Source organism: Cotesia glomerata, linkage group LG7, assembly GCF_020080835.1.
Source record: "Cotesia glomerata isolate CgM1 linkage group LG7, MPM_Cglom_v2.3, whole genome shotgun sequence".
Classification (NCBI taxonomy): Eukaryota; Metazoa; Arthropoda; class Insecta; order Hymenoptera; family Braconidae; genus Cotesia; species Cotesia glomerata.
The window spans coordinates 1339915-1476268 of NC_058164.1; the positions used below are offsets into that span (position 1 = coordinate 1339915).

The 136354-nt window shown below is 28.9% G+C and overlaps 20 protein-coding genes and 1 long non-coding RNA gene across 23 annotated transcripts; 10 read left to right on the forward strand and 11 right to left on the reverse strand.

Moving 5' to 3' along the window:
* The first annotated feature begins 2245 nt into the window (after positions 1–2245).
* LOC123268538 (flavin reductase (NADPH)-like) lies at positions 2246–3366 on the forward strand. The gene is made up of 4 exons (XM_044733702.1): positions 2246–2506; positions 2590–2754; positions 2840–3061; positions 3134–3366. The coding sequence occupies exons 1-4, from the start codon at positions 2434–2436 to the stop codon at positions 3298–3300; spliced, it is 627 nt and encodes a 208-aa protein (XP_044589637.1). The 5' UTR covers positions 2246–2433; the 3' UTR covers positions 3301–3366.
* A 5918-nt stretch (positions 3367–9284) lies between these two features.
* LOC123268960 lies at positions 9285–12784 on the forward strand. Its single transcript, XM_044734427.1, has 6 exons — positions 9285–9306; positions 10177–10646; positions 10748–10950; positions 11029–11236; positions 11269–11904; positions 12399–12784. The coding sequence occupies exons 1-5, from the start codon at positions 9285–9287 to the stop codon at positions 11662–11664; spliced, it is 1299 nt and encodes a 432-aa protein (XP_044590362.1). The 3' UTR covers positions 11665–11904; positions 12399–12784.
* A 207-nt stretch (positions 12785–12991) lies between these two features.
* Positions 12992–19454, reverse strand: LOC123268524. The gene is made up of 4 exons (XM_044733681.1): positions 19374–19454; positions 14762–14998; positions 13686–13979; positions 12992–13605 (listed from the first exon to the last, which is right to left on the reverse strand). The coding sequence occupies exons 2-4, from the start codon at positions 14987–14989 to the stop codon at positions 13141–13143; spliced, it is 987 nt and encodes a 328-aa protein (XP_044589616.1). The 5' UTR covers positions 14990–14998; positions 19374–19454; the 3' UTR covers positions 12992–13140.
* Positions 19455–29210: 9756 nt separating this feature from the next.
* LOC123268542 (larval cuticle protein A2B-like) lies at positions 29211–34748 on the reverse strand. 2 transcript variants are annotated; one of them, XM_044733709.1, is made up of 2 exons: positions 34693–34748; positions 29211–29788 (listed from the first exon to the last, which is right to left on the reverse strand). In XM_044733709.1, the coding sequence occupies exons 1-2, from the start codon at positions 34702–34704 to the stop codon at positions 29279–29281; spliced, it is 522 nt and encodes a 173-aa protein (XP_044589644.1). In that variant the 5' UTR covers positions 34705–34748; the 3' UTR covers positions 29211–29278. The 2 variants fall into 2 exon arrangements, with proteins under 2 accessions (XP_044589644.1, XP_044589645.1); XM_044733710.1 differs by lacking the exon at positions 34693–34748 and adding an exon at positions 29867–29894.
* A 958-nt stretch (positions 34749–35706) lies between these two features.
* LOC123268961 lies at positions 35707–41523 on the forward strand. The gene is made up of 5 exons (XM_044734428.1): positions 35707–35733; positions 35812–36316; positions 39454–39818; positions 40717–40812; positions 40891–41523. Exons 1-5 carry the CDS (start codon positions 35722–35724, stop codon positions 41434–41436), a joined length of 1524 nt encoding a protein of 507 aa, XP_044590363.1. The 5' UTR covers positions 35707–35721; the 3' UTR covers positions 41437–41523.
* LOC123268541 (larval cuticle protein A2B-like) lies at positions 39363–40134 on the reverse strand. Of its 2 annotated transcripts, XM_044733708.1 has the most exons (3): positions 40071–40134; positions 39552–39992; positions 39363–39515 (listed from the first exon to the last, which is right to left on the reverse strand). In XM_044733708.1, exons 1-3 carry the CDS (start codon positions 40080–40082, stop codon positions 39447–39449), a joined length of 522 nt encoding a protein of 173 aa, XP_044589643.1. In that variant the 5' UTR covers positions 40083–40134; the 3' UTR covers positions 39363–39446. The 2 variants fall into 2 exon arrangements, with proteins under 2 accessions (XP_044589643.1, XP_044589641.1); XM_044733706.1 differs by having other exon boundaries at positions 39363–39992; positions 40071–40132.
* Positions 41524–44244: 2721 nt separating the features above from the next.
* LOC123268963 lies at positions 44245–48252 on the forward strand. The gene is made up of 4 exons (XM_044734430.1): positions 44245–44349; positions 45418–45952; positions 46964–47166; positions 47685–48252. The coding sequence occupies exons 1-4, from the start codon at positions 44338–44340 to the stop codon at positions 48153–48155; spliced, it is 1221 nt and encodes a 406-aa protein (XP_044590365.1). The 5' UTR covers positions 44245–44337; the 3' UTR covers positions 48156–48252.
* Positions 48253–53056: 4804 nt separating this feature from the next.
* Positions 53057–60293, forward strand: LOC123268529 (translation initiation factor IF-2-like). Its single transcript, XM_044733687.1, has 3 exons — positions 53057–53061; positions 58742–58777; positions 59309–60293. The coding sequence occupies exons 2-3, from the start codon at positions 58766–58768 to the stop codon at positions 60188–60190; spliced, it is 894 nt and encodes a 297-aa protein (XP_044589622.1). The 5' UTR covers positions 53057–53061; positions 58742–58765; the 3' UTR covers positions 60191–60293.
* Positions 55211–55791, forward strand: LOC123268964 (larval cuticle protein A2B-like). Its single transcript, XM_044734431.1, has 3 exons — positions 55211–55222; positions 55353–55676; positions 55732–55791. Exons 1-3 carry the CDS (start codon positions 55211–55213, stop codon positions 55789–55791), a joined length of 396 nt encoding a protein of 131 aa, XP_044590366.1.
* A 1894-nt stretch (positions 60294–62187) lies between the features above and the next one.
* LOC123268965 (calphotin-like) lies at positions 62188–73192 on the reverse strand. Its single transcript, XM_044734432.1, has 5 exons — positions 73157–73192; positions 71950–72706; positions 65089–65388; positions 63300–63313; positions 62188–62935 (listed from the first exon to the last, which is right to left on the reverse strand). The coding sequence occupies exons 1-5, from the start codon at positions 73166–73168 to the stop codon at positions 62288–62290; spliced, it is 1731 nt and encodes a 576-aa protein (XP_044590367.1). The 5' UTR covers positions 73169–73192; the 3' UTR covers positions 62188–62287.
* On the forward strand, positions 64031–65775 carry LOC123268534 (cuticle protein 21-like). The gene is made up of 2 exons (XM_044733692.1): positions 64031–64116; positions 64812–65775. The coding sequence occupies exons 1-2, from the start codon at positions 64105–64107 to the stop codon at positions 65481–65483; spliced, it is 684 nt and encodes a 227-aa protein (XP_044589627.1). The 5' UTR covers positions 64031–64104; the 3' UTR covers positions 65484–65775.
* On the forward strand, positions 66595–68661 carry LOC123268535 (larval cuticle protein A3A-like). Its single transcript, XM_044733693.1, has 2 exons — positions 66595–66704; positions 67940–68661. Exons 1-2 carry the CDS (start codon positions 66693–66695, stop codon positions 68600–68602), a joined length of 675 nt encoding a protein of 224 aa, XP_044589628.1. The 5' UTR covers positions 66595–66692; the 3' UTR covers positions 68603–68661.
* A 6060-nt stretch (positions 73193–79252) lies between the features above and the next one.
* Positions 79253–80764, reverse strand: LOC123268537 (cuticle protein 21-like). Its single transcript, XM_044733701.1, has 2 exons — positions 80618–80764; positions 79253–79952 (listed from the first exon to the last, which is right to left on the reverse strand). Exons 1-2 carry the CDS (start codon positions 80627–80629, stop codon positions 79338–79340), a joined length of 627 nt encoding a protein of 208 aa, XP_044589636.1. The 5' UTR covers positions 80630–80764; the 3' UTR covers positions 79253–79337.
* A 4947-nt stretch (positions 80765–85711) lies between these two features.
* LOC123268530 (cuticle protein 21-like) lies at positions 85712–87461 on the forward strand. The gene is made up of 2 exons (XM_044733688.1): positions 85712–85850; positions 86514–87461. The coding sequence occupies exons 1-2, from the start codon at positions 85839–85841 to the stop codon at positions 87378–87380; spliced, it is 879 nt and encodes a 292-aa protein (XP_044589623.1). The 5' UTR covers positions 85712–85838; the 3' UTR covers positions 87381–87461.
* Positions 87462–89129: 1668 nt separating this feature from the next.
* LOC123268486 (structural maintenance of chromosomes protein 6) lies at positions 89130–96394 on the reverse strand. The gene is made up of 5 exons (XM_044733598.1): positions 95858–96394; positions 94901–95093; positions 90860–93594; positions 90633–90766; positions 89130–89440 (listed from the first exon to the last, which is right to left on the reverse strand). The coding sequence occupies exons 1-5, from the start codon at positions 95972–95974 to the stop codon at positions 89362–89364; spliced, it is 3258 nt and encodes a 1085-aa protein (XP_044589533.1). The 5' UTR covers positions 95975–96394; the 3' UTR covers positions 89130–89361.
* A 1320-nt stretch (positions 96395–97714) lies between these two features.
* LOC123268552 lies at positions 97715–98382 on the reverse strand. The gene is made up of 3 exons (XR_006510246.1): positions 98281–98382; positions 97951–98116; positions 97715–97841 (listed from the first exon to the last, which is right to left on the reverse strand). It is a non-coding gene; the product is annotated as an uncharacterized LOC123268552 (long non-coding RNA).
* Positions 98383–99414: 1032 nt separating this feature from the next.
* On the reverse strand, positions 99415–100761 carry LOC123268545 (prefoldin subunit 2). Its single transcript, XM_044733712.1, has 3 exons — positions 100515–100761; positions 100269–100392; positions 99415–99809 (listed from the first exon to the last, which is right to left on the reverse strand). Exons 1-3 carry the CDS (start codon positions 100661–100663, stop codon positions 99633–99635), a joined length of 450 nt encoding a protein of 149 aa, XP_044589647.1. The 5' UTR covers positions 100664–100761; the 3' UTR covers positions 99415–99632.
* A 2059-nt stretch (positions 100762–102820) lies between these two features.
* Positions 102821–105036, forward strand: LOC123268507 (jerky protein homolog-like). Its single transcript, XM_044733653.1, has 2 exons — positions 102821–102962; positions 103375–105036. Exons 1-2 carry the CDS (start codon positions 102936–102938, stop codon positions 104971–104973), a joined length of 1626 nt encoding a protein of 541 aa, XP_044589588.1. The 5' UTR covers positions 102821–102935; the 3' UTR covers positions 104974–105036.
* A 1629-nt stretch (positions 105037–106665) lies between these two features.
* On the reverse strand, positions 106666–120631 carry LOC123268496 (probable ATP-dependent RNA helicase DHX35). Its single transcript, XM_044733634.1, has 12 exons — positions 120268–120631; positions 119909–120123; positions 116184–116363; positions 115797–115937; positions 115436–115598; positions 115183–115344; positions 114970–115116; positions 114742–114883; positions 107587–107873; positions 107192–107497; positions 106954–107107; positions 106666–106864 (listed from the first exon to the last, which is right to left on the reverse strand). Exons 1-12 carry the CDS (start codon positions 120296–120298, stop codon positions 106738–106740), a joined length of 2055 nt encoding a protein of 684 aa, XP_044589569.1. The 5' UTR covers positions 120299–120631; the 3' UTR covers positions 106666–106737.
* LOC123268518 (ceramide phosphoethanolamine synthase) lies at positions 117452–120043 on the reverse strand. The gene is made up of 2 exons (XM_044733670.1): positions 119909–120043; positions 117452–119556 (listed from the first exon to the last, which is right to left on the reverse strand). Exon 2 carries the CDS (start codon positions 119289–119291, stop codon positions 118197–118199), a length of 1095 nt encoding a protein of 364 aa, XP_044589605.1. The 5' UTR covers positions 119292–119556; positions 119909–120043; the 3' UTR covers positions 117452–118196.
* A 5264-nt stretch (positions 120632–125895) lies between the features above and the next one.
* On the reverse strand, positions 125896–129029 carry LOC123268508 (serine/threonine-protein phosphatase 6 regulatory ankyrin repeat subunit B-like). Its single transcript, XM_044733654.1, has 2 exons — positions 128979–129029; positions 125896–127479 (listed from the first exon to the last, which is right to left on the reverse strand). Exon 2 carries the CDS (start codon positions 127465–127467, stop codon positions 125905–125907), a length of 1563 nt encoding a protein of 520 aa, XP_044589589.1. The 5' UTR covers positions 127468–127479; positions 128979–129029; the 3' UTR covers positions 125896–125904.
* Positions 129030–136354: the final 7325 nt, after the last annotated feature.

The window sequence follows — 136354 nt, forward strand, 5'->3', positions numbered from 1 at the left end:
CACACACACACACACACACACACACACACACACACACACACACACACACACACACACACACACACACACACACACACACATATGTACACCCGTGTTTTCACCGGCAGCACTGTTTTTCCGCACCTGTTTTAGCTGTTTTATTATTTTTTTCCCCTTAGAACTAAGAAAAAGTGTTGCAATAATAGTAAGAAATTATGGAGTTTTGTAAATAATAAGTTAGGCAAAAATGATACGACTAAGACTGAAATTAATTCTATAGTATGTAATGAGGAGGTGTTAACTAACAAAAAAGTCATTGCAAATACATTCAATGATTTTTTTGCTGATATAGGTGCTAATTTAGCTAGTAATGTTAATGTTATTGATTGTAATATAGAGAAAAACATCCCACATGTAAATGATAGTCTCTTTCTATTACCGACAAACCAAAAAGAAATTGAAGCTACTATACGTGATATGAAAGATAAAGTAGGTGGTGTTGATGGGATTAACAGTAAAGTTCTTAAAACTATTTCTAAAGATATAAGTACTCCACTAGAATACATTTTTAATATTTGTATTAGCAATGGTATTTGGCCGAATGCTTTAAAAAGTGCAGATGTGGTACCTATCTATAAGTCTGATGATAAACACTTAACTACTAACTATAGACCCATATCATTGATTTCAAACTTAGCTAAACTTTTTGAGAAACTCATTCATGTTAGATTACTTAATTTTTGCTTAAAAAACAAATTAATTTCAAATAAACAGTTTGGATTCATGAAAAACAGAGGTACAACTGATGCTGTAGCTTATACTTCTAACTACATTTACTCTAACTTAGATAAAAATTTACCAACTGTTCTAGCTTTTCTAGATTTGGCCAAAGCTTTTGACACTGTCAATCATAAGATTGAATCAACTTAGAGAGAATCAACTCTCTCTCTCAATATAGATAAGTCTACATTTATAACTTTCGGCAGTTATAAAGATAGTTACCCAACTGAGTTTGAAGTACATATTAATTATAAGCCGTTGAAAAGAGTTGAATATTGTAAATATCTTGGAATACACTTTGATAATCATATGAGATGGAACAACCATGCTCTGGAATTATTCAAAAAACTCAAATATTTCACTTTTGTATTTTACAAATTGACAGGAATATTAAATTCACAAACCATGAAAATAATATATCATGGGCTACTCGAAAGCATAATAAATAATGGTATTATTGCCTGGGGAGGTGCATATGATAAGTCAATTAAAATAATCTCAAATATACAAAATAGATTACTAAGTAAATTGTGCGTAACTAATATCAACAACACTCCCCTTGGGATCAGAAAAACTTTCATTACCACTGCATTATCTTTCTATTATCAAGATTGCATAAATCTCTATAATGATAAAATAACTTGTACAAGACATAAACAACTGTCACTACCAAAAATAAGTAAAACAATTTACACACAATGTGCTTATTATGTAGCTTTAAAATATTACAATAAATTACCAATAGAGATGAAAACTTTGAATGATAAGAAGAAACTAATAAACAAAAAACTGAGAGAATGGATAAAAATAGATAATTAGTTAAAAATCGTGATATAAATTTAAGTGTTGCAACAATATTACTTACAATAAATAACTAGCTTGCTAGGTTGATTTTCTTTTAGCTTGCACTGTATTAAGTATTACTATATTACTATCTTATATATTAAGAGATTGTTGATAATAAAATATATTTTTGTTAATATGTACTCGTTTTATGCACAGGTGCTATACGCGCCTCTATAGAATTTTTTTGTAACGAGATTAATAAATAAATAATAAATAAAATAAATATATTTATCATCAACGTTTTGATTTTTTTTTTATAAACAAAATGTTTTTCTATCAAATAATTAAATAACCGATAAATAACAAGACATTAAAATTTATTAAAAGATTGTTTTTTATAAAAAAAAAAATCATTTATTTTCATTTTTAAGTAATAACTTTCTTTAATAGAAATTTTTTTAGATTTTTCATACGTCAATTTCTTGAGTTTGAAAAAAAAAAATTTTTTCTGAATTTCAAAAATTTTCCAGAGAACTTATTTTGCTGTTTACTATTTTTTTCAACAACACTTGTAAGTATTTCGCGCGCAATTAATCGTTCATGCGCATTGTAACGAAATCACAATATTTATATAAGAATATATTTACGACGACACGAATATTAATGCAAATGATTCAGCTCCATTTGAACGCTAATCATATGCAATTGAATACTTAAATTTGTAGTTCGATGTCATTGTTATAGTACAAATATAAGTAGAACTTTAAATAAGATTATATCTTAACACTTAATTAATTGTTGCAAAGAAAATAACTTTATAGTTTTTTGTGATTCTGTAAATATATTAAAAAAGATATTTCAATTCAACATAAAAAAATAATTTTAACAATGAAAAAAATTATAATATTTGGTTCGACCGGGATGACTGGCCTCTGCGCATTAGACTATGCAGTTAAACAAGGTACAATGATAAATTCTTATTAACTTTGATTATTTATTACTTTAAAATTATGAAAAAAATTTTAAAAATATGTTCTGTATAAGGTTATCAAATAACAGCTTTTGTGAGGGATGAAAAAAAAATTCCTGACCATGTAAATGGTAAAATTAACGTTATAATTGGAAATGTTACTAATTACGATCAAGTAGAAAAAGCAATGGTTGACCAAGAAGGAGTTATCGTAGTTTTGGGAACAAGAAATGACTTAAGTAAATTTTTGTTAAATTAAATTAAAAAATTGTGTTTTATATTTTATTTGCTTATTTAGCTTTAATAAAATAACATTTTATCCAGAACCAACAACTGAATTATCAGATGGAATAAAAAATATTATTAGAGCAATGAAGAAAAATAATGTTGAACGAGTATCAGTCTGCTTATCTGCATTCCTGTTCAGACCACCGGATAATGTTCCGGCAGCGTTTGTAAATTTAAATGCTGATCACAAGAGAATGCTTGATGCTATCAAAGAAAGCGAGCTGAAATGGATTGCCGTCTTACCGCCGCATATTGCAGGTAACCGATTATTAAAATTATGAAAAGTTTCGGAAGTATATTAATCTTCTTTAATTTATTTTATTTCTCTAGGCTTACCAAATTTGAATTATACTGTTAAGCATGACGAATCTCCTGGTCTTGTTATTTCTAAACATGGATTAGGTGAATTTTTAGTCGACAGTCTAGAGCAATCAGAACACTACCAAAAAATTTGTGGAATTGCTATTGAGTTAACACAATTCTGCTCAGTCGCATAGTTTTTATTGGAGTTTTGCAAGGATGCCAAATTTGTTTTGAAATAAAATAATCAATTAGCTTGGGAATTATAATTATTAATTAATTTAAAATTAAAAAATAGTAATTGATTGAATAATAGAAAGTAGGTTACAATACATTTGTTTAATGATAAATTATTTGTGAAGTTTAATTCATATTATTACAAATGATTATTGGCTTAAGAATATTAATTCAATATAAATATTTGCATATTGTTGAAAATTTGTTATAATAAAGGTAATATCGCGTTACTAATCAATTTTTTGTTAGATCTCGAAATTTTAAGGTCCTTAGAAGCTACTTTGACAATTTTTTCATATACGCTCTTTTTTGACCTTAAGAATTTTTTTTCTAAAAGCCAAAAGGGTGTATGTTAAAAAAATTTTTTTTTTCGCGATTTTCAACCAGATTTTTATTTTTAAACATTCCCTAGTTGATTGGAATAAAAAAAAATTTGTTCATACGTTCTTTTGGTTCTGCAAAGCCAAAAGGGTGTATATTTTGAGATACGCCCTTTTGGCATTAGTAACGAAATATTTTTTATTTAATGTAATGCTAAGACGTTTCTGTAATGATTAACAATAATTCTACACAATCTATATATATATATATATATATATATATATATATATATATATATATATATATATATATATATATATATATATATATATATATATATATATATATATATAGGAGACTTTCTATAGATATAGTCACTCATCACGATATATCTGGAACTATAAGACCTAGAGACTTGAAATTTGGTAGGAATATTCCTTTCGCTGCGTAGAGGTCAGCTAAGAAATTCCACCTACAAGGGGGGTTGCGGGGGCGTCAACAATGAAAAATTCCCGTTTTTAAACTATAGCTCCTATCGACTCCAAATTTGTAAGGAATCTTCGGTAAGAAATGTAGAAATAATCTATAAACAAGTATTATGATATCTCACCCCAGAGAGGGTTGCGGGGGTGGGTACTAACAATGAAAATTTTTAATTTTCAAGCTATAGCTCCGACAGACTCCAAATTTTGTAGGAATTTTCTGTAAATGATGTAAAAATAATTTATAAACGAATTTTACGATATCTCACTCCCGCAGGGGGTTGCGGGGGTGGGTATTAACAATGAAAATTTTTAATTTTCAAGCTATAGCTACTTCAGACTCCAATTGGATAGGAATTTTCTCTAAGAAATGTAGGAATAATATACAAACGAATTTTAAGATACTTTACAGGAGATGCGGGGTAGGGTATTAACATTTAAAATTTTTAATTTCCAAGCTATAGCTCCTATAAACTCCAAATTTAGTAGAAATCTTCTATATGTGATATAGAAATGATCTAAGAATGAATTTTACAACGAATCAACAATAATGATCGTAGGGGTGGGTGTTAACAATAAAAAATCCTAATTTCCAAAATATAGTTTCTAAAAACTCTAAATTCGGAAGGAATCTTTTATTTCTCATATAGAGATCACCTTAAAATGGATTTAAATAGAGTCTACTTTCGACAGGAATTCCGTATAACCATTTAAATTATAATCAGTACAATAATATAATAATAATTCCTAAAATAGAGCGATCGTACCATTTACTATCGAGATGGTTACATTTATCATCACACACTGAAAAAAAAGTTTTTTTTCAGTGCAAGCAGTTAAAGTTACCAATTGTATTATAAGCTATTCAGTAAAAGTAAGCACTGAATTAATCAACAACATTATCAATAATATAATAATAATAATAATAATAATAATAATAATAATAATAATAATAATAATAATAATCTATATTATTAAGAGAATAAGCAAAATTTTGTGGCCAGGGAATTTATATGATAAAATAGATTTTTTTATATATGGTTAAATTTGGTATCGTTCGAAAAGTCTTGACCTGGAGTTGTTCCTTTTCATGGTTACATATCATTTTCACTAATAGTCAATTTATGACGGTAAGTATTTAAGCTGCATTCGAAAATGCTCTATCTCTGATACATAATTAAGAAATAACCTTGAATCTTGTGAATTATTGACTTTTTTTAAGATATAAGCTCATCCCAATGTTACACTTATCAAGACCTTACATTCAAGTACCTACATCATTTTTTCATATATTTATATATATTATACATATGTATATATGAAAAATATATCAAAATGCAGTGGGTACTCAAATGAAAGCTCATGATGAGTGTAACATCGGGATGAGCTTACATCTTTAAAAATATCAATAATTAAGAAATGACCTTGTATCTTGTGAACTATTGACATTTTTTAAGATATAAGCTCATCCCGATATTACACTTATCAAGACCTTTAATTCAAGTACCCATATCATTTTTTCATATACAGTGGAAACTCTATATATTTTACTATAGTTATTACTAATTTATTTATTTAATTATTCATAGTTAATAATATCCATTTTCAATAACTAGTTACTATTCTTACGATATTGTTGTTTAAGTAATTATTGTTATTCTTTAATTATTGTTATTTAATAATTATTTAAATATTTCCTGTTGTTTCAATTATTATTTTCTTTCAATAATTACTCAAATAATTTTCCAAGTTATTTTAACATTATTTAATAATTTATTTTTAACATTTACAATTATTTTAAGCTCTTAAAAATATTTTATTTTAAAAGTTTTATTTTATTTAAACGTTAAAAATTTCCAAAGTCCTTGTCGGTGTCTACTGCTAGTCAATGTAGAGGGCAATAAAACTCCCATTTACTTATGTATTCAGGATTTTTAATCTCTTAAAGAACTTGAATCTGTCTAATGACGGGAAATTTTTTAGATAGACCAGACGAGACACTTAATGCGTTTTCTCATTATTAGTGTCTGCTGTAAATTTTACTTTCTTAAAAAACGTATTTTAAAATTTATAAAAATTCGTATTATTTTAAGACAAATAAAAACCGTTAATTTAACCACGACGTAACAAAAATTTGAAAAAATTTTGAAAATTATTTTCAATAGGGTAGAGAAAGATACAAAAATTTCAGAAAAATCGTCACCATATAAATTTAGCTTATGAGAATGATGAGATGTAAATCAACTCATCGGTCGTACGGTTTTTGGTTGAAAAAGATAATTTTATTGATCACAAACAAGATACATAGTCAAACAAGCTTAAAAATTACTTAAAAAAAACTCGATAAATACTATAATTAAATAATGCTATGCTACTCAAGGTAGATCTCAGCATTTACAAAATAAATAAATAATATATTAAATTGACGATATTTGGTAATTAACAATATTACGTTAGTATAGAATATTAATTTAGATGTAAAAAATTAGTGTTTAAAAAAATACATCTGAACTCTTTTAGAAGAAGGGAGATGGGAATTGGGAGGGTAAATGGGAGATATTTATATTAAAGATATATTATATACATATTTACAAGTATTATCTGATGATAAGCGTTGAATAATTGTTGCCTTTTAAAGGTGATGTTGGATATATTCAGTCGGCGGAGTTATTGTTTCCATGTCGTTCTTTTTCGGATCTCATCGATATGTTTGGCGTCATTTTTCAGCCACCAGTAATCTTCGTTCAATCTGTGTTTGTCGATAATGTCGACCTTTGGTAGTGCTTTGGAGAAATCAAGGATTCTTTCTTGATCATTATTAATATTTATTATTTTGCAGGTGCAATGACGTTTTACGTGGTAGATGAGGGGTAGATTGAATTAATCCTGTAGCACTCCTATTTTATCACAGAACGTGAACATTTCTGGAGTTAAATATCCATTTGAGCATATATCAGTGCAAATTTCATCACTTGGACAGCGTACATTGGTCATTATTGGGTTCCCGATATCTTGGTAGCTAGCGTAGTAGTTGCGGCATAGTTTTAGATAGAAGCGATCTAACCTGGTTAAATTAGCCATGTTGTAGATGTTCCCGAGTTGAAATTTAAAGCCGAAATAGAGCTTCCTAGTCCGGAATAGAACCCATTTAGAGCCCAGTAGTCCGAATAGCACCGACATTGGACCCACAGGTCCGACTTTTAAATCGAGAGGTCCGATTTTGAGCCTCGAGGTCCTCTCTAGACTTCGAGAGGTCCGATTTTAAACCCCGAAGTCCGATACAGAATTGAAATCATTATTTTCACCATTTATTTATTTATCAGTGAACTTGTTAATTAATTTTTTTTTTTTATTTAGACAACATATACGAGAGAATTTTTTTAAGTTGTGTCGTAAAGGAGAATCTAATCAATCGTAATTTATTTATTTATGAAGATTTGTACATGTTAATTAATGAAAATTCGTATTTTCAAACTGACAGCTCTCAGAGGTATATCAGCGAATAAATTCATTACTTATATTTTTCCAGAGACGTACGTAAAATTTTTAGAAATTACATATGAAAATTTGTCATTGAAAAAAAAAAAATTATTTTCAAATTAATATTATTAATTTTAATAATATTAATAATTTTTGTATTTTTTAGTATAGGCGATCCAGTCCATAAACAAATTACTAATGATTATTATACAACACTCATGATCCTGCTGCGATAGTTGTATGCAAACCTTACAACGTTATACTTGAAAGTAAAGAGATTTTAGAAAATTTTTTTAATATTTTGTAAAATTCTTTAAAGCTTTTTAAAATGTTGAAAATTTAGTAATTATATAGAAGTGGGGCTCGCATGTTTTTTGAGGAAAAAAAATCGAAAAATTAATATTTTTCGGAATTTTTTTTTTCTTCAAATTGTTTATCTCCGCGGCGGATTTATGATAAAAATTTAACTTTAGCTCAAAATCATCCCTTAAGCTAAGGTAATTGCATTTGAAAAGTAAAAAATAAAAATTTGGACTTTTGATCAATAATTTGATGGTCAAACACTAAAATTTCGTTGAATTTGAACTTTGCATCTTGTTACGCATTAAAAACTAAACAATTAAAAAAAAAATTTCCAAAAATATTAATTTCATTTTTTTTTTTAAATTATTCCATTTTCGATGAAATTTAAGAAAAAAAATAAATCATTTGGTTGAAAACAATTTTTCATAGTGATTTCATAATTTGAAAAAACTTGAGTCCCACTTTTATATAATTACGGAAAATTTTTGAAAATTCTTTAAAGTATTTAAAAATTCTTTAAAGCTCTTTAAAATTTAAGAAAATATTTTAAAATCTTATTTAAATCTTTTTACAGCTTTTTAAAATGTTTAAAAATTTTTGAAAATTCTTTAAACATTTTAAAAAGTCGAAAAGGTACATTTATATTTTGTAAAAATTAATAAATAATTATTTCAAGTTTTACGAAATTTTTTTAACTTCCCGATTTTCGAAAATTTTCAATTTTCTTAGCGGGAAGTTAAAAAAAATTCTTTTGAATTTAATTAAATATAGTACGTAGCTTAACTAGTATAGTAGTAACGATGATTGATAACATTTATAACTTGTCACCTATATTTCAATACAGTCAATAATTCATATTCAAACAAAATTAATTCACGTACTATCGTTCGTAGTAGCGTAATCGGTTAAGCATCGGCTTCGCGTCTGTAGGATTGTTTGTTCGAATCTTTGTTAGGGCGTATTTAATTTATTTCTTCTGGCTAGGTAGGCGAGTGTTTAAGTTTAGACTAACGTATGTTATATCTGGTAAATTTCTGAGTCCAAAATGCACTTTGAACTAAAAACTATAAAAGTTCTCTTCTATTAATTTTTTATTCAAAATATTTTTATAGTTAATAACAAAATTGTGGATCATAGGGGCTTGGTGTTCTTAACATGTCTTGATCTGTAGAACTACTAAGCAAAATTCAGACTGTAAAGCAATGACGAAAACAGAAGGGACGGCAAAATAACGTCGTGCCTTTTTATGCAATCATCTTTTTTTATGGTTAGACGAATCAACTCGCGTTTAATTTTGAACTTAATATTATGAATCGGGAGTTATTTTACATGTTACGGAAGTACAAAAAAAATCCTCAATGGTTAACGAAGCGCTGGTTGGTTTGAAGACCATAAAAATTATAACTTTAGATTGCATAGAAAACAAGAATATAAGAAGGTCGTAAATTTTAAATTCACATGTGTATGCGTACAATGGTTCTTATTTTTATAACATTCAATCTTTTTCTACAAACTCAAACATATCATATTGAAATAATATATTTTCATTCATCTAAGATGAGAGCCCCAGTAGCTGCTCAGGAACCATATTCGCATTTGTGAATATAGATATACAAATACATGGAGTGAGCAGGTACTGGGGCTTTTACCTTACTTGAAATATATATGAAAACATTGAAATAATAAGTGAAAGTTGAGCTTAGATAGTTTAATATTCTAATTATACAAAAAATTATATTGTAAAAATTCGGAAGCGAATTCCGAGTGAATTTTCAATTATGTTAATCGAAATACTGGAGTTAAAAAATAAAACTCGCGGCGGACAGAATAAACCTTAATTTTTTTTTATTAATTAATGATTATAAAATTTATACGCTTTATTGAAAATTCATACAACTCAAAAATTAAAAAAATTCTCGAGTAAATACGTCATTATTCAAATTTTTAATAAAAATCACTTTGGCCAGTTTCATCGACAGTTTTTTGTAAAATACAATTATTTTTAATTTGTTAATAAATATCAACAATATTTGTAATATTGATATGAAACTAAAAAAAAGCATGATGCTTTTGTTATTATTGAAAAGCGGTGACTTCTCTTTATAAAAATATCAAACGTCAAATGTTTTTGTGAATTTTAACGATTATAAAAAAATATAATAAATAATGCAAAAAAATGTGTAAATATTATTAAAATAAAATGTATTTTATGAGTGATTCAAATAAACTGAATAAATAATAATTTTTTAGTCGATATTTCTCCAAAATCCCGGCGTCTTGAACTGCAAGCAAAAAATGAAACTCCAAAACAGAGTGAAATTAAAAACTACATTGGCCCAATATTGACAACAACTTTATGTGATTTTAGTCCTCCTGATATACAAAAATTACTAGGCGTAACACCGCAACTCGAAGGTCCGCCAAAAAATTTATGGACGCCTCCGAGTGATAAAATAATTTTACGACCTGTTACAAATCACAACATCATCAAAGCTCTTACTCATGATGGGATACTAAATTTAGGGGAACAAGTTAAGAGAAATTACGAAGCAGATGTAAATAAAAGAGTAAATGACAATTTAAATCGCGAGATAAATGAAATCCGTTCAATGTTTGAAGCTGAAAAACGTCATGCTATTAATCTCAGTATTAATGAGACTAGAAATGTATATGAAAGTAAGATTGATTTATTAACTAAAGAGCATGAAAGTAAATTGCAGGTTATTTCTTTATTTATTTAATTGGATTTTTTTTTTTTTTTTTCAATACAGTAACATATAATTGAAATAATCAAATTACGATTCACTGTTTTATATTTTAGAGTGCGCTCGCTGAAGTTGTAGAAAAGTCTAATAAGAAATTACAAAAAGCTGTTGTGGCTGAACGTGTGAGCGTGACACATCAGATGCTTAAGAAATTAAGAGATGAAATTGGTTATATGGTCATTAAACTGTACGATGAGTTCGAGAGAAAATCCCGAGTTGACCGAGAAAATATGATTGCTGACTTTAATAAAACAATTAGGTCCAATAAAATTTTTAATGCGGTATCACTTTACTTTCAAGACGAGTCGTAAATTATTTTTATTTTTTATTTTTATAGAAATGAACGAAATAAAAATAATGATATTTTAAATGCTTTCGAGAAAGAGAAAAATCTTGAGATGAATATTCAAAGACTTGAAATAGAAAATAAATATCTTAATCTTCTGATAAATTCAGTCAGGGCGGAAAGATCTCACAGTGAAAATCGAATGAGTTTTCGCCAGCAAAATTTCCAGGTACTGTTATTGTTTGTTGAATTAAAAATTATTAAAAAAAATTAAATTTTCAGGAAAAAATTCAAGCTCTTTATGAACTTCTGGTGAAAACATTGTACATAATAAAAGTATTAAATAAAAAATTGTCCCAACCGACAGCTCGAATTCACGAGCCCTCTTGGCGAGATAAATTACAAGAAATAATAAGTAAATTTAAAAAGATGATTAATTTTGTATTTCACGCGATTCCGGGGCACGCTGAATTTCTCCTTTCTCTAGAATCACTTTTGTCTTTGGAACATCATGAAGATAGAATTGCTTGTGAAAATGAGGATAGTAATCGCTGTGTCTTGGGAATAATAAAAAATTTCTCTGGATCATTAAAAAATGACGTTTTTCGAGTTGTAGAAATTGTTGATAAAAATGGAAAAAAATGGAGGCCTGTCACTTTGCCATATCAGGTAATGTTTCATTTTTAATTAGTAATCAATAATGAATAATAAAATAATTATCTTTTTTTTATGTAGCCATCAGTCGACGATGAAGATGAACCGCTTTTCATACCAGAAATCATTTTGTATCATTATATCGATGATGTTTTGTCTGATGATAATTTTCCTATAGAATCAAATGATGAAATCGATAACGATGTTCGGACTTTTGAAGAATTGACTGAAGAAGATAACTTTAAGATTCAAATTATGGATTCTGATATTAATGTAACACAAATTTTAAATATTTCTATTTATTAATTATTAACGCGATTTAAAAATTATAGATACAAAAATTAATGCTAAAAAAATCGAAAATATCAAGACATAAAAATTTAATTTTTTTAGAAATTAGTAACAAATATTTTAGATTATTTAAAAATTTTTGGTTTTAAATAATTTACAAAATTTGTGTAAATTTAAAAAATTATTTTGTATTAATTTTTTAAAAATAATTCTATATTAAATTAATTGTAATTTACTTTTTAGCTGAAAAATTCCAGAGAATCAAAAATTATAGTTACAAAAATTAATGCTAAAAAAATCGAAAATATGTAGACATAAAAATTTAATTTTTTTAGAAATTAGTAACAAATATTTTAGATTATTTCAAAGTTTTTAGTTTTTAATAATTTACAAAATTTGTGTAAATTAAAAAAATTACGTTGTATTATTTTTTTAAACATAATTCTATATTAAATTAATTGTAATTTACTTTTTAGCTGCAAAATTCCAGAGAATCAATTGCATCGGACAAAAGAAAATCTTCTGTAACTACACCTGACGACGTAATTCAACATAAAATTCGGACTTCTTTAAGAAAAGCGATTGAAATTATAACAAAATTAAAAGAAGAATTCCCTTCAAGTGAGCCACAGTTCTCCAAACACGAGGACGAAACTGAGCGTATTTTACTAGACTTAATGAAATATTCCAATGATCTAAAAAACGTCTAAACTATCTAAATCTAAATAAAACATCAAAAATTAACATACAAATTTTTCATGTCACATAACTTTATTTGACAAAAAAAAATAAGTTTATAATGATATTGACAATAAATAAAACAGTTCACGTGAATTGTTTATGAGTAATATGAATTAGATATGACAGTAACTAAAAAAAAATTAATTAATTATTTAATTAATAACTAAACTCAAGTATAATTCAAACATAAAAAAATAAAAAAAATGAAAAGTTTTTAGTCAATAAAAATAATAACAACGTAAATTGTTAGTTATATCGACTTAAAGAACATCACTTATCAATGCTAATTGATAATTATTTACAATTTATCATTTATCAAAGAGCTTGTTTTCATATTAGTTATAATAATAATAAAAGTATATCTATCGAGTTCAACTCATCATTAAATACCATGGCGGTAAAAATAAATGTACGTCTTAACAAGTTTAAAAGTTAAATCTTCTGCAATCCGTGTCATTAATTAATTTAATAATAAATTTATTTCTCATAGTCCTCTTCGTCGGGTCTTACTTGAGGGAACCTTCTGAGAATTTGTTGCTGTGGCTGAGGTCTTCGCTGTTGCAGAGGGATGTTTACTTCCTCGGGACTGCGGAAGACTTGGTTAGAGGGAAGACGATATTGGGAAAGACCTTGTGGTGTTGGAGAAGGACGTGCTATTGCTGGAATACTGTTCAAGGTGGTCTGTGAAGGCTGGTTTGAGTACAACTGAGAATTGTGATGGGTTCTTCTAGGATTGGGAGTCTGGTGGTAGTCTTCGCTTTCACGTTCGTCCGTGAAGATATCTCCTGGGAAGTAACGTTCACTGTATCTCAAAGTAACGTTTGGTTTCGACTCAGCTTCTTGTAAGTTCAATGGTTTGTAAAGGTACTCATTGACGAAGTGATACTGAGAACTCTTTTTGCAGCTTATGTCTCCATTTGGTGGCATGCAGATCAGATGAACCTATTAATTTAGATAAATCGGTCAGTGAAACTCGCTGGTATCGATCAATATTTATTAGGTTAAAAGTAAAAAATAAATACCTGGTGGAAAGTAAAACCTTCTGGGCAAATCCACGAGTGTTTAGCGTTGTCTTGACAGTAATGGAACACTTCACAGTTCAGTTCTTCATCAGCATAATAACCTGTTTGCTTACCAACACAATCAAATTTACTTTGCGGTAAAAGTAAGCTCAGACGATCTGGCTCTTCTTTTTCTTCTTCAAGAGGCTCTTCTTCCAGCTGAGGATTTTGCACAGCATAAGATGCACCACGAATTGGACCTTGACGTCCTCCGGTTAGAACTCTTATTGAGCCTTCATTTGGTTTACGATAAGCCTAAAAATTATTATTGAAAATAATTTTTCTACTTTTTCAAAAAAAAACATTACAAAAAAATATTTAAAAAAATTTTATTTATTTTTTACATGCGCATATTTTAAAAATTGATTTTTCTGCTCAAAAATTTTTACCTTCAAAATCATCCAAATTTTTCTAAATCAATAAAATTCTGTAAATTTAAAATTTCTGAATAAAAAATTTGGTAAGAATATTTTAATACTTGGATTGAATATTTTCTAAAAATTTTTCTGGGATTTATAATAAAAAATTCTATCAGTTCACTCTTTAAATTTCATTACCAATCAACAAGATGTTAAAAAAGTAATTTTTTGAGTGAACATAATTAAAAAACAAAAAAAAAAATTTTATCTATTTTTTACATGCGCATATTTTAAAATTTTTTTAAAAATTGATTTTTCTGCTCAAAAGTTTTTAGCATCAAAATTTTTCTAAATCAATAAAATTTCTGAATAAAAAATTTGGTAAGAATATTTTGACACTTGAATTGAATATTTCCTAAAAATTTTTCTAGGATTTATAATAAAAAATTTTATCGATTTACTCTTTAAATTTCATTACCAAGCAACAAGATGTTAAGGAAGTAATTTCTTGAGTGAACATAAAAATTTCTACAAACATCTAATTGCTAATAAATCTTGAAATATTGTAACAACAATGTTTCCGAGTCTATTAAACCACAGCTAATTTGTTGAGCATGAAAAGAGCATTGTGTAAGGCTAGTAATTTATTTTTTCTATTTATAGACCAAAATAATTTACCGGTTGCTGAGCTGGCCGATAGAGAGGAGTAGGCGACGGAGTAGGTGTAACGACATTATCCTCGTAACTGTCATCTCTGTAACCACCTGAGGCCTGACCAAGGCCAGGACTGTTGTAAAGAGGCCCGTAAGTTGGTTTACCAGGAAATGAAACAGATCTTGTATCTAAATTGTAGTGATTTTGGGCCGCTGCTATCGCAACCCAAGTCAGCAGAAGCACTCGATGCATCCTTTGGCTCTGAAAAATAAAAATAAATGTAGAAACTATTCTATCCATATGCATTGCGCTTTCCAGTTAATAAAAATTGCATTTATTTTCCCTTATAAATCTATAAAGATCTAATGGGAGAAATACAAACAAACTTTCGCTGACCCAAACACTCTCTTGTGAAAATCAATCTCCAGTAAAGTTGATGAATCATCTTCAATTGTACGTCTCAATATTTGCAAAACAATGAGTTTGTTATTTTTCAGTCTACATGGAAATCGTTCATGAGATTAATTAAATCGTTAATTACTTTCTCGTTTGCTCAATCGATGCGGTATAAGGTTGACGTGAAATACAAGTGACATTACGTTGCATGGTACGGGTAAAAAAAGTAATAAATTTTATTACTGACAAATAAACGATACTCTTCCTCATTCATACTGGGTCATATCGTTCACTAGGACAAACGTGATAGTTTTCTCCAAATGATCGTTAAACGCATGATACCACTCTCGTTTTACAGGTATACATGTGTACGTTTCTGTAATTTTTAGTTTGACGGCTATACTCACTGGCACTTACTTTAGCGAACGTCTCCTATTCGGTGAATGAGGTCGTTTATGTTTAATTTATTTAAGTGGAAAGTTTTGAATAGCAAAATGAAATGTTTACTATATTCGCATGAAATTGAAACTTTTATTTTAGAAAATTTTTATGGTGAGTTAAAGACAATTCAAAAACACTTATCGTAAGTGTTTATTAATTTTAATTGCTTTCTTTGTGTTTAAATTGGAGGTTTTGGCGTGTCTGTGATTTAAGAGTCATAGAGAATTTTTTAAGAACTTTTTTAAAAGATAAATTTTAGTTTTCAAAAAATTAATTTATTCACAGATGAAAAAATTTACTTGATTCTAGAGAGAAAATTTTGAACTAAGATAATTATTTTGAAGAATTTTATTTTTTTGATTAAAGTAGAAAAATTTTCTGTTTAATTTAAGACCATAACATTTCTCAAAATTATTTTTTTCGACAAGATTTTTTTCATTAAATCAAATTAAGTTTTCTATCAGTTCTGATGTTTCATAATTGGTCATTAATAATTGATCATTGATCAATATAAATAATATACAACATTAATTATCTTTGAAAATTTTTTTCACAAAATTTTAAATCAAATTTTATTAAATGATATTAAAAATATCATAAAATTAATATATTTTTATAATCAAACATACCATTTAAATCCTGTTCTAATTTTTATTACAGAAAAAATTTACCTTATCACGCCCATTTTTAATCAACATAATTATAGTAATTAATTAAATGAACTAAATTCTACTAATTGCACATAGCAATTTGTTGTAATTTAAAAGCAAAACACTTAACTTCGGATCATTTACTCGATAACTTACATAATTATTTCTATCACCGTCGATTAATCATACCCAAGTATCCAATAATTTATCAAAATCACTTAGAAGTACTCTAAATAGAATGTAATAATATAAAACTTTTAGGAAAACAATAATTCTAATACTCGGACTCAATATAATACCTTTGCGCAAATAAATTATCGAATAAATTCTAAAGGTCAGAGTTTAAGTTTGACGAGACGTTTAATAACTTTTGAATTGCATAATATTACGATGTAGGATAAAGTCCCGAGGTGAACGATCTTTTTGTGTCAGTGAATCAGCATTGGGAATCGTTTAATAGCGGTAAATGTTTATCAATAATAATATAAATATAAATATCAATAGTATCATCATCAAAGAAAGCTTATTGTATTAAATAATGTCTTATGCCTTATACTGCTGATGTAATTGCGATTATTAATCGAAAATAACGGTTGACAATAAAAGGAAGTACGCACAACCGCAATAATTATTCTTTTATTTTTGTTTTTCATTATTAAGGACTTTACTGTTTAGGAATATTTGTATAATCAGTATTTGCAAAACTCAAGAATGGAGACCGTAATCATTAAATCGGAGATCAAGAGTAGACCGCGGGTCCTGTTTGGTCCGCTGCAAGTGAAAGTGAGAGGGCTGTAACTTTACTCACAACGGCTTAGATGAAAATTATAAACGGAGTAAATCTATATCAGACCATAAACCAATATAAATTATATACGGTTCGTGCAATCCAAGTCCGGCCTATTATTAGCAACTCATTGGCTTGATAAGTTGTTTATAAGATCTTAGTTCGAGGTTGTAGGTTCTATCCTTCTATCGCGTTCTAACGGGGTGAGAATGCGTGTGTTTAACGCCCTTGGAGTTTAAAACCACCAACCAAGGAATTTATGTCAGATTGCATTACTTTATTGTCTGTCTGTCTATACATTCTGAGACACGCCTTTCATTTAAACAATAAACATCAATTACTTATTACTTATTACTTTACCGTGTCATTGACTTCTTGATACACTTTCGATTTTTATTTTAAATTCATTATTAGTGATTATTTATTAATAAAAATTCATTATTTGATCAAAAGGATTGAAAGTCAAAATTAGTTTTTATTCATTTTTGGATCAAATTTTAAAATTAGAAATTAAAATTTTTAGTTAGAAGAAAAATTGCAATTAGAATTTTATGAAATAATTTTCTATAGATTATGTTTGATTAGGAGGACAAAGAAAAAAATTTGTAAAAATTATTTTTCAAAACTTATGAATCAGTAATATCCATTATCCTTTGTTGATAAAAATATTTTTTCGTGTTAATTTTATTTTAAAAATATGAATTTTCATTATTTTATTATACACAATTTTTAGAGAAAATTTTGAAGGCATTGAAACGGATATTATAATGTCATATTAGAAGAAATATTTTATTTTGAAGAAAATTTTATTGTAAAAATTTTTCTCGTTAAGAATCATTGAAAGAAATGAATTAAATTTTTTAATTTTAATTTGATTAAAAATTTTTCAATAAAATTATGCATACATAAAAGAAAAATTTTTGAATTAATATTAATTTTGATTAACTTAAAAAAATGATATTTTTGGATCAAAATTTTGTCTCTTAAAACAAGTTAATTTTTTATCAATGCATAAAAATTTAAAATTTTTTATAGGTATTTTTTTCTATAAATGATAATTTTTTGATTAATTTTCTTTAATTAATTAAATTTTCCGAAACAATAAGTAAAATAAATAGCTTTAAAGCAATTTAATATATCAAACGTTGTCTTACCCCGACAAATAAATATTTAATCATTAAAAATAAATGGTCAAGTATGTAGTAAGATGGTAAAATGCAATAAATTTATGTAAGAAAAAAAATGTGTATCAGTAATCCCGAACAAGATATGCCGGTGCAGGTTACTGCAAGTACAAGTCACACGCCCGTAATTCTCAGTGTATATAAAGAAAGCGATTGTGTAACAAGGGTATAGAGATAGTTGTCCAGTTGGTCGGAAACTCTGAAATGAGATCACGCTACGATACGGGTTTGGCCAGGTTAATGTACAAGCAGTTGCTAATATAAGTAGATTAAAAGTGAGCAAAATCTAAGCACATATTAACTTCTGCATATATGTCTGGGAATTTTAAGGAAATTGACTTATTTACTTTTAAAACATGTCGATCGCGTAATACTGACAGCTCGTTAACGTTTGAGGGCAATAAATCTTATAACTAAACCATTTTAAGTTCAAATTTTCTCTATTTTAATTTCATTATCTTACTCGGTATTTTTTTATAATATTACCAATAATGTCTACTATGTTTAAATAGGCACTTAACTTGTATTTACTTTACTTTTTGCTTCTTTCGATAATAATAACTCATAATCACAAGTAATAAAACTACTCAAGTGTAAAAACTAAATTGCCAAGTTTGAATTAATATGCAATAATCAATAAAAAGTAAAATTACTTATAGCTTCGATACTTTCCAATTGTTGATCAGATAAATGTAATTATTATTTATTGTTACGAATAATAAATTTCCATTTCAATATTAAATTATCCGTATTGTAATTAATAAGGAAACAATTATTTTAATTTGGCAATTTTTTTCGAGTCAAATGTTTTTGAATTTTATATTTATAATCCAACCATTTAAAAAAAAACTTGATAAAAATGAATTTACATTTATTTTAATGAAAAAAAATTTTTTGATTAATAAAAAAGTACCAAAAATTAATTGACTTTCAATTTAATTAAAAAGAAAATCGAAAAAATTATTTTGACTAATAAAACTCAACAAAAATTTATTAAAAGGAATTTTTTTAATGAATGAGAACTAAAAAATTATTGAATAATTTTCTTTTCACTTAAAAAAAAATTTAATAATTAAGTTATTAAGATTTTTATAAAATGATTAATTAGTTATAATTAAATGTGCAAAAATAGATGATTTCACGAATGATTAACGAGTGAATATGGGTTAAAAAATTACCTGTTAATATGTGATATCTAGTAGAATGTAAAACACCAAGAACACAGGTGATACGTCAACACGCACGGGATTTATCCTGCGGCGGCGCCACGGCATTCGCTTATATAGCTTGGCATGCTGAAAGTTTCCTCCACCAGCAAGGCAGCATAAAATTGTCCATTTCGTACCATATCTCACATTGAGACTTATGGTCTTTCGAGAGGTGGTGGAATCCAGTTTCATTCGGTCCAATAGATTTGATATACTCCAATTGTATTCAACTATTTAACTTTGCTTGTAATTTTGTTTTCGAAAAAACAGTGAACCATAAAAAAACTATCCGTCATCGGATCAACATTAATAAACGCTGGATTAACAATTATCATCGCAGCTTTCTTACAAGAAAGTAAATAGATCCCAATCCAATTCAACCGACTATAATTTGTTTGGTAACCCGTACCGACGAAAATTTTATTTAAAAGATTTAAAGCCTGTGCTGTCCTCATTTGTTACTTTTTTATTATATTTCTTGTTTTTATTTTTGTTCTTATTCGCTTTACTGTTTTTTGTCTTCATACTTTTCTCTCAAAGACTAAATACCGCGTTGCATCATCGCTATTATACATTATAAATTTTACTTTTTATTTGAATAAAAATAAAATAAAATTTTGAATGATAAATTAGATTTAAATTTGGAATGATGAATAAAATTAAACGAGTAATAAATAACAATAGTGAAAATAAAAAATGTTCGTGCTGCATGAAAGAATTGCCAAAAGAAAGTACCGATCCAATTTCATACATTTCAATAAATTAAGAGTATTTAGTGCGTAGAATTTGACGATGAGTGATTATGATCTCTCAACACATACACCGGCGCTATACTTGTACGAAATATCATGCACGTAATGCTTGTAATGTTGTTATACATCGTACGTGTACATCATTTTGTTCTTTCTACACTTGACTCAGATTCCTACAATCAAATCTTCGCAGGATCATCATAATAACACACATGCTAGATCATAATGTACGTGAACATTGAAAGTCCTGGGCTTTCCTTCTCGTTTCTGATTTATATTTTTCATTTAAAATAATAATAGATTTAAAAAAAAATTATTAATGAACAGTTAGACTTTTATTGTAATGAACTTCGGAAATATATGATTCGATTGTATAAATTTAGTGAAAGAAAAAGAAACAATATTAAATATTAAAATATGGAAAAAAATTATCATGTTTAATAATGATTAATAATTTTTATTACGATCAGACAATCATTATTACTATTTAAAAATTTGATATCGTTGTTTTAGTTAATAGTTAGTTATATTTATTCTTCAATTGTTATAATTTTAAATTCATCTGGAGAAAAGTTTTAACATAAATTTTCGGAAAATAACAAAAAAATTAATGAATCAATATAAATAGAAGAGTTAATGATATAGTACTGAAGTAAATTAAAACGGAGAAAATTAAAAGTTTATAGATGAATCTTTTCAAAATTTACCTCAATATATATTTAAGTAATTTTGGTCAAATTTTTGCGCATTTTTTAACAGTACTTAAAAAAATCTCATCTAAAATTAAAAATTTGATTTTCCACATTCTTATTTTTTAATTTTCTTCGTTTAATATAGATAAGTAAGATTTATTTATAAAAGTCCAAAATCAAACGCATAGCATAGAAATTTTTAAGCTTAATTTGAAAATAACTTTAACTTAATTTTTCATGACACTTAAAATAAATTAAAAGTGAAAAAATTAGTTTAACAATAAAACTAAACCAAAGTGAGTATAAACAAGCTTAGCTAAGAATTTAAATTTTATACTATCTCCAGTATTTTGAAATTAATTTAAGCCGATTAATTTTAATATGAGGTATCAGGTTCTAGTTCTTACCTAAAATTGATTTTTTTCCATCAACAAACAATGATTGATAGAGATCAAATCTACACAGTAAAAAATTTATCGCCAAATTTAACACAAAAATTTGTGATGACTTTGTTGATGACTTTTTTTACACAATCTGTGTTGAATCAACATACTAAAATGTTGAATTCTACACAAAAATTTTTACACTTTACACAATGACGAAAAATTTTTTACTGTGTATGTTTTCACTTATACTTCATCATAACTAATATTTTATTTGTATTAGGCATACTATTATCATTATTATTACTAATAAATTTTAAAGTAATACATAATATATAACAATCAATATTTTGCTCTCGAATCCATTAATTTTTGACATATCAATTTGGTAATGTACTTAACATAAAAAATCTCCTAAATGTAAATTATTCAAGATATTTCCAGATGACCTTAAACTATACTTCAGATAGCGTTTCTAATCCCAATCGAATATCTCGATTACCTAACTACTTCCGGACTGGATCTAAATACCGATACCGATACGGAGAAATTCGATTAAATTCTGAGATTATAACAAATTATTCAATTAAATATATCAAAATAATGACACGTATATCAAAAGAGTTTTATAAACGCCGATCGAACCCCCAATTTAGAAAAATATTTATCAATACCTTAGAGTAAAAAAAACTAAAATCTCAAATAATCAGACGGTGAATATATTATCATTCCGCTGAGGGAGTGGTCTCGATGAAAGAGTTTTGTTTTAAGTATTTTAATATACATTCGGGTGCTATGAACGCAGAAACACTTTCACCTGAAGAGTGACCGAGAGATATCGATAGGGAATAAAATAGTGAAAGAGCGAGAAACTGAGAGTCATATTAACTCTACTTCTGAGTTTAGTCTCCTGACTAGAGTGAAAGTCATCGATTGAGTTCTTTTCTTTTATGTGTACATGCATTGCAGTACACATTACTTGCACTACTGTACTTTATTTCTCACTGCATTGCATTGCGCTTATTCTGTACTCATGCCCTCCATCAGCGTTACGCCCTGCATTTTTTTCGGACATGTCTTTCTTCAATCGTAACTTAATTCCTCTCTATAGAAAAGTTGAAAAATTGTAAATATAAACAAACTGATTATCAATTTTTAAGGAAAAAACAGCATTAAAAATTTCAAGTAAAATTTTGTAGACTAAAAATGATGTATAAATTATAATAATTTATAAATTTTTTAAAATTTAAATTAAAAAATTTTACCTATACTGGAATAAAAAATTAATTTGACTCAGAAAAAAATTCTTGAACCAAGAAAAGTCAATTTTACTTGATTCAAAAATTTTACTACTTATTAATAATTAAAAAAAAATTTTTTCAAAATTATGTTTTTAATTCTATAATTTTTTTCTTGAATCAACTTAATTTTTATTTCAATATAAACAAAATTTCCAAGTTAAAAATTTTTATAATTTACTGAGTTAAAGTAACTTATACATAATTTTTTGTAGTCAAAATTTTATCCGAAATTCAAGTTTCAAAATTTCACATAAATTTTTATTGTAACAGCCTATTACATCGAATCTTTAAAATTTTTACACCATATTTACAAAAAAATGAGAATAATTTAAATAAGTATCATAAATTCGAATTTATGAGTTATATGAACTGACTTCCACCTTCTCTATAATTACCGAGCCATATGCAAAAGCAATAAACATACATTAAATCAGTTATGTAGCCAAGGAATTGCAGATAGAAATGGTTAGGTGACTATTTCCACAGTACAGAGTACAGCATCTATTCCAGTCAAGGATCTTCAAGGCCGTTGTACTCCATCACTGTAATACTATTTATTACACCGTCAAGCATGTATCATATGTCAATGAGCAAATATTAGGTGAAATAAATCGTTTGATTTATAATATAAATGATTATTGTGTAGGAATGATTTATGGATTCAATTTTTAACCAAAGACCCACAGAAACCCATTTATCACGATTGTAATCAAATCATTGATATATTTCCGGTTATTTGTACTTCTATTTGTTTATCATGAAGTTATAAATTATAAATTTGTATTTAAAAATGAAGTTACAGAATGATTGAGCCGAGCTGAAGGAGTGCAAGTGTAAGTATGTAGAAGGTTTCAGTAAAAGAGTATCATTACTTTCGCTGGATAGCAGTTTTTGTCGTTAACGTTAGATCAGCCGTAACAGCGTAAATATAAGTAGAAAGGTATAAACCTGAGTCAATAACACCAGAATTATTAACTTGTGTATATATCTAGCGGTCATGGTCTTGCGGAAGTGGAAAATATATGTTTAATTTTGTTTTTTTTTCTTTCATCGTAGGGAAAAGATGTGAAATTAGAAAATTTGGATAAGAGATGGAAATTGTTTCGAGTGACTCGTTTACTGGTTACTTTGTTCAATTTGTATTTACTTCCGGTTAGGCGTTATCTAAATTGTTTTGATTGCTTATTGTCTGAAGATTTAGGTTTATATTTTCTATTATTTTATCTTCAACTTTCATGGGGTTCAACAATTATTAGATAGCAATTGTTTTATCGATATAAACACTAACTTTGTTTTGGATATTAATAAAAAATTAGGTGCTACTATTTTTTTTATAAACATAAAAAAATATCATCAATGATGATATTCCTCATAATATAAATAGTAAATTCATAAATAGTATATTTAGTTATAAATAGTAAATTTATTTATATGTTTTTAAAAGATCCTTTTTGGATTGTCATGCTATAAAATTAATAAAGTTTTATTGATTTTTTAGTTTTAATTTTAAAAATTTTTAAAAGTAATTTTCAAAGAAAAAAAAATGTTGAAAGTTTAATGATCTAGAATCTAGCACATAACATTTTTTAATTAAAAAATTGTTTTTGATTAAAGTAAATTTTAATCGATTTAAAAATTTTTTCTGCTTGATTTAAGATGATTAACTACTTTGAAATTATTTTCTTTTAATTCTAGATTTTTTAACTTCCCGCTAAGAAAATTGAAAATTTTCAAAATTCGGGAAGTTATTGTTTTTACCCCGTTTTTCGAAAATCGAGTTTTCATCAGATCTCGACGTTTTAAGGTCCTAGGAAGCTTTCCTGACTATTCCCGGATGGTGTCTGTATGTATGTATGTATGTGTGTGTGTGTGTGTGTGTGTGTGTGTGTGTGTGTGTAAACCTCTCATAACTTTTGAACGGCTTGACCAATTTGATCGCGGTTGGTGCCATTCGAAAGATTTCGACTAAACTTAGATTTTGAATACAACTTGGACCGATTCGAACCGATAGATTTTGAGAAATCTTAAAAAAACTGCGAAAAAAATTTTTTTCAAATATGGTTTTTTTTAATAACTTTCAAACGGCTTAACCGATCAATTTCAAAAACTAATCAGCTCTCAACATCAAAAAAACCACGTCGATCACCACTAATCCGGTTAAAATCGGTTGATTCGTTCGTAAGTTATCGTTGACGAAAGAAAACGAAAAAAAGTGTTTTTTTCGAATTACACCGAAATTTCCGGTCTGATCAATTTGTGTTGGAAAATATATCATAGAATTCAAAAAACTGCGTCGAATGCCGCCAACCACGTGAAAATCGGTTCATTTATTCAAAAATTATTGCGGTTTGAAAATTCAAAAAATAGTGTTTTATTAAACTTCTATCAGACTTTTGAGCTCGGGGAGCTCAAAACTACACGAAAATTATATTTTTGAGCTCAAAAACATAATAAGTGCAATTTTGAGCGCTTAATTTCAAAAGTAGCGGGAAGTTGCAGGGATGGCCTTCAGGGTCAACCGTTTTCCTAATTTTTTTTTTACAAAATAATTTTTTTATCGGTAAGATATGTATTAATAGAAGAAAAAGAAGTAAAAAAGGTAAATATATTATCAAATGAAGTCAGTAGCGAAAATAAATGTTACAAATAAAAACCAGGAAATTTAATCTGCTTGAAAAAAAGTTTCATGGCTTATCGACGTATCCTTGATACCTTAAAAGTTATAGAAAAAATAAGAAAGTAATCAATTGTTCCAAAGATAGTATGTTTACATTTTTTTTTCAATTTAATGTTGTAATTAAAGTGAAATAATTACTTTCCAATGCTAACTTTATGACTTTTTAGGTAATTTTCTTATATACTGAATCAACATAATATTTTATTTTGCATTTAAGTAAAGAATGAATTTTTTTTTATTAATAAAAAAATTAACAAGGTTAAATTCACGTTGTTCTAGATTTCTATTGTCAATAATTAAAATAAAGAAATATTTAGATGAGACATTAATACAAAATTAACTCACACAGAAGCATTAACTGTTCTATTGCTTGCTGAAAAAATTGCATGGCACAATTAATCGTCAATAATTAAAATTCATTAAAAAAAGTTTAACCTGTTGTTAAGATTGTTAACTATTAATTATCATGCAATGTTTTTAAGTAATCAGTAGCGCGGTCAATAATTACTTTTTACGCAATTAAATTGATGATTTTTGATTTCATAAGAAAATTATTTGATCAATTTTTATAGAATTTCAAATCAGTTTAAAATTTCAATTTAAAAGTAGAAAAATTTTTTTTATTTTCCCAGTTTTTTTTTTTAATTTTTCAAAAATTATCGAGAAAAGAATAAATAGCTACAAAAAAATCAGATAAATTTCGAATTAAAAAAAAAAATTATTTTTCATAACAATTTATTGTAAAAAAAATGATACAAAAATTCTTTCACGTCGACTGATTCAATCAAATTCTAAAATACAACGAAACTGCTTACTTTGATTCGATGATCCATACTCTCAGCTTTCTATAAGGCAGTGTAATACATCATCATTTCCCGTGATGAATAATGAGTTCTATTTTATATTTATATATTTATGTACATAAACGATAATGATAAATAATTATATGTCTACTCAATTTGAAATAAAAGCTTGTAATTATATATTTACGTTAACTTTATAAGTATTTTTAAAAATACACATGAAAAATTTCCCATAATTGAATATTTTTCTGCACTATGATATTTTATTAAAAAACAATTATTCCGTAACTACCTATTAATTAAAGGATACTTAATTAGTATAATTACTATTTAAATTAAATCAAGCAATCATCATGTTCAATTGGTGGTAACTGAAAACACGTAAGATACATGTAGCCGATTAGCTTACGCGGTTGTTCACTTTCTCCACTGCGTAAGGAGGTAACGCCATTGTCGGCAATCTGTTGATTTAAATTCCCGCAATATCACCGTGGAAATCGGTAACTACGATTTCTGTACGAAGAAATGCAGCGATAAAATTTAACTAACAAAGACTTATGAAATAAAGAAAAAATATACATAAATATCAAGTTTACATTATTATCTTAATATTTATGTATTTATTTATATGAATACATAAATTAATTTTGAAAAAGGACTTGTAAAAGTTGTTTGTTGATCTTAATCCTGAATCACTTTAAAAATAAGCGTGTCTTTCGGTAAAATTATATATTTTGTTAGAATTAAAAATAAATAAGTAAATTACGATGTTGATGGAAATCAGCTACATGATTTCTTAACACACCTTTTTTATTAGACATTCCTATCAATTACTCATGCGGGTTTATCTGCAAGATCTACAAAAATTAATAATTTTAACACGACAGAGACGCTCGTAAAATTAAATTCAGTATTATTTATCAGAAGTTCTGAGGTCTGTGTTGGGAATTAAAATTTTTATTCATCACTGTGTAGTCGGTTGCTTTGCGGGTCTTGGAAAATTTTAATTATTAAGAATTTATGAAGACTTAATTTTTAGACGCTTGAAATTTATGGACTTCTTGAATTACATACTTTGTTCACAAGTTAAGTATTCTCGGTTATGATTAAGCAGAATTATGGTCAAAGGTTTTTTATGTGTTAGTATTTTTAGATTTTTCAGCATATATAAATAATTTATGATTAAAACATTATTAGATCTTTTATTTTAATTTATTCTGATAATTTTGAAAATTCATAGGTGTAGTAAATTAATAAAAACTAATATAAAAATAATAATTTAAGAAATCTTCATTTTTTTTTATTTTGTTTGTAAAATAAATAAAATTTTCTTTAAAAATTCTTTTTAAAAAAATTAAAACTTTTTTTTTAACAATATTCGCAAAAAAGTGAAGTTATAAAGATTTTTTATTGAGAATTTTATAAAGGACTGAACTTTAAAAACTAAAATTTGATCATTCTTACAGTTTTGTTAGAAAATAAATTTTGTTTTAAAATTATCAACAGCGCTCGATAAAAAATTAGAAGATTTTCAATGAAAAAATTCAAGAAAATGATTTCAGTAATAACAGATTAATTAAATTTCATAAAAAATAAATTGTCACAATTATACAATATCCTGAGTTGATATAAATTTATCAAGACTTCATAATCTTTAATTTGAGTAATATGTTACGCGCATAATATATATGTATACATATAATACACAAGTAAATATTTTTCCACGCTCTAAAAATCAATTTTTATTCATACCTACACAATTTTTTTTTCAACACACTCGTGTTATATATTTTAAATAGACTTATATTTTGACAGCTGAGATTGCGTGCATTTAAGCAAGTGCCTTGGACACTTTCTCTGGACTTATAAGTCCACTTAAAGAGATAATATCGTTAAAATAAAAACTAACATTGCATTAAATAAAATAATTAACTGGAGTAGCTCAAAAAAAAATAAATACCATAGAAGAAAAAATAATAAAAACAACAATAAGGCCTGTTCCCTGTTATTTTTTCAGTGACCATGAACATGATGGAAGTATATTGTATGAATTCATACAAATTTAATAATCCAACAACGGAATTTTATTTTACTTTCATTCTTCATTAAATATACATGTATATTTAATTTTTTTTTTTTATTTTTAATAATAATTTATTTCATCAACATAATTACGTAAGTCGAGGCAATTAATAATAATATCGCTTGGGGCGTGGATGTAAACGATTGTATGGATTATTATCATATTGCCAATCTCCAAAAACCATAAACCAATAATTCAATGATTCGCATTATTATAATATATGTGTATCCGAAGTCGACATTTGCTAATTGAAGATAAAAAATGAGGATTATAAAAGCCTTCGCTTCAAATAACATAAAAAACAAACAAAACTAAAGCTCGCGTTTTTAAAAGAAAAAAATAACACACTGAAAGTATATTTTCAACGTCATTATCAAATAAAGTGAACGCTGTATCAAACGCTATTTTTATTATCTCAATTATCTCAAGATATGAATGACAATTACCGAAATTGAAGAGAGTAAATCAGGATCTCTTGAGAAAGATATCAGCGAGAGAAATAATTTTACTTCGCGATAGCTGTATATAGTTTAATGAGCATGAATTTAAGTGACTACATATCGAAATGACGATAATCATTATTATAGGATCTTGTTATTGTGCACCAAGGACAACTGGTCAGTTTGATGGTTGCACAGACAATGAACCGTTTCCAGTGTACCCGCCCTGCCCACCGGCTCTTCTCATGAATAACTATCTAGAAAGTGGGCCGAGGCAGTTCATTGGCGATATAATGCAGCAATTCTATGTAATATCGATGTAACTAAAGATGACGCTTTTGCCTTTGTTTTGGCCACTTCAAGTGCTTCGAGACCTTCAAGCCCTTTCGATTTCAATGCTCGATTGCTTTGTAAGGAAATTTCGACACAGGTTCATGATTCTGTTTGTTTTGTTTTATTCCTTATTTATTATTTATTAGATAGCCTGATAAAAAGAACCGCAGAGTTGTGATTAATGATGTTTATTCAGGAGGTATATAATTCTGCAAGGAAAGTAAGACATTAGTAAAATTGGAAATATGAAGTTAGTGGTCACAAAAAAAAAGTTGAAGCTGTTTGCGGATTTACATCGTGAGTAAAGGTACAAGAAAAATAAGACTTCTGTATGATTGACATGTAGGATAAAAAATTATAATTTTTGATCGAGAAAATACATTATTTCCGTTGGTATTGAAAAATTTTGAATTAGTAGTGGTAGTTGTAGACAGAGTGGCCGTTGTAGTTGGGGTAGCTGTTGTATGGCTTGTATGCGAGGGGTGCGTATACTGGAGCTTGAACTACTGGAGCGTGTACTACTGGAGCGTGTACAACTGGAGCAACAGTTTTAACGGCGTAGTGGGCTGGTTCTTTGTGGACAACAGCGTTGAATCCGTGGTGGTCATCGGCGGTGTATTCGACAGTTCTTTTGGTACCATCGGCTTCAATGAGGCTGTAGCTTCCCTTGACGACATCACCGTCTCTCACTTCGTGTTGAGATTTAGAGTCACCAGAGTGGGGATCTTGGACACCGTAGTTGAAGCTGTATTGGGGGTGGTGGTCGAATTCGTAGTCAATTGGCTTCACCACGGTGTGTGAGACTACCGGAGCTGAGTAGACCAATGGAGCTTGTTGGACGTAGTGAGACCCAGCGTAGCCGTGGTGGACTGGAAGTAATCCAGCGTTGGCGATCGCCAAAAGTCCAGCAAAAGTAATGAACTAAACAAAAAATCAATAAATTTGAATTATTAAGCAGTTAATTAATAAGTTGTAATAATAGTTAACTAAATGACTTACTTTGAATGCCATTGTAATTCGTTCTACCGTTGTTGGTTAAATGATAATTTGAAAAATATTTCCTCGGCTTTTATACTACTAAATTTTGAAGAAAATCGTAAGTAGGGGAAAATATTTATCAAGTATAATTTATATTAGGAATTTAGATTGTCCCATAGGTTAGTAGCAATATATATCAATAACTATGTATCACTTTCAAGTTTATCAAAATACACTGTAAAAAATTTGCGGAGTGAACGCGGAGTGAATGAAGAGTCAATGATATTTAATTGATTCACTCTCAGCGGGAGTGATATTTACTCCAAGAAGGAGTTAATTTTTATTAATAATAAAATTCACTCCGCATTCACTCCCAAAATAAATGAATTTAGAAATAAATAAATTTTTGTAAAGAAAATATTTTTATAAACCCTTTTTATATTTAATTATTAAAAATTTAATTTATTATTTTTAAAAATATTTCATTTTAATTATTATTATATTTATATATATTTTTATAAATTTTTATAAAAATTTATATTTATTTTTTTTTTATAAATTAATTATAATTAAAAATTGTCAAAAAAAAAATATGTATATATATATACTAGCGGACCCGACAGACGTTGTCATGTACACACGTCTTAAATTTAGAAATTTTAGGAATGAGCTTGTATAGTTAAAAACATCATTAATTAAAAATATGCAATGGGCATTCTTCAATAATTAACATTTTCGTAAATATAAGCCCATTCTGATTATATACTCATCAAGAGCTTTCATTTGAGTACCCACATGTATTTTTGATATATTTTATATATTATATATATGTATATATGAAAAATATATCAAAAATGCATGTATGTACTCAAATGAAAGCTCTTGATGAGTGTAACATCGGAATGAGCTTATATCGTTAAAAACATCATTAGTTAATAAAATACATTATCATTCGTTAATTTTTAACATTTTCATAAATATAAGTCCATTATGATTTTATACTCATCGAAACCTTTCATTTGAGTACCCACATGAATTTTTTCATATATCTTATATATGATATTTATAAAATATATGGAAAGTGCATGTGGGTAGTCAAGGTCAACAACAATTTATAAATAAAAAATCTTTTAAATAAACATTTTCTCGTGGACTGAATTGTGAATCTAAACCATTCTGGAATCCACCGGAAGACACAAAAAAAATTCCATTAAAATCAGTCCAGCCGTTTAGGAGGAGTTCAGTGACAAACACACGCATAGAAGAAATATATATATATATAAAAGATTAATTTTGAGATTTTTTTGTATAACGAAAATTTATCCTTATTTTATTTATTTTAAAAACTCCGAACGCGGATGTTTTTCGGAGTGAAATTCGAAATCACTCCGAAAAAACTCTGAAATCACTCCGCAAATAAAAACACCGGATTCATTCCCTACGCGGAGTGATTAATTACTTCACTCCGGAACTCCGAGCAATGGGAGTGAAATTTACTCCCGATTCACTCCGGATTTTTTACAGTGTATTACCAAATTAAATTCCATTATATCTTCAGGGTCTGGTATGATTGAGTTTTGTAACAGGTAGGTCTAATACTTTTTTGTCTAACTCAACGTATTGATTTTAATGAAAGAATTTTCTTTTGGTGTTTATGAAGGACAAACTAAATCAAAAATTAACCAAACCGATTGAGACATTCCACTGCGTCAAAACTTTTTCATTGTTGGAATAGGAAATTTAATTTATTTATTTCTCGTATACGTTAGCGTCAAATTTATTTTAAGTGCACGCCTTTAATTCATTAGCATACCTGTTATTACAAAAAATGTATCACGTTAATTAATATTTAATCATGTATATACACAATAAAATTATTTTAAAAACGTTATTATTTACGTTTCTGATTATGTACTACTTCTTTATTTTTTGACTCTGGTGAAAATATTTCTTTGAAAAAACTGAGAGTTTTTTTTCATATGTACGAATAACAGTTATTAAATGTTTACTTTTCCTTAAAAAAATGGCAAAATCTTTTAATTTGCCATAAAAAATCAAAGTAATTCTAAGATTTTGGATTCTATCCGAAGAACTATTTAGAGTTGATAAAATTTCATGTAGAAAAATTTTGCAGTTGCAAACAAACCTGTAAAAAAAATTTTTTGGCTTGATGTGAGTATATAAACAATAAATCTTCAAACTCCAGTGTACGCACCCCTTATACATAATATATATAATATATATAAATATATAAAATATATGAAAAATTGATGTGGGTACTCAAATGAAAGGTCTTGATGAGTGTAACATCGGGATGAGCTTATATCTTTAAAAATATCATTAGTTTTCTGTGTGAAGTTGGCGGTAAAATTATTATAGCTGGTGACTTTAATATTAATAAGTTTGTCAGACATCAAGAGAATATTTTATATTACGCCAGATCCGCACATTTCAATGACTTTAATAACTTACTTAAATTTGAACAGTATAATATTGTAACTAATTATCAAAATAATTATCTAAACTTAGTGCTATCTAATATAATATGTAATGTGGAAAGGTCAGACTGGACACTAGTCAGCATTGATGCCTATCATCCTACCTTGATTATTGATTTCAGCTTGTCAATAAAACTGGATAAAACATGTGATGAGAATATAATTCGTCATAAGTATAATTTTAAAAAATTTAATAAGTCTAGTCTAGTAACTGCTCTATGTGAAACTGACTGGTCTGATCTTTCTAACAGTTTTGAACCTGTGTAATCTTTTTCTATAGTATTAAATTATCTAAGATCTCTGATGTATCGCCAAGTTACTTATTTAACGTTAAAGTTACGCATAAATATTATATTGAATATTAAGTTTTTATTAAATATTATATTAAAAATATTATATTTGATATTAAATATTTTACTAGTTGTAGGACATCTTGTTAAGCTTTGTAAATATATAAATTTATATTTACTTTATGTATAATTCTATTAACCCTGTTAATGGCGCAAGCTGTTGAGTTTGTTTTTTTCAATAAAATAAAATAAAATTAAGGTAAAAGCCCCAATAGATGATCACGTACCAGTATATGATAACTCCATGTATTTGTATATCTATATTCACAAATATAGGTATACAAATACATGGAGTGATCATATACTGGTACATGATCATATATTGGGGGTTTTACCTTAGTTGACAAGATATAATGTCATTTCTTAATCGATGTTACACTCATCGAGTTCTTTCATTTGAGTATCCACATAACATTTTTTATATATTTTATATATATTTTTTGACAATTTTTAATTATAATTAATTTATAAAAAAAAATAAATAAAAACATTATAATAATAATTAAAATGAAATATTATTAAAAATAATAAATTCAATTTTTAATAATTAAATATAAAAAGGGTTTATAAAAATATTTTCTTTACAAAAATTTATTTATTTCTAAATTCATTTATTTTGGGAGTGAATACGGAGTGAATTTTATTATTAATAAAAATTAACTCCTTCTCGGAGTAAATATCACTCCCGCTGGGAGTGAATCAATTAAAAATCATTCACTCTTCATTCACTCCGCGTTCACTCCGCAAATTTTTTACAGTGTAGGGTAACTATACTTAAACTTTTCTCTTAGTAACAATAAAAAATAGATTCAATGCAATGAAATATTATTTTCATCCCTAATGTTTCTTCACGCAAGAAGTCCTACTAGAATTATCCGCTCTTAAAATGTATGCTCAAGTCGGAGGACAATAAATAAGTACCGCCTTTCGTCAGAGTCAATAATACGAATGTATAGTCTTCGAACGCAGATCTATACTTAAAATAACGGAAAAACTATGAATCCGCAATTAATCAGCTTAAAAAATTTGAATTAAATAGTTTATGTACCACGAAAATAATTTTTCAGTTAGAACTGATTTAAAGTTTATTGAATACTATTACTTATTTACGACAAACGATAACAAAAAGAAATTATGTTTTATTAATCACATAATTTTTTAGGATAAACTACGTTATTTATTATTTCTTAATTTTATGCTAAGTGGTACTATTTAATGCTGAAATGTTTTTAAAATCCTTCGATAGTGCCTACTGTAGTTACAGTAAATGTTAATTAATTTTCAGTTCATGATTTATGTATTACGCAGAAAAAAAACACAAAAATTAAAGTAAGTAATATTTATTCAAAAGGTTCGAAAACATTTTTACAATAAATAAACATTACTGAAATCGGCAATAGAAAGTTCAGAATTAGTAGTGGTAGTTGTAGGCAGAGTGGCCATTGTAGTTAGAGTAGCTGTTGTATGGTTTGTATGCGAGGGGTGCGTACACTGGAGCTTGAACTACTGGAGTGTGTACTACTGGAACGTGTACAACTGGAGCAACAGTTTTAACGGTGTAGTGGGCCGGTTCTTTGTGGACAACAGCATTGAATCCGTGGTGGTCATCGGCGGTATATTCGACAGTTCTTTTGGTACCATCGGCATCAATCAGGCTGTAGCTTCCCTTGACGACATCACCGTCTCTCACTTCGTATTGAGATTTAGAGTCACCAGTGTGGGGATCGTGGATACCGTAGTTGAAGCTGTATTGGGGGTGGTTGTCGAATTCGTAGTCAATTGGCTTAACCACGGTGTGTGAGACTACCGGAGCTGAGTAGATCAATGGAGCTTGTTGGGCGTAGTGAGATCCAGCGTAGCCGTGATGGACTGGAAGTAATCCAGCGTTGGCGATCGCCAAAAGTCCAGCAAAATTAATGAACTAAACAAAAAATCAATAAAATTAAATTATTGAGTCGTTAATTAATAAGTTGTAATAACAGTTAACCAAATGACTTACTTTGAATGCCATTGTAGTTCGTTCTACCGTTGTTGGTTGAATGATAGTTTGAAAAATATTTTCTCAGCTTTTATACTACTAAAATTCGAAGTAAATGATTAGTGGGAGAAAATCCATACCAAATAAAATTTGAATAAGGAACGATTTAGATTGTCTCATAAACGAGTAACAATATAGATCAATAATTATGTATAACTTTCAACTTTATCAATCTATTAACTCAATAACTTCTTCAGGGTCTTACATGAATACGTGTTGTAATCAGCGAGTTTTATATTCATTCAAGATTGTCAATCATACACTTGCTTCGTTTGATCCAATTAAAAATATACGGTGTTGAATGTTATATAATTTTGAAAATTTTTTAATTACATTGAACAAGGGAGATACGACAATCATTATTTGGAATGTTTATGCTTATCATTTACGATACTTTGTATTTAAAAAAAAAAAAAAAGGGGTTATTTGCTTAAAGAGTCAATGATTTTATGATTATTAAAGAAATATTTAATTTACAAACTTTCAAGCTTGCATAAATGAATGATTAAAATTTATCCGAAAAATTTTGCAACATTGGAAAAATACCACCTGACAGTTGAAATAGAAAACGACTTCATTATAAGGAATGAATATTTATTGGCATAATTGTTAAAAAACTTATAAGCAACTCAGAATTTGTTGTTTTTCTTAATCCAAAGTTTACATTATATGTAAAATTAGATAAAAAATTTTATAGAATGTGTATGAATGACAATCAAGATGAAGTCTTAGACCCCACCTATTACAAAACTCAATCACGCCAGACCCTGAAAATTTAACTCAATAATAACTCAACAAACTTGAAAGTTATACATGATTATTAATCTATATTGCTACTCGTTTATGAGACAATCTAAATATTTCCTTATTCAAATTTTATTTGGTATGAATTTTCTCCCACTAATCATTTATTTCGAATTTCAGTAGTATAAAAGCCGAGAAAATATATTTCAAATTATCATTCAACCAACAACGGTAGAACGAACTACAATGGCATTCAAAGTAAGTCATTTAGTTAACTACTAGTACAACTTATTAATTAACTGCTTAATAATTCAAATTTATTGATTTTTTGTTTAGTTCATTAATTTTGCTGGACTTTTGGCGATCGCCAACGCTGGATTACTTCCAGTCTACCACGGCTACGCTGAGTCTCACTACGTCCAACAAGCTCCATTGGTCTACTCAGCTCCGGTAGTCTCACACACCGTGGTGAAGCCAATTGACTACGAATTCGACCACCACCCCCAATACAGCTTCAACTACGGTGTTCAAGATCCCCACACTGGTGACTCCAAATCTCAACATGAAGTGAGAGACGGTGATGTCGTCAAGGGAAGCTACAGCCTCATTGAAGCCGATGGTACCAAAAGAATTGTCGAATACACCGCTGATGATCACCACGGATTCAACGCTATTGTCCACAAAAAACCAGCCCACTACGCCGTTAAAACTGTTGCTCCAGTTGTACACGCTCCAGTAGTACACACTCCAGTAGTTCAAGCTCCAGTGTACGCACCTCTCGCATACAAACCATACAACAGCTACTCCAACTACAACAGACACTCTGCCTACAACTACAACTACTAATTCTGAATTTCCTCTTGCCGATTTCAGTAATGTTTATTTTATTGTAAAAATGTTCTCGAACTTTTCGAATAAATATTACTTACTTTAATTTTCGATTTATTTTTACTATAGGGGAAAAGGGGGGGCGGCAAAATGGGCCCCCTAAAATTTTCAATATCCAAAACTATTTGGGGGCAAAATGGGCCCCAATATTTTCAACTCTCGAAATGTTTGGGAGGTATAATGGGATGATTAGACTTTAAAAACCAGAGAATAATTTTCAGTTAAACGCGTTCTAGAATTTTTGAATTATAGAAAAAATTATATAGGTTAAGTACGAACTAGGTCGCGAGTTAAATAACAGCACTATTTACTATATTTTTTGTTAAAAAACTATTTACTTTACAGAAGCTTCCCTGACTATTTTAGCGATAGTGTGTGTGTGTGTGTGTGTGTGTGTGTGTGTGTGTGTGTGTGTGTGTGTGTGTGTGTGTGTGTGTGTGTGTGAACGTAAACCTCTCATAACTTTTTAAACGACTCGACCGATTCAAACGGGATTGACAGCAATCGAAAGAGTTTCTTTGTCCCTGAATATTTTATAATATTTAAGGTAATTCGGGCCAATAGATTTTGAGTAATCTCGAAATAAAATTTTCAGAAAATGTTTTTTTTTTAATAAATTTTAATCTGCTGAATCAATCGTTTTCAAAAATTAATCAGCTCTTAAGCTTTAAAAACTGCCTCGATTGCCGTCAGCGTGATCAAAATAGGTCGATTCGTTTGTGAGGTATCGTGAACAAAATATCAGGGAAAAAGTGTTTTTTTTTTCTTACATAACTCCGACATTTATTCCTGGATCGTTTTTGATTCAACGAGATGATTTTTAGAGTTTAAAAAAATCACTTCAATCGCCGCAAATAACGTCAAAATCGGTTGAATGGTTCAAGAGATATTTAATTTTAAAAAATTAAAAAGAGTATTTTTTTAACATATCTTTGAAATTTCACGTCCAATTGTTTGGTTAGTAATAAATAATCTTTTTGTTCTAGAAAGACTGCATAGAATGCCTTTAATTTTTTTTTTAAATTGGTTAATTTATTTCTGAGATATCGTCAAAAAAATTCTAAAAAATTGTTTTTTTTTTGTGTTACATTTTTATTGGCTTCACTGCACCAATCGATTCGAAAAACTGATCGGTTTTTAAGCTTAGAAACCCGCGTTGATCGCCGTTAACGCGACTGAAATTGATTGATTAGTTTGAGAGATACCGTTGTCAAAATAATTCAAAAAACGCGTTTTTTTTTTTAAGTTACTCCGACATTTTTTACCTGATTTATTATTGCTTTTGGCGTGAAATGTGGAGCGCTTAGGTATGAAGTTAGCGGGAAGTTGCAGGGATGACTTTTTAGGGTCTATTGTTATCCTAATTTTTTATACTGAATACATAATAAAAAAAATTCAAAATATAAAACAAGTAAGAAACATATTGAGTTTTTTAGGGGGCCCGTTTTACCCCACTTTTCTCAATTTTTTAATTTCGATGTACACAAAAAAATTAATATCATAAACTCACTAAAAGGCAAAAAAAGTAAAACAAGCTGAAAAACTCATGTTATAAAAATTTTCTGAAGGTGGCCCATTTTGCCCCACATTTTCAATTTTTCATTTTTAATGAACAGAGCAAATTGAGGTCAAATACTTGGCAAGGGACTAAAAAAAAGTAAAACCAGAGAAAAACACTAAGGATATCAACATTTTTTTCTTAAGGGGCCCATTTTGCCCCCCCCCCCTTCCCCTATCACCCATGAAGTATAAGTTTACGACAAATATTTATATAAGAATTATTGTAGACTAGATAAAAAATTAGTATAAAAAATTAAAAAACCCGTCTCAACTAAGAAGTGGTTTTTTTTCTCAAATACATTTTTCAGTGCTAATTCTTCCAAACTGAATGAGGATAACTTTTAGTCAATTTAGAGGTTTATTTTATTACTTTTTAAAAGCATCATTTTTATATGTATTATTCTATTCAACCTCTTACTTCTTGGACGCTAATCGTATAAAGCTGTTGATGCAATAACCACCTTGGCAACAACTGCTGGTACTAGTCATTTGAACAGATTTTTAACTCTTTAATTACGTATTCGTTTCCGCAGTAATGTTCACGCAGTATTTATATCGAGCCAATGCCTAATTATCAGGATCAATAAAAATTACTCGATGAGCCAACGACATAAAAGTTACGCAATGATTTTGTTTTTTAATTTTCGGATTTCTTTATAATTTATCATATATCCGTCATAATGGCCTCTAAATTACATTAATTTTTCAAAGAAAAAAGATAAGTAAAATCTTCAATAAAAAAATATATTTTTCATTTTAGAATGAAAGGTTGCGCTTAACATGAGAATGTAATGAGACTAAATCCAAAGGGGCGCATCGCTAACTACATAATAACTTTTATTTATTTATTTAGTGAATTTTCTCATAACCAATTTTTCAAAGTTGATAATAACAAAAAAAAAATTTTTATCTGCTTTTTTGGCTCTGTAGAGCTGAAAGGGCACATAATGAACAATACGCCCTTTTGGCTTTAGTAACGCGATACTTAATCAGTATTAAAAGATTGTTTTCGAAAAATTTTTTTAATTATACGGATGATTATAATTATTGATCCTATAATAAAAAAAAAAGATCGTTTCTATTATACACTATTGTCTCGTTTTAATTTCAGATAAGATAACGATAAAAACATTTTTTTATGAAGCTTTAATTGCACCCACGACCTTCTTGACCATAATTATGTTTGTTGTTAATTTTGATAGTTTTGTTTTTTTTAACAAATGACAAAATACAAAGATACATTACATATACAAGATACAAATGAAATAATATTTTGCGATGCAGTTTTTTAGCATCATTAACGTGAATAAATTATAATTATATTATAATATTCGAATCTAATCATACTAACGAAAAATCATTATAGACGGAATCGATTGTGAAAATTTGATATAGGGTTCCAATGTTTTTGAATAAAATAAGGTAATTTATAATAATTTAGAGGATAACTTTTTTATTCAAAACATAGGTAACTTTTTACAAGCCAATAACGATTTTTCCAATCGGCAATTTACAAATCAAAATTAGTAGTGGTAGTTGTAAGTAGAGTGGCCGTAGTAGTTGGAGTAGCTATTGTATGGTTTGTATGCAAGAGGTGCGTTGTAGCTGTTGTATGGTTTGTATGCGACGGGTGCGTACACTGGAGCTTGAACTACTGGAGTGTGTACAACTGGAGCGTGTACAACTGGAGCAACAGTTTTAACGGCGTAGTGGGCTGGTTCTTTGTGGACAACAGCGTTGAATCCGTAGTGGTCATCGGCGGTATATTCGACAATTCTTTTGGTACCATCGGCTTCAATCAGGCTGTAGCTTCCCTTGACGACATCACCGTCTCTCACTTCGTGTTGAGATTTAGAGTCACCAGTGTGGGGATCTTGGAGACCGTAGTTGAAGCTGTATTGGGGGTGGTGGTCAAATTCCTCGTCAATTGGCTTCACCACGGTGTGTGAAACTACCGGAGCTGAGTAGACCAATGGAGCTTGTTGGACGTAGTGAGACGCAGCATAGCCGTGGTGGACTGGAAGTAATCCAGCGTTGGCGATCGCCAAAAGTCCAGCAAAAGTAATGAACTAAACAAAAAATCAATAAATTTGAATTATTAAGCAGTTAATTAATAAGTTGTACTAGTAGTTAACTAAATGACTTACTTTGAATGCCATTGTAGTTCGTTCTATCGTTGTTGGTTGAATGATAATTTGAAATATATTTTCTCAGCTTTTATACTACTGAAATTCGAAGTAAATGATTAGTAGGAGAAAATCCATACCAAATAAAATTTTAATAAGGAACTGACTATATAGATTGTCTCATAAACGACTAGCAATATAGATCAATAATTATGTATAATAACTTTCAAGTTTATCAATCTATTACTGAATAAATTTTTCAGGGTCTTACATGAATACTTGTTGTAATCAGCGAGTCTTATACTCGTTCCGGATTGTCAATCATACACACCCAAAAGACTTTTTTCATTTGATTCAATTTAGAATTCAAGGTTTCGAATATTTTATAATTTGATATATATTTCAATTATATTGAGCAAGGTAGATACGACAATCATCATTTTGAATGTTTATATTCGTCACTTACGACACATTGTAGAGAAAAAGGTGCGTTACATAAGCTCGTGGCCGCCAGACCTATGTTATTTTTTAGAAGCTGAAAGTTTCTCAGCGCATTCTTTAAAGACAGGTAGGAGCAATGGTCTACTATAAAGTTTAGCGATCTATTGAACAATCAAAATTCTTTCGCTATTCAAATTTTTATTAAAAGATATTTGCCCCACGTTAGTTCGCACAGAAATTTTTGGAGTATAAAAGCCGAGAAAATATATTTCAAATTATCATTCAACCAACAACGGTAAAACGAACTACAATGGCATTCAAAGTAAGTCATTTAGCTTACCGTTATTACAACTTATTAATTAACGACTCAATAATTCAAATTTATTGATTTTTTGTTTAGTTCATTACTTTTGCTGGACTTTTGGCGATCGCCAACGCTGGATTACTTCCAGTCCACCACGGCTACGCTGCGTCTCACTACGTCCAACAAGCTCCATTGGTCTACTCAGCTCCGGTAGTTTCACACACCGTGGTGAAGCCAATTGACGAGAAATTTGACCACCACCCCCAATATAGCTTCAATTACGGTGTCCAAGATCCCCACACTGGTGACTCCAAATCTCAACACGAAGTGAGAGACGGTGATGTCGTCAAGGGAAGCTACAGCCTCATTGAAGCCGATGGTACCAAAAGAATTGTCGAATACACTGCTGATGACCACCACGGATTCAACGCCGTTGTCCACAAAGAACCAGCCCACTACGCCGTTAAAACTGTTGCCCCAGTTGTCCACGCTCCAGTTGTACACACTCCAGTAGTTCAAGCTCCAGTGTACGCACCTCTCGCATACAAATCATACAACAACTACAACGCACCCCTCGCATACAAACCATACAACAGCTACTCCAACTACTACGGCCACTCTGCTTACAACTACCAGTACTAATTTTAAATCGCCCATTGCTGATTTTATTAATGTGTATTTTGTAGTAAAAATGTTTGGACTTCTTGAATAAATATAATTCACTTTAATTTGTGGGGTTGTTTTTTTTTTTTACTTTGACATGAAATATGGAGCTTATAATAAACATTTATGACAACTATTGTCGGCCAAATTAAAGGTTAGTAAATAATTTCAAAATAGAATTAATCTCCATTATTCATAAGATTATACTTTTCAAAAAGATATTAAAATTTTATAACTAAAATATAAAACAAAATTAATCGTTTTTTCATATTCTTCTTCTTATATTCTGACATCTTATTACACATTATATTATTTATGCAAGCAAGATGAAAATGAGAATAAAAATCAAGAATATTAGATTTCGGTAGCTTTTTTGCCATTAAAAGTTAGAAAAAAAATTGGCTTTCATATTTTTGGATAAATTTTCTTTATCTTTTTTTGATATATTTTTCTTTGAAAAGTTCATAAAAAAACGAAAAATTAAAAAAAAAATTTAACATGGCCCAGCATGGGTTGACCTCACTTGTAAATAATTACCAAAAATTTTTTAGTTCAAGAATTTTTTGTTTGATTCAAGATGCTAATGATTTTTCAGTGCATCGAAATTTCTAATCTCTTAGAAGGTGAGAACAAATATTTGCCGACGAAAATTTCGATATCTCTAAAAATTAGATTACGACCCGGAAAAACGGATTAGATCTGGCCATATATAAACAGATCTGGCCAGATCTTTAAATTGTCTCTATCTGACGAGATTTGGCCAGATATAATCAGATCTGCCGAGATCTGGTCAGATCTTAAAATTGCCCGGGTAAAAAAGATTATATATAATTATATATACTCAAACATAATTACATATGAAAAATGGCCCTATAGAATTATTTCCATAAAAAAAAAAAACAAAACGGCGCCCGCCGGAACCGAACCTTGGACCTGGCGCTTGAATGTCTAATTTGTTACCAGTTTATCTATGAGGCTTCCTTGAGAAGTAGAGTTTGTAATTACTACAAGTAATACAAATCGTATCCATGATCGATGCGTAATGAACAAAATTTTTTATCAAATTTGCAAGTTATTAATTATCAATATACGCTGATAGAAAGATTTATCAACTATTACCAAATTAATTTATTCGAAGACAATTATTTATTTTATTAAATTCTAATAAATATTTTTTAACATTCAATAAATATTTATTTGGAAGGAAAGTATATTTATTAAAATAGTTTATAAGTATTTATTAATAGTTAACAAATATAGTTATATCTGGCCAGATATAATAAAATCTTTTTATGTCTGATGTATTTTTTAACCCAGATATAGTTATATCTGTTTAGATCTGATCAGATATAACTAGGTCTGATTATGTCTGATGTATTTTTCAACTCAGATATAGTTATATCTGTTTAGATCTGATCAGATATGGCTAGATCTGATCATGTCTGATGTATTTTTTAACCCAGATATAGTTATATCTGTTTAGATCTGATCAGATATAACTAGGTCTGATTATGTCTGATGTATTTTTCAACTCAGATATAGTTATATCTGTTTAGATCTGATCAGATATGACTAGATCTGTTCATGCCTAATGTATTTTTAAAATCAGATATAGTTATATCTGCTTAGATCTGATCAGATATGACTAGATCTGATTATGTCTCCAATCCCATATCTGATCAGATATAAATAGATCTGATCAGATATAATTATATCTGGTCAGATCTAAACCTTTTTCCCCGGGTAATTGATTTCTTCTTATATATATATATATATATATATATAAACAAATATACATAATTTTTGAGTATTTTAAATATCACCTTTAATAAAAAGAAATAATTAAATATAGTCATATTTTCAGGGCCTGACATGAATGTGTGTTGCAACGGGTGGGTCCGATTCTCGGCGAGTCTGGACAGAAGGCACCACGCCCTAGATTTTCGGCGGCTTGACTTACCTTTCGGATCAGACACCTGATCCACTTTTATTTTACAAACGACGTAACACACATTAACTCGAGGTAACTTTGGATCTTACGTCACTTTCACCTAAATGACCTAAAGGCCATTTGCCTTTCTCACCAAATAATTTCCTCGTATTATTCATCTTTTTCGTGTTATATCTTATGTGTCCACATTAATTTATAAAAAGCATGAAATAATACATAATACATCCGTCGATCATCTGTATTTATCCACTTTTTATAACATTACATTACCACAAACAAAAATTATTTTTTTATTTGTTTCTTCCCATTTACATTTTTTTTTATTATATTTATCCTTAATCTTTCTGCTGACTAAATAAACGCAATACAGTCAATTTGTTTTCTCGATTGAGAAACACATATATGTAGATACAATGTCTATACTATATCCACAAAAGATAAAAGACTAAATTACCGCATTGACCTCATAGTATCACCGTACAAATTCCACTTTTATAAAAAAATAACCAACAAAAGCTTCAAATGTAAGTTTAAGAATTCATCAAGTTATTATATATTACTCAAAAAATAATTCATTATTATTTAATACATTAAGATTATTAACTCTAAAAAGTCCATGAGAAACCTCCAGCAGTAAAATTAAATGCCCTGTCAGCACGGTGATAGATCAAATATTTAAAATTACAGATGGCTATCTGATCACTTAGGCAACATATCAAACAAAAATACAACACACATTACATTGTATCACCTATCTAACTTCCCAAGGCTAAAAACATTTAACTTTATTTTAAGTGAGAGGCTTTATTATTTAGACTCGTAATTTCTACAAGTGGCTCTAGTCATATATAAGTTCCAAAATTATTAATCTAGCCATCAGTTTTCGATCCTCCGTGATCTAAGAAACACTAATAATATTTTTATAAATAATGGCGTTCAAGGTAATTTTGCCATTTAAGTGTATTATCGCTATATTAAACATAAAATTGTGCCAAAGCAGTCTGTCTAGTGATATGTTGTTCTAATACTGTGAATTTAAAATTTATGTACTCACTATTAATCTGGGTTCGATTCCCGGCTTTCTGATCAGCAAAATTTTTCCAAGTTAATCTTCCCTGAATTTTAAATGTTGCAATATTTTATTTAATTTTCGAATAGATGCCCGGAGAGAAAAGAATAGATTTTGTTCTTATTTACATTGTAAATTGTAAATTTGCTGAGAAAAATCTTAGAAATTGTGATAAAAATATGAATAATTATTCATTCGATACACGGGATTAAATTCTGAAAATAATGTTGTTGTTTTTCATTTTTTTGATAAAAATTTGAATTTGTTATTAACAAAAAATATAAACAAAATACAAAATCTCAGTTTTTTATAAATAACTCATCAACTGTAGGTGATATCAAAAATCAGAAAAAAGATCCTTAAAGAAGAGGAAATTTTTGAAAAAAAGACATGTTTTCCGGAACTCTAGCTTCAAAAACAATAATTTTTATTTAACATCGAAAATAGAATTCCGCGCGGCTTTTGTCACAGCCGCGCCGATGCTAAAATACGACAGCAAATTTACACAGGATTCTTAAAAAAATTTCCGTTCCTATGTACTGTAATAATGGTTACCATTCTAACATAGGAATAAGGTCTATTCTTTTCGCTTCGGGTGCACTGTCAAGCTTATTAATGCTTAAATATGTAATGGGCTGCATAGATAACATAACATTAAATGAATTGTTTCTTATTTAATAATAGTGAACATAAAAATTTTTAATTTACATACTTGAACAACATATCACTAGAGAAATCGATTTGGCATAAAACTTACTTATCAATATTGAAAATCTTTGGTCTTAAAATAACTAATAAATTTTTAAACTGTGTATTAATATAAAAAAATTGCTCATTAATTATTAAAATTTGTGCATAAAGTGTGTGTTAATTAATTCTGCAGCAAATCCGTGGATTAACTTCACCAATAACACGTTAATGATTAATTATTTGCTTTCAGTTTGTTGCTCTCGCTACCCTCTTAGCAGTCGCTAATGCAGGAGTAGTACCCTACGCTTACCAGGCGCCAGCTCACCTAAGTGTTGGACACTACGCCTCAGCACCGGTTGCCTACGCCCCCGTAGCCAAGACGGTTCTAACCAAAGCCGTGGATACTGAGTACGACCCTCACCCAGAGTACAACTTCTCCTACGGCGTACACGACAGCTTGACCGGTGACGCAAAGACCCAGCAGGAAACTCGCCACGGAGATGTTGTTGAAGGGAGCTACAGTCTTGTTGAAGCTGATGGAACTCGCCGCGTTGTTCACTACACTGCTGATGATGTCAACGGATTCAACGCTGTAGTTGAAAAACAACCCGCTGCTGTTGCTGTTAAAGCTGTTGCTCCAGTAGTTCACGCTGCTCCAGTTGCCTACAAAGCTGCTCCAGTTTATCACTCTGCTCCCGTTTACCAAGCTGCTCCAGTAGCTTACAAAGCTGCACCAGTTTACGCAGCAGCACCTGTTCACTACACTGAGGCCGTCTACCACCACTAAGTTCTTTCTTTTTGATGGTGTTTTTGTATGAAAAAATTATTATCCAGTATAATTAGCGATATCCTTTTTTTTATTTTTATTTTTTTTATGGCTTTTTAAATTTTTGGTTTTATTTTTTTTTTAATTGCTGTAAATAGCTTGTGCATAATAAAGAAAGTAATTTTTTTCTGACAAATTTTTGTTGAAATTTTTTTTCTATAGATAGATAGATATAAAATTTTATTTGACTCTGGAATCTAAGCTCCAGAGCCATCATTATTTAAGATACATTGATTTACATCGGTTTGCATTTGTATATAATATAACTCAGTACAAGATTACTTAATTAATTGAAGGTTTACAATTAAATTAAATTTTAAATTTTAATGAAATACAAATAGATCATTTAATACTAAGAAATAATTTAAAGTCATAATTCAACATATAAAATAATATTTTAAATGAGATTAAAATAAAAATTGCAATTATTAATTATCATGTTGAAAAAGGTGATTAAAGTATTTTTAAATTCAACTAAACTATCTACAGCTACAGTTTCAGCTTGCAGGTATTCCACTACATTTTATAATCATTTTCAAAGAAAAGTTGCATGAAAAATGCAAATTTTGATAAAAAAATTTTATAGAATTTAAATTTTACATAGTTTAAATGATTTTTATTAGTGAAAATTGAAAAAAAAAAAAACTTTTTTAAGTTAGCGAAAAAAAGTTTTTATAAGTTTCGTGAATCTCTTATTAAAAATTATTTAAAACTCATTTAGATATTCCTACTTATGGGCATTCAGTAGATGAGTAATTATTTTCAATCCTTTTGTTTTTTCAGAAAAATAATCTCACAAAAAGATTTTTAAAATATAATGTTAGATTCAATTTTTTCTTTCTTTTTATAATAATTATGCTTGCAATTAAATTGACCGTCCTTGAGAAGTTCACGTTCTTTATAAGTTATATATACATATACATGAAATTGCATCAACAAGGTAAGCGTAATAACGAGAAGATTGGCTGAGTTTGTGTAACCACTACTTATCCAAAAAGAACTTTGTCGAATTGGGGTCCCATTAACTGGAATCACCGGGAATCAACCAGTAGAGGGGTGCACGCAAGGGGTATAAAGGACGCAGGACGCAAGAGACTGTATTCAGTACAACTGTCTGTTTCACAAGTATTACTGATTCGTCAGATTCCACATAATTCAAAAATGGCTTTCAAGGTATAACTGTTTTCATATTTTCGAAATAAATTATCACTAACAAAGACTAATTTTCTGTAGAAAATTCATTGCTTAAAATTGTAATCGTCATATTTTTCTTCGTTAATTGATTAGTATTTTTAAATTTCTTTTTCTTCGATAATAAAATGTTAGATTTATTATTTTTTCTAACGTTTGAAATGTAAAAGACATAAGTAATAATATATTTTTTTCCAATCTGCTTAAGAAATTTTCAAAAAGAAACAAATTTTAAAAAACAGTTTTCAGTTTAAATTTTCAATAAATTTTTTCATTTAAAATATTAGTCAATTTTTCAAATTTTTATTGATGAAATAAAAATAATTTTTTTAGGTAAAAAAATTAGTTAATTTATCTAATCCTTAATTAATCACAAATTATTACTTAATTTTCGAACTAAATAAAATTCAATACTATTCAAATTTTTACTAATTTTTTTTGCAATTTTTATTATTATTTATAACAACAATTTTACTTAAAAAAATTTCTTCATATTTCAGTTCATCACCCTTTTCGCACTCGTAGCCGCAGCAAACGCTGGATTCGTGCCAGCAAGTTACCACGCTCCATTGGCATACGCTGCACCAGCGGCCTACGCAGCTCCAGCATTAACTAAGATCGCTACTCCTGTCTTGGCAAAATCTGAAGATGCTTACGACCCTCACCCACAATACAGTTTCTCGTACGACGTCCATGACTCAATTACCGGCGACAACAAGCAGCAATACGAATCCCGAGATGGAGACTCTGTTCATGGAAGCTACAGCTTGCTCGAAGCTGATGGATCCCGACGAATTGTTGACTACACTGCCGACTCCATCAACGGATTCAACGCTGTTGTTCGCAAAGAACCCGCATCTGCTCCAATTGCCCTTGCCCATGCTGCCCCTGTACTCAAAGCAGCACCTTTGGTTCATGCTGCACCAGCACCATTCGCCTACGCTGCACCTTTGGCCAAGCTTTACCACTAAATTTCACTAGTTAATTTAGTACCGCACTAGCACAAACTTAAAATGACTGAATCACTTTATTATTTTATAATAGAGCACTTTTTGACTTGTATAGATATAGTTATGATTTACGGATTATTTTTAATTACTTTTGTTGTAATAAATAAGCTTTAATGTTTCTTTGTAATTAAAACCGATTTTAGAATAAAGATTGTTTTATAGCAAACGAAGATTAATTTATTTCAAAAGATTCTTTGTTGATTTTTTAGTTTACTGATCATTTTTTACGTTTTTTTCATGGCTTTTACAAATGACTAGCTAATTACCGCTTATTTTGCTAGACATATTATAAAATTGAATTTTTAAATCTAGAATTAAAATTTGACTGGAATATTTTTTCTACTAAACAAATTTTTTAATAAATCCATGAAATAAATGTAAACTTCTTCATCTGCTGATGAGGATACATTGTAAAAAATCAGGAGTGAATTTTAACTCCCATTACTGCGAGTACTGGAGTGAAGAAATATAACACTCCGCATACGGAGTAAATTTGGAGTTTCTTTTTCAGTGAAGTTATTCTAGAGTGAATATGGATTTTAATCGGAAATAAATTTTAATACGAAATTTTTAAACTAAAATAAATTTTTATTTAGCTAAAATATTTTTCTTATGCCAAATTACTAACAAGTACTTTAAACAATATTTCAAGTTTAAGTTTGGAAATATCAATAGTGTCTTTTCAGAACATTGATTCAAATTTTTATGTAATTTATTTTATTTTCAAGCCTTGTTAAAAAATCCTAACATCAAAAGTAAAAATAATAAATAAATATATATTATTATAAGAGATTCCTATCTATATAGTCACTTATCACGATATTTCGGGAACCATCAGACCTAGATACTTAAAATTTGGTAGGAATATTACTTTTTCCATGTAGAGGTCAGCTAAGAACGGATTTTAAGAAATTCCTCCCCCAAAGGGGTTTGCGGAGTTGTTAACAATAAAAAATTCCCGTTTTTAAAATATAGCTCCTATCGACTCCAAATTTTATAGGAATCTTCTGTGAGAGATATAGAAATAGTTTATGAACGAATTTTATGATAGATCACCACAAAGGGGCTTGTGGGGGTGGGCATTAACAATGAAAATTTTTATTTTTCAAACTATAGCTCCTACAGACTCCAAATTTGATAGGATTTTCTATAAGTGATGTAAAAATCATTTATAAAAAAATTTTACGATATTTCATCCCACAGGGGATTGCGGGGGTGGGTATTAATAATGAAAATTTTTAAGTTTCACACTGTAGTTCCTACAGACTCCAAATTTGGTAGTAATTTTCTATAAGTGTTCAAAAAATTCATTTACATTTTTCAACGTTAGATCCTTCTGCTTCTGAATTTGAGCGAATTAGGGCGAATTTGTGTCAGTCAGCTTTCAAAACTCTCAAAGAGTTCATTTATAATTTTCAGCGTTAGATCCTTCAGCGTCCGAATTTGAGATCTTTTTATCTGTATGTCTGAATTTCTGCGAATTACGGCGAATTCTGAAGAATTAGATCATTGAGTCTTTGTGTCTGAATTTCTGCGAATTACGGCGAGTTCTGAAGAATTAGATCTTTGAGTCTGTGTGTCTGAATTCCTGCGAATTACGGCGAATTCTGATGAATTAGATCTTTGTGTCTGTGTATCTGAATTGGTGTGAATCAGGTCTCAAACTCTCAAAGAGTTCATTTATAATTTTCAACGTTAGATCTTTCTGTGTCCGTATTTGAGCGAATTAGGAGGGGTTAGGTTTTTAAACTCTCAGAGTACATTCACAATTCAAATACTTCGAATATTTGATTTGAATTCAAGACGAATAATTCGTAATTCGATTATTTGCAAACTCCTACTTTTTTTTTCTAAGCCTAACATTTTTGCCAAATCAAAAATAATCTATACTTATATTATAAAGAGGTAAAATTTGATTGTTCGTTTGTTTTTTTAAATTGAATCGGCTCCAAAACTACGGAACCGATTTAAAAAAATTTTTCACCGTTGGGAAGCTACACTATCTCCAGGTGACATAGGCTATATTACATCTAGGCTATAATTAATTTAAAAATTTTTGTTAAATACAAAAACCCTGTGCGAAGCCGGGGTGACCTGCTAGTTATTATTATCACTGCATTTATTTGAATGAAATAAACTACTTTAATGTTACTGAAATTAACTGACATATAGCAATTTTCAGGATTTTTTAGTAAATAAATTATTATAAAAAGAATTTCTTAAAAAATTTTCCCTGTATAAATTCAAAAATAATATTTATGCAATTTTTTTATATGCTAAAAATTATTAGTTATATCAAACTACGGAAGGTAAATTAATTTTTTAATCTCTACATATGCATTTTGTAATTTTTTAAAGTAATTTTTTAAAAATTTTTTACAGTGTAATAAGAAAAAAAACTATAAAATAAAAAAAAAAGATACTGAAAAAATAAGAATAAAGTTTCATTTTTTTAGTTTCAAACAATTCTGTCAAAAGACTCCACTAGCACGCATCAGCCGCAATATCTGGTGTATAATAAAGATGTCAGATATCTCATTGAAACATATATACGTATACATGTATTTAATTTTGTATGCATGGAACACTAACTCAGTGCTGACCGGTTTCAACTTTTTAATGTCACGTCATTTGAAAAAAAAATTTTTTTAAAGCTTGAATTATATATTCAAGAGATTTAATACTTGGTTCCCATAAATGAATTACTTCAGACATATTATTTTCTGTTATAACTTATAACGTCAAATATATTTCAATAAAATCCTCTCAAAAACAATTAAATAAGTGCTTAAAAATTATTAAAGAATGAGTAATTAAAACAAGGTATAATTTAGCTTGGCTTAATTTAATCCTTCGACCTACTTGGGGTTTGAAGCCTGGCAAAAAGCATTTTTGCGTCCGGTGGTCTACCTGACAGCAAACAGACAATTAAGAAATCGAAAGTGTAGTGCTCTAAAGCGCTTGCATTGAGCAACGAAGAAATTATACGGGTGTAATTAACTTAATTGCGCTCTTGAACTTGAAATTAAAATACATGAAACTAAAAAGTTTAAATGTCACCGATCGCAGCTTTTAAATATGATACAATTAAGATAAAAAATGAACTATCAGCCAGCATTTACTCATTAAATTGCACTCGATGCATCACATTACAATGTGCTTGAAAATAATTAAATTTTGATATTTAAATAGGTAACAAATTATTACGAAATATTTGAACGATATTCCGTGTACAAAATTACCACAATCGTATTTTTAAGATCTTGAATTATATTCAGTGAAAGTATTTATAACAGTGGTGTGTGTTAAAAAAAAATATTAATCAGATAAAATCGATAATAATATTAAAATATTAAAAGTAAAATTAAATAACAAATACATACATATACACAATAATTTAATAAAGTTATTTATGTATGAATGTATGAAGAAAGCTATCGACAATGCTCTTATCTTGTCTCCCATTTTGACAAACTGTATAGCAGCCACTTTGACATACAGTTATGTAATAGTAAGTAAGTGGACGAAAAAAAGAGTAGGTAGACGCTCGAAGAACTAGATCGCCAAGAAAGAACAAACTTTTATTTTTACTTTCGCTTGTATTGGGAGAAAAAGAAAAGAGAACACGGTTGCTTAAATCGAAGAAAAGGTTTTTTAAATAAATACCTGTGCTGCTACTAAATTATCCTTGTAAACTATAGAGCTAATCAGGACGGTAGTTAATTTGACAAAAAATTAGTATTGTTTTTTTTTTATTTCTCAATTTTAATTAAATGCAGCTGGACTGCTGCCAAATCTTTATGCTCATATGATCACGTTACATTTGATGTAACAATCCGCGATTCCGGTTGCGCAGATTATAGGATTCGCCAAGAAATTTTATGTTATTACGAAATCAGAGGACTAACGATGTTATTACGTGTGCATGGCAATCTTCAAATGGCCTAATTTGTAGTTTTTGTTTTTGAATTTCTTAATTTTATTCTTGGCAGAAATTAATTGTAATTCAATTATTATTTGTAAAAAAAAATTTAACATGCTACCTACATTAATTAAAAAAGTTTAAAACTGTGAAAATAATTAAGTTGTAAAAATTTCTCGAGTTATATTTTTAAAATTTTGAATATATGTTAATCTTTATTATATTAAGGTATTTAAAATACCATATAATAAGAACTACAATCTATTTTCATTTACATATAATTAGCATTAGAAATACTATTTTTAAAAAAATTGCTAATATGTATTTTAAAGTAATCGGAAAAAATGGACCTGGAAAAAATTTTAAAGTTATTAAAATTTCATATTATTTTATTAAAATTATTATAAAATAAAAATTATAATAATAATTGTATCACACACACAATTTTCCTGAAAAGCAAGCACCCTCAGAATGATCGCTCCATTTTTTGTTACAAAAAAAAATAAAAAAAAATGATTATTACCGTTATTATAATTTTTATTTTTATTTTATAATAATTTTAATGAAATAATGTGAATTTTTCATAACTTTAAAATTATTTCGGGTTTATTTTTTCCGAAATTCGTATTTTAAACTATTTTAATAAAATTCTTAAATAAAAAAATTTTATTTGAAGATTTTGAATTTTTTTTTTTTATTTTATATAAAAAGATTTAACGCCCATACTAATAATATACAAAATATTAATAAAAAATAAATAAATCGATAAGTGCATCAAAATAAACAGGTTAACGGCCAATAAGTATAAATGAAGACGTATCGTAAGATATGAGGAAGAATAAACGAGTCAATGATGAGTCGCTGACCTCGGAAACTCCGAGCGTTATTATGTAAGTTAGTAAGTCGTCCGCTCTGTAGATCGTGGATCGAGATGCAGACGTGTGTGTTATATCTCGCTCCGGGCGCGATGACCCACTTCTCAAGCGTCTCATTGTCAAGGTTACAACTCATCTTCTTTCCTTATTACGTTACCAAGCTCCAATGTGGGTGAATCACTATCACATAAATTATCCTCAACAACATAATCAATTCGATTTATTTTAATTCTCGCTGTATTTTCATTACTCGTGATTTATTAAATAAAATTTATTAAAAATAAATTTTTAAATATTGTAATTATAAAATAAATACTCATCTATTTATGTCATCTTTCATTGACGCTCGTCAAAAATTAGTCAACCAGGATGTGAAAGTATATCAGTGCCTTGAATATCAATAATATTGATACACTCATTCGTGTCATTAAAATAATTTAATCATTACTCGCACTGTAAAAATGCAAGTCATTTGTTAATATTTAATTTATTATTTTTATTTTTATTATTAAATGTGTTTATTTATTTTAAATAAACGTTAAAAAAACGTTTGCTAAGTTCAATCGATTATGTTGCTATAAATAAAAATTCACTTTAAATTATCAAACACCTCAGGCGTGACACGTTAAATGTGTTTTATTATTACAGTCAATACAACGCCACTCACCTCAATCTCAAAAAAAATTCAATAAAAACTTTTATTTTTTACTAAGAAAAAAACGAATTGAAGAAAAATATTGAATTATTTTTTTATTCATTTTATATAACAAGATATTAATATATACTGAGCAAAAAAATGCAAATTATATATTACTAAAAATTTTCTTAAGCAAAGAATAGTCTTCAAAAAATTTGTAAATAAGTTATTTATTTAAATAAAAAATCAATTTATTTTTGAAAAAACTTTAAATTTAAATTACAAAATTAAAATAAATCAAAAAAGATCAAAGAAATTTTACTTTTATTAAAATTGTTTTAGCTCAATGTTCATTTAAAAAATTTCTAATTAGATGAAAAATAATTTTCGTAATTGATAAAGTTAATGAAGAAAAACAGTAATTTGATTTTGATTTTGTTTTGATACTACCTTTATTTCTTTTCATTTCTGTACTTTTCTAGTATACACTGATAAAAGAATTTGTTTATAGTTAAAAAGATTTGTTAATATTTAACAAATCATTTATTAGAAGCCATTTGTTACTTTAATTTAACAAATATTTCTTAGTATTCACAAAGATTTATTAATATTTAATAAATGAATATCAGATTTATTAAATACAAACAAATGATTTTAAATACTAAGAAATATTTGTTTAATACTAAAAAGTGGTCTCTAATAAATAATTTGTTATTTTTTAACAAATATTATTTAATACAAATAAATGCTTCTATCAGTGTACTATTCTGATTAGAAAATAAAAATTTGCTCCTTAAATTCTAAATTCAATAAATTTAAATTTATTTATTAAACAATACTATTATAAATGTATTATGAGATGTACTATTATGAAATGTATTTTTATTATGAATATATGATGATTATGTTTTTTGTTAATTTTTCATTCGACTTATGAGGCCTTGGCATAACTTTTTGATAAATACATAAATAAATAATTCTTCAAATTAATATATAATAAACATTTGAATTATGATTATGACGATATCATGTATAATCTCATTAAAATTAAATGACAAAATAACATTAACGGCTAGAATAATTCCATCCATAAAAAATTCCATTTTACGAAATATATCTCGTCACGTAATGAATAATACTTTCCCCCAAACTAACTTGTAAGTAAAGCATCTAACGTTGCTTACAACCAAATTGTACTTTTCTATAATTCAAAAAAATCGAACCATTAAAAAAACTAGCGCTGATCCTTATAACGATGATGAGCATTTAAAAAAAAGCGAAAGTACCGGTCGGCCATAAATTGTAACGTCGCTTCGAAACTTTTCCCAGAGCGTTCGTCAACAAAATCACGTACGCAATGGCCAAACTATTTACAATGCAAGTTAAGTGTATTGCACGATATATTGTCCTCGCCCCTCCGCCCCGGAAGAATTTGTCATTGTCCAGCAAGCTATAGCGTACATTAATTATACAGAGCACAAGTGTTCCTATAAAAACGTTTGCTCCGAATAACCAGTACATCAGTCTTGCTTTCGTACTCGTTAGCAAACTTCCGGGTTATAACAAATCAATCACGGTCATCATGGCTACTAAGGTGAGCTATATTTTTTGTGGATAAATAAAATACTGCTCCGCGAGTGAATTAAGTTGAATCTCCAATAATTGAACCTTGTGAAATAAAATATCAATTTTTATTCTAATATCTGCATTATTTCTGTTAACAGTTTTTGGTAACACTTGGATCCATCCTAGCAGTCGCTCAGGCAGGAATTATCGCAGGACCACCAGTACCAGTTGTTAAGGCTTCAACGGATTATGATCCTCATCCGCAGTACACTTACGCTTACGATGTCCAAGATTCATTGACCGGAGACTCAAAATCTCAACATGAAACGCGGAATGGCGATGTCGTCAGTGGAAGTTACAGTCTTATTGAAGCCGATGGAACGAGAAGAGTTGTTGAGTATACTGCGGATCCGATAAATGGATTCAACGCCGTTGTTCATCGAGAACCAGCTGTCGTTAATGCTGTACCAGCAGCTCCACCTGTAGTAGCACCAGCTGTTGTAAAAACTGCTCCAGCAGTACCAGTTGCTCCTGCAGTACCGGCAGTTCCAAGTGTTCCGGCGCCATTTTCTCCATACTCGCCATTTTCTTCTCTAGGTCCGATTGCGCCTGCGCCAGCGCCGTTCCCTTACGCAAGATCATTCTTTGGGCCTGCTCCGGTTCCTGCGCCAATTCCGGCCCCAGTGTATCCATTTAGATTTTAAACTTTAACTTGTAGCCATTTATGACCTAGTCACATGTATATACTTATGTATTACAAATTTTTATATTATTATTATTACATTAAACAATGACAATAAAACGATTAATATTTTACACATTGGCTTTCTCAGTAAAAAAATTTCTGAACTTATTTTTTATTGTAAAATAAATAAATAAATTAATTAAGGATTAATTTAGTATGTAAATTAATAAAATTATTAAAAAAAAAATATTAGGCAGTTTGCTACGGAGAATGTGATTTTTAAATTCATTTTTATTTGCATTTATTTATAGATCAGTCGATGTACAATCAATAAATATTTATATATATTTACATTTATAAGCAATAAATAAAGAGAAAGAAATGAATAATAAATATTCAATTAGATTTGAGTAATATTGGACGAATAAAAAAAGCAAAAGAGAGTATAAAAAAACTGTTAGTTTCAACATTCAATTACTCTGCTCATTTTTCTCTATGAATAATTTTAAAGCAGAAATTTTTTAGTAAATTCGGGTCAGACTTGATTTTTGTCGGATCAGATTTTATTATGGTTTAATTTAAAAAATCTAAATGTATTTATTGAGTAAAAGAAAAAATGGAACAGTTATTTTTTTTTTTTTGACGTGTAAAGTAATTTGTACGAACTTTCAAGGTTGGCGAAAAGAATTTTTATTAGTAAATAAAATAGTTATGAAGATTAATGGAATTAGTAAGAGAGTTTTCAAGGCAGACACGCGAAAGTGGATATTCGCCAAGTCTTACCACATTAACACAACGTGCCAGGCATTTTCGCGTGATTTTCAACAATAAAAAAAAGCTAATAAGAAATACAAAGAACTTGAGCAATGCTTGATTGAAGCATGTATAGAATTGAATACAGTGAATAAATAATAATAAATAGGCCATTGACATTGAATTGCCCATGTCTAATTAATAAATTTTAAACTTTCTCATTTTACTTTTATTTTATTATTTTTTAGTTTAATAGCCGTTATAATTACAATTGTTATAATCAAAGCCTTCAAATGAAACAATGTTTTAGTTTTTAAATCATTAGATCACAAAGATCGTTTGAAATTCTGATAATTAGTTACGTCAGACTTTTGTAAAAAAATGTTTTGGTAGAAAGAATTTCGAGAGAAATATGACTAATGCGTCGTCTAGACGATCTTATGATTTATTCATAGCGAAATTAGGCATCAATTCAATTTAATACAACTAATATAGTTTCAGCTGGTAGATCCGGAACTGAGCATACTTTTTACGTCATAATTTTTACTGACTAATTTATTGTGAGAGTGAGAAAATAAAAGGTGTTGTTTGTTTATGGCTGTTAAGTTGATGAGTTAATTAAATGTGCGAGACGAGTTTAGAATTATGTGATGCTTTCTTTACACGTCTTTGCGGTACGTGACAATGAGACGTCGCGGCGATAAATTACTCTTACACATTACCTAATTTTCTATTTGGTTGAGTAATGATATTCATGATAATAAAATTACAATGTCGAAGGTTACACTTTTTATTATTATTTAATTGTTGTTATTATTTTTGTGTTGTACTTAAAAATATAATTTTTTGTATTTATTAATCCTATTGTTGGGTATACTATTGTAAAAAAATTTTATGCACTGTAGAATTTTTCACACACATTAAAAATATTTTTAAATATTCTGGAAACATTAGTATAATTTTTTAAAAAATTTCTGAAATGTTTTAACAGTTTACAAAATTTCTCAAGTATAATTTTATAAAATAGTTGAAAAATATCAATAACTTTTATTTATTTTTTTTTGTAAATACAAAAAAGTCAATTTCAAATTTTTATAAAAGCCATTTCAAATTTTATTTATAAAAATACAGAAATTATTGAATTAGACTGAAACTTTTTTATACACTGAAAAAAAAATCAACTTCAATCAAGAGAAAAATTCTTAAATCAAGAAAATAATTTTGAAAAGGTTCATTGTCTTGAATCAAGACAAAAAATTTTTGAATCAAGCAAAATTTACTTAAACCAAGAAAAATTTCTTAATTTAAGAATTTTTCAACTCAAACCAAAAAGATAAAATTCTTCAAAATTATTTGATTTATTTGATTCAAGTTAATTTTTTTTTTTCTGTGTAGTGTTCGTAATTAATATCAAAATTCTACAAGTTATTGTAGACAAACTTTTAATTATTTTCAACATCTAAAAAATTTTAGACAATTTTATGATTTTCTGAAACATAGAAATTATAAAATATAATTGAATTTTTTTAAATATTAAAAATATGTTAATTTTAAAACAAAAAATTTTTAAGAAACTTTTCAGAATTACTTATTGTCTCTAAAAATTTGAAATTTTCTCCTTAAATAGTCATAATTAAACGCAAAAAACACCAAAATATTACCCCATTACCCACAAGCAAAATTAACACCCGAAAAAATGAATAAACAGTAAGTACTTACGCTCAAAACAGTGATGACGAAAAAGGATAAAGTAAAAAATCTGTAACGTTTGGTTGTCAAGTCGCGTATTGGACAGCCATCGAACTGGCAAAACAAATTATATTGACTTAATACAATATGTAATATGTAATGTAAGTAGAAGGCGCCTGACGCAGCTTGCCGATATGGAGAAACATATAAGTTAAGTATAAGTAAGTGCATTGGTAAACGGCACATAGTTATGAGGCGGAGAGGTCATAGCATACATTTAATACTTTTTGGTGGGGGTGTCGTATTTATATTGGTTTTATAGTAATAGCTATAGATATACCTCCTCACCGGTCATTGCCATCGCGGATTGGTAACATCCCGTTGTATAAATACACGATGGATCTCACCCTAAGCCATCAGTCTTCTGGTGATATCAGTTTAAACATGGCTTGCAAGGTGAGAAACTAAGCCTGCGATTATTAAGCTTACTAGACATTTTTTGTTGTACTTTATCAATCATCGACGAAATATCCCTTACCATATTATATCATTAAAAAAAAACACTTTGAAGTTTTGTGTTTTACATAAATTAGCAAAGAATTCCTTAAAAATTATGAATTTATTATAGATAAAATTTTTTGTCATCCCTTACTTAAAAATAAAATTTTTACCAAAAATATTTTCTAAATTAGTTCGTCAATTTTTTTAAATTTAATTTCAATACGATTTAACTGTATTAAAATTTTAAAACTGATTATACATAATTTAGCGTGCATATAAGGTCAAAATTTGTGAATTAAACAATCGCAGAATATCAAATATTTTTGGGATTAAATTACAAAATGTTTCTTTGAAATTAAATACAGAAATTATTAATTTTCTTTTTTTTTTTCTTTTTAACTAAAAATTTATTCATAGTAATTTATCTATTAATGTTTTAGTAGCCTTAAATAGATAAATAAATAATTTATTAATAAACTATTTCAGTTGATCGTGATTTTGGCAGCTGCCTTCACCGCAAAAGCTGCGATAGTACAAGTGGCCCCAGCTGCGCAAGTAGTTCAACCTGCAGCAGTAGTACAACCAGCATCAGTAGTCGTGCCAGCCAGATTCGAAGATTACGACGCAGCACCACAATACACCTTCGCCTACGACGTTCAAGACGCTCTGACCGGTGACTCGAAAGCTCAGTACGAAACCCGAAACGGCGATATCGTACAAGGAAGCTACAGCCTGATTGAACCCGACGGTACCAGAAGAATCGTCGACTACACCTCCGACCCCGTCAATGGATTCAACGCCGTGGTCAGTCGCGAACCTGCAGCCATTGCAGTTCCAGCAGCCCCCGCAGTAGAAATCGCTCCAGCGGTTCCAGTTTCTCCCGTAGCGGCTCCAGTAGCTCCAGTGGCTCCATTTGGTTTTGCCCCGGGACAAGTCTTTCCTGGTGGACCCGGACCTGCTCCAGCACCTGCTGTTCCCGAAAGCGGACCTGACTCAGATGTTGAAGTTATTGACGCAAGATCTGGACCGCTGAGACGCGAACAAGCCCAGAGAGTTACGGAAGCTCAGCAAAGGTTTGGAAACCGGATCTCCGCTGAAAGGCAAAACTCTGCTCCTTTGAGAGCTCAAGCTTCTAGGGTGAATTCTGAAGAAGCAGCTCAAGAGAATGCAAGAAACGCGCAAGCTCAAAACCAAGCTCAAGCTCAAAATCAAGCTCATGCTCAAAATCAAGCTCAGGCTCAAAATCAAGCTCAGGCTCCAGTAACTCTTAACTATCCGCCTTACTCAGCCTACGCTGGAGCTTACTCATCACCTTTGGCATTCACTGCTCCAGTTGCTGGTCTCACTTACACCAATCTAAACTTCTGAGCTTTGATATGATTTTTTATAGATATTTTGTACATATTATCAAACGGGAGGTACTGCAATTGTATTGAACTGTCAATAAATCATTTGTAAGCTATTGTAATAATTTTTAATCTGATTTATTTACTGAACACTTTGGTTGATTTTTTTTTTTTTTGCATACCAAGACCGAAACTAACTGATACGATCAATTAGTGTGGTATAATATTAATACTAGTACTGTAAGTTAAATAGTCTGGGTAAATTAATTTTAAAAACTGTGAGTGACAAAATTTTTCGACAGTCACTTATCTTAATCGATTTGCAAACCCAGTACCAATAATCGAGCCACCTACGGTCACTCACGTAACACTAAAAGTGTGTTCAACTTTGATACAACGGGGATTACATAAGGTACCTAAAAAATACTTACTCAGCGAAGACAGTTGCACGGATTGAATTCAGATTGAGTATGAGCATCCACCAGCGATTTCTACATCGCGTAACGTTTACGTTTTTGTTGGTGGTTTATTATCATATGTTGGCGATTGCAGCTTTGTTTTTTTGATGTATGCATGCTGAAATCACGATTATATTTTATTCAGTATACATGGCGATGTCACCAATAAATTTTAAATATCAATAAAAGTGTATCGTGAATTTATTATGATTTTGATTGTTGGATTCACAGTTGGAAATTGTTATTTATAGAGATTGGTATTAGGTAATTTTAATAAGGTATGAATAATATTGACTGATGGAATTTATGATTATCTGGAAATGGTGTAGGATTGATAAATGATGTTATGGAGGTAGAGTCATAAAAATATTTTTGTAAGTATCTTTCTTTTTCTTTTGTAAATTTTCATATCTTTTTTTTTAAGAATTAGAGTCATTTTTTGCAAACTTTGGTATAAATAAAATTTTTTCTTATCTAAATGATGGATCGGTCGTTAAGACGGTATTTAAGTATGATATTGCGTAGTAACGTTTGAACTACTTTTTGCTATTAATAACTTCTAAATAAGACCCATAATTTACAATTGTCATTTATTACAATTTAGAAAAAAAAATTAGATTTGAAAAATTGAATTTATAAAAATTCTTTTTATTATAACTACTCAACAGAATTAAAAAAGTACATGGAATAATGAATAGTTTTAAATTATAGTTTTATTTAACGACCAAGCAATTTATTAATAATAAAAACTCCCATTTCTAAAAATAAAAATACAGTTGAATGATAACTGTATTAAATTTTCAAATGTTAATATTTTTTTTAAAGGTTTTTTGTCTCACTAAAAAATTTTATTAGATATTTATAATTTGCTAATACCCTAAATTTCATTGTTATATCATGCTGAAATTTTTTCAGTTTATGCAGAGTTTTGTATGATTCTAAAGTTTGTCTTTCCTAATTTTTACTTTTTAATTAAGAATAAATAATTATTTAGTTATTGATAATTTATTGAGTTTTTCTGAAGTTCTCTGAAGTATAAAGTAAGTCGGTTTTTTGGGTCGTCCTAATATACATATTGAGCAGTAATTGAGTGTTTAATATAAGGATAATGGCAATCAACAATGATCAAATATTGTATACACTGTACAAAATTATTCTATATACTTAAATCGTCAATTTAAGATTTTAAAAACAAAAATTGAAGGAATGTACTTATCATGATGTTATGGTAATGTATTAACATTATGTGTCTGAAAAAGTTTGTGTTAACGTTCAAGTAAAATAATTATTAATTTTAGTTAAGAATATTGATCTAAGATGAAAACCCCTAGTTATTGACACCGGCAATTTTATTTTAATTAAAAAAAATCAATTCTAATAAATTTATAAATATAATTTTTTAATTATAAATTTTAAGATAATTGGTTTTTTGAGAACATTTTTTTTTAATTAAAATAAAATTGCAAGTATCAAACAACTAGGTCAGTATCAACTAGATCTTTTACCTTAATTTAACTTAAATTATCTTAATTTATACAAAAAAATAACAAAACAAACAAAATATTGGCTAAACATTTATTTGTAACAAAAAAGTGATTAAACAAAATCAATAACAGAAATAAAACTCAAATTAGTATACAAAAAAATTTCAAAAACAACAATTAATAAAGTATAGTGTTCTGCGCCACTAATGGAGAAGAATAAACTGGAGTAGCGAATCTATCAGCGACTGCTCGGGGTAAAGTGTATGGAGCTGCTACAAATGGAGATGTGTAAGGTGCAGCAACTACTGGAGCAGCAACTGGAGCAGCGTATCTAGCAGCAACAACTGGAGCTGCAACTGGTGCAGCGTATCTAGCAGCAACTACTGGAGCTGCAACTGGAGCAGCGTATCTAGCAGCAACTACTGGAGCTGCAACTGGAGCAGCGTATCTAGCAGCAACTGGAGCAACAACTTTAGCAGCGACTGGAGCAACAGGGGCAGCGACGGCAACAGCCGGTTCGCGATTTACGACAGCGTTAAATCCATTTACTGGATCCGCAGTGTAGTCAACTATTCTTCTGGTTCCGTCAGCTTCAATTAAGCTGTAGCTTCCTTGGACAACGTCTCCGTTACGGGTTTCGTATTGAGCCTTTGAGTCACCAGTCAGCGAGTCTTTAACATCGTAAGCAAAACTGTATTGCGGCGCAGCGTCAAAGTCCTCAATTTTTGCCAAAACGGGCGCCGCTGGAACGGGAACTGCTGGTGCTACTGGTACCACTGCTGCCTTTACAGAGCTTACAGCTATCACCACAGCAAATAAGAAAATCTAAACAAAATAGTTTGATCAATTAGATTAATTTTTTTCATCGTTAAAATTTTGATTTTGAGGTTGATGGAAAATGTGAAGCTTATTTAAAAAATGTTAATCTGAATTTTTGAAAAAGCGATTAAAACTTTTGAGAGTAATTCCAATTTTTTCTTTCATATTTTTTTCAAATTTTAAAATAATTGATTTTTTTGACGATTAAAATGATCAAAAATAAATTTTTTTTTCTATTCCCAAAAGTCTAGATTAAATTTTTGCAAATAAAATTCACTTCATCCGACAAGTTCAAAATTAAACGAAAGAGTAAAACTTTGCCAGAACTTTTATCACTTTTAAAAATACATTTTTATAATTTAAAACTTACTTTGAAAGCCATTTTAATAAATTATTTGTTTAGTCTACTGATCGCTGAGAATCCTAAGAGACAACTGATACCAACAAACACATTCCGCTTGAATTTATATCCCTGAAGATGTCACAATGTTACATCAGCCATTTAGTCTCCCACCAACTAATTTTAAATAAAACATTATTGCAATTTCAATTGAAGAATACTTGGTTTAACAGTAGCGATATAATTATACAGCGATTGGTGACTACAAGGGTAGTTGACTAAGGCCACGTATAAAATCCGAAAACTATTGGGAAGGTCGAGCCTATTGACCTCATTAAATGTCATTACGAATTCAACTTTTGTTTACTCTTATAAAATCAATACAATTTAAACGCGTTCTACTTTATAACGATTCCAATTACCATTGTTACATAAACGAAACTAACAATAATAATAATGGTAACGGTGAATCTAACGTGGTACCGTAACTTTGTTAGTCATAACATTGAGTAAGGAACTTAACATTTGTTTCAATATAAATCATAGCAAGCTCTCAAGTGACTGCTAAAAACAAGATTGGATGACGGACATCGAATTTCGGAGCATTGGTATGCAATTGCTGATGCTCTACACAACGCGAAATACTAATATGAAATGAAGTTGCCTCACATTGCTTCATTTTTAACAGAGTTTAGTATGAGGATGCGCGTAATAAACCATCAAATATTTTTTATTCAGAGTGGGGCTGTCAGATATAAGATGAATGCTTTTGTACAGAAGCTAAACAGTTCTCTTAGTGTTTTTGATCCCATCACATTTGTTGGCTTACATAAACATGATTTCCAAGGTATCATTTTTTTTCGAGTTTCCAGTAAATTAAAAGATTTTTTGGAAAGTTTATTTCTGAGATTTTTTATTCTTTATCAGTTCAAAATTTATTAATGTTTCAATTTTCATACCATAATTTTTTTAAAACATTTATCTGATATATTTTTTATACATTTGAATTAAAAATCATGAAAATTAATTTATCAGATATTTAATAATTATTAGAACTGTTGTTAACAAATAAATTACGGCAAAAAACATAAGAAAAAAAAAATTGACTTGTAGAAATTTTTAAAAATTAAAAATGCAATTTCTTAAAAATAATTTTTTAGAATTAATTTAATTGTTAAATAACTTTAATGTCATTTAAAAATCTTAAAATTTGACCAAAAATTTTTTAATAAACCAAATATTTGAAATTTAAGAATTTGATAATGACAATAATAATTTCAATATAACTGAAAAAAAAAATAAAACCATACAATGAAAAACAAAATTCTTGACGAGTGTAAATTTTCTTGGCTCAAGAAAATATTAAGAAAAATTGAAAATTTCTTGAATGAAGTCATACTTTCTTTAGACAAGAAAATTTTGTTGAGTCAAGAAAATTTTTTCTTGCTCCAAAATAAGTTTTGTCTTCCTTAAAATTTTCTTAACGCAAGAAATTTGTTTTTTCTGGGTACAAATAATTAATAATTAAAAATAATATTTCAGATCATTATCTTCGTAAGTATCATCAGCATCTCAAAAGCAGGACTAGTTCCAGCACCAGTATTAGCAAAATTGGACGACTACGATCCTTACCCACAGTATACATTCGCCTACGACGTCCAAGATGCTGTAACTGGTGACTCAAAAGCTCAATACGAAACCCGGAATGGTGACATCGTACAAGGAAGCTATAGCCTAATCGAAGCTGATGGGACCAGAAGAATAGTTGACTACACGGCTGATCCAGTAAATGGATTTAACGCCGTCGTAAATCGCGAACCTGCTGTGGCAGTCGCGCCAATTGTCACTAAAACTGTGCCCGCTGCACCAATAGTTGTTCCCGCTGCTCCTGTGGCTGCTAAAATTGTCGCTCCGGTAGCTTCTGCTCCGATAGTCTCTGCACCAGTTGCTCCGGTTATCGCAGCACAGTACAGAGCTCCTGTTGCTATCAGACCTGCAACTTTAATCAGAGCCGCTCCTCTACTTTCTGCACCGTTTGTCTTCAAGCAGGCCCAAATAATTCCAACTGCAAGACTGGTCTCACCCGCACCAGCTGCAATTAGGACAGCTCCAAGACCGGCTAAAATTACAAAAGCTAATAACAGAAACAACAATAAAAAAGTTGCTCAGCTATCCGCGCCTTTAACTTCTGAAGCAGCGGGATATGTTTATTGACAAATTGATAAATTAATAAATTTATAATTGAAATAAATTAGCGAATATTAAGAAATAGTCTACCTCAATTAAAGTAATTGATTAAAAGATATTTAAAAAAGTCGTAATATGTGTAATTGAAATGTATAAACAAGTTAACGTATAACTAGACAATTATGCTCGTGTTTTTTATTATGCAAGAAACGACTTGCGGGACATGTTTACGAAAGAACAATGAGCAGGTCATCGCGTAACCGAACCGACCTTCGAATACGAATCCTGCATGACAATTAACTTCATATAAAATAAGTTTATCACCATTTAAATATTGTAATATATATAAATAATGTATGCTTATTTATATTTACAAATATAGTTCATGCAAAAAAATTTATTTTTTATTTATTATAAAGCATAAAATTTTCAGAAAAATCCATTCCCAAAAATTAAATTTATTATTATCATTATAGAACTAGTGCCATCTTTAATTAATTAAAGTTACAAAATAAATTACGCGCAATTATCGGTTCGCGCGATTTATATTCTGCGAACGTACGGGAAATTCTATGAAGGTCTGAGAAAGCTTTTACTTTTTTTTCTTCGAATGCAACGTGGAATCCATAATTGATCTACCCTATTAAATAAATAAATTAATTATTGATTATATTTAAATAATAAACTAATTATAATTACAATACCTTAAATAATTATTTAAGGTATAAGAGCTTGATGATAGAGATGATTGATTAGTTCCGAGCGTCTGACGTGGTTAAATCTATTACTACTTAGCTCGTGTAAAACTCACTGGTCTAATAGAAAGATCCTGTCCAATCAATCACAAATCAGAAGGATTTAACCTTTCTCATCCGTGATATTCTAAATTAGAGGCACACATCGGTGTATCTGGCACGTGGTTCCTCGTCTGTGTGGTCAAGAGCAGGATAGCGTGATTTCGAGTGGCGTATGTCGTCACACTAAGAAAGCAATGTAACCATATGAGTGAGGCTCGCATGGACACAAGTGAGAGATTATATGTACGTTCTTGAGAATACAATCAAGTTTGTTGGCAGGACGAAAATCATGGAATCGAGTTTTCGGTGCGGTTAAGTTCGGGCGCGGTTGGGGCACATTATTTCGTAATAACGAGCTACTTCTCAACATTCGGACCACTATATAAACTCTAAGTCTGCTACAGCCAGCATCAGTCATTCATCAGACATTAGCAGAGCAATGGCATTCAAAGTGAGTATTTTTTTTATTTTTTAAATTTAATACTTTAGATCACGGGAATAATAAATAATATTGTATTAATAACAAATTAGAATTTTTTACAATTTATTTATCTATATAAAATTTAATTCATTTAAAATTTTATAAATTAGATTTTTATATAATTTTTGTTTAAAAATTAACAAAATCTTGCAAATTATTGAAGCTATGATGCATAAATTTTTGAACAATATGAGTTTTGATTTAATTTTTATGTAATCTAGAATTAATTATTAAATTATAATTATATTTATGGTCAATCTTTATATAACTTCATTTTAAAAATAATCATGCCAAGTATATAAATAGAAATTTTAACTAAAATTTTTTTACTATTTGCAATATTTTTCAAAATTTTTGTCTATTTGCCATTCAGTAAATTTATTGAATTTGATTAAAATTTATAATTTGCATACAATTTTAGTAAAATTTTCATTTTTATTGACAACATAATAATTAAATTCAAGTAAAATGAAGCAACCAATTAATGAAAATTAATATTTAATAAACATTGAACCAAAATACTTTTTATCAAAATATTTATTTCAAATATAATAATTATAATAAATAACTAGCAACCTTGCAGTCACTATGTGACTGCCGTGACTTGTGAACTATAATTAAATAAAATTTTACTTTATTAAATAATGAATTTCGTTAAATTGCACTGTACTTTCTTGAATATTGGAGTTTTTAATGATATAAGCACATCTCGATGTTACACTCATCAAGAGCTTTCATTTGAGTACCCACATACATTTTGATATATTTTTCATATATACATATTTATAATATGTATAAATATATGAAAAATTGATGTGGGTACTCAAATGAAAGGTCTCGATGAGTGTAATGTCAGGATGAACTTATATTTTTAAAAATGTTAATAGTTCACAAGATACAAGATAATTTCTTAATTATGTATCTAGAGATAGAGCATTTTCGAATGCAGTCTAAATACTTATCATAATAAATCGACTATCGGTGAGAATGACATTAATCTTTGAAAAGGCACAAATTCTAGTCAATACCTTTGCAATGACACTAAATTTCACTAAAAAAACCGATTTTATCATATGACCATCCTAGACAAAAAATTTTTCTTATTCTTTTAATAAAATATAGATTACTTTTACTATTTCAAATATAATAAATATCACAAATTGCATGCACATAAAAATGTATAATAAATTAAAATTTTATTTCAGCTTATCCTTTTCACCACATTGGTGGCAGTAGCAAGAGCAGGATTCGCTCCACTTGCTTACCACGCACAACCCGCTGCGCTGGCCTATCATGCGCAACCAGCTGCAGTAGCTTACCACACACAGCCCGCTACAGTATCTTACCACGCTCAACCCGCTGCAGTGGCCTACCATGCACAACCCGCTACAGTAGCTTACCATGCTCAACCTGCTGCGGTAGCTTACCACGCACAGCCCGCTGCAGTCGCTTACCACGCCCAACCCGCAGTAGCCTACCACGCTCAACCGGCTGCAGTAGCTTACCACGCACAGCCAGCTTTAGTCGCCCACAAAACAATTAACGCTGAAGATGACCCTCATCCTCAATACAGCTTCAACTACGACGTACAGGACTCTGTAACTGGTGACTCAAAATCACAGCATGAAACCCGTGACGGCGATGTAGTGCATGGAAGTTACAGTCTTTTGGAATCCGACGGAACCCGCAGAACTGTCGATTACACCGCTGATGACGTAAACGGATTCAACGCTGTTGTCCACAAAGAACCCGCTCAAGTTGCCGTCAAAGCAGTCCATGCCGCTCCAGCTGTTCATGTTGCCCACGCCGCGCCCATCTACGAACAGCCGCAATATTACCACTCAGCTCCGGCTTACTACCACCATTAAATGTGATTTATAGCTAATATTTTGCAACGCCCAATTTAGATGTTAAAAATTGTAATAACTAATTATAATTATTGTAATAAATGAATTTATAAATTTAAAAAAACCTCATTTAATTTCATTACTCAATTTTAATTTTAGTTTTAAAAGTAGTGAAATTTATTTTTAGTAAACATATGAATTTTACATTTAGCAGCTATAAAGGAAGGGGGGGAGGGCAAAATGGGCCCCCTAAGATTTTCAATATCCAAAAATATTTGGGGGCAAAATGGGCCCCCAACATTTTCAACTCTCGAAGTGTTTGGGAGGTATAATGGGATGATTAGACTTTAAAAACCAAAGAATAATTTTCAGTTAAACGCGTTCTAGAATTTTTGAATTATAGAAAAAATTATATAGGTTAAGTACGAACTAGGTCGCGAGTTAAATAACAGCATTATTTACTATATTTTTTGTTAAAAAAAAATTTTCAGAAAATGTTTTTTTTAAATAAATTTAATCTGCTGAATCAATCGTTTTCAAAAACTAATCTGCTCTTAAGCTTAAAAAACTGCGTCGATTGCCGTCAACGCGATCAAAATCGGTCGATTCGTTTGTGAGGTATCGTGAACAAAATATCAGGGAAAAAATGTTTTTTTTTTTCTTACATAACTCCGACATTTATTCCTGGATCGTTTTTGATTCAACGAGATGATTTTTAGAGTTTAAAAAAATCACTTCAATCGCCGCAAATAACGTCAAAATCGGTTGAATGGTTCAAGAGATATTTAATTTTAAAAAATTAAAAAGAGTATTTTTTTAACATATCTTTGAAATTTCACGTCCGATTGTTTGGTTAATGATAAATAATCTTTTTGTTCTAGAAAGACTGCATAGAATTCCTTTAATTTTTTTTAAAATCGGTTAATTTATTTCTGAGATATCGTCAAAAAAATTCTAAAAAATTGTTTTTTTTTTGTGATACATTTTTATTGGCTTCACTACACCAATCGATTCGAAAAACTGATCGGTTTTTAAACTTAGAAACCCGCGTTGATCACCGTTAACAGGACTGAAATTGGTTGATTAGTTTGAGAGATACCGTTGTCGAAATAATTCAAAAAACGCGTTTTTTTTAAATTACTCCGACATTTTTTATCTGATTTATTATTGCTTTTGGCGTGAAATGTGGAGCGCTTAGGTATGGAGTTAGCGAAAAGTTTCAGGGATGGCTTTTATAAAAGCCAACCCTATAGGGTCTACTGTTATCCTAATTTTTTATACTGATCTACACAAAAAATAATACCATAAATTCAGTAAAAGGCCAAAAAAAAGTAAAACGAGCTGAAAAACTCATATTATAAAAATTTTCTCGAGGTGGCCCATTTTGCCCCACATTTTCAATTTTTTATTTTTAATGAACAGAGTAAATTGAGGTCAAATACTTGGCAAGGGACTAAAAAAAAGTAAAACCAGAGAAAAACACTAAGGATATCAACATTTTTTTCTTAAGGGGCCCATTTTGCCCCCCCCCCCTTCCCCTATGTATATGTTTAATTCATCGGTAAAAAAAATAAAGCGTTAATTAGTTAGAGGAAAGATCTGCTGATTTTAATCTGGAGGCTACAATGACTAAGGTGTTGGTTTATTCGAACTTTTTTTAAAACTAAAGACTGCAGAGACTTCCTTTCGCGGATAACCAGTCGCTGGGCGAAATAAAAAAAGTTCCGAAGGTTTTGAATACCTTTTTAAGGCGTTACAGTACAATGGAAAATAATTATTTATTACTAAAGGTAATTGAGAATTAGTTTTATTTAAAATTCTCGTACATTAACTTTAAATACTTAATACCTGGTAGCATGTAATGAGAACGTACAATTTTTTATTTATGTCTTTTGAACAAGTTATTCATAAATCAAGAAGTGATTAATTGTATTCTCGTTGTTATTTTTGTATGACTTTATATAGATCTGTAATCAAGGTATGGATGAGATTTATTTATATTTATAGTGATAAATTAAGTTACAAATTTGAGTTCATTGTTAATGTAAAAAATTTTTGAGAAACACATAAGATAAATAATTCAATTTATTTATGTAAATAAAAGTACTAATTTTTAAACTTTAGAAATTGAATAAAATTGTTAAAATACACTGAAGTTGTAAGAATATAATGCTGAAATTCAAAAATATGTAATTTTTTAAAATTTTTAAATAAATAAATGATGAATACAATATTTGTTAATTCAAGTAAAAATATTTCATTATGATATAAAAAACGTTTTGATTAAAAAATGAAATGAAATTTCCAAGCAGATAAATTACGATAAAAATTATTTTTTTTTAATTTTACCGTTGAAAATTTCTAAAAATCATGATTGGATTCTCTAAAATATTTTCTTCGTACGAATTTATTTCTTACAACCAAAAAATGATGAAAAAATAGAATTTTTATTAGAACAATATTTTCCATGTTTTTTTGACATCGTTTTCCAAGAAAAACTTAAAGTGAGTCAATATTTCAACTAAAAATTGTTCAAAATCACTCGAAATCAATTAATTTGAAAAGAAAACAAGCAACTTTATTTTTTAAGATAAAATATGACGATATTGCATTCTTAGTGTCTATTTCTTTCGTTAAAAAATTGAAAATTCTTTGTTTTAATAAATAAATAACTAAACTGCTTAAATAGGATAAATAATAAATAAAATATTATATTATAGTCAATAATCGGTTCTATTTATTTATATTAATACGCTACAAACAAAACCAAAATTTACACAAAGTGTTGTTACATTTAAAAGTAAGGTATAAAATCACTTATTCGAACAGCAAGCCAGACAGTATCATCCACTAACATAACTCGTTTTATCACACAACACATCATCAGCTAATTGACTGGAGTCTAAAACCTAAATACTATTGTCTGTCTTAAGAGTAATATTAAAGTAACAAAATCCAAATAAAGGCCTTCTATTATAAATGCAGACAATTCCTTAGACAATTATTTTGCTATAACTCTATTACATTACATAAATAAAAAAAAATCTACTCACAATGCAATAAAAAACTCCAAAATAAAAGTCCTATGTAACATTACAAATTACTCTATTAACGTAAAAGAAAGCAACTTCATTAAAGTGTCTGCTGACTGACTGACCGCTCGTTACATTACTTCCTATACAACCGGACTTGAGCGTCCTTGGGTATCCGTTCACTAATTTCCTACATAAGAGTATTATTACCATTAAAAAATTAAAAACCAGAGAAGAAATAAATTTTTACAAAGAAGATAATTTCAAATAAAATATAATTACACATTTTTAGTCTTGACATCAAACGTTTACTTAATGATTAGCGAACAACTTTTTACAGAGAGTAAGAGAACAGAGGGGTTGAGTAGCTGACGTGAGCGATGTAGGGGTGCGGTGCGTAGGCGGCGACTGGGGTGGCCAATTTGGCGACAGCTGGTGCTCCGTACGTCAAGGCTGGGGTAGCGAGCTTGGCAATTGGCGCAGCGTAGGTAGCGGCAATTGGAGTGGCCAATTTAGCGACAGCTGGTGCTCCGTAGGTCAGAGCTGGAACAGCGAATTTAGCGTAAGCTGGAGCGTAGGCGGGTGCGGCGTAGGTCGCAGCGACTGGAGTGGCCAATTTAGCGATGGCTGGTACTCCGTAGGCTACAGCTGGAGTCGCAATTTTCGCAATTGGTGCCACGGCTTTTACAGCGACTTGGCCGGGTTCTTTGCGAACGACTGCGTTGAATCCGTTGATTGCGTCTGCGGTGTAATCGACGGTTCTGCGTGTTCCATCAGATTCGAGGAGGCTGTAGCTACCTTGGACTGAATCTCCGTCGCGGGTCTCGTATTGGTTCTTGAAGTCACCGGTTGTGGAATCCTGGACGTCGTAGCTGAAGCTGTATTGTGGGTGAGGGTCATAAGAGTCCTCGGAAGCTTTCGCCAAGACAGGTGTAGCGACTTTGGCTAATGTTGGAGCTACGTAGGCTGCTGGAGCTGCGTAAGCCGCTGGAGCTGCGTAAGCCGCTGGAGCAGCGTAAGCTAATGGCGCGTGGTAATTTGCTGGGATGAAACCAGCGTTTGCTGCGGCTACTAAGGCCAAAATAGTGACAAACTGGAAAAAAATAGAAATTTATTATAAATTATTTTAATGATTAATGATAAATCAGTTTAATTTTTTTTTTTCAAAGTACGGTTAATTAAAAAATTGCTTTTTTTTTTTTTTTTTTTTTTTTTAGAGCTTTAAGATATAATTTTCGTTAAAATAAGTTTATAGGAAAGTTTACCTATTATAAAATTGATTATCAAATTTCATCAAGTGATACAAAATTTATCGTATTAAAATTTGAAATTTAAAAACTTGAACTTAGTTAACTATTAAAATAAATTTTTTACTAAAAACAAATTTGATTATTTTATAAAAAATAGATAAAAACAAAAAATAACCAGCTAATTACCAGAATAGTAATTTTTGAATGATTTTTTATATTAGTATAAAAAATGATCTAATGTTAGAATTTCTTAGTTATATTTTTAATTATTAGTTATTCTTATCAAAACTTACCCTGAAAGCCATGATAAATCTTGTTGTTGTGTCGACGGATATGTCTGATACTGGTTTGTTGACGGTGGGTTGAAGTATTTATACGAAACAGAAATGCATCGAAGTTAACCGGGTATCGAAACTTATCGTTAAGTGGTGGCAAAAAAACGTCGTGACGTAACCTGTTAACCTACCAACCTACCATAGTGGTGAATATATTACATCTCCTTAGTTCGAATTGGGCTACTCCTGTTCCTGAAATACATACTCCCGGCTTACATGTGTTCGGGTATTAAATTCTTACCACCTCAATGAGCAAAAGCTACCCAATAATTGTAGCCAGGAGTGAGATAACCACGCAACCAGACGCACATGTGTATTAAATTAAAAATAAATAATCCAAGATAAGAGGGCGATTCCTGTACGATGAAACCAGAGATGCACTTTTACTTTCACTGAATAAAACCAGGGCGTTACTTGCTCTCTGTACTGGCTCGGGAGTAACCGCGCCCAATGTCAAGACAGTGTGCATAATGCAATTGACGATTATAAATAAAATTTTTATAATACGGGCTTATAAAGGCAAGACCAGCCGGACACTTGTAACATATAAACATCATGAAAGTTTATCGTTCGCTCATATATTTATATTTAATAAATTTTTTTACCTTAACTATAACATTTTTTCTTGATATCATAAAATGCCGATGATAATGGTAATGTTGACGAATAAAAAATGACAATTACTCGTTACTTGTTACTTATATTTATTTATAAGTTAAAATATCATTTAAAATATATTTTATCGTTCATTTCTTACATTATATACTTATATATTATATTTTTTGTTATACCCTGCTCGACAATTTAATTCCCGTGTAATCAATTTGGTTCAGATGTCATTTATTTATTCTCGTTCTCATACTCGGGATTATTCTTTATCTTCTTTCATTTCCATTAAACATTTTATTTCTTCCATCACTTAAGTCTCAATGGTTTTGCTTCATGGCCACTCTTTGATCATGGCCATTGTCCGTTCTCTAACAAAAGCCATTAAATTACCCGTCAAATAACATAAGTAACAAGATAAATATCATTTTCTTAAAAAAATTATAAATAAATTTTGTTATAAAAAAATTTGTCAAAATTTATTCGCTCCATTTATTTATTCGGGGTTTTATTATAAAACTTCTATGCTGTCATTTTTGGTAATAATGATATCACGGCTCGATGAAGGGTTGAGTTAAGATTTGACTGTCAGAGTTTCATTTTTAATATCTTTTTTATTATTATGTTACTTGCGTGTTCATGCCTGGGTTCATAAGATAAGTATTGAGTTGTATTGGGCAGAACGGTAATCACTATTATGAAGTGTTAACTGAGTTTTTCAGTTACCTTTCTCCGAAATAAAGTGAATTATTCAAAGTTTAATGACTTGATCTTGCAATTTGCATGATAACCAAACCATCTTTGTATTTTCTCGAGTGCGATTCTTTAAAACATGCTGTAATAATAATAATAGTGAAGCGTTTAACATGTTATTATTGAATTTCGAAAACGTGTAATTTTAAGAAAATAAGAAAGAAATTATTTCTTGCTAATTGTTGACCCTGCGGGCCATGAAAAAGACATTATAAAGTTAATCTATTTGGATTTTTCGTTGAATTGTGATTATCATTACTGGGTGAGGTCAATTCAACTTTGATGTGTAATGGTGAAGATTTTTTTAAACTTTCACAAAATTCTCTGAAGTAATTCCTGTAAATTTAAAACAATTAAACAATTCTTTAAATATTTCTTTAATTATTTTGTTTTATACCAGAATTTCTTTTAAAACTTTGAAAATTTAGATGATAAAAAATTCGATTTTATTCAAATAGTTTTACAACCTACATTTTAATGAAAAACTACGAACAAGTATAAAGTTTGAAAATAAAAACTCTTATTACTTCGATAGAAATTGTCAACTTCCCAATCAAAATTTTTAATTCTATTATGCACAGAGAGGAAGAAATATACTTTTAATAATTATAAAATATTCATGTTCTTAACATGTTAAGTATAAAAAAAAAAAAAAAAAATAGCAGTAATTTCTTCTTAGTAAAATTTATTATACGCATTTGGTACAGTTACACCGATTATTTCCAATCGTAATCGTAACATAGTCTTTTACATTTTATTTCAAAATAACTTAGTCGATTTGCTCAAATAATCTTTTAAGAATTAAATACAAACTCTTATAAGCTTCTTCACAGAAAAAAAGGTTCACTTGAGCCAAGAAAATGTTTTTCTTCCTAATTATTTTCTTGAGCGAAAAAAAAATTTTTTTTTAACACAAGCAATTTCACTTATTCCAACAAAATTAATTCTCTTGCTTTAAGAAATACGTATCTTGATCCAAGAAAATTTATTTAAGTCGAGAGAATCTTGTATTGAGAAAATTCAGCCTCTTGCTCCAAAAAATTTAGTTCTTGATAGAAGTAAATTTTCTTGTCTTGAGAAAATTTCTTTCTTGCTCCAAAAAATTAAATATCTCGATAGAAGTGAATTTTCATTAATATTTTTATTGCTTAACATGTCAAATGGAAACATCAAATATTATTGAATCATTTATTTTCATTCAATGTGTATAATTACACGCTAAAATAATATAAAATGGGTATCAAATATTCAAGAGAAAAATTTTCTCAAAGTGAGAAAATTTTTTTTCTCAGCTGAAGTAGGTGGCGCTTCTTCCCTAAAGTATCTAAAAATCTTGATCAAATATAAAAATTTATTGTATCAAGTATTTATGATAATTTGAATTAAGAAAAAATTACTTCCACCAAGAATAAAATTTCAAGAAAAATTTTTACTTCGGCCAACACAACTTCGGTCTTCCTTCAGGCATCTGAAAATTTTCTTGAGCTAAGAATTTTGTTCTCCAGTCAAGAAATTTTTTTTTCAGTGTTACATTGTGTAACAATAAATTTTTATTCATAATTGATCAAAAATAATTTATAACAATTTCATTTCATAATACCCTTCACTATCTTACAAAACTAAAAAATTTATAATTTTTAATGCTACGTTTTCTTTGAAATATCAAATTTTGAAGTCAGGAATTTTTTTTAATCAAGAAAATTACTTCTCCAACGAATAACTTTTTCTTTCTGCACAATTGGGTATTTGTTAGGCGTACAAACATTTATTTAAATAATATATGATAAAACATTAGTCAATTAATCTATAGATTAACTGATCGTAACATTGATTAATCGATAATCAGCCGTAACGATAATTACCACTTGAATAATCATACGTCAAAAAGTAAATGTAAACGAAAGGGGGATGAAGTTGATGATCAAAGCTTGGTATAAGAATCAAAAGACCTTGAAAAAGTAACCACGCCTTTAATCCTTACATGCGTTATTATTATAGAATGAACGGAGGACTTTAGAGACTTAAATCTTCAGGTCGTGCCGGTCATGGTCGAGGGGCGATCGTGAGAGCTTAAGGAACACGAGAATAAGAAGAAACATGTCGTCGTCTCAATCGCTCCTAACCGGCAGACAAGGGGGCAGACTGAGCTGACTGGGCCTACTCCCATCCTGAGTCCTGAGAAGTGGTGAGAAGGGTCGCGAAAGTGGGTCGCACTTCTTGTCCGAGTCATTAAGTCTCACCAACAATCAACCCTATCTCTGAACTCACGAGACTCGCCGCTTAAATTGGTATCCAATTATACTATCACATCGATCGACGAGAAAGTAGAATAAATTCTTGGGTAAAATATCCCAAGAATGACATTTAATTTTTTAACTTAAACTCACTCGATTTATTACGCCGTATGATATAACATATAACCAAATACTTGCAAGTTACACTTTATTATATATGTACTTAAAGTTAAGTATTTTACTAAATATATAAGTGTATAACATTTAAAATATGTTTTCATGGTCGTAAGTCATTTCATTTTTATTGCTATAAATTCTTTTATAAATGATACTTTTCATTTTTTTTATTAATCTCAAGTTTGTTTTCGCTAATTAAAAATTGTCAATTAATTTTATGAAATTTTCAGTCATTATAATGTTTAATCATCAAAACTTTTATTATTTTTAATTTTTCGAGAAGGAAATTAAAAAAAATAATTAAGGCAAATTATAATGACACTGACTACAGCAGATACTTCACAATTTTTTTATTTTATTCAAAAAATTAATTAGTTATAGAAAATTATTTTAAAAAATTGTATTTATAGTTTTTTAAAATTCCGACTTGCAAATTTTTTTTTTTGTAATTCATATTTTTTTTAATTTTAAGAATTATCAAATCTACTAAATTTATTATTTTAAATAATTTTTTATTATATTATTAAAAATAAATGCTTGTTTATTTAATTTCAAAAAATAAATTACGCACATCTAAAATTGAGAAATAAAAATACTCTTTCAAATACACCGGCTTTTTTTAACTACTTACCACACCGTTGATAGACGGGAACAAGACTCGGCAAAAACAACAATGGTGACAGACATAATTGATGCCACCGGTTTCAAGAGAAGAATATATATCTTATAAACGGTAAAGATTTCAGCGGTGTATTTTTATAGAGTGATAATTTACGCTAATTTTAAAGTGATAAAAAAATAATTCGATTAATTTATTTAATCTTTAAAAAATATCGTTGTTGAAGAAAAATTATTTCTTCATCATTCTAGTAATTTTTATAAAATTTATCATCATAATTGTAATTTTGGTATAATAAATATTTGAAATCCATAATTTTTAACTAAAATTATTTTAATTTTAAGTTTTAATTGTCTTTTACATTTCAGTTGAAACATAAATTAAATTTATGAATAGTAAATTATAATAAATTGACATTGAATACTAAAGAAGTTGGTTTAAAATATTCTTCGGCACATTAATCATTAACTTCAATAAAACAAAATTAATTAGATAAAAAATAATTATGAAACAATAAAAAAATTATTGGCCATAAATAAAATTAATACACTATTAATAATATAAAAAAAAAAGTACCGAGTAAATTTACAAGCAATAATTCTTCGAATAATGCTGAAAGACTCCGTATACCATACATTACATAAACCATAAATAGCGACAGTTATTGTTTTAAAATCTCTTCACAATTCGATCTTTTATCTCCGAATGCAGTTGTATTGCATCGAATATTTTTAAAACTGCATTGCCAAAAGTATCTTTATTGAAATTTTTCAATGTTAAATTCAAACATACTTTTTTATCTTATCATCATTATTTTTTATTTCCCATGGTAGGCACGAGCACGGCGTAAAACAATAGCCAGCGTAACAGATTTTTTCGAGATTTAATACGTGTATAAAAATCCATTACTCGATAAAATTTATGTGCCCGTCACTCTGGTACCTGAAGAGTTGTACGGACTCACTGCGGTGTAAATTTGCCGGACGCAATTACATTCACCGGCAAAAGGAAACCGAATCGCAATATTTTAAGTATGCCTAAAAAAATAACCTCAAGGGACGTTCGTACAACATCAAACAGAAAATAAACATTCAAAAATTCGGGCGTGGCGACAAGTAGATTGCACAAAAACCGTTTTATAAATTGCTAGAGGACATCAGACATTTATATTAAGTTAAAGCTGATGCTTAAAGTTCATTTCAGCTGTCGGTTATCCTGATCACTAACATTATTTTTTATGCAAAGACCCAGTTATTCGCTACGTTTTTGACAATGTATGCAACGTACATACAAATTATCCGGCTGAAAAGTTACGGCCCTTATGTTTCTTTTCATTATTAAAGCACTTTAAATTACAGTAATTTTAAATTAAATTAAAAAGCGTTACTAATGTACGCATTTATTACATACAAATACAATAATTGTATAATTATATTTTAGCGCCGAAATTTATTATTGATTTTATCGTGTTCGATAATATATTATGAAAATAATTATCGAGTTTTGGCAATTAACATAATTGGACAAATTTTAGTATGATTCTTTTTATCAATGCAACTTTGAGAAGATAATAATTGCAATAATATTATCTTGCTTGAAAATTTAATAAATTTAATAAATGTAATAAATTTGTAGGACAAAAAAGAATAAAAATATAACAAATTATTTAGTCCAGGAAGATTTTTATTAATGACTCAAAATTTTCAGAAATAAATAGATAAATTCATAATACAGATATTTAAATTATAAATTAATGGTGGTAGTAGAGAGGACCAGCGGCGTAGGCAGTTGGAGCGTGGTAAGCTTGGTAGGCCAAGGGTGCTGCAACTTTAGCGTAAGCTGGAGCGTAGTGAGTGGCGACAGCAGCGGGTGCATGGTAAGCCAAAGGTGCAGCGAATTTAGCGTAAGCTGGAGCGTATGCGATTGGGGCAGCGACTTTGGCAACTGCTGGGGTGGCGTAGTGGGTGGCGTATGCAGCGGGTGCAGCGTATGCAACTGGAGCGGCTTTGACAGCAATGGCAGCTGGTGTTACGTCTTTCACGGCAACTTGAGCGGGTTCTTTGCGGACGACGGCGTTGAATCCGTTGATATCGTCTGCGGTGTAGTCGACAGTTCTGCGTGTTCCGTCAGATTCGAGGAGGCTGTAGCTGCCTTGGACTGAATCTCCGTCACGGGTCTCGTATTGGTTCTTGAAGTCGCCGGTTGTGGAATCCTGGACGTCGTAGCTGAAGCTGTATTGAGGATGAGGGTCGTCTTCAGCGTTGATGGTCTTGGCCAGAACTGGAGCCGCCGCGTAGGCCAGTGGTTGGTGAGCTGGGATGAATCCAGCGTTGGCAGCCGCCAACAGAGCGAACAGGGTTACGAACTGAAAAATTCATACAAATTATTGGTACTTTTAATTATCTATAGCTTTAGGCATTTTCTATTTTTTTTAAATTATTGTTGGTGTTATTTTTAAAAATATTGGCTTGATGGACATATGTATCTAATGTATGTATTTTTTGGTTTGTTTAATTTTATTTATCAAATAATTTTGGCAGCTCGAATCGGCTAACATTGAAATCACCGAAAAGGATTGGAGTTGTCAAAATAATTCGGAAAATAAAATTGCTATTACTGTTATGTTTCTTCTAAACACACATATATATACTTCGTAAAGATGTTTTTGGTGTTCCAAGAACCTCAAGGAACACACTTTAACCAATATACTCGTTTACTTCGATCGGTAATTTCGAATTTAAAGTTGTTAATTTTTTCCAGGCACGTCCGATCATTTTAAAATGAATTTTCCGATCTTCCTGTCGCTAGTTTCAACAACATTCAATCTAAAGACCAATACTATAAGCTCTCAATAATTCATAGCAAAGACTATTTGCAATGAGCTTGAGAAAATAATAGAACTCTAAAGATTCAGTTATTGAACTAGCGACGAGACCAAAAATGAATCGGATGTGCCTGCAAAAATGATCAGATCAAATTAAATTAATGAAGATAATTATTAACTAATATTTTAATTTCAATAAGCAGTACCTTGAATGCCATTGCTGAAGTGGAATCGAGTGGATCGACTTGCAAAGTGTGATGTCGTTGGTTGACCAGGGCCTGGTTTTATATCCAAGTGACCAGCAACCCCCTCCATGGGTGAGTCGGGAGGAATAGCGATAATGTATGGTACGACAGGTTCAGTGCAAAACCCCATGCCTTAACCCATAGTATACTTAGTACAGATACAGATACTGATACTTACACTAATACAGCGAGAGGAAAACAGAGAGCTCACTCTTGAACTTGATCGTCTGTTTATTTTATTTCTTCTTGCTCTTATTATTATGCTACCTCGCTTATACTCTTTCCCTTATACTCAGCCATGAATAGAATATCTCACCTACACGCGTATCTCCGCAATACAAGGTCGCACATCGCACTCGCGCTACAGTTCGCGGTACGTGTCCAGGGACATATTTCACAGCTTTCATTCTCAGAGATACTGGATTTAGTGCCGCCAAGGAACAATGAATTGCTAAAACCATCCAGCGTCCAGTCGAGAAATTTCGCATCTCAGGACAATTATAGTTATTGTATTAAGATGATAAAGGTATTATGCATATGCATGCGCGGTTAAATTACTCATGATTTTGCGATGCGATAAAGACGTTCATGTGCAATGTAGATATCAGATGGCTTCTATGATTTATAATTGTTATATTGTATGTGTAAGTGTGAATACAACAAGTACTCAGATAATCTTGTTTAACGCCTCTGTATAATTATTATGGCATCGATGCTTTAAATCAGATAATTATTTCGTATGTTATATTATATTACGCACTAAAAAGTAGAACACTTTCATAAGAATTAAAATATCGCGATAAGACTGCTATGCCGTCAAAGAGAAAATAAAATCAATATAATTCATTCTCGTTGACATCATATTCAATCGTTCTACATTTATTTACTTTTTTTTTTTTTTTTTTTTTTTTTTTTTTTTTTTTTCAAGTCATTATTATTCATATTTCATGTCAATATTCACGGCAGACTAATATTTTTATATTTTACTTGGGAATTTTTTTATGTTTTGTAATCAAATTTTATTTTAAAAGTGTAATTAAATTTTTGGGAGGTATGTTCAATCAATTTTAATTGCTACTTTATTGTTGGTTAATAAAAATTCTTTGCAAAAAAATTTTTGATATTTTATCCTGAGAAGAAATAATTTTTTATTATGTCAAGACCGAAAAATTAATTTTTTCAAATAATTAAAAAATTTTTCTATTAATTTCAATTGGATAAAAAAATAAATTAATTTATCATTTTAAATTATTGGCTTAAAATTTATTTTTATTTTATAATTAGCTGAAATAAATAAAATGATTTAAATTTTAAAAAATTTTATTTTAAAACTTTTAGAAATTAAATTTTAGGAGTAAAGTGGGACATTTTTGCTTCCATTAAGTAAAAAATTTTAATATTCATTATGATTTTTTATTATAATTTTCTCATTGTATTGTATTATATATTTATTGAATTGTTATTAGTTAATTTGTTTTAAATTGTCGACTTAATTATTGAGCTAATAAAAAAAAAAAAAAAAAAAATTAAAATTAAGATTAAAAAAAAAATTAAATTAAATATAAAAAGAAATGAAAAAAGTTAGTCAATTATAAAAATTATGATTTATTATATCTAAAAGTCCTTAAATAAAAAAAAAAAACTATATTTTTTTTCAGTATTTTGAATAAAAATAAAATTAATTAGAGTCCATCTACTTTAGTTAACGAAAAAAGTGGATCGAAAGTGAATGCTATTGATATAATAAATTTAAATACTAATCTTAATATCAAAGATATATTCTTTCACGGTCACCTGGTTTTTGGTCATAAAATTCGAAATAATAATAAGTGCGTGTTTTAAATTGTCACTCTTTCTTACAATAAAGTTTATTAAAGTTAATAAAAGAATTGATACTTATCAATATATTTGTTGTACATTTATTTATTTTTAAATTTATACTACTTAAATTTTAATCATCTAAAGTGCCTTTGATAGCATCGAAGCTATAATTAGGAAGAATATAAAATTTATCAGGTGCTAATTTATTGTAAGGCAATACGCTGTAATTTACTTTTTCACTCCAAGTTAAAAAAACTACAAAATTACAATTGTAAATTTGTGTGAATAATTCGTAGGCATAAATTTTATAATAATGTTACCATGATTATAACAAAAAATTATAAATTATTCACTTTATATTAATTTTTAAAATACTTGATAAAAAATATTGAAAATAATTATAAAAAAAAAATAATTTAGCTAATTTTTCTTTAAAAAAGGAAATCATTTTATCTTTTACAACTAATTGAACGTAAAACTGAAAACAATAGATTCTTATAAAAAATGCGATTAAAACTGAAACAGATTATCTAATTTAGTACCAAATGTTTTGTCCTGAGGAAATGAATCAAGATAGCAGCGTTGTTATATCAAAAATCCCCTTGTTAAATTCTTAAGACACTTTAAAAATAAAAAGACAACCAATTACCATTATCTGTTGTTAGCTTGCATGAGAGTAAAGGTAAAGGTAAGAGTGTGAGGGCCTTGTTGCTGAGAATTCTCGATGCAGATGACCATGGAGCTGTACACGGACCTCCGATTCCGGATCCATATACCATGCACCATACACCATACATCCTCCATACTCGACCGTTCTCTATACTCGTTCACACATGGATTACTATTTTTTTAACCGACTGATACATGACGGTATGCATGTTACCAGGGCACTAAAAATCCTCTTGATATTCAAATGTACATCTCTACATGTATTTAGACACATAATAAAAGTAGTATCTCTATCTTTTGGCGCGACATTACCAGTATTTTTAATTATTACTTTGTTTGCTAATCAGCTAATCACTGAAAAAAATTGACTTTATTCAAGAAAAAAATTTCTGAACCCAGAAAATTTCTTTGAAGAACTTAATCGTTCTGATTTAATTAGGAAAAGTTCATGAACTGAAAATTATTTTTGCAAATAAATTTTACTAGCAACCTTGCAGTTACTATGTGACTGCCGTGACTTGTGAACTATAAGTAAATAAAATTTTGCTTTATTAAATAATGATTTTTGTTAAATTGCAATGTACTTCCTTAAATATTGACGTTTTTAAAGATATAAGCTCATCCCGATGTTACACTCATCAAGAGCTTTCATTTGAGTACCCACATGCATTTTGATATATTTTTCATATATACATATATATAATATATATAAATATATGAAAAATTGATGTGGGTACTCAAATGAAAGGTCTTGATGAGTGTAACATCAGGATGAGCTTATATCTTTAAAAATTTCAATATTTCACAAGATAAAAGGTCATTTCTTAATTATGTATCTAAAAATAGAGCTTTTTCGAATGCAGCCTAAATACTTATCATAATAAATTGACTATCGGTGAGAATGATATGAAACCTTGAAAAGGCACAAATTCAAATCAAGACCTTTGCAATGATACTAAATTTCACTAAATAAACCGATTTTATCATATGACTATCCTGGACATAAAATTTTTTTTATTTGCTTGATAATATAGATAAACAAAACTCTTTGAAATAATTTTCTTGTATAACTTTTTTTTAATGTAGATAATTTTAAATTGAATAGAAAATAAACAAACATTTTACTGAGTCGGAATAATTATTCATAAGTTTGTGACACTAGATTATTATTCAAGATAAAAATACTGAAATTTTTTAGAAAATATTTTTAATATTTATATTAATATTGACATGTATACAAATTACGTCATACATTATGAAGCAAGGAATTTAATTGTATATTAATAAGATGTTAAGTTATTTTTTATTATTTAGATGAGACATAATGGCTCGGTTATATTTTAACCACATCAATAAAAAAATGTATTCTATGAAAAAGACATTTTATTCGTCGAAAATTTTTTAGTTGATAAAAATATTAATTGAATAAATTATTAGTTTATAAAAAATTTATTTTTAAATTTTATTCAATAAATGTAACAAAAGTTAAGTTCAAAATTTCGACTCGGGTAATAAAGTTTAAATTAATAAGAAAAAATTATAATTTTGATAATTAATGACTTCTATCAATTTTTAATTTTTTCCAATGAATAATTGAAGAATTGAGTTACTTAATTATAAACAAATTATAAATTAAAGGAAAATTAGGTCTTTTAATAACATGAAAGTATTCATTCATAATTATTGAAATTTTTATAAAATTAACAATTTACAAATTTTTTAAAAATTTATAAGAAGTACAATTGTAAAAATTAAATCAATAATTTTTAAATTGAATAAAATTTGATTTAAAAAAATTATTTACAAATTTTAAAAATTTTTTTAAACAAAAATTCTTAATAAAATATTTTTTTACATAATAAAAAATTTTTCCTTATCTAAAGAAGGTGCAGAAACATTTTTCCTCTTAGTATCGTTGAAACGTACAGAAGCAATTGAATATTTATCAGGTGAAATGTTAAAACATTTAGAGACATGTAAATATAATCGTAATATAACAGTACTCGAGCAAATGCATTTGATCGATTTGTGGTTCGTAATCCAGAATTTCGGTGAAATTTCCGAACTGCAATGCAAGTGAATGTGCAGAGCTGCACATGCTCATGTCACTTTGACAAGAATTATTTTTTACAAGTGGACATAACTTTTTACAAATTTATTATTTATTTAAGCGTTAAACTACGCAATGCGATACTTAAAGCCCCATGTCTTAAAACAGTAACTTTCAGAAATCGGTAATAGGGCCAATTAAAGTGATCGAGTAAGTTACGAGACGAATGAGACCAGAACACGATGCGGTGTGGTCTGCGGATTGGGCGTATGCTTTAAATAATTTTTATTAAAAAAATAAGTACATAAAAATAAAAGCTTGAGGTAAATTAGGTAACTCCGGACAAGGCCGCGGCCTAGTGGGTGCTTACACGATGGTCCACACACTGGATATCACAAGAGAACCCAGTCCTCCGATATGTCGATTGGGTGTGGTCTCTGTTCCTTTACTTGCCCAATTCCCGACTCACACTCTACTTGAGCCTGATGGCCACGAATCCGGTGACTACCGTTCGCTTCATTGCGTCATTCAGTGTCCTGACGCCCCATCCGAGAATAGTATATAAACCGAATCCACCAACAGTCAGACATCATTCACTCGACACACTCAGATCAACAGATCAACAGATCAACAACCACTATCATGGCATTCAAGGTAGTGCTTATTAATATTAAAATATTAATTAATAATTATTTTCATTAATTTAAGTTGATCTGATTATTTTTGCAGGCACATCCGATTCATTTTCGGTCTCGTCGCTAGTTCAATAACTGAATCTTTAGAGTTCTATTATTTTCTCAAGCTCATTGCAAATAGTCTTTGCTATGAATTATTGAGAGCTTATAGTATTGGTCTTTAGATTGAATGTTGTTGAAACTAGCGACAGGAAGATCGGAAAATTCATTTTAAAATGATCGGACGTGCCTGGAAAAAATTAACAACTTTAAATTCGAAATTACCGATCGAAGTAAACGAGTATATTGGTTAAAGTGTGTTCCTTGAGGTTCTTGGAACACCAAAAACATCTTTACGAAGTATATATGTGTGTTTAAAAGAAACATAACAGTAATAGCAATTTTATTTTCCGAATTATTTTGACAACTCCAATCCTTTTCGGTGATTTCAATGTTAGCCGATTCGAGCTGCCAAAATTATTTGATAAATAAAATTAAACAAACCAAAAAATACATACATTAGATAGATATGTCCATCGAACAAATATTTTCAAAAATAACACCAACAATAATTAGAAAAAAATAGAAAATACCTAAAGCTATGGAAAATTAAAAGTACCAATAATTTGTATGAATTTTTCAGTTCGTAACCCTGTTCGCTCTGTTGGCGGCTGCCAACGCTGGATTCATCCCAGCTCACCAACCACTGGCCTACGCGGCGGCTCCAGTTCTGGCCAAAACCATCAACGCTGAAGACGACCCTCATCCTCAATACAACTTCAACTACGACGTCCAGGATGCGACGACCGGCGACTTCAAGAGCCAATACGAGTCCCGCGACGGAGATTCAGTCCAAGGCAGCTACAGCCTCCTCGAATCTGACGGAACACGCAGAACTGTCGACTACACCGCAGACGGTATCAACGGATTCAACGCCGTCGTCCGCAAAGAACCCGCTCAAGTTGCCGTGAAATCCGTAGCACCAGCTGCCGTTGCAGTCAAATCCGCTCCAGTCGCATACGCTGCACCCGCTGCATACGCCACCCACTACGCTGCGCCCGCAGCCTACACCACCCACTACGCCCAACCAGCTGCCTACGCTACTCACTACGCCCAACCAGCTGCCTACGCTACCCACTACGCTACACCAGCAGTTGCTAAGCTCGCTGCACCAGTCGCCTACGCCGCTCCTGCTGCCATCGCCACCCACCCCGTCGCCAAAATCGCCACCCCAGTCGCTGCATACGCTGCACCTACAGCCTACTCTACTCACTACGCTCAACCCCTAGCCTACACCACCCACTACGCCAACCCAGCCATCGCTAAAGTAGCTGCCCCAGTTTCTTACGCCGCCCCCGCTGCATACGCTGCTCACTACGCTGCACCAGCTGCATACGCTACCCACTACGCCGCACCTGCAGCCTACGCCAAAGTTGCAGCTCCTCTGGCCTACCACGCACCAGCTGCTTACACCACGTACTCCGCCCCTGCTGCTCTTTACCACCACTAATTAAAATAATTAAAAATTAATGTCATTACTTTTGTACAATAACGACTTGATATTAAATTCAAATAAATATTTATACCTAAATTTGTCTAATTTTTTAATTACTCATATCGACGTTCTAATTAGCAAATTGTCTAACTTCACTTTAGAGAATCTTCCGTTTGTACAAAAAAACAATTAGTTCAAAATTTATTATCACTTTAAAAAACAATTTAATATCTAATAAAGGTATAGTATTTTTGTTTGGATCATTCAAATAATTTATAATTTATAATTAGAGTTAGACCAATTGCTAATTAAACCATCGATGTGTCCTTTTATTTAATCCTTGTGTTGGTCAAACCTTTAGTACTCTAATAAAATTATTTATTAAAGACCAATTTTTAGTATTAAACAAATTTTTCTCAGTATTTAAAATGATTTGTTTGTATTTAATAAATCTGATACTCATTTATTAAATATTAATAAACCTTTTTAAATACTGAGAAATATTTCGGCTGCCCAATTTCAAAACACAATAATTGACAATTTTCTTTTAAATTTTTCTTATTAAAAAAAAGTTTGCACACCAAATTGATAAAAAATTCGATTTATAAATAGAAAATACTTGAATATAAATATTTTTAAGAAAAATTACTTGAAATTAACGTCTAAAAATAATAAAAAATGCAGCAGTACTAAAAAAAATCAAATATAAAAATTTTGCAGTTACTGTGTTTTAAAATTGGGCAGCCGATTTGTTAAGGACTAAAAAGTGGTCTCTAATAAATAATTTGTTGAATAAGGTAAAAGCCCCAATATATGATCATGTACCAGTATATGATCACTCCGTGTATTTTTATACCTATATTTGTGAATATAGATATACAAATACATGGAGTGATCATATACTGGTACGTGAACATCTATTGGGGCTTTTACCTTATTAATAAACATTTTTAACTATAAACAAATCTTTTTATCAGTGTAAGAAGTAAGGACAAGTCATCCAATACACCATGCACTACTTTCTCTGTACGGACAAGATATTACGACCACGCCTGAGTACATTATAACACTAAGGCTGTTATGTCATTACACAAATTACATGGTCCAATCGACGTTCGCACTAATATATGAAGAACCTTGAACCACTTGCTGTGCTTCCGCAGCAAAAGTGAATGTCAAGTCTCATTATCCGATTGGGAGGTCATTAAAATATCTACCTTTGCATTTTTTTAATTATTTAAAATTTTTTTTTTTATTTCAATTTTTTTATTACAAACGATAAAACTTTTTTAATCAAGAAACATTTTTGGTTTTTTTATAGAATAATTATTAAATATAGTTAAGGTAAAAGTCCCAATAGATGATCATCATGTACCAGTATATGATCACTCCATGTATTTGTATACCTATATTTGTGAATATAGATATACAAATACATAGAGTGATCATATACTGGTGCGTGATCATCTATTGGGGCTTTTACCTTATATGTAATTGTTTTTTAAACTTTTAAACAATCATACCAATGTTTTTAAATCTTTTCTTTTAACTCTGTCAATCAACTATCAATGTTATTTTAATAATTTGTTCAAGCATCTAGATCTTAGTCGTTTAATTATCCAAAATATATCATCTCATTACTTTAAATATTTCTATAGTCTTTTGAGCATATAGAAAAATAATTTTCATTCTGTTTTTAAACTTTGATAAATAATAAAAACATTATTAAATAAATAATAATTATTAATATGGTTAAATGTAAAATTAAACTATCGATAAAACTTATTAATAACTATTAAATATCTTTGTGCGATTTTTAATAAGTTAAGGCATTTAAGGCATACCATAGTGGTCAACGCATTAAATAGATAATTATTTTTTTTTTTTTAAATAACGAAACGAAAAAAAACGGAAATTTAACTTGTGGAATAACATAAATAAAACATAAAAGGTTTATGGAATGGACACACGAAATTAAATTGTAATACCACATTGACTAATCATCTTCTTGATTCTGTTGAGTTGGTTGTTGCGTTTGTGATTGTGATTGAGTACCACGGTTTGGTGGTGCAAGTCTGAAAAATAAATTGATTAGAAGTCAATAACAATTTACAATCGAATCAATTATAATAATAATATTGATAATTGTCTTATTAAAAAAATATTATACTAATAAATCTTTACAAGTGAAAAAAAATTTTTAAGTTGGATATCATAAAAAACGATTACTATTTTCTAAGTATTTTATTTTATATTCTTGACTAATTATTTAATATTCTTTTATATTAAACTAGCAACCTTGCAGTCACTATGTGACTGCCGGGACTTGTGAACTATAAATAAATGAAATTTTACTTTATTAAATAATGACTTTCGTTAAATTACACTGTACTTTTTTAACTATTGACGCTTTTCAAGATATAAGCTCATCCCGATGTTACTCTCATCAAGAGCTTTCATTTGAGTACCCACATGCATTTTGATATATTCTTCATATATTTATATATATAATATAAAATATGTGAAAAATTGATATGGGTACTCAAATGAAAGGTCTTGATGAGTGTATTGTCGGGGTGAGCTTAGATCTTCAAAAATCTCAATAGTTCACAAGATACAGGATCATTTCTTAAATATTGACGTTTTTAAAAATATAAGCTCATCCTGATGTTACACTCATTAAGAGGTTTCATTTGAGTACCCACATGCATTTTGACATATTTTTCATGTATATATATATATATATATATATATATATATATATATATATATATATATATATGATATATATAAATATATGAAAAATATATCAAAATGCATGTTGGTACTCAAATGTAAGGTCTCGATGAGTGTAATGTCAGGGTGAGCTTGTATCTTTAAAAATATCATTAGTTGACAAGATACAAAGTCATTTCTTAAATATTGATATTTTTAAAGATATAAGCTCATCCCGATGTTACACTGATCAAGAGCTTTCATTTGAGTACCCACACGCATTTTTATATATTTTTTATATGTACATATATATAATATATATAAATATATGAAAAATCGATGTGGGTACTCAAATGAAAGGTCTTGATGAGTGTAACATCGGGATGAGCTTATGTCTTTAAAAATGTCAATATTTCTCAGAATAAAAGATCATTTCTTAATCATGTGTCTAGAGATAGATCATTTTCGAATGCAACCTCAATACTTATTATATTCTTGACTAATTATTTAATATTATTTTATATTCTCTCTAATTATTTAATAAAAATTTACCTCAAAATCTTAACAGTGGCACTGCCTTTGAAGATAGAAGCATCAAGAGGAGTGAGAAAGCCGAACTGCCGTTCTGGGTGAATGCTAGCGTGATGCAACAACAAGTCATAAACTGTTTTCCTGTTCACTTTGTCCTAAAGAAAAAATAAGAAAAACATTTTTATAATTTATTATAAATAATAATTGAAATAAAAAAAATTTTTTTATAAAATGAAAATAATAATCACCATAAAAACGTCAATTTCATCAAGAAAGTAGAATGGCAAAGTGGTACACTCCCAGAGTGCAAGGACAAACGCAGCTGTTGAGTACGATCTTTCACCACCAGACAACGTGTGTACGGCATTAGAAGCTTGTTTGTCCGTAGTAGACGGAATAACTTCAAGCTTAACTTTTTTATTTATATAATCAACAATAAGAGAACCATCAAAATGCCTAAGGCTGATTATATTCAAGAACTCCTGTTTAACTTTACGCGCCATAAATTTTTTCATTTTCTGAAACTCTTCTCTCCGTTGGTCAACTCTACGGTGATGCTGCCTGTTAACTTTCTGCAAGCCATTGTGCAGCTCAATAATGTCTGCACTTTTCTTTTGCTTAAGAACCAGCAAATTTTCAAGTTCTTCTTTAGAGCCAACATCATGTTGTACCCTCTCAATCTCTGTTCCCAGAACCTGGATCAATCGCTGAAGCTGCGTTGGTGATCTTTGTGTCTGAATTCGCTCGCCAACTCTCTGCGCAGCATTAACAACATTTGATGTTCTCTGTCGCTGTTTGTTACACTCTTCAAGAGCAGTATCCAACTCCTGGCGCGTACTTTCAATTCTTTTTTTAACACCACTGAAGCTACTGTTGATCTGAGCTCTTTCAGCCTGTAATTTCTGAATCTTTTCGTTTACCTCCGCAACTTTATCACCTCTAGTCGCAGTATTTTTTTGACAAGCCTTCAACTCAACTGCAAGTTTCTTCAACTCATTCTCAATCTGAGCTTTTTCCTCCAACAATTTTGCATGCTCATTTTCTTTACCTTTTAATAGAGCTTCCAATTTAAGTTTATCAGCCTTGAATACCGCACAATTATCATTCAAATCTTCCTGAAGCGCTTCTTCCAAATCAGCAATCTGTCGCCTAACTCGTTCCTTGAGAATGCTCAGATCTTTTATTTTCGCCTGCAACTCAGAACAAGACTTAATATTAACCAACAGCTGATCGTGCTTAACTTTGTAATCATTATAAGCGATTTTTTTTTCTTCTTCCGCGGCAACGTATTCTTCTTTCAATCTTTGTATAACTTCAGTAGTTGATACCTGAAGAAAGTTAGCCTTGCCAACTTTTCCACCATAAGTACGATACATAGGATCTGGAAAAAATATATCGCCTTTTTTGGTAGTAGCACGCTTGCAATTACGCGGAACATTTCTTGCTTTTGAGAGCAATTCTTTTGCTGCTTCACTGGTTGGTATCAACAGCAGACATTCCGGTTCTTTCTGATCAATAATGCAGTTTGCAACAACAGTGTTAGAAATCTCCATTATGTCGAATAAATTCGAGTAATTTTGATCACGAACACATTTTCTGCTGACGTCGTGAACACGATTATGGAATTTGCTGCAAAATATAGTAGGCCTAGTTTCTTTGCCGTAAATTTCCTGAATAATGTTCCCCAATAATTTTGCATCTTGTCCATTGTCAGCACAAAAAGCGCTTAATGGCGCCAGAATATTCTCAACAGCTGGAATCCACGTTGGGTCTTTTACTTTAATAAATTCACCAATCGGACCAATTGGTTTTTGCAAAAATCGTCCTCTGTTGTGTTCTTCATCAACACGGCGCTTCAAACGTTCCATATTCCTGCCGAAGACATTGGTAGTGCCGCCGGATTTCTGGAAATTTTGCAATTGTGCTGCTATACGCGAGGAGTCGCTCGCCTTTTTATCAGCGTCCATCTTAGCCAAGTGATCTTCCTTCTCGTATTGCACTTTGGTAGTTTCTAAATGGGACAAATCTGTTTTGGTGGTATTCAACAGAGCTTCAATTTCAGCAAACTTTTCTTTCAACTGAGCAGCTTTTTGTCTTTGCTCATTTCGTTTCATCTCAGCTTGACTGCTACCGCCTTCTAAACGTTCAATTTCGTTGATATAAGTGGAAATATCTTCTTTGTACTTTTGAATCTGCTTCAAGCACTGTTTAATCTCTCGATCCTTGCTCCCGACTTCTTCTTTCTTGTTTTGATAACCGGCTTTAGCTTTTACATAGGCTTCACGTGATGTCTGGGATTCTAATTCAATTTCATCGAGTCTAGCGTTTAATTTTTCCAACTCAGTATTTATATTCTTAATCTTGGTTCCGCTATCCTGATGAACATCTTCAAATTGTCTTACTTTTTCTTGATACGTCTTAACCCGGTTCTCATGCATCTCTAAATTATCCTCCTCCATTATCGCTAAAGCCCATTTTAATTCGACCTGGACAGCATCATATTCTGCGCGTGTATTATCCAACGCAGCTAATCTGCGCAAATTATTTTCCAGGGCTTCAATCTCTTTTCGTTCAACGTTTAATTGCTTTGACGTATCTTCAAGAATGCGACTCGTCTCCTGACACTCCAATACGGCTGATTTATAATTATCATTGATGATTGATAATTGAGTTGACTGCATAAATAATTCGTATAGATCACTCTCATTAGCGTTCATTAGAAAATTAGATGACTTGTTCTGATTCAAGACGGAAATCGGATTCTCTATTTGTATATTCATACAAGTTTTCATTCGTTCCAATTCAATCTTGCTTTTTGATATAACTTTGCTTCGAGAATTAGCCATCGTGTATTTTGCTCCCTGGCCAATAATACGAGTTATTTTTATTGAATCACCATACAACTCAGGTTTGAACGCCAATGGTCCAACGTTGGATACTACGATTTCGATGCTTGCTCTGTCGCAATGGTCTCTGATCAACTCTGAAATTATTTAAAAATAATTAGTTTAATATAATCAAGCGTAAATTAATTATCATGTCTAAATTATTTTAGAAATTTTTTTTTTTTTTATATTAAATAACTTACTCGTGAAGTTAAGTAATTTTTTTCAAAATTAAATAAAAATTTAAACACTCAAATTTAACAAAAAATTATTTTGATGTTAACGTACAATTAAAAATTTGTAAAACGACTTATAACAAAATTAATTAAAAGTTTTTTACAAATAAAAAAATTAATGAAATGTTTATTACAAATAAAAAAATTAATTAAATATTTTTTACAAGTAAAAAAATTAATTAAATATTTTTAACAAATAAAAAAATTAATTAAATATTTATTACAAATAAAAAAATTATTTTTTTAATTCAAAATTTTTTTTATTGATATTATTCATTTAGAAATCTACACAGTGAAAAATTTTGCATCATTGCGTCAAAAAACTTAGTGTTAAAAATTGTTGTGTTAAATATTTAACATTTTTATGTGTAAATTTAACATTTATTCTGTTAAATCAATACAAAAAAGTGTTAAATATTTAACATATAAATTTTTAACAACATTTTTTGACGCAATGACGCAAAATTTTTTAATGTAAGAAAAAATTTTCCGACTAAATTTACTAGATTTCTATAGAATATTATAAGGATTTGAAAAAAAAAGTTTGTATTATAAAAAAAAAATTAACAATAGTTTCATTGTTAACTGGGAAAAACCAGCAATTTTAAGACATCCGAAGTATGTTATATTTTCGGTACTCAAAGCTTAACCAACAGGATCAAACATTTTAACCAGACAGGTCAATGAGGGCCTTGTTGAATAAGGTCATAAAACGATCCTTGTATCCCTCATAAAAAAATGTAAAATATAAAATTACTAGATACACTGGTACAGAATGAATGGAATGAGGAAAATGTTTAATCAACATAAAGGATCTTGTTGTATTTGGATTTTCGAGAAAAAATTTTTCTAAGGTAAAGGACCCATTTATTGACACTGGTGTAGTTGTTTGATGCTTGCAATTTTATTCTAATTAAAAAAATAAAATGTTCTCAAAAAATTAATTATCTTAAAATTTGTAACTCAAAAAATATATTTATCAATTTGTTAAAGTTGATTTGTTTTTTTTTTTTTTTTTTTTTTTTTTTTTTAATTAAAATAAAATTGCAAATGTCTATAACTAGACCAGTGTCAATTACTGGGTCTTTTACCTTAATCATAAAAACTAATCAGATTGAAATCCAAACAAGTATTGTCGTAAAATTATTTTTTATTTAAAAAAACTTACTATTCAATGAATTAGCTCGCTGTGTGACATTAGCACGTGCACCAAATACAATAGCTATCGCGGATATGATAGCACTTTTGCCGCTTCCATTTTTTCCGATAATAAAGTTGACGTTGGGATTAAAATCGACTCGCAGCGATTCATGGCACATTATATTACGCAGATGCATGCTTAGAATTTTCCCAGCTGTTCTCTGTAAATTTGAGATTTTATATTTTAGTAAAAATATCCAATAATTTGATATAAATTCTAAAAAATTACTTGAACTTGAAAATTTATAGAGATATATGTAATAATTTAATTTTTAATATAAAATGAATGTTTGCAAAATTAACATTCGAAAATATAATCGGTATTCAAATTTTATGTTATTGTTATAGTAATTCATTTGTTTTAGAAAAAACAAAAATGGTAAAATATCAATCATACCATCTTATAAATATTTATTTATTTATTTGTATGAAAATAGAAAATAAAACAAAAAAAAAATTTTAATCTCAGTTTAAGATAAAAACTAATAAAAAAATAATAATCATTGTTGATGAGGAAAAAAATGAAAGAAGATCGGAACTTTAGCATGAGAAAAAATTATATCATTATTATTATTATTATTATTATTATTATTATTATTACTATTATTATTATCAGCATTATTATGAACTAGTTTTGTTACTAACGTAAGTAAAAAAAAAAAAAAAAAAAAAAAAAAAAAACATTTGTAATTAAAACGAGCAGCAAAAATAATAAAATATCAATTAAAAAATTAGTGATAGTAAAAATGAAAATCGCGATAACTACTATTTTACTATTACTAATTTTTTAATTGATAATCAAAAGAAAAAAAAAGCGATAATCTAAAGCGAAGGTGAATCAATTGCTACGTTCAATAAATAATTGATAAAGCAAATTTTTAAAAATTCAATAAATAAACAGAGATAAATAAAATAAATGACTTACAGTTTCCTGAACAGGTTCAAAATCAGTCTCAGAGTCCCCGCGGGCCCTTTTTGGATCTTGAGCTTCATCTGGGTCGCAAATTTTTCGCTTGGTGCGTGTGTGAACTTGGGTACCCATTTTAGTAATCAAATTATCAATTACTGACAATAATTAAAATTTATTTAAACGAAAATGTTCCACAACACCTCGAAAGCGAGGTTAGAAATAATCACAATTGAGACGACGAAAAAAGATGGTCTTGATCGTTGTAAGTTGCGAGCACAAATGAATGGACACATTAGTGCGTTTATTACAACTCAGTTGTTTATAAAATAAAAACTATCATTTTTTATAGACAACGTTATTCATTTTGTACTGACGCGATTATCAACTGCTTTCCGTTCCCGCCAGAAAATACTTAGTTGATGTATATACACTGTGTGTTGTTTTGCGTTGCGACGTTCTGATCCATGCAAGCTGCGTGCCTGTCTCGACTTGTTTGTGTACGACCGTTACGATTATGCGCAATGGTGTTAAATTTCACTCTATACGCATGAACAAAGAGATAAAAATATTATTCTATTGGTCAGCTGATTTTAGTCTCTGGAGAAATAGCCAATGAAAATACGATTCATTTTTCTGGGTAATTTATTTTTGTCCAATAGAAACGGCTCTTTCCATAACAACTATTTGGCGGTAAATTTGAATTTAGAAATTGAGTGGACGCCAATAAAAAATAAAAAATGATACTAAAATCAATAGACATCTTTAAATTTTTTAGATTTTTATAAAAATTAAATTATTATAAATAAAATTTAGTAAACAAATTTCGAATTAAAAAAAAAAAAAATCAGTGCAAATTTGAAAAAATATTTTTTTTTAATATTTTATAAAATATTTAAAAAATTGTCAGATGTCTACGGATTTTAATGTCATGAAAAAAATTATACTAGGACAATAAATATCACAAAAATTATGTGTTTTACAAAGAGTATAATTTTAAATACATTAAATATTTAAAGCTATGTGTTTATAAAACTACAGGAGTTTTTTAAACTTTGAATTTCTATAAGATAATATAAATGACTATGGTCATATACATATACTTTGTACATGTGCTTTTGTGCTTACGCACTCATACATTTAACAACCAATTTTATACCATCTCTATAATATAAACCCTCTACTAAATTAAATCTATTCTCCACATTCTCACTCTTCCTTATTTTATACATACAATACAATTTTTAATTTTTTATTTTTACTTTTAAATTATTACTCATTTTAACGACATTCAATATATACATGTTGCTAATCATTCATTCTCTCTCTCAATATTCTCTACCACTTTATCACTATCATTTAAAATTCCTTCTATTTCTTTTAATATTTTACAAAAATCTTTGCATAGATCCCCACTTAGTTTTTTTATTATTTTTTCTTTTATATTGTCTCCCACACACGTTCCCTGCCACTCGAATATACAATTATTCTAATATATTTTTAATAAGTAATTGATTTTAACTTTATTAATTAACAAATTTACATTTGCTTTCCAATCATATGGCACATAAAAAATAATTTTTTTAAGAATTTGCGTTAAAATATTCTAATTAGATATACATTAATTTTTTAAAAGTAATGTTGAAAAATACTTCCTTAACTTACAATATATCTTACAACAATTAAAACAAACCATCAAAACTGTTCAAAAAAAGTTCATGCTTAATCATGGTCTATATAGAAATTAATTAATAGAAAACAAAACTCTGTAATTAAAAGAATTATTATTATTAATAAAATATTATAAAATTACACAGATAATTATAACATTAATAAATAAACTTACCAATAATCATGATTCCGCAATATAATATTTTTCATACGTTCGTTTAAGTAAAAAAAAAGACATTATCATTACCAGTGAAGTAAGCTCTATAAGAGTTAGTGAAAAGATTTTTTTTAATTGTAAAATATCTGCCATAAAAAAGACAGAAATAGAACCCTACAGTTTAAAGAAATATATAATAAATATCTACATCGTCCTTTAATAAGTGAATAATCTAATTAGATAATTTTTTTTTTTTAATTTCAGTAAAGTTTGTACAAATTACCTCAAGAAATCCATATGTCAATAATGAATTATAAATAAATATCCAAATTGTTTGGAAACACTTAAATCCTCGTTGTGCAGAGTATATTGCTGTATCGAAACATTCTTCATCAATGGAGAATAGGTGAAAAGAAAAAAAAAAATACTGCCCAGAGTAAAATCCTGAACTGTGGTAAGAAAAAAAAAATTCATTTCAAAAGGAAATAATTTTCAAATACTTAATTAATGAAAATAAATAAAACATTTCAATTGAGATAGTACATTGCAATTTTCGATGTTAATTAATTAAAGTGTATTATTATTTTGAAATAAAATTATGTGTGATAAATACCTTTAAAGAGTTGAATTGTTGAAGAGCGCTATTTTCTGGTTCGGCATTAAATCTTAAAATTGGTATAATTAAACACAAAAAATATCCTACATTTATACTCATTATTCTTCGAAAACATCTGTCATAATTTTCAAATACTGGTTCATAAAATATAATCACAAAATATGTCACAATAATAGCAATTATCTGTGGTGAAAAAACTTTGTCAATATATGCTCCTTTGTGATGAAAAGATAATTAATAATAAATAATAAATTACATAATCCTGAAATGAGGGAATATCTAATCTTTTTTTTAGCTTATTTAACAAGTAAATTAGTATCAAAAAAATAGTTATAAAAAATTTCATTCGTAGTTTTTTTTACGTGTGAATTTATTTGTTATGGAAAAAATAAAAATTGTCAAATTATTTTAAATATTTCAACTTACTATTTCAGAAATCAGTATAAGTTTATTATATACAATAATATGTTTATACTTCAACCACAATACAAATAATATTAGTAATATGAAACTTATCATAATTATTTCACCTATATTCATTTTCTTCACTTTAAAAATAATGAGTAAATTATATTAAAATATTCGCTGTAAAATATAATTAAATTTCACTAAAATTTTCAATTTGAACCTTTAAATAAATTCTATGTCAGCAGCATCAGTAAGACTAGAAGCAAGTATTGTAAATTTGAATAATTATTACTTCTTTGAAATTTTCTCAAACAATGCAAAGCTTCTGCAATCAGTTGTGACGTCCCCTCCATGAGTATACGATAGGTATTGTTTTGGTATTCGCAGTATTAGGACGTGATAGTATTTTTATATATTCGGCTGTGCATTCTGCTAAGTATGAAAATATTATTTCTATACCTTGTAATAGTTTATCACTCAATTTTTTATGTTAAAAATTTTCAATTTCAATTGAAATAATAAAATATTTAGCAAGAAATTTTAAATGATAAATTTTTCTAATTACATTTTAAAATAAGATATAAATAATTCACAATAATACCAGATAAATTTAATGTATTAAAAATTTATATAATTTATTGTTTTCATTATACAGATAATTTATTTGCAATCTAAATATTTCAAAGCAGTAATAAAAAAATATTTAACTTGTCTGTTGAAAAAAAAAAAAAAAAAATACTAAATGAACTAAAACGTTAAATTAATTTTATTGCTTCTGTCTTTTTACAGTCAAATTAATACGATGTATATTAATATGAAAGAGTTATGAACTGAGAATTGAAAAATCAATCAGACTTAGTTTGAAATTAATAACCTGGCAGATGTTTAAAAATACAAATGGTTTAAATGATGAAAGAATTCAAAAAATTATACAATTTTAATTAAGTTTCAATAGGATTAACTACGAGGGCATTTCTTTTAGGTTCTTTAGATTCTTCTTCCGTTTGTTGTAGTTCATCTAATCCTCGTATCCTTATATTATTTTTCTCTTTGTAATCGTTTATCTCTTTACCTTTTTTCTCCAACTGTTCATTCAGCGTCTCAATGACTTTTATCAACTGTAACACAGCAAAATATTAATAATAACATGACTTTAAATTTAGCAGTCACTTGATTATTTTTAATTTTTTTTCCGAGCAAATTTGTACAGAAAAATGATTTTAAAAAAATTGCATTATTAATTTTTTTAAATTTCTACGTGTCAATTTTTTTTTCATAATTTATTTGTTATAAAAATTATCAAATATCTGCTAAATTAATTTTTATAATAACAACATATAAAATGATGATCAACAAATATTTACTATAATGTTAAAAATAATAAATAAGTTATTTATTATTTAAGATTATTTAAAATTACACTAGATAAATTTTTAAAACAAAAATTTTACTACTTTTTTTAGAAATCAAATCTAAAATTTTAATAAAAAAAAACAAAATTTTCTAACGAAAACTACTTTGATTTAGTTAAAAAAAAATTCTAATTAAATAATAAAATTATTAATTAATAAAATTACCCTTTCTTTATTAGTAACAAGCCCAGGTAATACTTCTCCGACTACTTGCTCGCATAAAATTCCACCAACCATTCTATAACACTTTCTTTTAGGATCAACATTCTTCAATGTATCAATGACAATCCTGAAAATTAAAACAACTTTTAATAAAACAATGATTAAAAAAAAAAATAAAAATTACGCCTAGCATTGAAATTTTTTAGAGTAAATAAAATAAAATAGTAGGTTAGGTTACTGTTTTCATACTTGTGTTCATTTAATTCCATTTCCATTTCGGATAATTTAGTAGCCATCATCCTTTGATCATTGCGAAGGGTTTGAAATCCAGCGAGAATTTCTTCATTACTTTTTGAGCCTTTTGGCAATGATTTTCCGAGTTTTTTATCACTAGCCATATTTGGAAATTTAATTTTCAACGCGGACAATCAAATTTCTTTTTTTAACCTCCTAGTACTCACACTACTTTCTATGTCGCTCTTTTTCTCTCTCTGTCTCTTGGGTCTGAATGTGGTTTCTAAAACAGTCGATGCTCCCTGTATTTGACTCGACCGTACTGGACCATTCCCTGTACTTTATGACATTAATTCAAGTTAGCGGTCACTTAACAATTTTTTAATTTTATTTATCAAAGAAATTTATTCCAAAAAATTATTTTTAAAAAAATAAAAATAAAGTTACCCGCCATCTAAAAATTTTTATGATTTTTTTTATTAAGGAGCTATGGGAGTTAAGTCGAAATAATGAGATCAATTTAAAATTTTTAGGATCGATAGAAATATATTTAATACGTGTTGTGTTAAAATTTCAGAGAGCTAGGGTTCATAGTTTAGTTATAAAACAAGATTTAAAACAGGTCATTTAACATTGTAATGACATACCAAATCTCACAACTACTCTTGTTTTAATAAATTTCACGATGAAAAAATAATGAGAAAGCTTCGAAAAACTCATTGTAAGAAAAAAAAAAATTTTCAAAAATTATTGAAAAAATAAAATTAAGTTGAGGGTACTTAGTTATAAAAATAATTGAGTTTGAAAAATCTAAATTTTTTTTTTAAATTTTTTTTTAAAAAAATCGTCAGCCATAGCAAATGTGGGTTATGTTGACGGCAACGCCGGGGTTGCGGTCAACCAGTCAGATCGACAGCATTCCGAATTATCAAAATTTTAGAAAATTAAAAATTCCGCTACATTCAAAGTTTATAAAATACATTAACTTAAATATAATACCAGCCAAAAAACAATTTTGCAAATTATAAAATACCGAGCTATCGAATATAGGTAAACATAAATCTTATATTCCTCAAGAGTTAAAATTGATTTAATTTCGAAAAAAGTTCGTTCCGACGTATATTCATCCGAATACTCATCCATACGAATAATGATTCGGCCGAAAATTACTCATCCAAATAACTATATATTTACATTTTTCGGCTAAATGAGTGTTCCTCTGTTCATTCATTCTGGCGTAAAAATTTTCGTTATTATGTTTTTTAATTTATTGAGACTTTGTGACTTTGAAAGATTCTATTAATATAATTTTAGTTTTTTCATTATTCAAGTTTATATTTTTCGAAATTTTAAAATTTGTAAAATTAATTATTTTAAATTATATTTTATATTTACTTTCTAAGTTCTAGAAATTTATTAATTCGGAATGTTGTCAATCTGACTAGTTGACTGCAACCCCAACGCCGTACATGGTGGGTTGCGCGGGAAATTTAAAGCTTCAATGAAATAGGTTAAAAGAAATATCAAATAGGTTAAGAAAAGTATTATAAAATTGTTGTTATTTATTATAAAACATAACATAATTAAATAATCAATATTTTAATATTTTTAATAGCATTACTTGTAAACATAATACACACGTACACATCACAAAAACGAATAGAGCAGTCAACGCATGCGCTACCGCGATAAAATTGATTGCGTTGCCAAACTTTTTAAAAAATATTTAAAATTAAAAAACTTATTATTTTATTCAAATTTTAAATAAATTATCAATTATTTGATAATAATATAGTTATTTAATGCATAAAAGATTATTTCGGTAAGCTAAATTTCATTAAATCACTAGTAAAAACTTGTTAAGTTTTTTGAAAGTACAGTCTCGAACAAAATTTATCCTTCTCAAGTCACGTACTATAGTATAGCTATATATATGCATTGTGAGATGAAACTCAGTGAACGGACTGTACGTCCTATACTTCCTTAAAGAATTATTACAAAAAAATTTTGCATTTGTTAAAAACTTCAAAAACTATAAGTGCAATTTTTTAAAAATATTTTTTAGTTATAATTTAATAAATTAAGCAAAATAAAAAAATCAAAAATATCGGCTAACTTTATTATTATTTTAAAAAATTCCATTTTTTCTTTTTTAAAATTTCTATATGTCAATTTTTTTTTCTATTTTTTTTGCCATAATTTATTTGTTATAAAATTTTTAAAATTATTAAACATACGCTAAATTAATTTTCATATCCACTATACTAACTCTCAAGTCTCGTCTGCGCAAGTCTGTGCGGTCTTATGCGCAGTGTTCAAAAAATATACGTCAACAATAGTCCGTACCTAACCTCACTGTCTGTGGGTCAAATATATGTGGTTATTAATCATTTATATAGCATATTAATTAAATCATAAGAGATACTAAAATCTAAAATGTCTAGCAATTTTGAAAATTTTAAGGTAAGTTAAAGTATTAATAATTTATTAATAGCTATAAATAAATTCATTTAATTAACAACACCTTAATGTTTATTAATAACAATAATACTGAAGTTAGCCATCAGCTGTCAATTTAAAAATTCCTTTTAACAAATCAATTATAATAAAAAATTCTTCTAAAAATTTTCACTTGTAATTTATATTAAATTTCACATGTAAAATTTTTAAATTAAATTTTTTTTATAATTTAATTGCCATAAAATTCTAAAAAAATTTATAATGTCTGTCAACTTCAATGTCATCAATAACATGATTATTTTTACTGTGCTCCAACGTTGGATCATTTTAGATTTTTAATTAATCTGAAAATTAAAAAAATTAAGTATATTATTTTTATTACTTAATGTCTAATCTAAACATTTTCTATTTACAGACAAAAAGAAATATTTTATCTGTAGAGCAGCGCTGCAATATTATACAAAGATTGAAGGATGGAGAAAGTCCTCAATCATTAGCTGATGAGTATAAAATTTCCAAACAAGCAATATCGTGGATTAAAAAAAATGAAACTAGTATTATTCAGACACAAGAAGTTTTGAAATCATGTAGCGGCAATATTAATAAGAAACGTTATAAGAAACAAGAAGAGAATATATTGGATCAAAAATTGATGAAATGGCTTAGTCAGCAAAGAAGCATGGGTCGAACAGTGTCGGGTACTACTATTCAGAAGCAAGCTTTATTGTATAATAAACTTTTAAATGGCAATGAGAATTTTACAGCAAGTCATGGGTGGCTTGCTAAATTTAAGAAGAGATACGGATTGAAAAATAAAAATGCTCATGGCGAAAAATTATCGGCAAATTTAGAAGGTAGTGAGGATTTTAAAGAAAAATTTAATAATTTTAGGACAATAACAGATATAAGTCTTGATTGTATTTATAATTGTGATGAAACTGGACTTTATTGGAAAATGATGCCAAGTAGAAGGTTGGTTAAAATGAAAAAAAATAAAGCTGAAAGATTTAAGAAACCAAAGAATCGAGTGACTGTGATGGCATGTACAAATGCTTCTGGCACGCACAAAATTCCTTTGTTTGTTATCGGAAGATCAGCACAACCACGCTGCTTAAGAGGTATCAAGAATGTACCTGTTCATTATACAAATCAAGAAAATTCATGGATGACCTGTGAAATTATGAAGACATGGTACACCGAAACTTTTCTGCCAGAAATAAAAAAAAAACACAGAATAGATGAAAACCCTGAGACGAAAATTGTTTTAATTATGGACAATGCGGCTTGTCACCCACCTGCCGAAGAGCTCAATAAGTTATGTGAATCATGTACGATTATCTTTTTACCTCCAAATACTACATCTCTGATGCAGCCTTTAGAACAAGGTATCATTGAAAAATTCAAAAGGCGCTACCGTAATGATTTAATAGAAAAAATTGTTTTTCATGAAAAAAATAATGCTGAAAATAATGATTATTTCAAATCATTTGATCTTTTAGAAGCATTTAATTTATGTGTCCTTGCATGGGATGAAGTGACAAGCAGTGATATTAGAAATTGTTGGAAAAATCTAATCCCACTGACTGCTGATAATAGTGCAGAAACAGCGCCAGTTACTTTGCCTAATAATGAAGCCTTCTATGCTATTATAAAACGAATCAAAGAATTCAAAATGTGTACTCCTGCTGAAGTTGACAATTGGCTCCAGATTGATTGTCATGACAACGGATGGCAACCTCTGTCAGACAATGACATTCTGGCTAACCGGTGTATTGCTGAGAATCAAGAAAAAGAAGAAGAGCTTGATGATGAGATTTCTTATAACGATCAAAATTATACGTTTGATGATTCCATTATAGATTCCATTATAGGTAATTGTCCTACGTTTATAGAGGCTATGAGTGGATTAAATACATTTTTACGTTGGTATCAGCGCAATGGAGATAGCCAAGATGTATTAAATGCCTGCCAAAAAGGTAATCAAGAGTTAATCAGACTTGTAATTCGCAAATAAAAAAATTATTTTTAAATCGTAAATTAAAAATGAGAAAAAAATTATTTTCCTAAATAATTTATCTACTTGGATTAATAATCTAGATTAAAAATTTAGAAAATATATGTTATAATTAGAAATTTGTCTTAAATTTAACGTTACTGTAGTTATTCTTTATCATTTTAAGAATAAGGTAAAAGCCCCAATAGATGATCATGTACCAGTATATGATCACTCCATGTATTTGTATACCTATATTTATGAATATAGATATACAAATACATGAAGTGATCATATACTGGTACGTGATCATCTATTGGGGCTTTTACCTTACTTAATTATTTAAATGTGGTTTTATGTTAACAAAAAACCTTACAATATTTTTAATGTATAAGGTAAAAGCCCCAATAGATGATCACGTACCAGTATATGATCACTCCATGTATTTGTATATCTATATTCACAAATATAGGTATACAAATATATGGAGTGATCATATACTGGTACATGATCATCTGTTGGGGCTTTTACCTTAATGAATATTTTTTATTTGAGTCAAAATGCGAGTTGCAATATAATAGTGATAATAAATAAAGAAAATAATATTCGATATTTTTTTGTAAGTTATTACCAAATAATCATGTATTTGTAAAGTACTTGGAAAGTTTGAATATTCTCGCCGTTGTATTTAAATATACCCGCCACTATATTTTTTTTGATTGGTTGGACAAAAACTCGTATCTCAAGCAGCACAAAAGTTTTTTTGGTAATATATTGTTGAATTTAAATTGACAATTATTAATTTTTGACTTTTTGTTGAATAAAATTTACCAAAACGTCAACAATTTATTATGTGACGCTTAGATAGTGAAAGACAGAATCGTCAAGTACAAGGAGATAATCTTGTCAAGCTCAGGGAGCGTCGACTGTAATCATGAAAACAAAAAAAAATATTCAAAATTTATTTTATATTAATTAAATAATTGGAAATCAAATATAAGTCTAATATTTTTAGCTATAATTTGTACTCTCTTTAATGAAATAATACTGAAATTGAGATATATTTTAAAATTTTTAGAATTTTTCTAACGAATACATGGTAAGTGAATTTTTTTAAAAAACATGATACGGAAAAAAGCATGAAAATTAATTTCACAGACATTTGTTAATTCTTATAACAAATAGATGATGGCAAAAAAAATTAGAAAAAAAAACTGGTATGAAGAAATTCAACAAAATAAAAAATGCAATTTTTTCTAAATAATTTATTGGAGCAAATTTATTTTAAAGTGATTTTTAACTTTAATATCACGAAATTAGCAAACTTTTAACAATTAAAAAAATTTTTATTAATTAAATGAGAGTTAAAAAGTATTTTTAAGAATTTGCGACCATTGTTTTTCAAATTTTCTGCAAGTGAAATTCTTCAAGAAATTTTTTGTTACAAATTTTTCAATAAGAAAAATTAAAAAAATTGTCAAATATCTGCTAACTTTATTTCCATTTAAAAAATTCCGCCTTTGAAAGCTCTAAAAAATTATAAATACAATTTTTTATAAATAATTTATATATTCTAGTTAATTTTTCAAGAAAAATTAAATAATTGTGAATTATCTGCTAATTTCTGTCATTTAATGAATATCAAAAACTATTCCTGCAAAGTAAACAAAAATAATTTACATAATTTACAGATACCACAAATAAAATCTCTGATTTCCTCGAAATACTTTATAACTATAATTTTTATTACAAAATAAATTTTTACAATTTTATAAAATAAATAGTTTATACAGAATTCAAAGCAGTTCTTTCGTAAAAATGCGGAGCTAATTCTAATAGCCACTCAGATTTAATTACAGTCAATTCTCTCATATATAATTTTGTGGTTTGTAATATCTCACAAAATAGTACCCTAGAAAAAAAAAAACAATTCTTTAATAATCAAGTTCTCAATTTTATAAAATTAGTGTTTAATTTAAATATTAATAAAATAATTTATACCATTGCGGTTGTTGAACTGTGTATAAACAACTATTAGGATGTATATATAAATCTCTGTCACCTCGAACTGTTTTATAGACACCAGTGTAATGTAAAAATGCAGCATTGGGAAATAAACCAGCGGTAAGACATCGAAGTATTAATTGTAAATCACCTATAAATAATCAGTAAATAATATTTTAATTTTAGTTATCTTTAAAGACACGATAAAAAAATAAAATAATCAAATTTACGTTACCATTACTAGATCTAAGTGGTATATTTAAATTCTTCATCATAATGCGCATTTTTGATCGTATTTCTGTGGCGCGTTTCAGTCCTTTGAAATTTAAAAAATATTTTTGACACCAGCTTGCTGACTTATTCTTCTCATAAGCGGTATAAATATTTAACATTGTAATAAGATCACCTTCTTCGACTTCGAATTTACGGTGGGCAATGCGTGCTCTTATAGATGCTTGACCACTAGACGGTCTTATGAGTATATTTTGTACTTGAAACATTGATAGGATTGTTGATATTTCATCAGAGCACCCCATTTCTCCTGCAATAAAAAAATCAATTAATTTATTTATGACTGGCTCTTTACTTCTTATACAACAAATAATATTTGTTTGATTAATAATTTTTTACCTGAAGCATATAAGCATTTAGCAAACACTGGTTCTAGCGGCATTTCTGCCATTGTCAACCCCAATGGTTTCGTTAGACTACCATCCTTGTCAATAGCACCTAAAGCGTAAAGTAATTCTAACCCAGCGACTAAACTTTTACTTGGCGGTACACTTGGAAAATTGAACCTCAAAACATTATCAATTCCCAGTGCTTTGAGCTGCAGAATCGCTGGTGCTAAATCTGAGCGTTGCATTTGTGGAGGGTTTGATTCAATAAATTCATCGTATGCATTCTCTGTGTACAGTCTAAATAAAGAAAAATATTGTACAATTATTATTATTATTATAGCCCATAAATACATAATTAAATTTATTATTAATTAAATGGTTGATTAATTATTAGCAACTTTGCAGTCACTATGTGACTGCCGTGACTTGTGAACTATAAATAAATAAAATTTTGCTTTATTGAATAATGAATTTTGTTAAATTACACTGTAGTTTCTTAAATATTGACGTTTTTAAAGATATAAGCTCATCCTGATGTTACACTTATCAAGAGCTTTCATTTGAGTACCCACATGCATTTTGATATATTTTTCATATTTAAATATATATAATATATATAAATATATAAAATATATGAAAAATCGATGTGGGTACTCAAAGAAAAGATCTCGATGAGGGTAATATCGGGGTGAGCTTATATCTTTAAAAATATCAAAAGTTCACAAGATATTTGTTAAATTGCACTGTACTTTCTTAACTATTGAGCTTTTTAAAGATATAAGCTCATCCCGATGTTACACTCATCAAGAGCTTTCATTTGAGTACTCACATGCATTTTCATATATTTTTCATATATCAACGTTTTAATTAGCAAATTGTCTAACTCCATTTTAAAAAATCTTCCATTTGTGTTAAAAAACAATTACTTCAAAATTAATTATCACTTCGAAAAACAATTTAATATCTAATAGAGGTATAATATTTTCGTTTGTATCATTTAAATAATTTATAATTGGACTGTTGTTACATCAAAATGTTAAAAAATCACCTTCTAAAAAATATGGAGTTAGACCAATTGCTAATTAGACCTTTGATCTACATATATATATATATATATATATATATATATATATATATATATATATATATATATATATATATATTAGGATGTGCCAAAATATAAATTCCGTGGAGAACCTTTTAAAATTGGAATTTTGAGTTCCACTTTTGACAGCAGCTGTGTTAGGGCATTTTCTGAGATATTTCGGGGTGAGAAGATTCATTTGGTTATTTATAGGATTTTTAACAGAAGATTTAATTGGGCACTTCCGGCCAAATTTTTGAATTTTCATCGGAAATGCCCAAACTAAGCTTCTGTTAAAAAATTCTATGAAAATCAAATACATCGTCTCACCCTAAAATATCTCAGGAAATGCCTAAACACAGCCCCTGTTAAAAGCGGAATTATATATATATATATAATTTGTCACAGGGTTTTTATTCCCTGTGTGCGTCCCTCCCTGCGCCTAAATTTGGCAACAGATCCACACTCGGTGTGTCTCTGAATTTATTATTTTATATTGATTTATGAATTTATTTATTGAATTTAATATTATTAGTATTATTTATATTCGAAATTTCTAATATTATGGTTATTAATTTAAGAATTAATTTTATCTTTATTTCAGACATTTATAATGAATTATTTGTAATTTATTATTAGTATTATTATTATTATTATTTGTGTGCATTGCCGTAAATCATTGGCATATAGTACCTAATTTTACTATGAGTGATAAATCATAGCCTTTACTCGCACGGGTGAGGCCCTACAATATCGATCGCGAGCAAAGAGTTCATTGAATTAGGGAAAATGGCTAGAGAGGCCCTTGTTGTCGAACACGAGGCCTCGAACGGTTTACGGTGACAAAATTGAGCAGACACGCGGTGGCCCGCTTGGTGTGAGGTAGGCACGCGGGACCTCCGCTATTGTAAGGAGTGTGGATTTGGTGCCTTGGTTTGAGTTTCCTTTTTGGTGAGTACTCACAAGTTGAGATCAATTAATATCCGCACACCGCTGTCTCCTGGCTTAAATAAGTTATTCTTTTACTGTCCAACTAAAATCACTATCGATTGATCGGGTCGATCCCGTAGCGAGTAAGGGTTATCATAAGGGAATATTTGTACCTGTCCCGAAAGCCGCGTGTTGGGTCCTCGATACGGCCAGCAATTTTTATAATTATTATTGTCAAATTAGGTTTATTATTTTGCGCCATTGACAATTATTATTGTCAAACATTAACTATCATTACAAGTATTATTTTCAAGCGCAATTCAGATTTAATATTCTTAAATTTTAATTACTGTTACGATTATTGTTTTGATTGCGGTTATTATTATTCTCGAACGCAATATTGTAAAATAAGTTGAAGAAAAATTTATATGTTAATCACGAATTCCATAAAGGATTTATTTTGTTATTTAAAGGATAAATTTAGTTTTAAGTAACTTCGTTTTTGAATAAATAATTTATTTATTTTTATTGAAATTTTCTGATCCATTAATAATTAATGTATGAAAGCTGATTCCCGGATTCTTTTCCTATGACTCATCTTCCTATCTTAGTCAAATAATCTAGGATATTAGCTTATAATTATTTAGTTATTATTTTTGATTCCAAATGATATACTAATCTCGACTTTGATTTTTCGTGGTTTATTTTCCATTCTCATTAATTTAAATCGTTAATTGATCGTCCGGCGCGGCCCCTGGAATTTTTATTATTTTTGGTAATTTTCATAAAAAAAAATTACCTGGCGTCCAAATGTGCACTAACCCAGCCTGAGGGGTTTCCGGGTTAATTTTATTATATGTTTAAAAAGGGCGAGCGTAAAATACCCTACCCAGCCGATATCTCCGCCATCGGTCGAATTTAGTTAAATTTTGGGAAAAAGTATTGTTACAAATTCCATATATATATATATATATATATATATATATATATATATATATATATATATATATATATATATATATATATATATATATAATAGATATATATATAATGAAAATGGTCTTCGTTTGAGTCTCAATCACGCCTAAACCACTGATCGTATCGACATGAAACTACGACCATTCGATGCGAAATTTTTCCTAGATGGTTTATGGCAATTTATTTTTCGAATTCCAACGTTCCTTCATTTTTTTATTGCTGTTTTACTTTTATGAACATTTATCCCACTAATAAAAACAAAAGACAAGCATTTTCTCTTGATTCTTTCGTTTTCATGGATTTCAACGGAGTATATTAAACGGATTATGTTCTTTTACATTCAGCTAAGAATATACTCACACACTCCCACGCACCCACCCACCTACTCTCCCTTATACCCAATGGAATAACTGATGAAAAACAAATTTTCTTATGAACTCCGCCGTCCATCTCACATCATTAAATAAATATTTTTATTTTTAGATTAGAAATTTTATTAATTTTTTTTTAATTACTTAAGAACGGCTGGACCGATTGGGCTATTTTTTTTTTTTTCGTTATCTTCAGAATTGTCAGGAGAAAGTTTTGTAGGTAAGAAAATTTTGAAAAAGTCCGCTAAAAAATTAAAAATTTCGATGGTAATCGAAGGATTGCCATCTATAGAGTCACTCATCACGAAATCTCGGGTACCATAGGACTTAAAAACGTGAAACTTGGTAGGAATATTACTTTTGCTATGAAGAGTTCAGCTAAGACCGGATTTTAAGAAATTCATCCCCCAAAGAGGATTGCGGGGGCGTTAACAATGAACAATTCCCGTTTTTAAACTATAGCTCCTATAGACTTTAAATTTGGTAGAACTTTTCTGTCAGAGATGTAGAAATAGTCTATGAACGATTTTCACGATAGCTCACCCCACAGGGGGTTGCGGGGGTGGGTATTAACAATTAAAACTTTTCATTTTCCAGCTAAAGCTCCTACAGGCTCCAAATTTTGTAGGAATTTTCTATAAGTGATGTAAAAATGATCTATGAACAAATTTTACGATATCCCACCCCAAAAACGATTGCGGGGGTGTTAACAATGAAAATTTTTAATTTCCAAGCGATAGCTCCTATAGACTCCAAATTTAGTGAGTCTTCTATATGTAATATAAAAATGATCTAAGAGCGGATTTTACAATGAATCACCTCCAATAAGGTTCGCGGGGGTGAATGTTAACAATAAAAAATTTTAATTTCGAAATATAGCTTCTAAAAATTCTAAATATGGTAAGAATCTTTTATTATTCATGTAAAGATTATCTCAAAATGGATTTCAATAAAGTCTACTTCCGACAAGAATTGCGGGGGTGGGTGTTAAAATCTAAAATTTTAATTTCCAACCTGTAACTTCTATAGACTCCGAATTTGGTGGGGATCTTCGTGTATCGAGGGTACTCTGACGTAACCTCGTATCTCAAAAAACACTACTTTACGGAGAAACAAAAAACTTTTTTCAAAAAAATCAAATTATAAAATCGTAACCGTCTATCGCTAATTTCAAAGTTTTAGTACTTTCTCATCGATATATACGCCAATTATGTTTCAGAAAAAAAATTAAATACATATAAATCGTAACCCCCAAAAATCGAGTTACGAGGTTACGTCAGAGTACCCTCGGTATGTGGGGATATTCGTGTATTCCTTTCAACAATCGTCTCTTCGGCAGCGGAGAAAAAGTCATTGAGAGGTTTCCAAAGCTTAACTTTACATGTAGCTATCCAATCAATGGACTAAGAATTTTACATTCATTTTACTTTTACAGATCACATAACCGATGAATTCTTTTATTGTGAGATCGCGGAAATGTAACATTAAAATGAATGCATTTTCCAAGCACTTGAGATGTGGAAAATAAATTTAGTTACTTATTTTAATAGAATTTATAAAAAACATGAACAATTAATTTTATATAAAAATTGATGTCACTGAGAAAATTTTAGTTAACAGAAAATTCGTCGCACTTGAATCTAGACAGATTTCAACTTCACATATGAGACTTTGACATATGAGACTTGCAATGACTTTAACTAAAACTTTCAATGCTCATTTCAAATTTTTTTCTTCGTGTCAATTATTATCAATTTTTGGAAGAAAGCCACAGAAATATATAATGATTCCACATTGAAAGTTACAATGAATATTTGCTAGAAAAATCACATGGATGAAAGATACAAGCTAATTCAATGGAATTTGAAATTTGTGCAAGTCTAAACAATATCGATGCTTACAGTTCTATCCACGGGGCATATTTATGCTCATACAAAAATAAAATAAAAAAATTAGAAAAACGGTTGACCCTAAAGGCCATCCCTGCAACTTCCCGCTAATTTCATATTTAAGCGCTCAAAATTGCACTTACTACCGAACTTTTACTATCTGGTAAAAGTTTAATAAAACACTATTTCTTAAATTTTAAAACTGCAATAACTTTTGAATGAGTAAACCGATTTCCACATGGTTGGTTGCATTCGACGCAGTTTTTTAGGTCTCATGAAGAACCTTTAAGTTTAAATTGATCGAACAAGGAATTTCGAAGTAATTCTTAAAAAATATTTTTTTCGGTTTTTTTTCGACAACGATAACTTACGAACGAATCAACCGATTTTGACCGGGCTAGCGGCGATCGACGTAGTTTTTCGATGTTAAGAGCTGATTAGTTTTTGGAATCGATCCAAATTGTATTCGAAATCTAAGTTTGGTCAAGCCCTTTCGAATGGCACCAACCGCGATGAAATCGATCGAGCCGTTCAAAAGTTATTAGAGGTTTACATACGGCCACACACACACACACACACACGCGCGCGCACACAAACACACACATACATACAGACATACGGACTTCACCGCGGAAACATTCGGGGAGGCTTCCTAGAACCTCAAAACGTGAACATCCGTTAAAAACTCGATTTTCGAAAATTTTCAATTTTCTTAGCGGGAAGTTAAAAAGAAGAATAATAAAAATATGAAAAAAAAAATCAGATAAACGGTTCACCCTAAAGGCCATCCCTGCAACCCCGCTAATTCTATACCTGGGCGCTTAAAATTGTACTTATGACGTTTTTGAGATTTTTGAGCTCAAAATATAATTTATGAGATATTTTTAGCTCGCTGAGCTCAAAGAGATAGTATTTCTATGCATTTGAGCTCTTCGAGCTTATTATTTCGAAAATAAATTTTTAGTAATTTCAAATGTTTATCGAAAATCGCGTCAAATTATAAAAAATATTATTAAATATCTCCGAAAATATTAATTTTAGCGACTTGGTGTTTCAAACCTTCTTTGTAGGAAATTAAATTTTCTACACGTTTGTCGTTCATATTTTTTCTGTAGCTCTTGTCATTCACGAGATAAATGCGAAAAAACGCGAATTTCATGGAAAAATCAAGTTTAGAGGCCTGTACTACCTTGCCGGTTCGAGTTACGGCTTGGCCGCAATGGACACTTTTGTAGAGCATTCAATTCTGAAAAAAAAACCCGTCCATGGTCGAAGCAATGCTATGAAACGCCACTGAGCTATAGAAATTTAAACATAAAAAAGTCAAAGTTTCTGTGTTTTTTTAAGGGGAAATCTTTAAACGCCTGGGTCGAGGTCTTAATATTAATATTAAGGGCCTAAACTTTCAGGGTATTTTTTTTTTTGGATACTTGCAACAAAATTTCACGATGGGACCGAAAAAAAAAAATAGTTAAAAAAAAAAAAAGCACCTTAATATATATATATATATATATATATATATATATATATATATATATATATATATATATATATATATATATATATATATATATACATACATGAAAAATTGATGTGGGTTCTCAAATGAAAGGTCTCGATGAGTGTAATGTCGGGGTGAGCTTACATCTTTAAAAATGTCAATTGTTCTCAAGATAAAAGGTCATTTATCAATTATGTATCTAGAGATAGAGCATTTTCGAATGCAGTTTAAATACTTATCATAATAAATTAATTATCGGTGAGAATGATATAAAACCTTGAAAAAGCACAAATTCAAATCAAGATCTTTGCAATGACACTAAATTTCACTAAAAAATCCGATTTTATCACATAACTATCCTGGATACAAAATTTTTTTTATTTTCTTAATAGTATAGATAATTAATAATTACCTATACGCTTTTCCAGATTGAACGCGACCGGCACGACCTGCACGCTGATCAGCAGAGGCTTTGGATACTGGAGCGACAATCAGACTGTTTGTATGGGTGTCAACATCAAACCACGGTATTTTAGCAAAACCACTATCTATTACTAAAATATATAAAGAGTATTTTTTAAATGTATGTAGAAAAAAAAAATATGAATATGAAAAATTTTTTTTTTAATATAATTCTTACTGTAGACGATGTTGGGAATCGTGATTGACGTTTCTGCAATATTTGTAGCGATTACAACTTTACGGGTATTATTCGGAGCTTTCCAAAATACTTTTAATTGGTCGGCGTTGGGCAGAGATCCATACATTGGCAGTGGCATTAATTTTTCTGTTGATAAAAACTTGAACTAAAGCCAGATAAATAAAAATAATCTTTTTTTAATTAATAACTTACGTTTTCCTTCTTTGATGAGTTCTGCGTGTTCTTTAAGAAGCGAAACAGCACGATCTACTTCGTCCATACCAGTGAGGAAAGCTAAAATATCACCAGGTTCTTCATTTGAGTGAATTTTTAATGCAGTATCAACTACTGCTTTCACATAATCAGGTACTGGTTCTATTCAATTTAAAGAATAATTAATAAACAATTGACAAGTGAACAAAAAGTATTGTTATATTAATTTTGAAAAAAAAAAAAAATGAATTACCTTTAACGTAAAATATATCTACAGGATATAAACGGCCTTCAACGCTTAAAATAGTTGATGTACTATCTTTTGGATCTTTTGATGTACTTATATTAAAATAATCTCGTAATTCTTCAGCATCAACAGTAGCAGAAGAAACAATTACTTTTAAGTCCTTGCGTTTCTATAAAATAAAAATTAATTTCATTAAATCAAGTTAAAGCTCTAATTGATACTCTTTATTTTAATATTTGAACTTTACTTAACATTTAAAAATCAATCATGCAAAAAAATTGTAAATATTTGAATAAAAATTTAAATATTAAAAAATAATATTTTTGTGTAATGATTTATAAAATTTTGACAACATAAATTTACTTACTCGTATTATTTTTTTGAGTAAGCCCATAATTATATCTGTTAATAAAGTACGCTCGTGTACTTCGTCCAAAATTATAATGCAGTATTTGGTAAGTAAAGGGTCGCTCATCATTTCTCTCAGCAAAATTCCTTCTGTCATGTACTGTAATAAATTAATGGAATCAATTAGTTAATTCAATTAATAAAAGTAGTTAAGTGCTAGTAATAAAGTATTTTTTTTTTTTTATTAATGGATTTTTTCTAGGTGAAACAATGAAAAATACATTAAAGCTTTAATAACTTATAATTGAAACATATATCATAATTTTTAATGTTCTATCTATTCTAGGTCAGATTATCGTTTTGATGTATTATAAAATAATAAAAGTTAAAAATGTATAAACGTTACCTTAATTTTAGTAGTTTCATCAGTACAATCATCAAATCTTATAGAGTAGCCGACTTCTGTACCAAGAATACAACCACGTTCATCCGCAACTCGATTGGCCAAAGAAGTAGCTGCAACTCTTCTTGGCTCTGTTATACAAATAACTTTTCCATCTGTACACCATCCTGCTTCTACTAAATACTATTTAACAAAATTTTAAAAAAGAAAAAATTACTTTTTTAATTAAAATCATAAATCATATCAACAGGAGATTTATAAATAATATTTGATAATGCAAATAAAATATCAATATACAAATTTATTTCATAAATAGATGCGCTAAGCTTACATAAGTTTGGCTTTAGTATAAAATTATAGTTTAAAAAATATTTTTAAATTCTTTTAAGAAAAAAAACAAGACATGAGATCTGTGAGGTTTTTAAAAATTACTATCAATCTTAAGTACTATGCTTAAATATTCATACATTCAAATTGATTGAATGTATCTTGTTATTTTGTAAAACTTTTAAAAGATTAAAATTCGTAATCTGTTATTTTTATTTTATTATTTTTAGACAAGGCAGAATTTTTTATTGTTTAAGTTCTGTTTTAAAAATATTATTGTACATCTTTAACTTATATTTACACTTATGCTAATTATTAAATATTCATGACAATGTTAAAAATATGAGTATACTTTTATCAATATCTTTAACACGCAAGCATTTTTATTTTTTTTCTTAAGTCAAATAGGTGTGATGTCGATAAATTAATTTATCATTTTCTTAATAAGATTCATAATTATGTAATTCAATATTATCTTTAATTGTCATGAATAATATTATTAAGTAACACTCAAGTAATAAATTCTAGGAGAAAAGTTCTTTTTTTTAATAAAAAAATAATGAGAATTTTTATTTAAGGAAGGAAGATAATATTTTTTATAACTAAAAATTTCTAGATTTAAAAAAATTTTATAAAAAATATTCTTAAAAAGTTGAAGAAATTTAAAAGAGAAAACTGAAATATAATAATTTAATTTTTAAATAAAAATAAATCTCCATAACAATTGAGCATTTTTTGTCTTCAACAATACAAATTAATAAAAAAAATCAATGTATTCTTATAATTATTTCAGCTTTAAATATTAATTATTGATGTAAAACCGCAACAGCAAACTAAATATTGCGTAGCAATCTTTCATTAAAAATTATTAAAGAATATCGAATTTAAATATTTAAGGGGGATAATAGCCACTGTAAAATTAAAAAAAAAAAATTTTTTTTTTCATTAAATCAAAGTTTATACATTCAAAAATATCTATCTAGAGTTTCATATGAAAATTCCGAATATTTTTCGAGTTATAGTCATTTTTGTGGCAGCGTGTCAAATGACCATTGCACGCGCGGCGCTTCGACAAAAACGCGTTTTTCTTGAAACTACTTTTGTTGAACCGGTAGAATTTGTAATTTGCATAAATATCAATCGATTTGCAATTTTTTTTTCGTATTTGTCTATTCATTAACTATAGTCGCACGTAGATTTTGAAAATTTTGATTTTTATGATTTTTTAAGGCTGTTTGGATCGAAAAAAATGAGAAAAAAAAACGAAAAAATTTTTAATATGTCGCCATTTTTTTTTTAACCAAATTTTCAAAATCCTCTACGAGCAACGATAACCACACGCATGCAGATTACAACGCACAAAAATGCTTATAACTTTGTAACAACATGATATTTTTTAATCAAAATTTAGGAGAATAATCTTCAATGTATACTTTGTAAAACAAAAAAAAACCCGATCCCAAAATTCTTTTATTATCCCAGTCAAAAAAATTCCCGAAAATCACGTATTTTTTCGATCCTCACAGTGGCTATCTCCCTTAAGCAATGCATATTTTTTATAAAATTTAACGAGTAATATTTAAAAATTTTTTTTACCAATCAAATGGTACACAAAGTAAAAAAAATAAAATACATAAAACTAAAGTCATAGAATCTGCTGATTATCATCGAGAAGTAATTAAATTTTAATCATAATAAAGTGTTATTGCTAATTGTTTCACTAGAAACAGCTAATGAAGACCCGATATCCCATATATATTTATAGTTTTGCATATAATGAAAATCAGATAGATAAACAAAACAAAATATAACAACATAAGTCATCCAACAGGCGGAATGAAGGTATCCCCATAACTTATCAATAAAAATAGAAACTAAAAGGTAATCAGTAAGAGCGTGTGGATTAATAAGTTTCCACGCAGTTGTTATAAATAAAAAAAAGCTGTTACGTATAACATCCGATTGTTTGTGATAAAAAACGTCTTCGGAAAGAGCTGCAGATACTTGGTAATCTCCTTCTAATAAATTTTGATACAAATCAATGTAGCGATTCCACGCCAAGCTCGATGCAATTAATGTACCAGTAAATAATAATATCGTTGGTACAACACTGTTAAAGCGTATTTTTTTCTTATCAACAATACAAGAGCCAACGGGAGCATTTTCAATAGAAGTAACAAATGGTTGTAATCTAACATATTCACCACGTCCTCGAGCGGCAAAGTTAGATTTGAGGTAGTAATATATTCCAATAATTAGCGCAACAGTTCCAAGAGAGTCACAAATAGCGTCGACATAATATCCAGAGCTTCCAACATCTGAATGTTCACCGCTGATATTTTTACGCTTTCTCGCAACCAGTCCATCAACATCATCCAGCCAAGAACGGACTTGAAATACTATCACGCCAATTCTACGCTGGGATAATGATTTATTAGATATTAATTTACCAGCCAAGCCAGCTATGAATACATGAAAAAAACTTAGGTAGTTCGGTGACAGCCATTCCATTTTACTTAGTAAAAATATTCTATCCGCAAAAGCTGCCAGCGGTCCAAGTACATAAAAATTAAGATAATCCAGCATTAAACCTTTTACTGTCACTGCACAAAATGGATTTAAATCACAAGGTACTGTTGACTCATACTTCGGCTCATCCTTTGTAGGCCGTATTGAGTAATTTTGCACACGATAATACAATCGTAAATCCATTGCAATACAAAAAAATATATACACCATAAAAAATGACAATATCAGTCGTTTTTCCACCGTGTAAGTTATCATTTTAAACTTAAATATGTTCGTTTACTGTTCGGAAGGCAATGTGATGTGTGAGATTCTTGGGAACAGGTTTTATTTTATAGATTTTGTTTTATTAGCTTTATTCTCAATGTGTATTGTTTTATCTTATCTCACATTCTTATCATCAATTGACATCACATACGTGTCGTGCACTCATCAATACTTAGTCATTAATTATAAATGAAAATATACGTGTAATTGATTCAAAATATAGAGGTATGTTTCAAAAGATTGTTTCTATCAGTGTCTGCAATGGAATTTTTATTCATAATTTTTCTAAGAATAATTGATCAGTGTAAAGTTTAATCTTTTAAAATTTTTACATAAAAATTAATTTAGCATATGTTTAATAATTTTAAAATTTTATAGCAAATAAATTATGGTAAAAAAAAAATTAGAAAAAAAATTTGACATGTAGAAATTTTAAAAAATATAAAATGCAATTTTTTAAAAGTAATTTTTTGGAACAAATTTTTTTGATAAAAAAATTCAAAAATTGTTGAGTGACTGCTAACTTTAATGTCGTAATTTTTTTGCTTAAAGATTTCTATAGGTAGTAAAATAAACTAGTTTTTTAAGATAAATTAATTTATAATTACCTGAGGTATTTGAGTGCTTTTCCCACAACCAGTTTCTCCAATCAGGACCAATGTTTGATAATTTTCTAATAAGTATATAATGTGAGATCGATTTTTAAATATTGGTAAGCGTTTACGTTGCAAATCTAATGCCAGTGAATGGTTTGCATTATAAATAAACTGAGTTGATGAATGTTCATCAATGTCGGGTTTGTCTTCGTGCCATGAACTATCACCTGCGTACACATTATTAGTAATTTTTTTTATTATGATTTATAATAGTTTTATGTTATGAGTAATAAAAATTGTTTTTCATATTTAACTTTATTATTAAAAACATACAAGTGTTATAAAATTTTAAATGTGTATCTGTGACTCACCTGGAGCAATGAATTTCAATTTAGACGTCATTGAGAGTTAATAAAATATATATTATCTTATTTTAAAGCCTTTTAAGTACAAGAGGTTATAGTTCGTTGTTACATTTGTATTGTGCAATTCAATTCCATTAAAAGTACTTAATAATCATTATTGATTTTTTGTTAAATAGTAAACTTTTCAAAATACTTGTTGAGTTTTTAAGTTTAATATACTTTAATTTTTCAGTGATGTTATTGATAGTAATGATTGGAAGATTGGAATATTTTTAGGTGATGGTATTGTCGATGGAATGATGATGGTGAATGGAAGGCTGGTTGGCTCACCGTAAACTTACGAAAAAGTGGCGCTCCTCTCGCCCACAAGTTAACTAGTGCACGAGTTCACTAATGAACTTGTGCACTTGTGGAGGTGACGCGACAGTATTAGAAACTCGCTTTTCGAAGGTGCCGCCATTTTGGCATGCGCAAATTCAAAAATAACGTCTTATTTTGTTATTATCCACAGATTCGGGGTTGCGGTCAACTAGTCAGATCGACAACATTCCAAATTATTAAAACTCTAGAAAATTTAAAATTCCGCTACATTCAAAGTTTATAAAATACATTAGCTTAAATAGAATAACAGCCGAAAAACAATTTTGTAAATTATAAAACACCGGGTTATCGAATAAAAGTAAATATAAATCTTATATTCCTCAAGAGTTAAAATTAATTTGATTTCGAAAAAGGGTTGTTCCGACGTATATTCATCCGAATACTCATCTATCCGAATAATGATTCGGCCGAAAATTACTCATCCAAAAAATTGGAAATTTTTCTTAGATGGTCCACCTTTACAATCATGAAATTTGAGTGTTTTCCATACATGCTTGTAAATTAAAATAAAATTAATTTTCAAAAATTAATTAATTTAAAATTAATTAAAAAAAATTTCTAATCTAATTATAAAATTATTTACATTTTTCGGCTAAATGAGTGTTCGTCTGTTCATTCATTTTGGCGTATAAATTTTCGTTGTTATGTTTTTTAATTTATTGAGACTTTGTAACTTTGAAAGATTCTATTAATATAGCTTTAGATTTTTCTTTATTTAAGATTATATTTTTCGGAATTTTAAAATTTGTAAAATTAATTATTTTAAATTACATTTAATATTTACTTTCTAAGTTCTAGTAATTTATTAATTCGGAATGTTGTTAGTCTGACTAGTTGACTGCAACCCCAGATTCGGTAGAATCTGGCGCCAAGGTCCGTTCAAAAATCCCGTTGTAAACGGAGCGCCAGACTACCGACTGTGTTTACTGTAAGCAGAACGGTATTTCGAGGTTGCAAAATTTTATTTAATTATATGGTTCTCCTTTTTCCAAAATGATATATTATAAAAGTAATTTATACTTTATTTTACTGATATTAATTAATTATAATCAATTATAACACTTAAAATTATTAAATTTTATCAGCACAAACTATAGTAAGCCCAGAAATTTCTATCGGGTTGCAGTCAACTAGTCAGATTGACAACATTCCGAATTAATAAATTTCTAGAACTTAGAAAGTAAATATAAAATATAATTTAAAATAATTAATTTTACAAATTTTAAAATTTCGAAAAATATAAACTTGAATAATGAAAAAACTAAAATTATATTAATAGAATCTTTCAAAGTCACAAAGTCTCAATAAATTAAAAAACATAATAACGAAAATTTTTACGCCAGAATGAATGAACAGAGGAACACTCATTTAGCCGAAAAATGTAAATATATAGTTATTTGGATGAGTAATTTTCGGCCGAATCATTATTCGTATGGATGAGTATTCGGATGAATATACGTCGGAACGAATTTTTTTCGAAATTAAATCAATTTTAACTCTTGAGGAATATAAGATTTATGTTTACTTATATTCGATAGCTCGGTATTTTATAATTTGCAAAATTGTTTTTCGGCTGGTATTATATTTAAGTTAATGTATTTTATAAATTTTGAATGTAGCGGAATTTTTAATTTTCTAAAGTTTTGATAATTCGGAATGCTGTCGATCTGACTGGTTGACCGCAACCCTTTCTATCCTGACTTTTTTTCGATGGGGAATATCAGCGCCACAGACTAGATAAAATAAAAAAGTTTGGAAAATCCAAAAGTGCACGCCTCATAACGCTCATTCATAAAAATTATTTGTAAAATAAAAATATGGTCGTCACAAAATTATCTTATTTTCTTAATTATACCAATAAATATTGTACATAAAATCACCGCCGTATATGCACAAGAAAAGATAAATAAACGAAAACAAATTTTATTTTGTGTTAAATGGGATCTTTTTAATGTATTCCGATAACTTATTACTTATCATAATATATTCAACTAATAAATTTGTTATGTCCTAGACATTTTTTTAATTTTCATTATTTTTTATATTTTCTTGTTTTATTTTTATCTCTCAGTTATTTCCGTTTAAATATTATTACAGTAAAATTTATTTTCCTTATGACTCAACGTGAGTATTTAGGTAGTTCAAAACGTGTTTGAAACTACGGTCGGCGCAGTGCAAACAATGATTTTAGATAACAGTCGCCTGCATGAGCCACGTTGAATGGAATTATAAAGAATTTTTCTGCCCTCCAGGCGGAAAGTGGCAACTTTCGGCCCGCTGCGCTAAACGAAATTGCCGCTTTCCGCCTCTGTCGGACAGAAAAATAGTATACAAACCTATGGCAGGAAAATAATAAATATCTCAGACCACATATATGTCGACCTCGGCTTCGCCTCGGGCAACATATATGTGTTCTGAGACATTTCTCATTTTCTTGCCACAGGTGTGTAATATACTATTTGAGTATCACATAAAATAATTTTAGAGAATATCAACTAGAAATATTAATAGTACAACGAATAATTTAAGAAATATTTAATACGACTGTTTAATTCAGAATAATTGAAAGTCTTTAAAAATATGAGAGTTAACAATAAACTCAACAAATATAGTTATTAAATACTGAAGGTAAAATAAAGTAATAAGGGAGATTTAAGATATATTATATAAGAATAAAAGGAAATAAGCTAAAAGATGAATTATTTTTTTTTTATAAAGTGAAGATGTTTGAAAAATCAACGTACTGAATAAATTTAGGAAATAATGTAACAAAATAGTTTCAAATAGAACATAAAATATTGTGCGCATAAGAATAAATGTGTTTGTGTGTGTATTGATGTGCCTATACATGGACAGATGTATATACCACTAACTTTAGGAATATACCTATACCCTTGTAAGAGATAACACACAAGATAGTCGATGCACAGCTAGTTTCCCGGAACATTTAGAGAGAGGGTGGAAGTCCCAAACTAGAGAGCTAATTGGATACATTGTCCCCCTACTGTTTCAATTATCGGACCCACCTAAACTCTCAGCCCCGGAAAACTGTCGTCGTATCGCTCTCTCGTGTCTAGGACATCCTAGTGTTAACATCGTCCTAAGAATATTCAAATTAAATACAAAAAAAATAAAATCAATAATTACACCAATCTATAAATATTAAAATCGTAAATCAAGAATAAAGTGTTAATTAAAATCAGTTGTAGTGAAAATTATAAAATTAATTGAAAGCGACAAACCAGGTATAATTTTAAAACATTACTTATTGTGTTAAACGGATTCAAAACTAAACATTGTATATAAACTGTAATTTTTAAGCGATAATTTGATTCTTAAACAATATATGTATTAAATTTAAACTACAAATCTAATCATTAAAACAAAACCTATCTTTCTCAATAAATTAAGTCTCAAGAGTTCCCGGTCTATAGGTCTTAATCGACTTGGGCCGAATACTAAATTATTTACAAAAAAAAGTCCAAATTCCGGACGTAACAAATTAAATTAACAGTCACTGCAAATGAACCTTGAAAAACCATAAATACAAAACTGTCCTAACGAAATTCAATTTGACAAAAAAAAAAACCTATTTCCTTAAATAAATAAACTGGAAACTTAATTGTCATATATTTTTAATAATATGGATGAGTAACAAAATAATTCTGTTTGTCATTTTAAAAGGTTTTGAAATATGTAACAAAAAAAATTTGTTCCGAAAAATTGTTTTTAAAAAATTGTATTTTTTATTTATTAAATTTCCTAAATGTCAATTTTTTTTCTTATTTTTTTATGCAGTAATTTATATTAGAAAAATTATCAAATATCTGCTAAATTAATTTCCATAATCAATCAATAATCAATCAATTTTACATTAATTCAAAATATTTCATAGTATTAATAATTGATACGTACATAATTAATTATTAAAGTTATTATATGCTTTTTATATGATTAATTGACTAATATTTTTACAGAAGCAATTTTAAATGTCAATAACAGTATAAATAGAATATTCATATAAAATAATTTAAAATTTTAATATAAAACACAATTAAATCACTTTAAAATATAATCAAGTAATTTAACAATAAATTCATATCGAATATAATTAAATAATTAAGAAAAATTTAAGGTAGTTCCAGCATGAAATCACTTTTCGACAGATTCGGCTGAAATTTTTTTTACGGATTCAGAATATCTTTATTTATAAATTCCTAAAATTTCATAATTTTTGTTGACCGTTTAGATCGCGAGATATTTAAAGTCAAAATCGGCGATTTTGAGGGTCATGTTCCCTTTAAAGTATGTAAAATGTCCGGTCTCTCCAACTATTTTTTATTATATTAAAAAATTCTCTCGACAGAATTGGAAAAAAAATTAGGAGAGTGTTGAAAAATGTTTTTAAAATAAGTTAAAAAAATAAAAATAGCGCCTCACCGTTTTGTTATCGAGATATAATAATTAGAAGAAATAATTTTCGATCCATTTCTAGCCTGCTCATTGAACAATTTATAGCGATTCGGCAACGCTGTACGCAACGCTCCCTGAAATAGTGTAGCATAAAGAGCGGGAAATTCAAATCTTTCACGGTTTTCAAGAGCAACGTTGCCAGATCACTAGACTAACAATATGTAATTGTATATGTGTGAACGTCTGTGTGCCGAGGCTTTTAAATTTTTGTCCATAGTAAATGCTCTGACTATACTATACCACGCTGGAACTACGTTAAGGTCGGTGTATTGTTTTTCTGTATTACATTGTTATCCTATTCCCATAATAAATTCCCATAATAAAATTCCCATAATAAAATTGAGATGAAATGTATGTGAAACCAATTTATTCGTGATGTGATTGGTTGAAAATATTTATTCTCATTCTGATTGGTTGAAAGTGAATATAATATACATAAACTACACATAAATATATCATGACCATAAATATGAGGCGCGCGCTTGCGCGCGCAAATTTGAATTCTAGTCCTACCATTTATTATATATTTTGCAATCTTACCACCCCAAGTCTAAAATAACTTTCTACATCATGGAAAAAAAAATTAATATAAACCTGGAGTTTTTCAATTATAACAAGAATTCAAAGAAAAAGAAAAAATTGCGACAAACCAACATTTCTTTAATACAATAAATATAAATAAAAAATATTTTACATGTAAATTCATAACAATATAATTATCAACTTAACTAAAACTTAAAAACTAAATAAAAGAATTCTTTAAAATTAAAAATAATTTTAGTAAAATCACTAACGAGAAAACTTACAATAAGTGTTTACAAAACTCCTCAAATCATAAACATCTAAATATTTTGCTATTTCTACAACACATACTAAAGGAATATTATGAAACAAAGTATTTGGAAAAAACGAAAGTTTTCTAACTTTCTTCAAAAGAGGTTCTCGCGATACATGATCGGCATGTACCTTGATCATGGTCACAATCCTTTCTTCATCATGGAGCGCTTTTCTATGATAATTATCAAGTGCATGAAGGAAATGATTGTCAACCGCCAATTCTTGTAACTCACTTTCTTTTTTTGATAAAATTTCATAAACAGACATCGTTTTATTATTGAATTTCAGTCTTCGGTGCTTCAACTGCTCAACAGTTTGATGATACTCGTTGTCTCGCAAGTACTTCAAATTAACGTTGTTCAGCCTGGCGATTTCTTCAGAAACGACTGGATATCCCATAGCAATCCTCAGCTTTATGTCTTTGATGATGGTGTCAATCATAGTGTAGGAGGCGTACCACATTGAGTCATCGTTTCTGTCCAGGGGCAGGTAGTTCGACGGATATTCCTCAGAGCTAGGCATCATGGCGTAAAATATTGGTTGGAAAATCGGCAGAAATTTTTGCCTCGGCAGCAAAAAATCTAGCAGCTGATAATCCCGAAGATAAGCAACCATATTGACCAGAAGAGTCGAAGGATCTCCGCGGATCAAGGCGTTGATATTGGCACCGAAGTTTACGAGCAGTTCCACTATTTCAGATCTGAAGTAAGCTCCACGTGATTGTTCTCCTTTGGATTGGTTTCGTCGATAGTGCCGAATTTCTTGGATGAAAAGATGGTGCAGCGCAGTGAAGCCGTCATTGTCAACGTAATTTATTTCTGCTCGACTCATTTTTGTAACTAGATACCTCGCGGTGGCTAAATGCCGATGAAAGGCTGCATTCATCAATAGCGTTTGGTTCTTAACATTTTTGACTCTCACATTAGCACCGTGTTCTATCAACGATGGGATACATTTATATTTGTCGTAAAGAACAGCAAATGTTAGCAATGATACATCATCACCGAAGTCGCCGCGCCAGTAACTTATGCTGCTCTCTCGGTAGAATTTATCAAAGACTAATTTATCTATTCGAGTTTCTGGACTCACTGATCTTTCCAAAAACAGCTTTATGATATCACTGTTGTCATTGAGCAGAACGAAGTGTATCGGTTGAGCACCATCAGCAGCAATAACTCGTGGATCAGCGTGGTAGGTGGTGATCAAGGATTCCATGAGCTCCTGGTGATCTTTTAGACATGCGAAATGCAACGGTGTGTAGCCTTCTCGGCTTGGTTTCATTGACACTGCATGAAGATTTGCGCCGAATTTTAGAAGGCGCTCTGCTATGGAATAAGCGTCAATGTTGATCGCCAGGTGGAGGACTGGTTGTCCTTCGGAGGTACGGAAGTTTACATTTGCGCCGTATCGAACAAGTTGCTCTACTCTGGGTAAGTCGTTGGATACTATTGCGGTTTGCAATTCTTTGTTGATGTCAAAAGACTGATGCAAAGGATTCATTTTTAGGTTGAACATTTTTACTGGTATCTGAAAATTATGATCATTTTTCGGTTTTTAGGGGTATGATACAGAAAAAAATTTTTTTGTCGAATGGAAATTAATTAAGGGTAGGACGTGGTGAATGTATTAATTTTTGGAACATTTTTCAATCGAGTAATAAAGCTTCCGCTAAGATAAGTCGTATGTTCTTTTTTGGAAATTATATGTTTTATTTTATTCTTAAATTTATAAGATGCAATTGAAAAAATAAAATTTTTGAAAGTAATAGTTAATGACTATGAATAGTCACCAATTAGACTATTATATAAATATAGTAAGACAGTGGACTCTTGATAACTCGAACTTCAAGGGAAGTGATAAAAACTTCGAGTTAAAGAATTTTCGACTTAACAAGATGTTCAAAATTTGCAATTAAACCAAAAAAATTAAGAAAATACTTGATTTGCAAGAAAATAACTTAGAGAAAAAATATACATTGCAAACAATAATATAACCCGAGTCAGAATAATGAACCTACATAAACCTACATGAACCTACATGAGCCTACAGTACAATTTTTAATTGTTTTGATCGATATTTTTATTTTTAATTGTTTTGATTGATCAATATAACCTCGCAAAATATACTTATAGCAATATTAAATAGTACAATACAAATAAATTTAAATAGTAACTAAAAATTTATTGATAAAAAAACTTAAAAATTCAATTTATAAATTGAATAATATCGATCAAAACAATTGAAAATTATTCTGTAGGCTCATGTAGGTTCATGTAGGCTCATATAGGTTCATTATTCTGACTCGGGAAGAAGCATTGAAAATTCTTATAAGAATTTAAATTTGATTGCTATAAGCTTGGACAGTTCGGAGAAAAATGTCTTTATATTTTATTAATTTTGACTTATAGAGTTTCACTTTTAAAATTCGAGTTATAGAGTATAAATATCCTTTATCAATACTGGAAGGGAAACAATACTAAGTTCGAGTTACAGAGTCTAAATAATTCGAGATTTCGCGAATTTAAGATTTCAGCGGAAGGGAATACAAAATTCTTTTGGAGTTACTGAGGAATGTAAATATTAAAAAAAATTGTGATCAAAAAATTTTTGAACCATCATAACAATTAATGTCAAAAAAAGTTAAAAATCAATTTTTAACATACATCTTATCAGTTTTTTTAATTAAAAATGTAAATCGAAGAAAAATTCTAATTAAAATAAATGAGTTGATTTAAAAATATAAATATTTGAAACCATTGTTTTTATTTCTTATTAATTTTTAACTAATAAAATTTTGCAGGAATAAAAAAATTATTTTTTTTAAATTAATACAAGCCTATATGATATTTAAAAAAATTTTATTTTTTTTACTGTACTAATATTTTTAGTATTTAATGTACTTGATGATGTTTTGGTCTAGTAAAGTACAGATGGGACACAAAGTATATGTGTATTGTATATATATTCCTTCTACCATGAGGGACGCGATATTTGACTGAATATTTTCAATAAAAAAAAAAACTTACTTGTAACTATAGACTTCCAAATTTTTTTCTCGAAAACTAAATGATATATTTATTCGAATTTTTATGTAAAACAAAATTGAATCAAGAATAATTTTCATTTATATTAATAGTTTTTATTTCTAAGTATACACTAAGGTCAGACGTTACTCTCTGAATACACGAGCCTATGTACTGACCATTACCAACTAAGTTTCAGTAGACCCAAATTCTACTATCTCTCTCGACGTCCAAATATCTAGCAACGCCGTTTCATTTCCGATGTTATTTTGAGCAAGGATGCCTCGGTATAGACCCAAAGGAAAGGGAGAGAAAACTATCAGGTACAAATTGTCACAAGCAATGTATGAAAGCAAACTGTAGAATAGCAAATACATTTTTCAAAGATTACAAATAATTTCTATAAATTTTTTTATTTCTTTCAACATTCAAACTTCAAAATTTTTATTCTGTTATTCATTTAGACTAAATTTATATTAGGGCTATAATAACAGTAATAAATTTGAGATTCAACTATTATTTATTGCATATTTTTGAATTATATACACACATACATAGCTCATTAATTCGGATTTAAAAATATCTCATCTAGATTATTTTTAGTTAAAGTTCTATCAGAATTAGTAAAAATTATTCAAGCATTTTTCTTGAATTACAGAGTAAAAATTTATATACAGATTATGAGTTAAAATACAAGACAACTATATATTTTTGTGTAGTTTTTAGATAAAAGTTCAATATAATTGTAATATACATAAAATATACACTAAAAATTTATGCAAAAAAATTTTGACGCAATAATGGAAAATTTTTACAATTTCTAAAGTTAATATTATTTCAGTATATATAAATACTGTTCTCAGTTTCAAAGACTATAAATATTTCCCCCTCTTGATCACTCATCGTAGCGTTGAGTAATTAGTTAAGCTTTGGCATTAAAGTATTAGATTTGATTGTATTGATTCTCTTTGTATTATGTTATCATCAGTCTCAAAAATACAAATAAAATTTAGTCATCCACATTAAAATATTCGGTGGCTTAACCTTTTAATGTATGACCTTAAAATCTCAGACACTAAAGGGTTAAACGTATACATATATGCTAAACATTATTTTAAATTCCAAAGATTGTAGAATTTTTCTGTGTTTTTTTGACTTTGTAATCCAGCGTTTGTCGCAAACGCTCCCCGAGACAGCAGCGATAGATTTAATTGACTAAAATTTACCATTAGAGGATTAACTTCCCGATTTTAAAAATTAAAATTTTGAGTTTTAAAAATTTCGGTCGTGACTGATTGATTCCGCTTTATTGTTTTTCTTGGCTGGTCTTGATCTTCAATTTGATAAGCGCAAATAAAACTTTGTAAGTCCTCCAGATTCAAATATTCAGCTATTATTAGCGTGCAGTCGAACGGAATATTAAAGAACATAGTTTTTTCGAAGAACATGAGTTTTTTTAACTCATTTTTTAAAAGATCCTTACGTAATGCTTCTCTCAAGCGTTCCTTTAGAATAGTAGCCATCATTTGTATTTCGTAATCAAATGTGTCTTCGAAAATCTTAAGAGCTCTAAAGATCCTTCCCTCTCTTGCTAATTTTTGTAACTGCTCAGGACTTTCCGATAAACAATTAAAAATATTTATTCTGCCATAGTAGTTTATATTGCAGTAAATTTTGCTATTTGCCACTATGTTTGGAATTTGATCGTGATGTCGATAAATTAATTTAGCGTTATTCATTCTTTGGATTTCTTCAGGAGAAACCGGCCATCCAAAGGCAAGTCTATGCTTCATATCTCTAACAATAATTTCCAAAATGGCAGGAGAACATTTGTTAGAATGATTTCGTTCAGAAAGATTCAGATATTCTGATGGATAATTCTCAGAATTCGGAAGTAAAGCATAAGATAACGGTTTAGCGATCGACAAATATCGTTGTCTCGGCAATAAATATTTTAAAATTTCGTACTCATGAAGATAAGAGACTACATTTATTAAAAGAGTCGCGGGATCTCCTCGAATCAAAGTACAAATATCAGCGCCTCCTTTGACGAGAAGTTTTAGAATTTGAGTTTTTAAATCATCAAATATTTCTTCGGGTTCGACTGACTTTTTATTTTTCTTCTTTGTTTTTTGCTTAAAGAGATAATGCAAAGCAGTGAAACCGTAATAGTCAACACGATTTATCTCTCCATATCTAAAAGTAGCTATTAAATTTTTAACTACGTTTTTAAACCGTAAATGCACGGCAGTCATCAATAATGTCTTACCGTAAGAATTCGTGATCCCTGAATTAGCACCTTTTCTTATCAATATTTCAATTAAATCAAAGTTGTCGTAAAGAACAGCGTATGTCAACAATGTTATACTATTACCATAGTCGTTCTTCCACTTCGGTTGGTGGAGCGAATTCTTCAATTTGTAAAACTTCTTGAACATCGTTTTAGTTATTCTAGTTTCCGTGCTTACCGATGCGTCTAATAACAACTCTATTACTGAGGTACAACTTTTTTCGAATACGGCCAAATGGATGGGTTGAAAACCTTCGTCAGTAACAACTTTTGGATCAACTTGATAGCGGGTGATTAATAAATCCGCAATTGTAAGATTCGAATTGAGACATGCCCGATGCAAAGGAAAATCTCTCAGGTAGTATGTTTTTGCCAATTCATTAGAATCTATTTCGGATTGGAAAAATTCTCCTGTACCCGGCAGCTCAAAAGAATTAGTCGCGTCATGAATTGCTTCGTCACTATTAAAACCATTGATTAAATTTGCTTGTTTTTTGATAAGTTCTACTGTACTATTTGAAGAGCGAGGCGAATTATCAATTTTTATTTTATCGCTTAGATGTACCTGTTGATGACTTTGTGAATTCATATTTGCAATTTTTTTGTATGGGAAATTATGCAATAATAATAATTGACTAACTGCACTATAAATTAAATTAGATCAACAATCACTTTTAATTTCTATATTAAACTATTATAACTGAGAATCTGCCAGAATAACACGTGTTAAGTTAACTATTTACAATTTTATAAACTGTCCACAGACAATTTAATATGAAGACGATCGAGTGAGTGTATTCTATCACTCAGTGACAAATTAATGAATTATTTATTAAGTAATTGTTATAAACTAAATAAAAAGTCTTTGAATGACTAAATTGAACGCTAGTTTTATTCGAGTGTCACCAACTTTTCGTAGATATAAAACGTTATTCAGTACACGATGCTTATTGCTAGCGTTAATGACGACAACTAATGTTTATGAAAAGAACAAAGCTCAATTCAAGTCCTTCTTTATAATACCTGGAGATTATCATTCCTTTTTACAAATAGAGGTAGGGATATATTTTCTAAATTAAATTTACTGAGTCTTATTCTTTGTTCTTTCATTTCTAGAAACGCTAGATGTTGACATGAAATTATTTTCTACCTGATAGACTTTCATTGAAAACTGCTGAGCTTTACCACTCATTATTGACAATTGTTATTGTTCTCACAAAATTTAATTCTTCTCTAAAGCGCATTACTTAAATTAAATTTACAAATTTGTCTCTTTTGCTTTGTACTTAACGTAATTTTCTTGCTTAAAATTTTTCGCTTAAGAATTCATTAAGGATAATGAATTCTATGCATAAAAATTTATCCCTTATGTCTCATTCTTGTCTCTAAATTTATTGCAGGTAATTAGAGGTATTATTGGTGACTACCCTCATAATCTATTGATTAAGAAGTCAAATTAATGTTGTTGAAAAAATTTTTGAATTGATTGTATTCGTTTTTTTATAATATAAATTTTCATGTAGTGAAAATATTCGTAAATTATTTTTTACCGTAAAGAAATCATTAGAAATAAAAACAAAAAAACTCAGTTAATATACGAATGATAAATAAATGCATAATAATTTTCAATGGCAAAAATGGGCTGTAAAATTACAGCTATGGGTTTGTTTTTTACTTGTAAATAAATTTGATAATTATTAAAATGTTTTTAAAAAATTATGTTTAACTTATAAAAATTGGATTAATGAGAAAAAATGAACAAAATATTTGTCATGTAAAAATTCATATTTATTATAACATAATAAAATATTCAATTATAGCTTTACAAAATTTTTTATCATTTTACAGGCATTATCTGTGTCATATAAAATTACTTACAATACAATTGTCAGAAAATGAAGTACATTATTTCTATTGTATTTATAGATACAATTAACAAGTATAAAAATGTGAAAATTACATTTTGTACATAATGTTATTTTTAAAAAGAAAAATTGTTAAATTTACATGTACAAATACAAAAAATAAATTATTTAGTAACAGCAACAATTTTAATAACAATTAATAAGTTAGTTGTTTTTTAGATTTCAAACCAAAAACTTCAATAAATTTTCTTATATCAGAATTATCCAAACAATTAACAATTTCAAGCATCGATTTTCTGGGAATATAATAAAACCAGTATTTTTTACTCATCGAAATTTTCTTACATTCATTCACAAGAAATTTTTGTAATTCTCTGTCCACGCGCACTTTCGACATCATAACAATAACTTTTTCATAATATCCATCTATATGTTTGTTCATTATGCACTTATAAAAATTTTCAAACGATTCAAGAAAACTTTTGCTCTTAACGAGTTTCATCAAGTCAGATTTTATCAAAACTTCATAAGCAGTTAATTTTTTATTTTCATACTCCAGAATATCATTCTTCAAAAGCTCAAATTTTCGTTGAAATATAGCTAAGCGATGTGAAAATAAATCATCATGACAATTAGAATATTTTTGACCTACACTATCAATTAATTCTACTTCTTTAGAATTCACTGGAAATCCATACTTGATTCTCAGTTTAATATTTTCAATGATAAATTTAACTGTGAAATCATCAGAATATCCCATAGTTTCCACATTCATAGATTTCAAATTCACATCTCGTACGATCATCACAATTTCAGTTCTTCTCGCACGACACAAATAGTTCAAAGGATGCTTAGCAGAATCTGGAAGAGTTGCGTAGTACAAAGGTCTTGCTAACGACAATCTTTCTTGTCGCGGTAAAAGATACTCAACCATATGACACTCGTGCTTATACGCTGCCATGTTAATCAGTAGAGAGGCCGGATTTCCGCCGATTGACACATTAATATCCGCGCCACCGTCTTCAAGGGCTTTAAGAATTTGGAGCCTTTTCTGACCTAACTTTACTTCATTAATCCTCTGCGAACGATGACACAAGCACGTGTTTTGATTAAAAAGATAATGCACTGCAGCGATACCACGATCGTCCCGATGATTTATCTCCTTTTTGCTCAGTCTAGGCACCAACATTCTGATAATCTCCAAGGAATGATTGTCAACAGCACACATCAATAGCGATCTCTTGTCCGCACTTTTGATCTTCACATCAGCTCTTAACCCGATCAAAACCCTTGCCAATTCAACTCTGTCATGAAGTACGGCAAAAGTTAACAGCGTGATGCGGTTTCCAAATTCACCTCGCCATTTTGTTTCTTTGTAATAATTATCAAATAACACTTTTTCCACTTTTTCTTCCACGCTTATCATCCGGGTCATCAATAAATGTTCGACGATGCTGATTTTGTCGAAAAATATGGCCAAATCCAGAGGCTGAAGACCTTTAAACAAATTTGAATTGTCGCGAAGAACTTGTTCTATCGTCACCAAATCATTTGACAGGATCGCGTATCTTAGTTTTGGATGCAAGTATTGATATTTCTTGGTGAGTAAGTATTCCAAAGGATTTTCTTTGCACATTTTTTGTTCGGTTGTTTAAAAAAAATGAAAAAATTGCACTAGAAATAATGATTATCACTCTGAAGATTGTCAATGAATAATTGTAAACTCAAAAGTTAATTTTCTTCCAAAAATTGAAAACGTGCGTCTTGGTAAAATAAAATAATTTTTGAATTAATGTAAGTAAAACTTAGATACTTTTGAAACTACGACCTTACACTTAAGTGAGTACTTGTCGAATGATTATGCAAATGAAATTTCTTGCTATTTATAGAAAAAGTGATCGGAGGAATAGGTAGCTAAGAAGAAAAAGTTACTATAGAGATCTTTAACTATAGTACAATTACAATTAGGGATGTCCTCTGTAAAGTTATTTAAATTAAGGGTTCCGGAACAGAGAGGGGATAATGATGCTCAAATGAAATTTCAGGTACAAAATGGCACGCAAAATTAGGGACCCTAAACATTTAATGAACATATTTCTTCTTTTAAAGTTTATAAAAATAAATTTAAATATTAAATTAAATTTAAATGGGTCTTCTTTGTTCTATTCATGCTAACACATTAAATAGCTTGAAATTTTATACCTGATTGTCTTTATTAATCTCTGCTGGGTTTTACCCCTCAATACTATCCTAAAGTCTTAAGATTCTCATTAACAATAATTATTGCTTTTACAAATTCAGTTCTTGTTTAAAATGCATTATTTAAAATAAATTTACAATTCAACTTATTTGCTATGCATTTGATATAATCCTCCTATATACTCGAACTTTCGTACAATTTACTTCTTCAGAATCGGTTACTGAAGGGAATCTTAACTATAATAGTATATAATTTGTAAATAGTAATGAAAGTATTCCTGTCATTTAGATTAAAATAAGGGCTTAGGTATGGAAAAAAAATAAATTTATGTGACGCTGTTATTGGCCTTCCAGCTGTTGGGTCTTATCATAGTGAAATAAATGCTTCAATGATATTTTCAAGAACAAAATTTCACGAATAATTCAGTTAATTAATAATAAAGTAGCAAATAGATTTATTTTTAAATATAAAAAATATAATTTTTTTCAATATTTCAAATTTATTCAATTAATGTTCACGCTTTACAATTTTCATTTTCTCAATTTTCTGATTAAATTTTAAGAAATTAGTCTATTAATTTAAACAAATCGATTACTCAAATTAACCATCTGATGATTATAATAAATAATATGCTACTGCAGTCATCATGATTTCTAAACAGCAATGAAACTTTTATCAGAAAGTTTAAAGAACAGAAATTTCTGATAAAGCTACTGACAGTAAATTAGAAATTCCCATCAGTAGATATTGAAGTAACGCTGAACATTTCCAGAAGCTTTGTGAAGCTTGCAAGTGTTATAAGAATAATAAAATATATAAATTTTAATTTTTGAATAAATTTTTGCTTTACAAATTTTATTTGAAAATATTATGAATTTTTAAACTTGTAAATTTTAGCTAAATTTACATTAATTGAAGAATAAGCTCAGAAAAAGAATCAACACAAAAAAGCTCAACAAGGAAAATTTAATCGGAAAAAAATTGGACAAAAAAATATGCTTTTTGAGAATTATTTACCATCAAG

Excerpts from the sequence above, each read along its gene's own strand:
- LOC123268486 (XM_044733598.1), bottom strand. The coding sequence starts at position 95,974 with ATGGGTACCCAAGTTCACACACGCACCAAGCGAAAAATTTGCGACCCA. Across the intron at positions 90,767-90,859 it reads ATGAAATTGACGTTTTTATG|GACAAAGTGAACAGGAAAAC; the intron begins GTGATTATTATT and ends TTTTTTCTTTAG. Across the intron at positions 89,441-90,632 it reads GCCACTGTTAAGATTTTGAG|ACTTGCACCACCAAACCGTG; the intron begins GTAAATTTTTAT and ends TTTATTTTTCAG.
- LOC123268496 (XM_044733634.1), bottom strand. The coding sequence starts at position 120,298 with ATGACGTCTAAATTGAAATTCATTGCTCCAG. Across the intron at positions 120,124-120,267 it reads ATTGAAATTCATTGCTCCAG|GTGATAGTTCATGGCACGAA; the intron begins GTGAGTCACAGA and ends ATGTGTACGCAG. Across the intron at positions 107,874-114,741 it reads CAATCTGGAAAAGCGTATAG|ACTGTACACAGAGAATGCAT; the intron begins GTAATTATTAAT and ends TTCTTTATTTAG.
- LOC123268545 (XM_044733712.1), bottom strand. The coding sequence starts at position 100,663 with ATGGCTAGTGATAAAAAACTCGGAAAATCATTGCCAAAAGGCTCAAAA. Across the intron at positions 100,393-100,514 it reads ATGGAATTAAATGAACACAA|GATTGTCATTGATACATTGA; the intron begins GTATGAAAACAG and ends TTTAATTTTCAG. Across the intron at positions 99,810-100,268 it reads TTGTTACTAATAAAGAAAGG|TTGATAAAAGTCATTGAGAC; the intron begins GTAATTTTATTA and ends GCTGTGTTACAG.
- LOC123268538 (XM_044733702.1), top strand. The coding sequence starts at position 2,434 with ATGAAAAAAATTATAATATTTGGTTCGACCGGGATGACTGGCCTCTGC. Across the intron at positions 2,507-2,589 it reads AGACTATGCAGTTAAACAAG|GTTATCAAATAACAGCTTTT; the intron begins GTACAATGATAA and ends GTTCTGTATAAG. Across the intron at positions 2,755-2,839 it reads GGGAACAAGAAATGACTTAA|AACCAACAACTGAATTATCA; the intron begins GTAAATTTTTGT and ends CATTTTATCCAG.
- LOC123268524 (XM_044733681.1), bottom strand. The coding sequence starts at position 14,989 with ATGCATCGAGTGCTTCTGCTGACTTGGGTTGCGATAGCAGCGGCCCAA. Across the intron at positions 13,980-14,761 it reads ATCGGCCAGCTCAGCAACCG|GCTTATCGTAAACCAAATGA; the intron begins GTAAATTATTTT and ends AATAATTTTTAG. Across the intron at positions 13,606-13,685 it reads AAGGTTTTACTTTCCACCAG|GTTCATCTGATCTGCATGCC; the intron begins GTATTTATTTTT and ends CTAAATTAATAG.
- LOC123268965 (XM_044734432.1), bottom strand. Across the intron at positions 65,389-71,949 it reads TCTGTTCTCTTACTCTCTGT|CCGGTCTTGGAGCTGTCCTA; the intron begins AAAAAGTTGTTC and ends TTGTAATTTTAG.
- LOC123268507 (XM_044733653.1), top strand. The coding sequence starts at position 102,936 with ATGTCTAGCAATTTTGAAAATTTTAAG. Across the intron at positions 102,963-103,374 it reads GCAATTTTGAAAATTTTAAG|ACAAAAAGAAATATTTTATC; the intron begins GTAAGTTAAAGT and ends TTCTATTTACAG.
- LOC123268964 (XM_044734431.1), top strand. Across the intron at positions 55,677-55,731 it reads CTGTACCAGCAGCTCCACCT|TACCGGCAGTTCCAAGTGTT; the intron begins GTAGTAGCACCA and ends TTGCTCCTGCAG.
- LOC123268518 (XM_044733670.1), bottom strand. The coding sequence starts at position 119,291 with ATGATAACTTACACGGTGGAAAAACGACTGATATTGTCATTTTTTATG.
- LOC123268960 (XM_044734427.1), top strand. The coding sequence starts at position 9,285 with ATGGTTAACGAAGCGCTGGTTG. Across the intron at positions 10,647-10,747 it reads AGCATGAAAGTAAATTGCAG|AGTGCGCTCGCTGAAGTTGT; the intron begins GTTATTTCTTTA and ends TTTATATTTTAG. Across the intron at positions 11,237-11,268 it reads TGTTTGTTGAATTAAAAATT|CAAGCTCTTTATGAACTTCT; the intron begins ATTAAAAAAAAT and ends CAGGAAAAAATT.
- LOC123268963 (XM_044734430.1), top strand. Across the intron at positions 45,953-46,963 it reads TGAGGCCGTCTACCACCACT|TTTGTGTAACCACTACTTAT; the intron begins AAGTTCTTTCTT and ends AGATTGGCTGAG. Across the intron at positions 47,167-47,684 it reads ATTCAAAAATGGCTTTCAAG|TTCATCACCCTTTTCGCACT; the intron begins GTATAACTGTTT and ends TTCATATTTCAG.
- LOC123268508 (XM_044733654.1), bottom strand. The coding sequence starts at position 127,467 with ATGTTCAACCTAAAAATGAATCCTTTGCATCAGTCTTTTGACATCAAC.
- LOC123268961 (XM_044734428.1), top strand. Across the intron at positions 36,317-39,453 it reads CTCTGCCTACAACTACAACT|TGGTAGTTGTAAGTAGAGTG; the intron begins ACTAATTCTGAA and ends CAAAATTAGTAG. Across the intron at positions 40,813-40,890 it reads GAACTACAATGGCATTCAAA|TTCATTACTTTTGCTGGACT; the intron begins GTAAGTCATTTA and ends TTTTTTGTTTAG.